The following is a 144,179-nucleotide window of genomic DNA, read 5'->3' on the forward strand; positions in this document are numbered from 1 at the left end:
TTAAACCACATGGACTGAATGCAAATTCCACACATAAATGTACCACATGCATGGTGTAACATACCAGCTTCCATATGGGACTTGTTCAGAGCCAGCGTTTATCATAGTACATCTTGTTATGGCGTCTATTTTCACCTTGTGACAAATAATCAGTGCTCAGTCGTGCATGTAAACCATTGTAGAAAAAGATATGATGATTTTTGAAAAATGTGGGATATTTTGCACCAGGAAAATTAGAATATCTACTAGAGGCTGACTCAAATGCTTCGACCGTTGCCATGGTAATCGGCCTCCAAATTGGTATTTGAATGCTTCGTTAGAATTTTTATATATATATATATATATATCTGTAATAATGATGTATAAATACCAAAATAGCCCATGAAATGTATGTTATTATTAGTTATTCTCAGACGGATATCGCTGTTTGTTATGTGTAGAGGTGCGTGTGTGCTTCGAAGCCCAAAACATGATATTCAGGACAGCCCTAATATCTAGAGATATTTAAATTTCCCTACTGTTTGTCTCCATCTTACAACCACAAATACTTTATAGTTTGTGATATCAAATAGAGCAATATTGATCAATATCTCTTGCAGGTTTACCAAAATTCTGACAAGCATAAACAACAGAATTACCACACAAGATTATTATCTTAAAACCAAGACTGGTCTAATCTTAGTTTAGCAATAGGTGAACTATTTGTAATTTAGGTGCTTTAAATATGAATATCGGTATTGTGATTGTTTATTATCTCTTTACATTGACTCCTCTAAATGAAGGCATCAAAATAATTGTAATGCAAAACAAATAGTCAAATGGCCAAAAAGGTCCAGGGTTTTCAGTAGGGCTTTCCCGAATACCATTTTTTGGGCTTCGAAGCTTCGATGATAAATGTTTGAAGGTATTCGAAGCTTCGTGGCATTGTTCGGCAAAGTGCGGCGCAGCAGGCTGACATGTTCTTCTGTCTTCATCTCCCCATGTTTCACCTCTACACACAACGAACAGCGATATCGGTCTGAGAATAATAGTTAATGTTGAAATAGGACTGTCCCGAATAACATCTTTTGGGCTTCGAAGCTTCAGTGAGAAATATTTGAAGGTATTTGAAGCAGCTGGACAGCAACGCTGTCGCACTACTGTACACACACGCACCTCTACACATCACAAACAGCGATATTCGTCTGAGAAGAATTAGTAATGATTAATGTTGAATATGAATAATGGTGTGGGATTATTTCTTATTTCATGGGCTATTTATACATTATTAATGCATATTTATATATATATACAGTATATCTATAGATATAGATATATATCTATATCTATAGATATAGATATAGATATAAAAACATTCAAATACTGATTTGGAGGTTGATTACCATGGCAACGGTGGAAGCCTCGAAGCATTTGGGTCAGCCCTAGTTTTCAGTTGTAATTTATGTTATCACGTTTCTAAGACTAAACAATCCCCCTGCTTAGTTAAAATGCAACGCTTTGTAAAATTAGAAACATGTAGGCTACCAAAGCTACTGGCCCAGCAAGGTTTAGGTGCTAATAATACGTCTTAATGATGAGCACCCATGCAATTTTTCTCTGGTTTTATTATGCAGCAGGCTTTTTCAAATCTTCATTTACAGCTTTCGGGAAAAGGGCACTTCTTCTCATTAAATCCTTTCATTTCAGAATGCACTTTTTTCTTCGTTGATCTGTTGATTATTGCATGTTTTGATTAAATATCATCAGCATCTGTCTATTCATCTAGCATGACTTCATATGGAGGTGAGAACAATATCAGGACAAACCGTTTAACCCTTCTATTATTCTCTAGGGTCAGTCCTTCCAAAAGGCAGGCATAAGATTTTGTTGAACTGCTATTTTAGCGTTGCCCCGATCCTCCACTGGTCAAAAGTATTGGCTTAGTATTTCCCCTCCGCTACAAGCGTATCACATTTCCCTCTGAAAGCTGCTGAATGATTTCCCCTCTCCCTCTTTTTGTCACTCTTATTTCACGCTCTGAATACTTAGTAGTTAATAGCTTCCCTCCCCTCTTCCCATCGTACCTTTCTCTCACACAGACACACTTGCACACACACTGTGTTTTTTTTTCTCTCCAAGTTTACACCAGTCTTCCAGTAAACTCTTCCAGAGCTATCAGAGGAGTCTGATTTTTAATTTGCGGGTAAATGGCGCCCAACACGTGCAGCTCGCTTGATAATTGACTTCACTCAGCTGAAGGGAGGAATGATTAGATCTGAATATCTAGACGATCTTTTCGACTCCGAATTAGAAGGGAGTAAAAGTAGTGGCTCTGATCAGGCATGAAGTGTTGAGAGTGGCTATTTATGGCGTACAGGGTGAAAATGTTGGCTGCCTGCGTTAAGCATCTCAACCCTGACAGAGCAAAGTGGACAAGAGAACAAATAAATTAATGAGCCAAAGCATGATGGGAAAGTGCTGACATTTCTTTTTATTTTTTCACACACTTATCTCATCGTGTGCTTTTCAGTATCTTCGTGGTTATCATTCTGTTTCCTGTGGAAAGTCCATGATAATGGAGCGAGAGGCTACAAGTCTCATACATTATTGATCAGGGAAACTGAATAGGTGATCATACTGATTTCACATCCAGCTCTCGTCTTTTGTGCGGTGTTAATCGTCTAAAATGTGAAGGTTTAGCAAAGACAATGAATTGAAAACGGTGCTAAATCTGTCTCATCAGCTGAGGCCTAATTTATATTTGGGCCATAGCTCTTGTGTCTCCTCTCGTGGCTGTACAAACCTTCACAAGTCTGGACCGGTCATGGCAGAGGAAAGAAATTTAAACTAGGCACATTGTGTGTCTGCTCTTTTGGAGTGAAATGCATTGTTTGGTGTGAGATGATATTCAGCTGTTAGTTCCACAGAACTGAGTTGTTGGACGCAGCCGGTGCTTTTCCTGAAAACAGTCTTTTCATCAGCATTCACCTCCACTATCTAGTTTTATTCACTTCATTAGCAAGCCGCCGGTGCCAAGTGCTCGGACGCTTCTTTTCAGGAATTGATCATGACAAGTTAAATGTATATGCTTGTGGTAAATCCGTCTGGATACATGTGCATGTGATTAGCTAACGTGATATGCAATCCGCCGTCATGTCTCAGTAAAGCCTGCGCCCCGTTAGTCCTCCCCAGCCGTGTTTAGTATTCAGAGAGCAGGCGCTGTTGTAATCTGGATTCTGAGGCAGGTTGCTGGGGTTTTTGTTTGCTCTTATGGCCCTGATAATCTTGTTACACCGCTGTCAAGTGGAGCTGGCTCTCCCTGCAGCCCTGAAACCACCATGCATGCCACCTCCAGTACCAGAAAATCCAACCCCCCCCCCCCCCCACCCCCACCCCCACCATCGCCGCCCCCACCAGCCTACCGCCATTTTGAGACAGCCGTTGATGGAAGAGCCTTGGATGTATCCTTGAAGAATCACCTCCTGAGCATCTTTATTCAGCCGCCCCCTGTCTCCCACCCCCACCTTAGGCGGTGCACGACAGCGATAAATATTCATCAGGGGACGCAGTGCGTGGATGCTGTAGCCTCGGTTCCCCCTCAACAAAGGGTCCCCTAGCTAATGGTGTCCATCCTTGGCGGGCCCCCTGGAGAGATCCTGTGGAGGAGATGAGATCATTAAAGCATGACACGGGCTCAAGGCCGGACCTATCATGTCACATCAGCATTTATCCCACCAGAGTCACCCCCTTTGAGTCTCAACCTAAGCCGACCCCACCTTCGCGAGCCGCCCTCTATAGATTTAGATGAACACAGACAGCTTTTGAAGGTTGGCTGGGTTGCTCTCGTCGTGTTAGTTCAACTTCACAACTTCCTAATTGGCACCTTGGTTTTGGTCCTTGCTGAGATCAGTATTTTTTTTTTTCTCAACCTGTTCTTCTCAAGCTCCTCTAAATGTGTCGAGCGTGCATTTTTCACAAGGCTGTTTGCTCTCTCTCTCTTTCTTTCTTTCTTTCTTTCTTCTCACCCTCTCTCTCTCTTTCTCTCTGTCCGTCTCTCTCACCATCCCCTCCTTCTCTTTCTCTGGGTGACCACACTCAGCGATTTCTATTTCCTGTGGGTGTGATGTCTCTCCTCCACAAGCAATCAGCTCTGATTTGTCAGCGTTCTTCCAGGCGATTCATAAAAATTCAGCAAGCACCTACAAAAGACGTCTGTGTCCCCTGCGCTTGCTCCCTATACCTCTGCTGCCCCTGTGCTCCGAGCTGCAGCCAGACACACACAAAAGACCTGAAATCATTACTAGTAGGAGGTAATGCATGTTTTCAAGGAAGACATTGGTGTCTAGTAGGGCTGAGACGATACACCTAACTTCTGATTCAACACTATCACGTTACTTGGGTGCTGATTTGATATGTATTGCGATTCGATATTGTGATTTTTGTTGACTTTTTTAACACTAGACCATGGGAAAAAGTTGAATCATACACGTCTAGGGTCTTTTACTTTGGAAAATATCTAAATTAATACGGTAAAAAATTTTAATTTTCAGAATGTAATTAGTCAGAGATGTCCTGAAGTCAAATATATCAGTCATTGTCAGGAAATTATTTATTAAATGTTTTCCAGCAACCCAAAAATCAAAGAATTAAGACATTTCCTTCACAAATTAGAGGCATTTTATTTTTAATTCATAAGGGACATGTAATGTTTTAAACTACTGGTGAATATAATCCAATCAGTCTTATCTCCATATATGTATTTTATATATACAGATCCCTTTGTTTACACCTTATTTTGAAAACCTGATGTAGTCACACGTGTATCACACGCTAACTTTGTTAGTAAGTCTAAGTCCGTCGCCAGCTCTCCCCGTTAGCTCTGTTCTCTTTATACATCCATGGTCAACTCCATCAGGGCCGTTTGAATGCATTTAACATAAATGTCAGTATATGGGTGCTCTACAGTTGTAGCGTCGGTTGATTTGACTACGGGTGGTTTGACTGCATGTTACCGTGATACGATAACGTTTCCTGTCAATGACAGAGTTAGCATGCAGCTTTAGCCATAATGTCTAGCTCTACTTTTCCTGGCAATGTGTGTAACCCAAAGTGTTTCCATACTTTACTGTATGTGTAGTGTTTACCACGTTGGGTTTAACATGTGAGGGTGCAGGTCGTATCCACACGGATAATCCGGCATTTTCTACTTTCTTCGGCTCGCTGCGGCCAAAACGTTTTGTTTTGGTTGACGGATACGGAACGGATATGACTTTATGTTAATTGCGATGCATAGGTGAATTGATTCGTTTTTTCCCCGACCCCTAGTGTCCTTGATTGCGACCGTTAAGAGGGTGAACTTGTCAAATGCAAGGGCATTCTGTTGCAATCAAATCAAGTCTGAAATTTCCCTTTTTTTTGGAAGATTATAGGTGTGTTTTTTCCTTTTCTTTTCATCTCTGTGTGTTTATGTGAGCACGCCTCTTTGTCTCTGTGAGGTATGACATGCCTGGTAGTGGAAGGGAGCAGCTGTGCATTGGACCTTGTCTGTGTTGTGCTGCCATGGCCTGTCATTGGTAGCCGTCTGTTGGCAGCAGCCTGTGCTGGAGGGTTGCAGCCCGGGCTCAATCATTCCGCAGTGTCATATGGTGAGCTTTCAGCCATGCCAAACCATGCCTACCATGTTACCATACACAGCTGTGTGTGACAGAATACGCCTCTTCAACCTGGACAATGTGGGCCATCTTTCTGCATTTTACAAGATTCCAACTGTTTGGTTTTTTTTTTAAACAATGTTGGGTCTGGGCGGCTGAGAGCGGAAATGATAGGCTTATATGAAATTTGGAAGAAGTAGGATTTTTTTTTTTTTCCCTACTCTCATCCCAGCAGCTATTAGTGGAGTACTTTCCTGTCTATTTGTCCATTATCTGTGCATCATCAGGCAGACCATTATCCCATTATGTTTTGCATCTGTGGTCCAAATGCTTACTGGAAATGAGTCACCACAAAGGCCAGTGAAAGGTAGGTGTTACTATCAGGCAGCTATTCATAGCCAGCCCAATGGGGATGAAAGTATCACATTTAAAAAGTCCTCCGCAGAACGTGAAAGGCTTTTTTTTTTTAATATATGGGCATCTGTAGCGAATAGGGAAACATCGCCGTTTTATGAAGACTTTTTTTGAAGTGAAAGCATCAAGAATGCGAGTCACAGTCTGACCTCATGTTATGTCCCCAGTCTGTGTGATAGTGTCGTATTCAGGTCATTTTTAACAAGCGTCTGTCTCTGCCTGTTTGGCTCAGGTGACCGGTCCACCTGTAGCACCCTTTTGTTGCCATGGAAATATCCTGGCCATCTTAGGAGCTACGACTCATCTCTTTTTTTATTTTTTCTTCCCTCCCTCGCTGAGCTTCTCTGCACACATCATACATATACATGATGACTATCTTAGGCTATAAACACATGCACACACTGACAGTACTTCTTTTTAGGATTTCTTTCTTTGGGGATTCTTTTGTTTCCTGTTTTGATACGAAAAAAAAGTTGTAAGAGCCCACATGCATTTGTTTATGTGTGCTCAGTGCAAACACACACTGCTGGGGCTGTGTAAATCAGCTTACAGAGGCAATGTGCTGGCTGGGCTCACTGTGGTGGGTGCCTGTGTCGCTGACACAGCATTTACTGTGTGTAGTGTAAAGCACCCAGGGCCACAACCGTGTGTGTGTTTATGTGTGTGTGTGCGTACTTATCCTGTGGCAGAGCTCACACGGTGGAAGACACCCAGCCTTCTGTCTGTCTTAACACCAGTAGGTTAGGTTTCTGCACAGCTTGTCTTGGTGTTCCCTCAGTACTGACATGACAGAATAAACTGCAGTGCAGCCCTGTTGTTCTGGATGCCATAGCCAAGGCTCTGCAGTAGTTACAGCATATCCCCCTTTTTTCATTGATTTATGGGTTATATTGTAGGTTGCATTGTAGTCTAGACATGTGTGACTGTCTAGACTGCTTGTACAGTAGATGAAAGCGGTGTCCCTCTGTGATATGTTTTAGCTGAGGTTGTATATACAGTAGAAAGGCTGACGGCTTTGCTTTAGTCCATCCGTGTTTGTCCTCTGCTGTTTCTGCTCTGAGACGCTGCACTTTACAGAAGTGACTTCTCTTCGAGTTTTGTTTTCCAAGAAATTGCTGCCAGCCAACTAAATGTCACCCTCCTTGTGACTCGCCACACTGCCGTTTCGAATGCAGTGCAGGATTAAAATGAGAGACCTACTACTGTAAGGTGGAGGGGGAAATGCATACCGCCGAGGTATTTGTTCATAGTGACAGGTGCAGTAATAGTCCAGGCAGGTAGCACTCGCTGAACGGACTTGGCATCACTTGCGAGGAAGTCCTTGACCCACTTTGTGCCTTGTGTATTTGAAGGACTTTGTCATGCCGTAACATCTTTGCCAGAAAATACAGTCTTGTGTATTCCATAGGGCTGTCCTCGACCAAAGAAATTCTTAGTTGACGAACACTCATGATTTTCTCGACCAATCGATTAGTTGATTTAATTGTTAGACCAGTGAAACTGACTTTCTCCACAAAGAATCACACAAAAGCACCACTTTAAAACTTGTGTTTACCAGAGATGTGCTCACAAGTTTCTTGGAAATAAGTCAGTCAGTATGAAAAAAGCATAAAAACTACTAATTGAGTAAAGGAATCTTAGTCGACTAAGACCAAAACGACTAATTGACTTAAGAAATCTTAGTTGACTAAGACCAAAACGACTAATCGACTAAGAGGGGGCAGCCCTAGTAATTCACAGAAATGCTCTTACTCTAAGCATTTTTTTTTTCTGGTGGTTTTGTTCTATATGCTGAGGGTGACTTTTCTCACCTACAGATCAACCAGCAGTACAGGTGGACGCGGCTCTCGTGGCATGACTACCACAAACAAGGGAAACAAGGCCTTGAAGGTAATTAGCATGTCTCACACGAAATTTAATTTGTCAGATTTGTCAATGTTAAGACAGACACACTTCCTAATCCCCATCCCCAGGTGAAGCGGGAGCCGGGGGAAAATGGCACCAGCCTGACCGACGACGAGCTGGTGACCATGTCGGTGCGTGAGCTGAACCAGCATCTACGGGGCCTGACGAAGGAGGAGATCCTCCAGCTTAAGCAGCGGCGGCGCACCCTGAAGAACCGGGGCTACGCCGCCAGCTGCCGGGTGAAGCGCGTCACCCAGAAGGAGGAGCTGGAGAAGCAAAAGGCTCAGCTTCAGAAGGAAGTGGACAAGCTGGCCACGGAGAACGCCAGCATGAAGGTGGAGCTGGACGCTCTGCGTTCAAAGTACGAGGCCCTCCAGAGCTTTGCTAGGACTGTGGCCCGCAACCCCGTCAACTCAGCCAGGGGACCTATGGCCTCCGTCATTGGGCCCCTCATCCCTGGTAAAGTAGGCGCCACCAGCGTTATCACCATCGTCAAATCCAAAACGGAGGCTAGGTCGTAGTAGCAGAAAGGGCGGGAGGAAGATTTTTCCAAGACTAAACTAGTCAGTGCATTGTAACACGCCGCAGGATCACCCGTGTTAAGTTCTCTGTTTTAACCCTTGGCACTAACACTAACAATACGCTTCCTAAATTCACCCTTAAAGTATGACTCAGCAGTCTGTACCCGTCAACAGACACTTTGTGCTTTAGGGTGACACAATCAAATTGTAGGATTTAGGACATGTCAGCCGGTTGTTGAAGAACGGCGACACATTAGCAATACTGAAACCTTTCATTTAAAAAGCAGATTGTGGTTACAAATACTCAAGAAGGCAATATTGGGTGGAAAAAAGTACAAAGTGGAATCAAATTCAGACTGTTAATAGCTGTGTGTGTCCGTTTCCTTAAACTGAACTCACTCCGTCCTAAGAATTGGCATTTGTAGAGTCTCACAACCAGTAAAATAATACATTTTAGTCCTCCTCACCCCTGGACCCCTTTGCTTGTTATTATGCACTGACTTAAATCTGGATAAATAACGTCACACAGTCTTGACGTGGATGCTACAGATGTCTTCATAACAGCCTGACTAACCCAAAACTAGTTAACGAGTCAAATTTGTGATTTTTGTGGGTCGTCTGTCGAGAACATAAGCGTGAAATAATGCTCCCAAATCTAGCATTCATTTCTGTTTATCTGTGACAGGCTTTAATGAACTTGTCATTATCAATATGACTGGTAGATGCAATAATATATGTATGCACTGAAAAATACAAAGAGGTCTTGCATATTTATGGTTATAAGTGGAAGCGTTAAAAATGATCAGCAGTTCTTAATGATATTGTTCCAGAGCTGAGTGCCATTCCAATATGACAAGATTCTTCTACAATATCTGAATACCTGAATGTTATAACAGTAATATCCTCGTGTTTTGTGGGCGACGGTGAAATCCACAAACATTTTGAAACATAATTTTTGCTCATAGAGAAAATATGTTCAAGTTGTTTTGTTTTTAAAAGATATATATTGCATTTTTTTTTTTTTTGTAATTACTTGTTGACAGGGCCGTCGGATATTTCCAAAAGAAAAATCTTTACACAAGCTTTACTGTTTGAATTGTTAAGGTGTAGAAAACTTTGTCTAATGTTGAGTTCTTGGTTTTTATTACTAGGTAGATTACCTTCCATTGTTTATAGAAATACAGAAAAAGAAAACAAACAAAAAAAAAAATCCTGTGACATCTTTTTTGCAATTGTACCGAAAGTGGCTTACTATTGAAGTCTGATAGCTTTTTTCTAGTGACTAGGCGCGTACTGTGGGGTAGCGCGTGACGTGACGTGTAAGTGACAAGTTGGCAGTGTCGTTCACTGTATAGATGTCAATGCTGTGCTATTTAAAACAAATCTGTAGAGCTAAACTAGGTGGTGTAAACAAGGTCAATTGTCTTTGTGCGTATTGGCATCTGTGATATCCTCCGCTTCCTTGGTGTTAGTTACAAATCATATTGTCATGAAGAGTTTACCACGTTGAGCCATGTGAGACAGAATTGGGTGAAATGGCATTAGTGACTTTTACCTGAAGCTTAAAGTGATACTGAATCATGGTTGCACCTGGTGCTGGATGCCCTCTAAACACATCCTCTGTAACCTGAAAGTGAATGACTTCATTGTTGGGAAGATTTCATTGTCGTATCCATTCCGACCACTTAATTGGTTTGAATTGGAACCAGAAATTAATAACCCCTTGAAATGCACCCGATTCGACTGTTATGAGGCCTTTAAATAGGCGTTATCAGCCTTTATAAGCACCGTAGATGTGGGTCAGTAGGGTTCTACTAAACCTACTACGTTGTAAAAGTGAAAGCGAAACTTAAAAGCAACATGTTCTAACTAGGGCTGTCAATCGATTAAAATATTTAATCGCTTGATTGTTCATAGTTAATTGGGATTAATCTCAAACTAATCACACATTTTATCTGTTCAAAATGTACCTCAAAGGCAGATTTGTCAAGTATTTAATACTCTTATCAACTTGGGAGTGGACAAATATGCTGCTTTATGCAAATATATGTATATATTTATTATCGGAAATCAATTAACAACACAAAACAATGACAAATATTGTCCAGAAACCCTCACAGGTACTGCATTTAGCATAAAAAAATATGCTCATGGGTACCCATAGAACCCATTTTCATTCATATATCTTGAGGTCAGAGGTCAAGGAACCCCTTTGAAAATGTCCATGCCAGTTTTTCCTTGCCAATATTTAGCGTAAATTTGGAGTGTTATTTAGCCTCCTTCAAGACAAGCCAGTATGACATGATTGGTAACAATGGATTCCTTTGATTTTCTAGTTTTATATGATACCAGTGTTTTCACTCTAGCTTTAAAATCTATACCAACCTCTGAAGGATCATTTGCGTTAATGCGTTAAAGAAATTAGTGCCGTTAAAACAAATTTTCGTTAGCGCATTATCACGTTAACTTTGACAGTCCTAGTTCTAACAGTTTGTATAACTGTAAGAAACATTAAGTTTTGAACTCAAACAAAACAGCTTCTTTAGGTTTAGGCAACAAAAATACTTTGTTAAGTATTGGGAAAACATTGTGATTTGGCTTAAAATAACTACGTTTCAAACGTGAAAGTGTAACTTAATGCTTGTGAACACTGAGACAACACGTTGGTTGCGAATCCCCAGTGTTTTATGTCCCATCTGCTCGAGACCTCCACCACATATGGAGTTTCATGCTGTCTAATTTCCAGCACCTACGGTTGATAGAGGTCGCTGCCATGTTCTTTTATTCCGTCTTTTGGTGATCTACCATGTGAATAGATGATAAAACCTCCTAGTGACCCTATTGACCCAAATCTATGGTGCTAACAGCGACCGATAACGCCTCTTTAATTGCCTGAAAACAGTCTAAGAAATACGAAGTTAACTGTTTTTTTCCCCTCCAAATGTTGTTGAGAAACTTTCTCAATACTATAGCGATAAGATTGCATCAATGAACTTGAAGGGTAACCGCCAAATGGCGCAGCATCACTCGTGTAAATTTGCCCACTGGTCTTCAGATTGTCAGATTAAAAGCGGTAGGGGTTTCGGCTGGGTTCGGGTTTTGTATGCACTAAGCTCCTGCTTGTTTTGCTCAGGACAAAACAGGTCACTCTAAAAATGAACAAACCATTCTAGATGAGAAGCAGGGATGGCAGCTCTGTTCATTTCTTTCTCCTTCTTCTTCTTCTTCTTCTTTTTTTTTTTTTTAATAATAAGCATGTCATAAAAGGGCTTCAATCCACACTCAGAAAGAGACACAGCAAGACCACGTAGAATTACAATCAACAACAACTGCTGCCAGCAGCGCTCCTTCTGTGCCAAGTGTCGCATCACTCTCCTAGCTGATCCTCTAAAAAAAAAAAAGGAGTTTAACAGTGGAGCAGTTTCACACCTCCAAGGTGAAAGTAATGACATTAACAGAATGCACTTCATCCGGATCTCACTCTCCTGCTGGTCAGAATGTCTTATAGTGTCGGGCGAGGTTTTAATCCCAGAACTACGCCTCAGCAACACCCGGGTGCTGGTTATACTGTCTGTGTGCAAGCATCCTATCCTCAACATGCTTAGCTATCTACATTGACTGGTTAACTGTGGGAAAAATATAATATATCTGACTCTTGACATAGCCCAGTATCGATGTTGGCGTCCTTATTGCTGTGGCAGTCTTGTGGAGTGAATCTTTTTTCGTGTCAAGTGTCTTTTGAGGTGTTCAAGCGGCACCGTCGACCAATCTCTCAATCTCCGCTAGAGACGACAACTCTCTCTCTCTCTCTCTCTCTCTCTATCTCTCTCTCTCTCTCACACATACAGGTGTATAGTATGTAGCTACAGTAGGTATTAATGACCATTGTGAAAAAGTGACCCTTAATATGCAACTCAGTGGAAAAAGGTGTGAAAGAGTAGATGTAAGAGTAATCAATATTGTCAAAGTGACTATGGTCTGTTATTTCATAATTCTTGCTGTTTTGTAGGTTTTTTTGTAAAAAAAAAAAATGTGTTTTTTTATTTTGAAGCCCTGAATGGACGAGCAATTGGCCCTTGTTTATAGTAGCTAACATGTTAAAGCTGTACGGTGTTTTTAAAGGAATCATGGGACAGTTGCACTCAAGCCTTACTCAATAATTACTCTGAATTTCCATGAATTGGACTCGGGATATCTGACTGAAAGATATTGCTATTATTATTATTATATAAATGTGTTGTGCACTGAGTGAAAAGGATGCTACGATAGATTCTGTCACAAGGGCCACTTGCAATATTTTCTTTTCTTTTTAGTATGCGTGTGTGCGTGCGTGCGTGTTTTGTACGTTTGAGGTTCCTCTGCTGCTACACCAGTCATTAATGCTCGTCGTTTGCTGTAGCATCACCCACAGCATTTCTGTTCTCATTACGTGTCGAGTGTGTATTTGAAATTGATCTTAACACTGTAATTTGTTCTGCAGATTTAATTTTTAATTGGTTCTGGCTTTTTTTTTTCTTTGTTTTGTTTTTTTACAAGCAACATGTTAGAGAGGATAAATAACAGCACTTGTGTGGCAGTTGAATTTAATAGCTCTCAAGACATTTTTCCATGAAATTATGCTTTGAAAACAGTCGACTGTGCAGGTTTCTCCATGGAGTGGGTCTGTGTTTCAAAGGTTAGAAAAATCTGACTAAAGCGAGTTAACACACAGTTAATTATGTTTTTTTTTGTTATTTTTATTATTTTTCTGTATGGGTTGTAATAAAATATTGCAGTACTTTGTATGAAAACAGACGATAGTTAATTGTAACTATTTATAAATTAAATTATTGTACTTTTTGCAATCTGTAGATAAGTACTATGTATTCATATATACAGTAACAACTGTGGATTTAAACGTGATTCTCTGAGGTGTCTAAGTTATTGATGTATATATTGTATGTTTGTTGATACAGCTTACTTTATTTTCTATAAGACCAATAAAATGTTTTGAAAAAGGATTTTTTCTGTCTTTGGAGGCTCTTAAACACCGATGAAATGGGGTTTTTGTCATATTCTGTGGCGTCATTGACCCAGTTTGATACTTGTAAAAATAAACTGGCGGGGAAGGCTCTTCGCCGTCCAGGGTGGGTTTTTTAGAAGACAGCGATCATTTAGATGGCACGATTTCTTTTTCTGTGATCCAAAAAAAGCCGCTGGGCGACCCACTTTGGCTAACCTCGGTGGACATATTTTTGGCCCGACACGAGTAAAACATTAGAGTCATGAAGGATGTCTAGGTGTGCTTGTCCTAGATTAGGAGGAGTAGTGAGTTAGTCATCTGTGCTCCCTGTGGGCCTCCTAAACCCCCCCAACCCCTCCTCTGTCTCAGCGCACCTCATCAAACATCACCCTCCTCAGCAGCGTTTCAACCCCAGCACATCTCATGAGAGAACACGCGGAGACAAAGAGACAGATGGCTGAAGACGAGCTACATCCTACCACTCCATCCTGCAGGGCGAGTCTAAAACCCCAGCGCCTCTGCAGCGTTGCAGCGCGGTATTGTTCTCCCTCCTACTTAAATTGAAGAGGCTCCTACAGGTCTTGTGTGACCTGTGCCTTAAAACAAGGCTCCTCTCCCTCCTCTTGATGCCTGCCCCAGACAACCGGATGGCCTCTGAAGAGTTGATTAATTTGGCGGGTTGGGTTTAAGGTGAGCTGGTGGGCAATCTAGGACAGCATTCTTCATCTTCACCCACTTCTGCAGCAGGTGCCTGCCCCAGTTCTCAGACCACAAGCCCCGCTGTACAATTAATGTTGCCATCCCCATCAGCGAGGCCGTTCATTTAGCACGTCTAAACCCTGCCAAAGCTTGGCATGGGGCTCCTCCGCTCTGCAAATGTCACCATGGCAGAGGACAGGCCTGTTTTATAGGAGATGCTGCACCGGGCGAGAGGTGTGTTTGAATCACATAAAAATGTAGTTCTCATATTAAACACCATGATATTTTGTTGCCATCCCAGCGATAAGAAAAAACAAGATAAAAGCCGAGTAAAAGACTCCAGACAACTGGAGAGACCAGGATGTTAAATATGACTGCTTGTGAGGAGTTAACCTTGCCCCAGCCTAAATGCAATATATGGGTCTGGGTTTCCCTCTGCTGGAACTTCTGTGTAAAGACTTTGTTTTGTGTGTGTGTATGGTGTTTCCACAAGATGACGCCACACGCTCCTCACTGAAGGATTTCCCCTCTAGTGCACATCTGTAATAGAAAAGTAATTCATTTCATCCCACTTGTTGAAGTTTGAAACTTGGAAATATTACCCAAAGTGACACATTGTATTCTTATTATAGTCCAGGGCGTGTCAATAATTCATGCTATAACACTAGAAACACAATCTAATGCAAACTAATAAGAGCAATGTTTGTGTTCGTTGACACCGTGTGAGCGAGGCATTGATTCGACTCGTGATTGGTGATGTTGTATCGGACGATTACACACACACACACCTTTCACTTATAATACAACACATGACTGAATTATCTTTGTGTGGAATGAACACAGTAAACACTGATAAGAATGTCAACAAAAATTTAACCTTTACTTTACAACTTTACTAAGATAAAGATTTACTGCAGGGCTGTTGGGTTGCACAATGATTGTAGATGTCCCTGAAAATAAGTCAGTATAAAGATAATTTCTTCTATATAGAAGAAAATATCTTTCACATATATATTATATATTTATACATATATATACATAGGTCAGAGGTCAAGGGACCCCTTTGAAAATGGCCATTCTTTTCTCGCCAAAATTTAGCTTTAAAACTGAGCCCGCTACGACCTAAAAATCACAAGTTTAAAGAAATTAGTGGTGTTAAAGCAAATTTGCATTAATGCGATAACGCGTAAGCCCTAATTATTACATGATAACATCAGGACAGATTTATATTGATCTTTATCGCTGCAATTTATCATAACTACTAGCCTATCATACTTTTTTGACTTATATATAAAACCAATATATTTTGATCTTCTTTGGGAATATTCAGTGTCCAACTAAAACAATGCAGTGTTCTCCCTGTTAATAACATGACAGCCAAACAGCTGTTCTTCATCTGACAGACCAGTCTAATGATGCTGAACACACTGAACAGGTTTCATGGACTGAACTCGGTGGAGTTGAAGGTTTTAGTGTTTTGTAATTGTATGCATAAAACTTTTATCAATAAGACATTTAATGTTATCTTCATCATCATCATATTAATATATCATTATTATTATTTAGCAGAGCATGTTTAAATACTTTAATGATAAAAGGAAATATAGTAGATGTACCTGAAAATAAGTCAGTGTAAAGTTATTTTCTTCTTGTTTGTGATTTCGAAAGTCATCAAAAATTTGCAATAATATTTTAATAAATATTTGATATATTTTTATGCATGCTAAATGAATACATTCAGCTATAATGTAACTATGGCCAGTGCTTCTTTTGGCCTATGTGTTACAGTTTGTATTTTTTTTACCTTTAACTTATTTTAAACAAATTTAAATTATTATTCATATATATATATACAGTATATACTGTATATATATATATATATATATTTTTTTTTTTTTTTAAATATTTGTCTACATAAAAATGTTATCAATAAGACCTTTAATGTTATCTTCATGATCATATTATTATTATATCATTATAATATGTTTATAATATGTTTTTTTTATTTTACTTTTAGGAAAAGCGATACTTTTATTCAGCAAATTTCTAAAAGCTCTGTGGGTGTATTATCTTTATATATATATATATATTTGTCTACATAAAAATGTTATCAATAAGACCTTTAATGTTATCTTCATCATTGTCACATTAATATATCATTATTATTGATACTTTTCCCAGAAGCACAAAAAGAAGAATATCTCCAACACTAATAATTATTTTATTTATTTAGCTGGAGCATGTTTAAATACTTTAATGATGAAAGGAAATATATATATATATATATATATATATATATATATATATACTATATGATCATATTATTATAGTATCATTATAATAATAATTATATGTAACTTTTAGGAAAAGCAATACTTTTATTCAGCAGCTTTCGAAAAGTTCTGTGGGTGTATTATTATTATTATTATTATTTTTAAATATTTGTCTACATAAATATGTCATCAATAAGACCTTTAATGTTATCTTCATCATTGTCACATTAATATATCATTATTATTGATACTTTTCCCAGAAGCACAAAAAGAAGAATATCTCCAACACTAATAATTATTTTATTTATTTAGCTGGAGCATGTTTAAATACTTTAATGATGAAAGGAAATATATATATATATATATATATATATATATATATATACTATATGATCATATTATTATAGTATCATTATAATAATAATTATATGTAACTTTTAGGAAAAGCAATACTTTTATTCAGCAGCTTTCTAAAAGTTCTGTGGGTGTATTATTATTATTATTATTTTTAAATATTTGTCTACATAAATATGTCATCAATAAGACCTTTAATGTTATCTTCATCATTGTCACATTACTACATCATTATTATTGATAGCACAAAAGAAGAATGTCTCCACCACTGATTATTTGTGTTATTTAGCTGGAGCATGTTTAAAAACATTAATGATAAAAAAAAAGAAACATCTTATCTATTATTATTTTACAGGGACAACTTGAATTGAACGTCCAGGCCACATTTTCTCACGTCATCACAGTCACTAGGTTTTGGCAGATCGCCTTCTATTATTTCTGTGGGATTCAAGATATATTGTCACATGACAGAGGGAAAAAACGCTTTTACGTGATTATGTAACAACATGCACTCACTCCATCGTACGATCCAAGCAACCTGAGTCAAGTGCGCATTAATGCACACACATCTTCAGGTTTGTGCTCTTCAAAATAAAACCAGTGCACATAAAGATGTGTTGCAGAGAGTTTTATGTGCAGTGCTTCCTTTGCATCCTGCAGTATCTGCTTTTATTGGCGGACTTGACGTAGAGCGCGTCGTGCGTCGTTGCGTCGCCGGTAGAGGAGGCGTTGACGCACCGGAGCTCCTACTGCTGCTGCTGCTGCTGCTGCTGGAGCTCCTACTGCTCCTACTGCTGCTGCTGAAACACTAACCGGCTGTCCTGCAACTGAAACAGGACACACACTTCACTGACAGCATCTCCACCCTGGGGGGGGGGAGTCACTCTTACAGTTTAAAGTGTGATCACTCAGCAGCTCCATCATGATCAAGAACGGACATCACCATCACCAAGTGAACACGAACACTGCAGCCGGAGGAATGAAAGACGCAGCAGGGACGAGCCCAGGATCTGCAGCCTGCAGTCCGGACAGGAGGAGGAGGAGGATCCGGGTGTGGTGCGACGGCTGGTGAGTCAACTTTACCGGATGATTGATGAGGATGATGAGGATGCTACAACATTGTTCTTGCATCGAGCATTGAATGAATGTCACCTACCATCACCATCAGCAGCACTGGACAGGCCTGCTGCTGATGGTGCTGCTGCTGCAGGTTACTCAGCTCTCACAGGACTGCTGCTGCTTCATTCTCCAGACACATCAGAAGGCCTATACACTCAACTTTTAATTGAATATTCTCTTGTATATATTCTACCATGAGAGTATCATCAATAGCCAGACACTGTAATTCCAAGGGCATTACTTTCCCTCTACATTATTACTGCTGCAGGTTACTCAGCTCTCACAGGACTGCTGCTGCTTCATTCTCCAGACACATCACAAGGCCTATACACTTATAAACTTTTAATTGAATATTCTCTTGTATATATTCTACCATGAGAGTATAATCAATAGCCAGATGCATAACCACTGTAATTCCAAGGACATTACTTTTCCTACTGGGGCATCCTGGTCCCAGTTTACCTCCCCAGTAGACACATTATTACATAATAACATCATATTGATCTTTACTGCTGTAATAGCCTATCATACCTTTTTGACTAATATATAAAATAGGGCTGTTTGTTGGAGAGTAAAAACTGGCATTGCCATTTTCAAAGGTGTCTCTTGACCTCTGACTTCAAGATATGTGAATGAAAACTCTGAGATGAGCAGAGTGGGAACTGTGTCTTATTAGATAAAACAGATGTTGACTAACTGCATAATTTGCAGTTGAATAAAAGGTAATAAATCTAAATATATTGCAATTGCAATCACATTTTTTATCTGATCAAAATGTACCTTAAAGAGAGATTTGTCAAGTATTTAATACTCTTATCATCATGGGAGAGGGCAAATATGCTGCTTAATGCAAATGTATATATATTTGTTATTATTGGAAATTAATTAACAACACAAAACAATGACAAATATTGTCCAGAAACCCTCACAGGTACTGCATTTAGCATAAACATATATGCTCAAATAACATGGCAAACTGAATACCAACAGGCAACAACAGCTGTCAGTGTGTCAGTGTGCTGACTTGACTATGACATGTCCCAAACTGCATGTGATATATTTTTATCTTTATTGCTGCAATTTATCATAACTACGAGCTAATAGCCTATCATACTTTTTTGACTGATATATAAATTAGGGATGTCAATCGATTAGAATATTTAATCGCGATTAATCACACATTTTTTATCTGTTCAAAATGTATCTTAATGGGAGGTTTGTCAAGTATTTAATACTCTTATCAACATGGGAATGGACAAAAATGCTGCTTTATGCAAATGTATGTATATATTTTATTATAGGAAATCAATTAACAACACAAAACAATGACAAATGTTGTCCAGAGACCCTCACAGGTACTGCATTTAGCATAAAAAATATGCTCAAAACTCTAGATAGATTTAACAGCACACTATGACTTGCCCCAATCTGCATGTGATTATCATAAAGTGGGCATGTCTGTAAAATTGGAGACTCGTGGGTACCCATAGAACCCATTTTCATTCACATATCTTGAATGAATGAATGAATGTAGAGTTTTATTTCGGTCAATCTTTGTGAATACAAACCAACGCTGTATCCATTTCACACAACTACATTCATAAAATCAATGACCGAAAAACGAATAGGCCGAAGCCCCAAGGCTTATTTTGTGCCTATCCTTTACAATCCATAAGAGAACCCAGAATACCAGCATTAAATTGTAATCCTTACTTATTTCACATTTTAATCATATTACACTGTAATCCTTAATTATTTTACATTTTAAGGCTTTTTTGAAGCTCAGCAGAGAGCTACAAAATTTCCACTCATCACTAAGCTCGTTACATAATTTGACTCCCAAAACTGAGACACATCTATATTTTACATCGGTTCTCACTTTACCTGTTTCAAAAATACTCAACCCTCTTAAATTATAATATCCTTCTCTTAATTTAAATTTGTTTTGAATACTAACAGGAAGGCTTTTATTCCTAACCCGGGAAAGTATTTCTAATGTCTTTACATGCACAATATCCAACAATTTAAAGATACCTGACTTTATGAATAATGGATTTGTAGTTTCACAGTAAGAAGCTGTATGTATTATTCTAATAGCTCTTTTCTGGAGTTTAATTAAAGGGGCCTATATTTGTTTTATATACATTTCCCCAAACCTCAACACCATACTACATATATATGGCATTATAAGTGAGCTATACAATATATACAAACACTTCTTATTCGACAGATCCTTTGTTTTGTAAAGAATAGCGATGGATTTGGATAATTTCCATTTGATGTATTCTTTATGTGGCTTCCAACAAAGTTTCTGATCTATAATCTATACTCCCAGGAATTTTGTTTGATATACTCCTTCAATTTCAACTGCATTTAGATACAATTAACCCTGATTTATCAAGTATTTAATTCTCTTATCAGCATGGCAGTGGACAAAAATGCTGCTTTATGCAAATGTATGTATATATTTATTATTGGAAATCAATTAACAACACAAAACAATGACAGATATTGTCCAGAAACCCTCACAGGTACTGCATTTAGCATTAAAAAAATGCTCAAATCATAACATAACAAATCAAAACAATGCAGTGTTCTCCCTGTTAATAACCTGACAGCCAAATGTATGGTGCTCTCAGTCAGTGCACTAATATTTCACCTCACCTTGACACTTTTAAGAGGGCTCAGCTGTAGAGGATCAAGTACTTCTTTGCTCAATAGAACAACATATTAGACCAACACACTGGCTAACGTCTAAATCTGAGTTTCACATGACAAAATGTTAAGTAGATAACGATCACATAGTGACTTTTAAAGGGTTATTTCACATAAACTAGAAAAAGCAGACAGTGTTATTCCATGTATAGGCATACTGGTATCTAACCATGCAGAGAGACTTAGACACCTCAAAACAATGGATGTCAAGTTAGTTCGTTCCATTGCAACGTCGGCGCCCAGCAGTAGATGTACGTCTCCACCATTTGGACTGAAAGCGTCTACCCGACGCCAGTACAACGTCCGACTACAAAATACCGTACAAAAGTAAAACTAAATTATTTCCATTCTATTGTCACAATTTTAACATCTCTACCAAAATGTCCTGTGTTGATCAATAAAAATATTATAAATATGTATACTATTATAACTATTTACTTACTTCCCAGAGGAGCATAAAGTGAGCGATGGACATAAATAGAAGTTAGAAAAATCCAGCACACAGATTTTGAGAGCAATCTCAAACTTTTTAGTAAATAGACTTCAACTACATTAAATTCTGTTTATGTCATGCTACTAGCACTACTAGCTACTGGCCGATAGCCGGTTGTTTGGGAACAGTTGTTTTGGGAGACATTAATACATCCACCACGTTACAAGCTTACAGCATACAGCCCATGGGTGTATTATAAGATAGTAAAAGTGATGAATTACAGCCAATATATCGATTAATACAGCCGCATATAGCTAGCAGGAAACCGGCAGAACCAGATATGTCACATGAACGGTCTGATGCACGGTCATTATGCCGAGGAAAATAACTCTGAATTTGGCTATTAGTGAATTTGAAAACTTTTAGGACATGAGGGCTATTTAAGTGTTTGTCCTGGGAAGTTTGTTTACCTCGAAAAAAATGATCCTCTGATTTACAGACGTCTCTTTATACAACCATGGCCAAAGACTCGTTGACTGAAAACAGTCCAAAATGGCGGCAACGCTACTGCAGCGGCATCTAGCGGCTGTTGTGAAAAAAGCACCGGAGTTTCACCTCTTTGCTTCTATACTCTTTACCTTAGTGTGAACAGTTTTCATTTGGAAGTACAATGAAGACAAGAAAAAAATGAAACGGGACATTGCTGTAAACAAAAAGTCTTTTCACCCCTGATTGATTGATTGATTGATTGATTGATAAATCAATCAACAGAAAATTTCTTGCCAACTATTTTGACAATTGATTCATCATTTGAGACATTATTCACTGGTTCCAGCTTCTCAGCTGTGAGGTGTTTAGATGCATTTCGTTGCCATAAGTGATAGCAAACTGACTATGTTTGGGTTTTGGTTGAATAAAAAAAGCTATAAAATAAGCTTGACCAAAGAAATTCTTAGTCAACTAAGAGTTTCTCCTCAAAGAATCACACAAAAGCACCACTTTAGATCTTGTGTTTATCAGAGATGTGCTCATAAGTTTCTGGAAATAAGACAGTCAGCATGACAAAAGCTAAAAAAAACGACTAATTGACTAAAGAAATCTTAGTCGACTAAGAGGGGGCAGCCCTAAAACAAGCTATTTGAAGACCATTCGCTGTTTCAAACTATAATCTCTTTTCAAACTATTAATGGATAATGAAATTAATCGTTAGCTGCGGCCCCATTGTACCTTTGAGATGCCTCCTCTGGGAGAAACACCATGCCTCGGTGGACACAGTCCGGCTCCACGGTGCAGCGGGATAATAAATGTTTTGAATTTCTGTGTATGAAGGCCAGGATTATGGTGGCTTTCTCTAAAATTCCTGCCATTTAGGTGTGGCTGTCTATCCACGGTTTGGTGGAATGTAGCAGAATATTTGGGATGCCAGAATATTAACCGGTGGGCTGAGCACGCAAAGAGAACCAATGTCAACAGAGCTCATGTCATTAACCCCCTCTAACCCCTCCGGCCCACACCTGCTACGGCCGCTGCAGCTCGTACAGCCGTGCAGCCGTGTCCGTCACTGAGCACATTGTTTCCCCTGAAGCCCTGCTGGACACCGCCACGCTCTTACTGACATGTCAGCGGTATGAGAGGAAAAATTCCAAGGAAAGAGTCACAGTCACTTCATCTGTTGAGACATCTTTAACTCTGCCCCTTCTTCTCTGCACTTATTTGTCATCCTGAAAAGAGGCGATGGGGGTTAAAGATCATTTGTCAGTGATGCATCATCAAGGAAGAGTGCAAAAGTCCACTTCCACTGTATTTCTGCTGCGGTAGTGTATCCCTACAGGACTATGAACGTGCTATTTAAAGCCTCAGTGATCAAATCATAACATGGCAAACTCAAACCCAACAGGCAACAACAGCTGTCAGTGTGCTGACTTGACTATGACTTGCCCCAAACTGCATGTTATTATCATAAAGTGGGCATGTCTGTAAAGGGGAGACTCGTGGGTACCCATAGAACCCATTTTCATTCACATATCTTGAGGTCAGAGGTCAAGGGACCCCTCTGAAAATGTTCATGCCAGTTTTTCCTCGCCAAAATTTAGCACAAGTTTGGAGCGTTATTTAGCCTCCTTTGCGACAAGCTGGTGTGACAATACATTGGTACCAATGGATTCATTAGGTTTTATAGTTTCATATGATACCTGAATATTCACTCTAGCTTTAAACCTGAGCCCTACAACCTAAAAATTGCAAGTTGTGTTAATGTGTTAAAGAAATGAGTGGAGTTGTAATGCAGTGTTCTCCCTGTTAATAACATGACAGCCAAACAGCTGTTCTTCATGTGACAGACCAGTCTAATGATGCTGAACACACTGAACAAGTTTCATGGACTGAACTCGGTGGAGTTGAAGGTCTTAGTGTCATCTCAGGTGCTCTCAGTCAGTTCACTAATATTTCAGTCACCTCACCTTGACGCTTTTAAGAGGGCTCACATGTCACCAAGCTAGTATGACATGGTTGGTACCAGTGGATTCATTAGGTTTTCCTAGTTTCATATGATACCTGAATCTTCACTCTAGCTCTAAAACTGAGCCCTACAACCTCTGAAAGATTGATTGCGTTAAAGACATTAGTGGCGTTAAATTGAATTTGCGTTAATGTGTTATTATCACGATAACTTTGACAGCCCTAATTATAATTTGTCTTATTGCAATACTCATCATATCGCAAAATCGCAATAAGATCATTTCGTGACTTAAGTATTGTGATAATATCGTATCGTGGGGCCTCTGGTGATTCCCACCTTGACCAAAAATCTGAATATTTGTACTCCCTTCACTGGTATTTCCTACACGTGTGTCCCATTGTTTTCCATCACTGTGTCCACACACGTCTGTCTGGTTTTATTCCAGAGAGGTGCTGTTTGGGTGTCCGCTAACAGGCTCCGCTAATTAATATTTCACCACCCCGCGGTCATGATCCATCCCTGTTAAAAAATAGAACAGGACTACGGTAACACATGTTGGCCGTCCAGCAAGTGTAACACCCCCTATAAAAGCAGCCTCCATGGTCTTATGTAACTTGGTCTCTGAGTTTTCCTCCCCTATTCACACACACCTCCTAATGAACTTAACTACATTCTTCTGGCCTCAGAGCCGGCACACGTGGGTCCCATTTCAAGAGATTGACAGCACGAGACTCAGAGAACCTTGCTTTCCTCGACAACAAGCCTCTTTTTTTCACATTTAGCCGAAGTACATCTGAATCACACAAGACGAGCTCTACAGTCTGGTAATTTTTGTATTACAGCATAAACAGGCTGTGTATAGTGACACCGCAGTAGGGCACAGATGCTGTCTTTCATTAGCATAAAGCCCGGGGCTGAGAACAACATGGGATCCTGTTACTGTTGTGTCTGTGTTCATGCTGCAGCTCCGGCAGCTCTCATCTGTTTTCTTATTGATTTTTTGAGGATGCTATTCATAGCGCTGCTTTGCACCTGACCCCTGAGAGAGCTGACGTGTAATTTAATGTACTAAAGAGGACACAGATGCCAATTTTCGTGTTTGTTTTTTTCCCACTACAGCCATCAATTATGTTGTCATTATTGTGATTCTACAAGTTAATCGCTGTCAAGGAATTGCTGATGGTTACAGTCTCTACTGCAGCTAAATGACTCTGTGATTAGTTCCTTGATGCATCTTCAGTGACACCTGCATCAGTCAGAGCTTCTCTGTTTTTATGCGTAATATCACGTTCCAAGTGGAGCAGAGAGAGAAATGCTCAGACTGATGTCAGCTGTTGGCAGGAGTAGTAATAGTGATGGAAAGGCTAATGCCCATCTGTTCTCTATTACTATGCTAGATTACCATGTTACAATCTCAGTCTCCAATTTGCGTCTAATCTAATTATCTACAGATGGTATCATAGCCTGGGAGGAGTGAAGTGGGAGGGGAGAGACACACTGTGCTTTTGACTTTTTTATGTTTAGACTTTGATCAGATATCTAGCATATCACATGATTAGACCGGTGGGCCGATACTACCAGAAAAACTGTAAATATTAAAGGATTATAATGGTAGTTTCTAGATCTTTTGATCTCTCACCTCCTCCTTCCTTCATTTATTTCATTTTAATCAACTTTCTTTTTTGTCAAGGTTGCTGCAAGTTGCAAAAACATCATGTTGGTGGTGCATTCAAGAACACTCAGACATCTGAGTGTTAAAGAGAGACCGTCCATTTCTAACTTTGAGAACAGTGCGAGCTTCAACATTACCACACAACTCTAATCCAGTACACCATTCTTTATTCATCAGACATTTTTGACTATCTTGTGTGAGTAAAGCACGGTGTACTGGAGAAGAAGAGCTGTGCAACGCGTTTTAATTATGATGAAAGAGCGGCCGCCAAATCTTATCACTGTAATTCAAAAAAATCCTTTGTCCTTTGTTTGATTTTCCAACCAAGAGTTTTAAAGGGGACATATAATGCTCATTTCCAGGTTCATACTTTGGGTATTTTGGGTTTATATTAGAACTTGTTTGCATGCTTTAATGTTCAAAAAACATAATTTTTCTCGTATTGTCTGTCAAAAATCCCCAGCACATTTTAAACATTAGTGTTTATTAGTGTAGACCCCTTTGAAAATTGCCATGACAGGTTTTCCTCGCTAACATTTAGCCCAACTTTGCATTATTTAGCTTCCTTCCCGACATGGTAGCATGGATTCCTTAGGTTTTCTAGTTTTATATGATACATGAGTCTCCACTCTAGCCCTAACACTGAACGTACGAGAGCCTCTGAAAGACAGTAAAGTCAGTCGGGATCGCTGGTCTCTGAGGGTTAAATATGGATAAATTAAACTATAATATAATGTTAACAATCCTTTCCTAAAGCTCTTATAATGTAACTTTTGTGTAAATTCTTATGTTCTTATCCTCCCAGCTATGACATGGTTCATTATGGCCACTCCAACCAGCTGCGGCAGGCCAAGGCCATGGGAGATTACCTCATCGTTGGAGTACACACAGACAGTAAGCTCATTGATTTATTGTCCCTCCCACACCTAGAATATTTCTACAGTTGAAACACTCTGACTCATCTGTACCTGACTCTTTTTCATCATCCATTTCTGATACTACATCCTTCCTTCACCATGAATAATTGAGCCTGGAGCTGCTGGGTCTGGGGAGCCTCTGTTTATCATTACCAGGCAGACACCAGCTGTGCCATATACACTTTAGAGGGGTTGTTGTGACAGTAGAGCAGCGACTCAGCGATTTTGCCTCGCCCTCCTATGGCACACTGGGCTCATTCTGACATTACGATAACCCAGAATGACACAGATATCGGCAATCTTCCCCTCTGCTGACGTGATGATAAAATATCTCAATGACGAAGGCGGTGCTGCGTTCAGTCACTATAAAAACAGTTTATCAGAATGTCACGCAAATGGAGATCTCTCCGTTCTGGTAATCTCTAAAGCTTATTTGTGTGTTTCAACAATATCGTTTCATGTTCTGTTTTCAAGGTGAGATTGCGAAGCACAAGGGCCCGCCTGTCTTCACACAGGCAGAAAGATACAAGATGGTGCGGGCCATAAAGTGGGTGGACGAGGTCGTGGAAGGAGCGCCTTACGTCACAACCCTCCAGACCCTCGACAAGTACAACTGTGACTTCTGTGTGCACGGAGGTACAGTATATAATCACCACCTGGTGTCCTTATTTAGACACACAGATAAATTAACAATGCTGATCAGCTCTAAGTTTAATGTTATTAGTAGGGCTGTCAAAGTTAATGCGAGATAATAACGCGTTAACACAAATCAGTTAACACAATCGATCTTTCGGAGGTTGTACATACTAGCTTATCGCAAAGGAGGTTAAATAACGCTCCAAATTTACGGTACATTTTGGCGAGGAAAAACTGGCATAACCATTTTCAAAGGGGTCCCTTGACCTCTGACCTCAAGATATGTGAATGAAAATGGGTTCTATGGGTACCGACGAGTCTCCCCTTTACAGACATGCCCACTTTATGATAATCACATGCAGTTTGGGGCAAGTCATGGTCAAGTCAGCACACTGACACACTGACAGCTGTTGTTGCCCGTTTGGCTTCAGTTTGCCATGTTATGATTTGAGCATATTTTTGTATGCTAAATGCAGTACCTGTGAGGGTTTCTGGACAATATTTGTCATTGTTTTGTGTTTTTAATTGATTTCCAATAATAGATATATACCTACATTTGCATAAAGCAGCATAATTGCCCACTCCCATGTTGATAAGAGTATTAAATACTTGAAAAATCTCCCTTTAAGGTACATTTTGAACAGATAAAAAATGTGAGAATAATTTGCAATTCATCATGATTAAATATTTTAATCGATTGACAGCCCTGCTAAATATATAAAAACTAAAACTAAACTTTTCTGAAAAACTAAATCTAGCATACGAAAAAGATAAAAATTTATTGAAAATTCAAAACTATCATAACTTTGGTATGCTGTTGTTTCAGATGATATCACACTAACAGTGGATGGGAAAGACACATATGAAGAGGTGAAGAAGTCAGGGCGGTACAGGTGAGTTAATAGAAGAAGATGATAATAATAGACGGGATGAGATGATGTGTGTGTGTGTCTCTGAGGTTAATAGTATAATATAATGTTGTTCCAGGGAGTGTAAGAGAACCCAGGGAGTTTCAACCACAGATCTTGTTGGTAGGATGCTACTGATGACCAAAGCACATCACAGCAACATTGTGAGTACAGTTTTATTCTCTCTTTAATATTCCCTCAGTACACAGCAGCACTCACCTAATCAGGGCCGGCTTAAAGGTCCTGACACACCAAGCCGACGGACAGGTTGAGACCGTCAGTGAGCGCTTAGTGGCTTAGTTTTTCGGTGTGCCCCGCACCGTCAGCTCTTGATGGAGTTTTTTCGGCCAATTCAGCATGGTGAATCGGCGGCGGCGCCCGTCGGTGAGAGAAATCACTCTGATTGGCGGTTGAGCTTAAACGAATCAGTGCACGAGAAGAGAAACGGAAGTGAGGAAAGCAAACCAACGAGTAAAGTCAAGAGGAAAAACCCATAAAGCTCTTTTTAATTTTTCACCTTCATCCCATCTGATCGTTCAAATACACGGATATTTTCACAGCCACATGGCCATGTTGAATGAAGCTAAGTGGTGAGTGAGAGTGGTGTGAAAATGGTCGGCAGACGCCGCTTTGTTTCATGTACGTATCATAACAACGGCTTGTATATCCGCTGTCCTCTGTCTTCTGGTTTCCATTTTTGAATGACGAATATAGACTACCACCGCCAGCTGGTGTGGAGAGTTATTTCCTCTCACGCAGGTGCAGAACGTACGTGGTAGTTGGCCATCGGCTGTCATCTTTGCGGTGTGTTCAAATGCAACTTTTTGCCCGAGACAGAGGCGACGTGAGGCGACGCAACTGGTGGCCTTCGTTGCCGTTAGATCATTGATGTCGGCTTGGTGTGTCTGGGGCTTAAGGCATAGGCCATGTAGGCGGTCGCCTAAGGCGCCACCTTCAAGAAAGAAAAATGCCGGTGGGCGCCCTTCCTCATTTTCTGCATTGAGTTAACATATGAACAAATAAAGAAAGAAAGAAAGAAAGAAAGAAAGAAAGAAATACACTTTTCACCTCTGTAACTCTTGTTGTCGTGAAACTGACTACTTTTAAGCCAACACTATTACGATGATGATGTGTGTTGTGGTTTACGGGGCTAGGGTTAGGGTTCTGGGGGGTTGAACCCCAACCCTAACTCTAGAGCGGTGCCGCCAGCGGGCACCAAACCCAAATTTTGCCTAGGGCACCAAAAGAGCTAGATCCGGCTTCGCCCCTAATTCAATCCCCTCTTTTCCTTAGGATAGTTCAGACTATCAACAGCACACGGACAACTTTGGAAAGGTAGGTACCAATTTACATCTTATTTTAGCTCATCACCTGGTGGTCAGTATAAAATCCTCAGCTTACTATCAAACTTAATTGGCGGATGTTTAAAACCAAATTCTTATTGTTTCTTTAGCTTTCTCTTCTTTAACTGTTTTTGTCATTCAAGTAGTTAAACGTTGTTATGTGGGCCAGATGTCAACCATTGTTAAACAAAGGCCTTTACTGTGGACCCACTTTATAATCAAGTTGCAGGCCTCGCCAGTGAAACAGTGAATGCCACTTCTGTTCCTGGAACGGGGAGAGTAACTCAGAGTCACCATGCTGGGGATTTAAATAGTGTGAAAGCAGTAGAGGGTCTCTTCACATTTGAACATTGAAGACCGGCAGGGTAATGCTGTGAATTTGGCGAGGGTTGAATAAATGTGCTTTGAGTTAGAAAAGGTGACGTCACACCACTAGATGGCGATGATGCAGCGTTCTGATGCTCCAGTGGTGCTGCTGTATCTATGCTGGAGAACATCTGTCTTACTGCTCCACCGTTTGTACTCACCGTGCCTGTTTCTGGATTACGTGGGTCGCATGGTCAGAAGGGCCACAGTCCCTGGACAGGAGTGTCTCAGTTCCTGCAGACTTCACAGAAGATCATCCAGTTTGCCTCGGGCCAGGAGCCTCAACCCGGAGACACGATCATCTATGTGGTGGGAGCCTTTGACCTCTTCCGTATCCTTTTAGAGCCTCACTGAAAACATGGATGAAAACATAAAACTTGTTAATCAGAAAACATGTACAGGTTCTTTTTTGTGATCAAATTGTCTTAGTTTTTAGAAGGTTAGGGTCGGGGGGACAGGGGATGTACAGGGGTAGATAAATAGTCAATTTTCATTCACATATCTTGAGGTCAGAGGTCAAGGGACCCCTTTGAAAATCGCCATGCCAGTTTTTCCTCACCAAAATTTGTAGCGTTATTTAGCAATCTTCCCGACCAGCTAATATAACATGGTTGGTACCAATGGATTCCTCAGGTCTTCTAGTTTCATATGCATTGGAAATTATTAACAAAAAAATGTACATAATTGAAATAAAACATTAATTAAGAACATTTTTATAATATAATATAATAAAAAAAAAAATTATTACCTGTAACTGCCATTTACTGTCAGAATTATTCATAATTTTGTGAGCTGCTATAAAATAGCGAGCTGTTCTGAAACGCCTTGACTAGTCTCCTGTCAGACATCGGCCATGTGGACTTCCTGGAAGCAGTACATAAGCTCGCAGAAAAGCCATACATTATAGTGGGGTTGCACTTCGATCAGGTGAGTCTCCTTGTGCTCTTTTTCCACCTGTGTGAGACATTTACTTTCTCCCTGCGTGTTGACTCTTTACTTTACATGTCCTCTTTGTTCATATTTTTCAGGAGGTGAACCGCTACAAAGGGAAAAACTACCCCATCATGAATGTCCACGAGAGAACGCTCAGCGTCCTGGCTTGTCGAGTAGGTTTTTCTTGCTCTTCTTTAGTTTAGTTTAGTTTATTTGAGAAGGGACAGTGCAAATTAATAAATACATATGGTATCAAAAATGCCAGAATTAGCCAAAAGGCTACTTTTCATCTGTAGTCCCTGGACAAGGTGTTACAAAAGTCTTCCTAAAATACATGAAAACAGAAACATTAAATGTTGGAAAAGGCAGTAGTGACATTTATACATACATAAAACAACATTGCAGACAAGCAGGCTTCTTCTTCTTTTCCTTCTACAATTCATTTTGTGCGCGATTAATTTCTGATTTGTGTTTTTTTTTCACAGTATGTGTCAGAAGTGGTGATTGGTGCACCGTTTGCAGTCACAAAAGATTTGCTGGACCATTTCAAGGTAAGTACAGGCAATACAATTATCTCTCACCACTAGATAATAAGCTTCTCTGTGATTAAAAATGAATAAAGTAGCACATCTCTTTCGTCCTCAGGTGGATCTTGTATGCCATGGAAAAACCGAAATATATCCTGACAAGGATGGATCCGACCCTTATGCTGTAAGACTTTAAACACACAACAGCTTTTTTAAAAACACTTCTATGAAATACGGTAATCCAGAATACAGTTAATGAGTGAGAATATAATGTGATTTATATTATTTTATTGCATTTTAACAGCTCACTCTTTATTTTTTTATTTTATTTTTTGTAATATTTAAGGTCAGAGCTTCGCATGGTCAAATAAATAAATAAATCTAGTGCAAGGCTGTAAAAGTGTGCACAATGCTACTATATGTGAATGTACTTGCAGTAATACTGATACTATGTGAAATGAATGCTTTTCCAAAATGAAAATGAACTTTTAAAAAAGAACTACGGTAATGTGCAGGAATGATGAATCACATTCATTTGCCAATGTTTTCTCCACATCCAGGAGCCGAGGAGGAAAGCAATCCTGCGTACCGTTGACAGCGGGAACAGCCTCACTACGGACGCCATTGTGCAGAGGATAATTAAAAACAGGTAAAAAAGGCTTTGGGACAGAAATAGCCAATTTTATAGCCTATCCACGGGGCAAAACAGTATTTTTCTAAGTCTAAATACATGGGACATAGTTTGTTTACTGCTTTAAAGAGGACCTATTAAGCTATTGTGCTTTTTCCCTTTCCTTTAAGCCTAGTTCACACTACACAACTTGTCAAAGTCGTCAGATCGCTGTACTGTTCACACTACACAACTTGGTGTCTTGTAATTGGGAGTCTTTAAATCGTTGTGGTTTTCACATCACACGACTGACCGGCGACGGGGGGTCACACACTACAAGATCTTTCACCTGAAGGAATCTCCGATGAGGTCTCCAAACTACGCTTTGTCACAAAAACACATGCGAGAAATACGGTAAAGGACGTGAGACACATTGCTGATGTTGTTGTTGGCACGTGTTTACAAAATAGCCTGTTTCCACACTCTTTTTTACTATTTATTCCTCTAGGTGCAACAACAATTTTGCTCCGTGTTTCAAATGCAGCGTATATAGTAAGTTCCTATTGTTACAGGTGACCCCTCCGCCCCCAGGTTTCCCTTCAACCCGTGTTTCGCGCTCTCATTGGCTGTAGCTCGTGCCCGGAGACCCCGACAGGTCCAGATATTTAGCATGCTAGATGTCTGGAATGTGTCTGCGAGGCATCGGCGAGCGTCGGCGAGCCTCTCAGCTCGTGTCTTTAAGCAGCTCACATGTTATATAGCTTTTTGTGAATGTAAAAGGTCTGCAAAGTTACAAAGCTCAAAGTCCATGCCAAAGGGAGTTACTCTGCCCTGCAGAAACACGGCTCCTGAACTGCCTGAAACGCCTCGCTTGAAGTCCGTAACGTGGTGATGTCACCAAGTAACACATTTGCATAATACCTGCCTAGCGGCTAGTTTGACACGCCATCAAACAAAGCTAGTTAGAGCGGAGCTCTAGCAGAGTCCGTAGAGTTTGCTTTGGTTAAATAATCACGAGAGAGTGGTCCAGCTGACCAATTAGAGCAGACTGGGGCTTTTCGTAGGGGGAGGAGCTTAAACAGAGCATTTCAGACAAAGGGTGAAAAGAGGTGCTGCAGCACAGCCGATATGAGAAAAATAAAGCGTTATTTGAACATTAAAGCATGTAAACATGTTCTAGTAGAAACCCAAACTACATGTATGAACCTGTAAATGAGCATAATAGGTCCTCTTTAATAGGTAATAGATTCGATTGAAACTTTTTCCAATTTCCTTGTTTTGATTCAGGTTGCTATTCGAGGCAAGGAACCAGAAGAAAGAGGCCAAAGAGATTGCTGTGATCCAGGCCATGCGGCGACAAGAGGAGGAGAAAACTAAAGAAAGAACCCCGGCCGTGCTGTAGGAAGGCCCCCAAACAAGCACCACCGACCACGAGTCAACCTAACACTGACAAGCTCAATTAATCTAAACTCATGTACAGTAAAATCAAACCCTTTTATATGTGTTATGATGACACACGATCCTGGCTAAAAGCAGCAGTCCTTAACAGCAGCCCGTTTATAGCCAGGGCGGCATAGTCTGCTGTGGGATCATCAGGTATACAGTGTGTGTGTGTGGGTGTGTGTGTGTGAGGATCTTCTGTGTATTAATATATTCGGCATATGCAAATACATTTTCATGTCAGTCAACAATCAACCCAGTCGCACTGCAGTTCATGAAATACTCACGACATTTAACATATTGATTTGTGTATAGACACAAAATTAAATTTTTTTTTCATGAAGGTCAGCACGAAATCAATTTGTAGTAATCCACGTAAATGTGAACCGAGAAGTATAAAGAGCAGCAAATACCGCGCAGGGAGGAGGTCGAGGTGGATGGTAAAACAAAGGACTTTCGTCCAGGAGAGCTGTGTTCGCGTCCCGTGTGAAACAACAATTCAAAGTCAAAGTTGATTTATTTGTCACGTAACTTCCGTACTTAAGTTACGGCACTTCCAGAGTTATTTTAACCCAAACCACGATCTTTTCCTAAAGTTAACGAAGTAGTTTTTGTCATGTAACTTCCGTACTTCAGTTACAGCACTTCGGATGTTATTTAAACCCAAACCACGATCTTTCCCTTAACCTAACTAAGTAGTTTTTGTCACGTTTCTTCCGTACTTAAGTTACAGCTGTTTGGGTGTTATTTAAACCCAAACCACGATCTTTTCTTAAAGCTATCTAAGTAGTTTTTGTCATGTAACTTCCGTACTTAAATAACAGCACTTCCGAAGTTATTTTAACCCAAACCACTATCTTTTCCTAAAGTTAACGAAGTAATTTTTGTCATGTAACTTCCATACTTAAGTTACAGCACTTACGGTTATTTTAACCCAAACCACTATCTTTTCCTAAACCTAACTAAGTAGTTTTTGTCACGTATCTTCCATACTTAAGTTACAGCACTTCTGGAGTTACTGTATTTAAACCCAAACTGCGATCTTTCCCTAAACCTAACTAATTAGTTTTTGTCATGTAACTTCTGTACTTAAGTTACAGCACTTCCGGTTATTTAAACCCAAACCACAATCTTTTCCTAAACCTAAGTAGTTTTATGTTGAAAAGACTGGAGTGGTAATTGTTGTAGAACATCACAAAAAAAAGGGAAATTCGTGTCTATGTATGCGTATTAAATAGATTAAATCCCGTGACTAATTCACAAACTGCCGTGAGACTGTGGACTATGGAGTCAATATCACTGTCTTCAAATGTCTATTTTATGTCTTCAAATATTTTTTAATTCCTCAAGTACTTTTATTTTTCTGCCTTCAAAAATATAGAATTTGTAAGTATTATATTATGTGATTTGGACAAATGAAGGGCTGAGATGTTGGTCAGGCGTTAAGCTGTAACCAGGAAGTGATTTGTCGTTTCCATGTGGATGTTGCTGCATTCTGCTCAGCAATGGTTGTCGCCCCACCACTGATCTATCTATGTATATACTGTATGTACTGTATCTATGTATCATAAAGTACGGGCTCTCTGGAGGATGCTAAAAAACACTATTTAGGGAATTAGGGGAGAAAAGATCCCCCTGCTCCTCCTGCATCTAACTTGGGGCTGTGTGAACGTGAGAAGGTGTTGACGACCTCATGTACATATCAGACCTTTTGCTCCAGAAGTCATCACAACTGTTTCACTGGTACAGCAGGTTTTTATCTCAAAAGAATGCACACAAACCTGCCTTTTGAGTGCAATTTTTAAAAAAAACAACACTCCTTAGGTATATCCTAACATAGAGAAAACACTACTGAGTTTTAACAGATTGCTTTTAGTTTTCTTAGTTGAACAGATGCTCAGTGTTGTTGACTTGATCATGAAATAGACCTCTTACTGTCATTGAGCCCTGAACAGTTTAACCTCTGTCTCTATATCAAATGGGATAAAAAAATAATATATTTTTTGTAGATGTATATTTTACTCACCTCCTCTCCATTAACTACTGTATAGATGGTTTCATATTGTTTTAAAAAAACAAACATAGATAATATGTCTGTATGTCAAGTTGGAATGTATTCAGTGTAGGCTATAATGTATATGTTATTGACAACTCCCAGTTGATAAATACTGTAGAGACTGATTGGACTACGGTATACTATTGCTGATAATAATAACATTTTAATCTGAAAGGCTACTTGTCATCTTCGTTTCCTTAAAACAGAATTTATTTATTCTTCAGTAATTAAGGTAAATGAGCAGGCTGTGCTTTAGTCACATTATGAAAGGTTAAGGTCATGTTTTGGACACAGAAATAATGACCTTTGATCAGGAGAACAATGATCTGCAACGTATGAATGAGTCACACAGAGAGTTTGTTAAATGTCAGGCCATTAAGAGTACATTATTTTAGCAGCAGATACCCAGTAAAGATCTGTACGTTTTTTGTTTAAAAATAAAAAGAAGAGTAAAGTAAAATTCAAAGCATGAAGTTACATGGCCGAGAACGTTATTTTGATATAAACAAATCATGCGTAATTCATTGACAAATTCACTAATTAGAGGTCACATGCGGTGCTTTAAGGGATATTTAGAGAAGTCATTCAGTCAGTTCAAGCAGGCAGTGGTGGAAGAAGTGTTGAGATTTCTTTTTTTTTTTACCTGAGTAAAAGTAGCAATACTACAATGAAATGATACTCCATTAAAAGTAAAAGTCCCGCATTAAAAAAATGACATAAGTAAAAGTAAAAGTTTCATGAGGCTGTGATTATCCTAGAGGTCACAACAGGTCATTTTTATCCAGTCAGGTCAAATTTAATAAAAATGGTCTCACTACAATGAAATGGCTCCTATGGGGACTAACATCATCACACATGAATACAGTTGAGCTCATTGGATCCACAAGAGTCTCAGCTTTACAGTGATACCCAATTTATATAATTCCAAGACTGTTTAGGGACCCCAGTATGCAGAAATAGTCAAACACATCATTAAAACTGAACCTACTAGAGCCTCAGATAGACAGTAAAATCAGTCGGGATCGCAGACGGGTTTCGGGGGGATTCAACTGCATGTGCTGGGTACGTTTTCTAATTTCTTTAGACTAAGCTATATATACAGTCCAGAGCTGCAATGATTAATTGATTAATCAAGTTGTTGTCAACTATTAAATTAATCTCCAACTACGTTGATAATCGATTAATCGGTTTGAGTAATTTTTTAAGAAAACAAAAGTCAAAATTCTCTGATTCCAGCCGCTTAAATGTTCATATTTTCTCGTTTCTTTCCTCCTCTAAGACAGCAAACTCAATATCCAATCCAATCCAAATTTATTCATTAAGCACATTTAAAAACAACAAAAGTTGACCAAAGTGCTGTACAATTATACATAAAAACATAAAAACAACACAATAAAACAACTAAGACCGACTTAAAACCAAAAGGACATTAAAATAATAAAAGCGTTAAGACCAAAAGGAAAGGAAAAAGAAAAAATATCTTTGAGTTGTGGGCAAAACAAGACATTTGATCATCTTGGGCTTTGGGAAACATAATGGATATTTTTCACCATATTCTGACATTTTATAGACCAAACAACTAATCAATTAATCGAGAAAATAATAAACAGATTAATCGACAATAAAAAATATTGGTTAGTTGCAGCCCTAATACAGTCCATCTTTGGTCACCACAATTTTTAAGTGGAAATTGTGCTCTTATTTTGAAGGAAAAGGCGTTCTTCCTGTCCCTGTTGGTTTTTAAAGACAGGCTGCACACACGTGCTCCTAATTAAGGTAATTAGCTCTTCCTTGTGTTGCTAACTGTGTTTGTTTGCAGAACTTCAGGCTGTTTATTCAACAACACCAGCGTGCAGAACAAAAGCAGAGTGATGTTTTGCTGTCTTAATATACTGCCAACTCCACTGCAGGTATAATATATATATATATATATATATATATATATATACACACACACACACAACATTCATTCAACTCATTTTAGGTTGCTAAGTGTAACTTCTTTCTTCATTTAATGAATTTTGTGGATGTTTATAAGTCATTTTATGTTACAAAATCTAGTAGAATTAAGCTTACTACTCTACCATTATGGGAGAAAAATATACAACTTCTTTTAAGCCAGTCAGAATATAAAAAAATGACATTGACATATACTTCTATGATATGTTTGAGTGCCTGGGGACATGTGCTGTTAAGAGGAATGCCATCTGCAATTTCTGGCCTGTTTTGTATTTTAAATTAATTTAATAAATTTAAATTGTTTATGAAATGTTATTAACTATGTGAGAATAATTTGTTTTTTTGCAGTCAGTGCTTTACTATTAGTCTCAAAGCGTCCATGTAAAAACTGTGAACTCTTCCTCAGATGTGCATGGGAATGTGCCTGCGCCTGGACGTCACAGAGGAGGGCAAAAGGGCCAAACTCCGGAGCTCTAGGATAGAGCAAGACCTCTGTGAACATGCCAGGACTGAGATGAATGTGATGAAAATCCTCATGCTCGGTAAGTTAAATGCATTTACATGACTTTCAGGTTTCACTGAAGTATTTAACATTTTGAATTTCTGTCTTGTGTGTGTGTTTTGTTTCAGGGGCTGCAGAGAGTGGCAAGAGCACGCTGATCAGACAGATTAGGATAATCCACAGTCACGGCTTCTCCACACAGGAGCTCATGAGTTTTAAGGTATTGGAGAGCTGTGAAGCAAACAGTGCATTTTATTTTAAGCAGTGACAAAAGGTTCGACTGTCATTCCCTCCACAGCCTGCAGTCCTGGACAACCTGGTGACCTCTGTGAAGATGGTTCTCCATGGAATGGGCATGCTGAGGATTAACCTCGCCAACATGAACAACAAGGTGAGGAGAGATGATGCAGTTTAAAATAAAGTTTCAGCTTTGTGGTAACCCACCTTTTCATTGCAGCCCCTCTTTGTCACACTAGATGTCAGTCTTCACCTGTAATACAACACTTTGTGTTGCAAAGCACAACATATTTATCCATTTTGGACCTTCAGGCAGTGCATTACTTGTAGTTTTAGTGCTTGAATTGGACAATAACAGTTGACGGTACCCTAATTCAGTGGTTGCATGACATGATCATCGCATGTATCTTATATATTTATGCATATACTGTATCTTGGTACCACCTTAAATGTATTTTTGTATGTATTTCATTACATATTAGGCCTACATATGACATACATTTCCACATAAATGTATATTTGGTTAATAAATACTTTGAATGTAGCTATTGATAGGCTACAAAATAAATTGTACACAAACATATTGCATATACGCTACAGAACCCCCCCAAAAAAATATTAAAAAATTATCTGTTGGCCTACAGATTAATTTGGACAATGAGATGGAATACAAAGGCATTTTTCAGTGCTGTTTTCTCAGCTTTAAGATAGCTGTGTTTACAGAGATATGCAGTTATGCAGGTGTTTCACCCTTAGAATTAAGGATTATTTAATTACATTTATTTTTGTTTTTTTATTTTTATTCTTTATTATATATATATATATATATATATATATATATATATATATATATATATATATATATATATTTTTTAATTTTATGGTATTTATTAATTTTTTTATTTAGATTTATATAATTAAATTTATCTATTTAACTATTTATTTTTAAATCCCTGTCTTTCATTGTTACTATTTTCAAGGGGAGCTTGTCAAGCATGGGTGGGGGATTGTTTTATTGGTTTATTGTGTTTTTTGTCATTCCTACATTCCCCTGGTGTTGTGTACCCCCTTTTCTAATATTGATTTTGGTGCCATTTTCACATTATACACGCATCAATAAAAAATTTGAAAGTAAGAAGTAACTCGTGGACAAATATCAGAAGTGCCTGTACTCGGTACTGGTGAGTACCGGCCCATTTCAGGTACTGGTTTTGGGGGAGAAAACATCACATTTACTCATTTACTTTGAATATATTTATATATAGTGTCCTGTTCTGATGATATTTTGTCCTGTTTTACTGTAGCGGTACGCCCGCTCCATCCTGTCCTGCAGTCAGTGTTTGGGAGACGACCAGGAGCTGCTTCCTTTCGTGGCTCACGCCATCTATGCGCTTTTGGCCGACCAAGGGGTCCGACTAGCTGCAGCCAGAGGTTACGAGTTTGAGCTGAATGACTCTGCACTCTAGTGAGTAAAATGGCCTTAAGTTGGGAAATGTACGTGGAAATTGCCCAGTAATAAGCGTGTCGTTGCATCTTTTTTTTTAAATCATGCTTTTTATTGTTTCCTTGATTAAAAATTACAACAACCTAAACCATAACAAATAAAGAAATATATACATATGATAACAGATAGCAACTGTAAATTGAAAAACAAACTATTAAAACACAAAGGAGAAAAATGATAATAATAAATAATACAAAATAATTATGATAATAAATAAAGTAAAATAAATAAGAAATATACATTATTTTTATTATTATTATTAATAATAATAATATTAATAATAAGTAAATATAACTAATCAAAACAAATAAATATATATTACATTTCTTAAAAAGTAAATAAAACTGAATATAAAATAAATAGATAATACAATTAAATAAAATACAAAACCAAAATGAATTAAAGGTTGCAGCAAAACTATTCAGGAGACGATGTTTGTGATTTACTATCCCCCCATTCGTGCCGTCACATCTTATCGCAACAGGAAAGCAAGTGTGAAGATAAACTCGTCTTCAGGAAATGATTCCTGTGACATTTGTGCAAAAGGAGGCTTAATTGGGACCAAATTAAAAAGCACTGTTTGCAGATATCGAGGAAGGTGGGTATTAGGGTGGAGCAGATGAAACAGACTTGATTAAAGAGTCTTGTTTAATGAGTAAGAAGTCAAACAGAATCATTATGTGAGAGGAATTACTGTAGAGGTTTTGTTGAATCTCTAGCTTTTTTTAATTTAAGTCTTTTAATCTAACTACAAATTACGTTCGTGTGTTTTTTTGTGGGACATTTTTATATTTATGTGGGCAGAGCTGGTTTTTCCAGTCGCTGTCCTTCAGCAGTTGTGCCCTTTCAATTGTTCATCAAAACAAAAAAATTGTCATAAAATCCTAATGCACCACTCTGCATAGATCCGGAGTGTTTGTTGCATCATCAGCTGAAGTGTGAATCATTAACTGAAGTGTGGAATACATTTTGCTAAATGGCATTATTAATTATTTATTTATTAAAAGGTACTCCGGTTAGCCAGACTGAGAAAGATGATGTGACAGCTTCATTATCGGAGCTCGATATGTTTTTTGGGGGGGGCTGCAGGATGATGAGAAAACTCAACTGGCTGTCTTGCAGTGTTCTCACTCTGCTGGACCCCACATTGATTTCTCCCTCCAGAAGTATTGGATTAGACCGTGTCGTGACACACTTTGACTTCCCCCGGCACCTGAAGGCACCTCAACGTGTAAAATGACTTCTCGGACATTAGCCTTGGCATGAACTGAACTGTTACAGGAAGTTAACTATTGATGAAACCTGTTTTAGAAATCCATTCTGATCAGTCTTATGGAAGTCACTGCAGTAGAGAGATGGAACATTTAGAAATGGAAATCAACAGGTAGAGTTACATAGAAATGCGATCAATCAACTTACATTTATGCAGACAATTTAGCTTGTGTGCAGAGCCAAACTGTAGATCATTGAAACAACAAATTACACAACTGGACATGTCTCACTTTGACGTGGTAAACATTTTCTTTTGCCCGTATATTGACGTTTATTTTTGGCATCATTGGGCAAAACAGTAAGATATTGCACAGTTTTATACATACATACAAAGGCTGCAGTTGAAATGTAAAAACATAATGTATAGCTTTATAGCAGGAGAGCACCGGGCCCAGGTGAGCCTCCATGCAGCCGACCTGCTGCATTAAAGAGACACAAACGCATAATGAGTAAACACACCGGGGGACCATCACAACCGTCACAGCCTCGAGCCGTTGGTCTCAAGCAGAGAGATGAGGAGTATGCTACAGATAAACTCACTTCTCTCTAACTCCACACCTCCAGATTTTTTTTTTCAAGCTTGAAGTCTTCAGCCCCAACTGACGCTGACCCAAGTGACATCACTCGAGGCACTTTATTAGATTTCAAGCAGCTCCCTCTGGAGCCACACAAGGCTTTTTTTCCCCCATATACTGTATGCAGTAGTGCTCCCCAGGACCTCTGAACAGACTTTGTTTAAAATGTTTAAAATTGGTAACTCCCAGTGCTGTCTCCACTCATTCTCTACTTTAACTCAACTGCACCAGAACTTGCAGCCTCCAAAATGGCCATAAAGTTGAATTGAAACCTGTAAATCACTCGTTTCCAGAATAGATGTTATTAGGGTCGCCTAATAAATTTGCAGAATTTCTTCCATAGTCTTTTAAATAGACTTAAACACTTAAACAGAAACTCAGTCGTGCCGGTGAGAAATCCGTTGGTGATGTTTCTCGTTCTCTTTCTGTTCCCTCTCCAGCTTCTTTGAGAACATGAGTCGGATCATCGCTCCCAAATACGTTCCCACCGAGTCAGACGTTCTGAGAGTGAGACTGAGGACCTGTGGCATCATCGAGACGCAGTTTCAACTTAATGAAATGACTTTTCGGTAAGACTTATTATTAGCGTGCGTAACAGCGCTTCAATTGTGATTTTGCGTGTGGAATTAATCAACGATACATTACTTTGGGAAATGGGCGACAATAATACCAGTATACTCAATTTCAAATCAATGTTCCCCGATCTATAGTCTTTTGAGGACTTTTAGATTTATTTTCCATCAGAGTTCCTGTTCATAGAGTTGTTCTACACTCTGCTGTCCTAGAAAGCAGCTTGTTGATCCTCTGGAGACTCGGTCTCACCACCAACTCTTGAAGCGTCCCTGACTAAAGCTGAACTCTTCCGAGCTGAGGGAGGCAGCGGCCCGGACATGACTCAGACATGAAATATTGATGGTGCTCCACACCGGATGGTTATTCCTGGAATAATAACACAAATACAGTAGAGGAAGCATGACATATTTAAACCCCACCCTCTTTCCCCCTTGACCTTTTTTGTTTTCAGAGTAAGCATCCATTCATGATTCTCCCTGTGAACCAGAATCCATACAGACCAGGAAGTCATTAATATTACATCTACTGTAGCTTCTTCACGGTTAGAGCTGCATCAAAATGCTTCACTTCGGGGAAACGTTAAAAGAATCTGACAATTTTACATCTTTTTATTTTTAGATCATTTGTCATCAAGAAATATCTTTCATTAAAGGAGACATACTGTATGTAAATTTAATTAAATAATATTGTAGATCAGAGGTTGTAGCAACTCATAACATAACTGCACATAACTTAAATGAAATAAAAGCTCATAATGTAATAAAACCTTGAGCGCGTAACATAATAAAAGTTTTGTTCATAATGTAATAGGTAGGCAGACATTATGAGAACATTATTTAATTTTAATCTTAGCAGAAAAAAGTATGTAATAAATTCAGCGCATGTCATAATAAAAAAAAAAAAAGAGAGTACTCTACATGTCTCTAACAGCACGGGAACCCTTCTAGTTTTACATGACACCAGTGGAGTAGTTAATTTAAAGCAACTGGACTTTCTCTGTTTGGTTAAGAGGACATTTTCATCAATCAGTTGAAGCTTCTTGGATGTGAGACTACAAGACATCCAGTGACCGGGACAAATGAGAACCTTTACAGAGATGAAAATGTTCAGTTCAGTTCACAGGTCTGATCTCTCTCTTCCACTCAATCTGAAAAAGCATAAAAGCCTTCTTGCCGTCATGAGTGACGGTTTTCTTTTCTGCAGCACAGAAACGACTGCCGTCAAACGCCTCGGTTAAGGCTTATTGTCCCCCAGCTTGTTAAAACTGACTGTTGACCCGGAGGATAAACGCCTCATTGCCTCTGACATGAGTACTGCAATCAGCCACCTGGAGACCGTCTGGCCCAAATGGGAACTCGTTACCTGTGTCACCAAGACCCTCGACTTCACTTCACTGCCACATCGTGTTTTGAAATGGGTTGCCCCAATATTCGAAATAAGTTTGAAATAATATTATTATATAAAATCAAGGATATTACCTCTGAATAAAACAGTTTATCAAGGCCTAACTGTTGGTGTAGATTGTAGTGAGACTTTTCCAGAGAAAACAAAAGCCATTTATGAGGGAATATGTTTTGAATTAACTCACATATACCCAAGTACATTTACTTAAGCACTGTAATTAAGTACAATTTTGAGGTACTTTTCTTGAGTATTTCCATTTTCTGCTACTTTATACTTCTACGTCTCAGAGGGAAATATTGTACTTTTTACTCCAATACATTTTATGACACTTTAGCTACTAGCTACTTTTTACAGAAAAAAAAAAACCTACCATATGCTTTTGTGATTTGATGCAGTAATGTACTACTAATCTACCCAGTACATAGTTGCCAAGTCCGTTTAATATAAGCAACTTTGGGCTTGTTTTCCTGAAAAGTTGCTTACAAATATTGGTCGTTGCAGGTTGTGTTTTTTTTGGCTTGCTTCTAAAGTGTAGTAGCTTATTTGAGCTTGCTCCTGTTTCTCTCCTCTATAGGCTACCATTTGTTGCAAGATCCGTACATCACACAGATCCCTCTGCCTTGGTCAACACTGTGAAATGAAATGCAAAAATTAAATTAAATGTTCAACTTCTTTAAGTTTATAACAAGAAAAATGTAAAATTACAAGCTAAAAAATGGATGCAAAAATGCACTGAAATGCATGCAATCCAAATATATTCATACATATAGAAGTGATCAAGTGTCTGCCTCTCTCTCATATATTGCGGTAGCTGGGTAAGGTCGCTTGTTTTGGGCTTTTTTATGGGGGAGAGTTGCTTCTTTTGAGCTTATTTCTATTGACCTGGTTGCTTGTTTCTCTCACGGGATCTGGCAACACTGACCAGTGTAGTATATAAAGTATCTAAATTAACTCCAAATTGAAGAACTAAAACATTAAAATGTATGTGTTAGTGATAAAAACAGATAATATAACACTTTGAAAGGAGCTGTTCTGCATAATGGGTACTTTTTACTTTTGACACTTTCAGAACATTTTGCTGAATACTTGAGTAACACACAACAGTTGGGTGAATAAAGCATGAATTTATGTTGTTTTTGCTTATTATTATTATTATTATTATTATTGACAGGTTGTATGATGTCGGCGGCCAGCGGAGTGAGAGGAGGAAGTGGCTTAGCTGCTTTGACAGCATTCAGGCCGTGTTGTTTGTCGTAGCCCTGAGCAGCTACGATATGACGCAGACGGAGGAGTCTCCAGGGGTATGTTATGAAAAACTCATATGCAATCACATAAATCAAAATGTGATGCTATTTCTTTTCTTACTTGGCAGAATATACACTGAGTTTAGCTGAATTTGGGACATCCTCTTTCTGCTTTTCCATATTTTCCTTTTTTATTAGATTCGGCTGCAGGAAAGTCTTGAACTTTTTAGATCCATCTGCAACAACACAGTCTTCAGGAGCACCTCGCTGGTAAGTTATGCACTTATTTTAGATGAATACTGTCTCAGAGAATTAGAATATTGTGATAAAGTTCTTTATTTTCTGTAATGCAATTAAAAAAACAAAAATGTCATGCATTCTGGATTCATTACAAATCAACTGAAATATTGCAAGCCTTTTATTCTTTTAATATTGCTGATTATGGCTTACAGCTTAAGAAAACACAAATATCCTATCCCTAAATATTAGAATATCATGAAAAAGTATACTAGTAGGGTATTCAACTAATCACTTGAATCGTCTAATTAACTCGAAACACCTGCAAGGGTTTCCTGAGCCTTGAAAAACACTCAGCTTGGTTCAGTAAACTAAATCACAAGTATGGGGAAGACTGCTGATCTGACTGCTGTCCAGAGGACCATCATTGACACCCTCCATCAGGAGGGTAAGACACAAAAAGAAATTTCTCAAAGAGCAAGTTGTTCACAGAGTGCAGTGTCAAAGCACATCCACAAAAAGTCTGTTGGAAGGGGGAAATGTGGCAGGAAACGCTGCACAACCAAGAGAGATGACCGCAGCCTTAACAGCATTGTGAAGAAGAGTCGCTTCCAGAATTTGGGGGAGCTTCAAAGACAGTGGACTGAAGCTGGAGTCCAGGTATCAAAAGCCACTGTTCACAGACGTGTCCGGGAAATGGGCTACAATAGCCGTATTCCCATGGTCAAGCCACTTCTGAACTCAAGACAACGGAAGAAGCGTCTGACTTGGGCTATGGAAAAGAAGCACCGGACAGTTGCAGAGTGGTCCAAAGTCCTCTTTTCAGACGAAAGCAAGTGTTGTATTTCATTTGGAAGTCAAGGCGCCAGAGTCTGGAGAAAGGCTGGAGAGGAGCAAAATCCAAGTTGCTTGAAATCCAGTGTGAAGTTCCCACAGTCAGTGATGGTTTGGGGAGCCATGTCAGCTGCTGGTGTTGGTCCACTGTGTTTCATCAAGTCCAGAGTAAATGCAGCTGTGTACCAAGAGATTTTAGAGCACTACATGCTTCCGTCTGCTGAAAAGCTCTATGGAGATGAGGATTTCATTTTCCAGCATGATCTGGCACCTGCCCACAGTGCCAGAACCACCAGTAACTGGTGTACTGCCCATGGCATTACTGTCCTCGATTGGCCTGCCAATTCCCCTGACCTGAACCCCATAGAGAATTTGTGGGGTATTGTGAAGAGGAAGCTGAAAGACACCAGACCCAACAATGCAAATGAGCTAAAGGCCGCTATTGAAGCATCATGGGCATCCATAACACCTCAGCAATGCCACAGGCTGATTGCCTCCATGCCACGCCGCATTGATGCTGTAATCCGTGCAAAAGGATTCCCAACCAAGTACTGAGTGCATTAATGGACATTTTCAAATGTTTGATTTTGTTTTACTGTTATCAATCTTTTTTTTTACTTGGTCTGAGGAAATATTCTAATATTTAGAGATAGGATATTTGTGTTTTCTTAAGCTGTAAGCCATAATCAGCAATATTAAAAGAATAAAAGGCTTGCAATATTTCAGTTGATTTGTAATGAATCCAGAATGCATGACATTTTTGTTTTTTTAATTGCATTACAGAAAATAAAGAACTTTATCACAATATTCTAATTCTCTGAGACAGTCCTATAATACAATAAGGTATCCACTTTGTGTTCATTGCCTCTGCTTGTGTGCCATGTCTGTTTTTTTTAAAGCTCATCTAAATGTGTGGAGGTGACTAAAGCTGAGTGGGGCTTCTGGTAATCATTCATGTCAAGCGTGACGCGGCACAAACTGGCTGTGATTGCGTCTGACATACATATTCAGCAATCAAAAGTTTAATTGAGATGTGGGGCAGGTGATTTCTGTGTAGTGAGTTGGCTGCAAGCACTCGGTGTAATTACTTTGTTTGATTTCTTTCGTAATGTGAGTTTGTGTCGGCTGACTTGTTAGTAGCATTGTATATCTGCTCTTGTTTGACTCAAATCATTAAGGGGTGAGGGTTATCTTACGGCCATTTACTTCATTTTCAAAATGTTAATTGTGTTTTAAATGCTGGGCAGGCGAATGTTTTTTCTATTAGCAGTATGAAGAGATGCTTTAGAGGTGGTATAAAATAGTGGAAGTGCATATTGACTGAAGATGCAAACTAAAACTTTCCACCAATATCATGTGAACCAGCGTCTCAACTTTACTTCAAGGCACGTCAAATGTGTTCAGACACGTTACTCAACCAGCAGAGAATCCGTAATCAATCAATCACCTACAGAAATGAAAAGGTCAACAGTGTTTTGTTTTCACCTGAAACAGTGAAAGGTGAGAGACTGCACCAAAATATATTCGTAGTATTTCTATTTTTTCAGGGTGTGATTCCTTTCTCAGTAAAACCTCACCAAACGGTACCATGAAGTCATTAAGGGACTTAAAAATAGGGTTTTTAATACATTACAGTAATGCTGAATCCAGTTTTTAGTGCCAGTAGTGTGTGAAGCATGGTCGGATATACATGCTGTGTGTAGCCATTAAGCATTCATTCCTGGGAAAAATGACTCTGGGGTATTTATCGGCTCCGGCTCTGATCAGCAGTGATGGAATCATGACACCCGGGTGGCTAATTTCTGCCCCTTTTTCCGATTCAGTGTTATGTGACGAGCGTTGAAGTGAATATATATAATAAAAAAAGGGATTTGGATTATTACTATAATTTATTAACATACAAAACATACAATTAATATCCTCTCCTCAAAGCCACCAGACTCCAGTCAGACAACAGTCATTTTACCTCAACAGAAGCAAAATAAAACTCCTCAAAACCGTCTTTCCACGGTTCCAACGATCACCAACTCTGGTTTGAGAGTAAAAAGGAAGAAACGGTAACCCCTAATGTTACAGGTCTTCAACTTGCATAGTAACTAGGTGATAATTGGCAAGTAACCTATTTGAAATTTCTTTAATTATCTAATCATCACCTAATTACCATGAAATTTGCGGACTGTAAAATGAAGTGTTACCAGAGTAACCACCGTAACAATTTCACTGTTTACTAACCCCGTTTTCCGTTTGTGACGTTGAACATGACAGTGGCAGTGAGACAGGAGTCTATCACCTATTCTAAAGAGTTTTCCCGTTAAAGAAACCTGCATATACATGTACGTGCTAATTTTGGTAGAAAAGGGTAGATTAGTGTGTTTGGGCTCTGGAGATGTATATTCTTAGCCAGTGGCTCACTGTTGAGCAGGATACTTGTATGATGTCCCTTTTGAGTTGAGAGACACACACTGTCCTCATTACAGACTAGCGGATGCTCTGTGTTTATATACAGCAGTAAGATGATAATATATTATTCATGAAGCTGTCATTTCAGATTTTCAAACTTCGATATGTAATGTTTGTGATGCATTTCACAATGTTAAAAAGCAAAAGTTAGATGTAGCATTTGACAGAGTTTTGTGTTTGTTCTGATACTTACATGTAGTGGATGTGACACATTTTAAGATTTATGAGTTATGTTGTGAGAAACTGCACCAACTGGAGTGTTATTTGAATATTGTCACTGCCATCTCTCTCTCTCTCCTACAGATCCTCTTTATGAACAAAACTGACCTTTTCCGGGACAAGATCCTACACTCTGGAAGACACTTGAGATTTTACCTCTCCAGTTACACAGGTATGTTGGAGAGGTGGATTGATTTTATATATGTTTGTATGATGCCAGGTAGAACTGTCACATTTTCTGTCTGAATTGAGTATGGCGTACTTTTGTATTATGTTTTGGGGGAATGAAGAGAGTTGAAGTAGTAAATTGAACAACGATGATCAAGTTCAAATCTATTCAGTTCATCTTTAATAAAAACAAAACAAAACGATACGATACGATAATACGATAATACTTTATTGTCAGACAGGTCTGAAATTTGTTTTGCATAACAGCAGCTCCATTTGCAACATCACAAAAAGGACAAAGACAAGAAACAAGGATACAAACATTTAAACATTACAATCACAAAAGACGATATTCAGGGCCCTTCAACGTACATTTGACTTGGGATTAGGCTCCATATTTAACATAAAACATATGGATTATCGATTTATTTCACTGCTGACGTGGGATACTTCAGTTCTTGCTCAACTCTTGGTGACAACTTGGAGGTATTTTCTACAATCTTAAACTCCTCAAGGAATTGGTTGTATGTGTCTCTTTGTTGTTTTGCTGGATGGGTCACTGCATCCTGCCTGTCCGTTGGGTAATCTGAATTCGTTCTGGCCAGAGATTTCACATACAGTCCTCATGTTTGTGTATATCTTTCATTCTGGCCAGATCATGGTCATACATATTTCAGACTCTTTCACAGCAACTGAGAAGTGTCATATTGTATTTGGGGATCGAGGAGGAAAATTTATGTACAGATCGTCACCGGAAGCCAGTTTCTTGTTTTATAAATATATTTAAGGCAGGTTTATCTGCAACCTTTTCTGAGGTTTTCAAATGGAAACGCCCACTCAGCCGTTAGCAAAAAGCAGTGACGTAGGTTACCAAAGTTAGCTAATCAATAAGGTTATGAATAATGTGAACGCTAGCACTAGTTGAGTCAAAGTTAGCTGTGCATAGTTTGGAAATAACTGAAAGGGTTAGTTAACGGGGTTATATGTATACTCCCATGTTCTGCGAGCTAAAATTACTGCTTTTATCAATGTTGTCTGGTGGCTCTGAAGAGAGCGATATAACGACTTCAGTTCCCCGTCGGAAAGGGCTGTTTGACGGCGAGGTAAAGCAGCTGTGGACGGGCAGCAGCCACCTAAAAAAATCAGTTAAGTCTACGCTATATTTAGAATACTTTCACAGCTTCATCTCGCCATCAGCCCGCTCTTTTCGACGGGGAACTCGAGCAGTTATCTATGCTCTCTTCAAAGCCACCAGACTCCATTCACAAAAACAGTAATTTTACCTCGCAGAACACAAGAATTGCTGGTTTACCGCTGCCTTGATGATTAGTTTGTTTGTGTTATCGTATGACTTTCGGATCTGAACTAACGTCGCATCCACAGCAGTACATTACTTTGCTTCTGTGCAGGTGCTCCTGTCTGCTTCTCCAAACTGGGAGCATGCTAACCGCCATCTAAGTTACTGTATATAACGTTACTACAATGACTATAAGGATATATAGATACTGTACATGTAGCAGCATCATCATGCAGAAACCTTTGGCAGGTCACGTGGCAAAGAGTTTTTAGAATGGCTCGAGGGAAATAATATTTTGACACTAAAGCATACATACTTTGACCAAAATTGGATTTAAGAACTTAAAGAACACCACTGTGAAGCTACAGAATTATATAAAAACCTAAAAAAATTATAATAATGGACCCACCCTTTAAGGATTCAGACTCAGTGTAATTTAGACTGTAAGTTAAACCGACTCCTCACTTCCCTGAACTCTGTCGGATTTCTCCTGATTTGACGTTTTTCTTCCTTCGTCTCCATCCAGGAGCAGATCGTGACGTGGACGCTGCAGCCCACCACATCACCGCCATGTTCTCCTCATGCAGCAACAGCAGTCCAGACAAACCCGTGTACCACCACTTCACCACGGCCACAGACACCGCTAGCGTGCAGCTGGTCTTCCACATGGTCATAGAGCAGGTTCTGAAGGTGAACCTAGCAGCTGTCCAGCTGCTGTAAAAGTCTCATGTGAAGATTGTTTAGTCATTCAGTGCTGGAATTTTAATGTTATCAGTTTTCTTGTTTTTCACATTTTAAAATAACTAATTTAAGCAGCTAATAAAGTTTAGATAATAAAGCTGCACTTTCCCCAATTTATTTTAAATCCTTTTAAATAAAATATTTATTGATATGCCTGGCCCATACTGTTTATTTATTATATCTCATCCCTGTTATACTGGATCTTTAGAGTTAGAATAAAACTTCACCATGTTTAACATGCACATTTATCCTTTTATCAGTGAGCTGTTTTTAATACATGCATGTTAACTATAACTTGGAAAAATGCACAATTTGTCAGTTTTCCTGGTTTAAATCACCTAATAAACCAACTCAATTAATTACTAAAATGATTGTGCAAGTTACACGTTCATGACGTTCATGTTGATTTAGTTATCGTCAGTGTAGATAAGTAAACTCATGTTTACTTGTGTTTAGCATTCAGTAATTTCAACAAGAGGTTGCAATATGATTCATTTATTAATGAAAACTCAGATCAAATATGTACATTGATACATTTACAGCTCAAAGTTGTATGACGGGTTTATCATAAAATCAATAAATACATTGGTGAAATGGTAAATGAAAAGTAGCATATCTTCCATTTAGTGCAGCATTAGTGTTAAACTTAGAGAAATGTACAGTTTTTTTTTTTTAAATGTCACGCCTTCAAGAAGTAGGCATCTTCATCTTCGTCATCATCATCATCATCCAGCCCAGTTGTTGGCTTCACTGCTCTCAGTCTCCTGCACAGTCTGCAGAGTCCAGAGTGAGGAAGACGTCCGCTTTGCACTTAAATGAACCTTGGATTTCCTGGAAGAGTTCGCAGCTCTGCAGGTTTGGTGTAATGTCTTTGATGCAAACTGGCTGTTTGGAGAGAAACAGACAAATGTTGTAGTTACAGTAGAACAATTTAACCTTTAAGTTCATGTTTGATATTCCTGCAGAGAGTTTATATGGACCTCATCTCAATAGTTTATCTGTGGTCATGTCATAACAGCACAATGACAACTAAGTACACTTGCTACTTTATACTCCACATTTCAGAGGGAAGTACTGCACTTTGTATTGTATATTTGTGACAGTTGTACTAACTAGTAATTTTGCAGATTACGATTTTAAATATACAAAACATGAAGTTAGTTTATAAAATGGGATGCATTATTACAGATTAAATTGCCCAAAAGTATGTAAAGAAAGACACCCCAGCTGGTCTGGGTAAAAGAAATCTACAGATGCAAATAGACAAAGTAGTAAAATAAAAACCTAAATGTGTATTTTTGATGTTTTCTGTCCATTAGTCTGAAAGAAGACATGTTATGGAAGCAAAATAGCCTCAAAATTGACCAGAACAATGTTTTTACTAGTGTCTCGTCTTAAAAAGTAGTTAAAATGAGCTCGACCTCCACCAGCTACATTAACAGGCTTCACTTATGACTCACTTATGAATATAATGCATAATAATTGAATCTGACAGGGGTCGTTCTGCTGCGTAATGAGCACTTTTTCCTACTAATTTTGAATACAATATGTATATTGTTGTGGCTACTTCAGTAAATGATCAGAATACATCTTTATCTTCATATAAATCTGGCTTTCTTTACAATGTATACAGTGATGCATAGTTTCAGTGGTGCTGACTGGACAGCTCCTCCTGACTGAAGTGATCACGACTCCAGAGGATCTGAATTTATAATCTTTTTCTGTTAAGAACTATGGATTAAAAATGTTCACGTTTGCTATGTTTGAGCTTCCATAAACATTCTGTCAAAGTTTTAATGTAATGTTTTAAATTTGTGTAATCAAAATCATAAATCTTTTTAAATGTTGGCTAAACTGTAACAAAAAAGATGGGGGATATCTTTAGAGAGGGAAGTCTTACATAAGGATGGTGAATAACTCTAAATTCAGTGTAATGTGGATTTATGTTGAAAAAAAATATTCATCCTTCCTGATAGCATCCCACAAAATGTCCATTATGAAGCTCAAAATTCATCTTTTCAAATCAGCTACATAGACGACCTTAAAACCTCTGGTGAATACACAACAACTTTCAAACAAATGTGTTATCAAATGTGTTCATGTTTTATATGACACATTTGTCTGTAACACAGTTGACAAAATAATGAATCAAATGTTTATTTTCATTAAATATTTAAAAAGTCATTAGAGCTTAAGCTTGGCAATTTATGAATTTAGCACATTTAGGGGGTATATTATGGTAACAACTAAATTATTTATCAAAAAAGAAAACTTCTCTTTTTGCTTGACATTAAATGAAATGTAACCCTAATTATAGAATGACTCTTATACCTTAATACTATTCTACATTCTAAACTCACAATAAAGTACAATATTAGACAATAATTGCGTAAAATCTGAAATATTCTTAAAGTATTCTCTTGTTTCCAGTCTGTTATTTCCAAGATAGCTGATGTTTTGTAATTTTAAGGGAAATTCAATATTCAGGTTAAACAATTAAACTGATTTCTCTCTTGCACCATGCGTAATGCGTAATGGAGATGCCAGCCAACCCATTACGCGTTGATTAAAACGACTCACCATCGTCTTCAGGATGAAGTTCTGCGAGGTGAATTCAGGAAACACGTTGTTGGTCGCAGCCTCTTCGCTGTCTGTCGGGTCCACCTCGGCTCTCCGGACGTACGGTGACCTCCGGATACCGGACAGCAAGCCGGACGCTCTGCCCACCGAGTAGTAGCTCGGACCGGCCACCTGCTTGTACCAGGCGTCCGTCGGACTGCAGGACACCAGCAAGGAGACGAGCACGATGGGGAGCAGGAGTTTAGCAGAGATCTCCATGTTGAGCACTGAGGAACCTCTGACTGGATGGATGGTCCTCCTCTTTATCACTGCTCACTGCTCCAGTCTTTATAGAGGGACGCTGTCATCATCCTCTCTCTGGAGGGGGTGAGAGTCACACACACACACACACACACACACCTCAGAGAAATCCACTCCTCCTCTCTGAAATATCTGCTCATCCTCAACGTTTGAGATAAATGTTGACCTTAAAAAGCATAAAATTCTCTCATAAAATCTTATTTTTAATTGTGAACTAATCCAATGAAGGTCTGATAAGTCTCCATGTTGTCCTGAAATTAAATAAGGCAGGTAAATATAACTGTGCAATATGCTGCCTTCCACTGTGTAATTGTCTGAAATATATTAATTATTTATTTGTTTAAATATTTTTGAGAGTTACAAGTTCTTTTAACATGGTAATGGAGCATATATACTGTATATTTGTATTCTGGGGGTATCGTTCCTATGCAGAGGGTAGTTTAGTTTATTTATTGACTACACTGAGGGCGTTTTATATTTTAATAATTTATTTATTTATTGTGTTGAGTTGAATGTGCTACCTATTTTGTACTGTAATTACCTTGTGCCTTTTCAACAACTAACAACTCCTGAGACTTTTATTCAATTCACAGAGATTTATAGAATAAATATTGTCACCGTTAAAGAGGACCTATTATGTTAATTTTCAGGTGCATACTAGTACTTTGGATTTATACTAGAACATGTTTACATGCTTTAATGTTCAAAAAACACCTTACTTTTCTCATACCGGCTGTGCTGCAGCACCTCTTTTCACCCTCTGTCTGAAACGCTCTGTTTGAGCTCGTGACCCCTGTGCCGAAAGCCCAGTCTGCTCTGATTGGTCAACTGGCCCACTCTGTTGTGATTGGTCAACCGTACCAAACTCTTTGGTGTCCGCTCCAGCTCCAATCTAATGCCAAAGTAGCCGCAAAGCAGGTATTATGCAAATGTATTACTTGGGGACATCACCATGTTACAGAAGCAAAGGCGGGACTTCAAGCGAGGCGTTTCAGGCAGTTCAGGAGCAGCGTTTCTGTGTGGGAGAGTAACTTCCTTTGGCGTGAACTTTGTAACTTTGCAGACCTTTTACATGACACACTACAGGAAAACGGAAAAAGCACAAAAGCTGACTAAGTCCTCTCTGAATTACTCATGTGAAAGTGCTCCCAGCACGTGCACAGAGGTGACTCATACAGACAATGTAACAGAAAAACAAATAGCATGAGAGTACCTGCATGTTGCGGCGCTATTGAGAGGAAATTGCATCAGCGTTTCTTGTGTACATCACTGTTTCTGAACTTTTTCAGTCAGCCCAAAGCTAATTCCACATTCACAATATTTTACATTGTCTTATAGTTTAAACAACAACTAGTTACACTGGATAGGGTCATTTCTTCACCACCTACCAGAGATGGGGACACTGTGACCTGAAACTTGGACTTGGACTTGCAAAAAATGACTTGTGAGGGTTTGAGAGGCTAGAGGGATGTGTTAAATTACAGTAGATTATAAACTGTCGTTATACAATTCGGTTATTGAAAAAGGTTATGGTTACTTTACTTTAAAAGAAAGTTTTCATTGTTTATTTTGTATTCGTATTGCATTGCAACAGCCTGTTTAAAGTGATCATATACCAAACTAATCAATGGTGGCGTGCTAATAGATAAAGGAGTGATGATGCCGTGATCTAAGCAGATGCAGCAGATGATACAACGATCATTACAACCATAAGAGATTTGAGACTTGACTGATCTCTTCCACCAAAAGTACAAAATGGAAAATAAAAAAAAATAAAACATACAAAATGCTGAAACAGCTATTCACCAATAACTGTAACTGGATGTTGTGTCAGTGTGACAACTCTGATATGTGCTTTCACCACAACAAAGCTACATAAAACTTGCACAGGACGCGTGTTTTCTCCATTTAGGGACTGGTTCGACTCTTTCAAACAGTAAAAAATCTTTGATACATGTGACCTGCTTTCACAAGCCGGAACTTTGTTAGGCGACCAAGGCCTTACTTTTTCCATTACAGGAAGTTGGGTTTACAGTACATCGATCAAGACGAAGCAGATGAAGAAAAGGAAATACTCGTTCACTTTGTATTTTGAGTCCATCAAGAAGGAGCTTTTTTACAAACATTTTAGAATTGATTTCAACTTTGATGACTTGATTTTTAACTGGAAACATGCAAAATAGAAACTTGACATGGACACTGATGTCTCTGTTTCTGGCTGGTAAGTACAACATTTACATCTCATTATATGTTTTTTTAAAACAATACAAATTTTGAATTAATCCGTCTCTTTCAGGTGTTCTCTGCAATACATGGAAAGTGGTTTATCACCAGCAACGTATCTGTGCAGTGAACGGCTCGTCTGTTGTCATTCCTTGTTCATTTTACTATCCTGACGACCACATAGTGGAGAAATGCATGTGGGCTCATGTAAAGTGTCATCATCATCTCAAGAGCTGTTTAATTTCTGAGAGGAACTTAAACCCAAGATTTCAGTATATCGGTGACAGACAACACAATTGTTCTTTAAAAATACACCAAGTGGAGCGTAAAGATGCAGGAAAATATGCCTTCAGGTTTACAACTAACTCCAAAGAGGGCAAATGGACTGGTAGAAATGGCCCAATATTAAAGGTTGCTGGTAAGTTTTCTTTTTCATAATATAGTTGTGAAACTTCAATTTGTAAAATTTGAAAGTGAAACAGTACTTCTCCGCTCTTTTAGATTCGAACGTTTCCGTGACAAACCCAAATGGAAACAGAGCAACGAAGGAAGGCGACTCTGTGAATCTAACCTGCTCTAGAGGCTGTGATGGCGGTGATCTTTCATCTGCTTTCACCTGGTTTAAGAATGGAGAACCTATAAATGAAGGACCTGCACTTTATTTAAGCAACGTGTCCTCCACAAACTCTGGAAACTACACTTGTTCTCTGAAAACACACACAGGAACAACTTCAGGAGTCATAAATATTGATGTCGAATGTGAGTATTGGAAGATCAACACTTTAGATAATGAGAATTGATTGTTGTTATAGTTATAGTAATAGTTGGCAAACTTGGAACTAGGAATCTTTTCCCTTTTGGGAAATATGTTTGTGTCCTTTGTATTTTAATTCAGTACTTTTACAGAATTGTTAAAGATCTATAAGTTAATAAAAACAGTTTTTATCACAGAATATTTGTTTGAATTTTTTAAACAAGAGTAATTATCACTGTAGATACTCCGTTAACTAACAGAAAAGTTAGATATAGACAAAAATTGTCTTTTTCTCTTTTTGTTTTTACTGTAGGTAAACCACAAAAACAGACATTTTAATGTTTTATAATTACAGGACAAAGTCCGGGTAATGAGCTGCCAGTACATTTAGTTCAGTTATTTTACCTATTTATTTAACATTTGCAGTTTTTATACTGTAGGTGTACTATTAAATAACAGAAAGTGTCCTGTATTTTCTCGATATGGATTAAATAATAGAAAATGTCTTTCTTGTTTTTTACTGTTGGTACACCATTAAATAATAGAATATATATATATATATATATATATATAGTTGTTGTTTTTTACAATAAATACACCATTAAATAATAGAAATATTCAGTTTTTTTAATGATAGATAACCAATTAAATAATAAAAAATGTTCATTTTCTTTACTATAGATACATCATTAAATTATAAAAAATAATCTGTTTTTTTTATTATAGATACACTATTAAATTATAGAAAATATATATATTTTTTTTAACTGTGGGCACATTGTTAATTAATACAAAATTTCTGTTTTTTAATTAAACAAAGTCTGAGTTGAGCTGCCAATACTTTTTCTGTTATTTTACAGATTTCTTTTGCTTAGCATGTACCAGTTTGAGAGTTTGCCACATGATTTCTCTGACAGTTAACAGTTTTCTTTCAGATGGCCCCAAGAACACATCAGTGTCTGTCAGACCATCGACAGAGGTAGAAACCAACAGCAACGTCACCCTGATCTGCAGCAGCCATGCAAACCCCCCAGTGGAGAACTATACTTGGTTCAAAATACATGATGATGATGATATTATGGATGTTGGACACCAGCCTGTGTTCTTCCCTGGTGATGGTGGCCAGTATTTATGCAGCGCCACCAACAAACATGGAAGCCAAAACTCCTCTGTTGTGACTTTAACGATTAAATGTAAGTAATATTGTTGATATTGAAAAATAATGATAATAACTGCACATCAGCCATGTGTCAGGATATGCATGAACAGATATTTATTTATTTATGTCAAAATGTCATTCACAGACTAAGAAAATGGACCCCAAACAGAACTTTGGGGTTAATTGAATTAATCACTTCTGTTAATTATGTTGGGTATTAAAACAGCTCTAACACTCTACCTTTATTTTACAGCATATTGGGCAACATTCACCAGAGATGTACTCATCATTGCTGCTGTTGCTGTTGCTGTGCTTCTGATTGTGATCACGGTTATCGGTGTCAGAAGGTAAGCTGTATTTAAAGCCTGTTTCAGATATGTACCCCTCCGGTGGCGGAAGTAGATGCTTCAAGTAGTAATATTAAATACTTATTTACAAGTAAAAGTCCTGCATTCAAGTTGTACCAAAGTAAAACTATTTAAGTATTATCAGAAAAATATTATTTTAAGTATCAAAAGTAAAAAATACACATTATGCAGAATGGACCCTGTCAGGGTATTAGACTATTACACAATATTGATTTTAACTTCAGATAGATTTAAAGGTCCCATATTGTAAAAAGGGAAATTTTTGTCTTTTTTATTATAAAGCAGGTTTAAGTGCTATATAAATACTGTGAAATCGAAACGCTCAATCCATGGAGAAATACACACAGCCCATATTTAGAAACTGAAACAAGCTGTCAGGAATTTTGTAATTTTGTGATGTCACAAATATACAATATTTAGACCATTTCACAGTTTTAAACGTAAACATACTAAATGTGTTACAGTTTATTTCCTGTTGCAGTGTATGTGAATGAAATCAGCTGACAGGAAGTAAACATGGACCCAAGCTGTTGCCTAGCAACATAATTCTGTTGAGATGAGCTAAAACGGAGCGTTTCAGCAAGAGGGTAAATACAGGCACATTATATTAGACAGTACGAGGAAAAATAAAGTTTTTTTTTTACATTAATGCATGTAAACATGTTCTAGTAGAAACAAAATTACAAGTGTGAACCTGAAAATGAGCCTGATATGGGACCTTTAAGTAAGCAACTTTTAAATGTTGTAGCTGGTTGAGATGGAGCTAATTACTTATTATATTGTTTGGTAGTTTAATCAGTGGTGATGCATCATATTCATAAAGGTGTCATATACTGTACAGTATGTAAAATGTTAAAGGCCCTGCACACCTGTACTGTAGTCCAACCACGCAGGTGTTTTCACTTATGTTGCCTAATTAGTGCAGCATTGCTCCACCTAATGTACACCTGCCTAGAGGTCCAATCAGCCAGAGTCATTGAAAACAGCTGTGTGGGTGTGCAGAGCCTTTAATCTGCAAAGCAATTAGTAGCCCAACAGTGTCTGTGAAATACATGTAGTGGAGGCTACAATATTGCCCTCTGAAATGTAGTAGAGTAGAAGTACTCGCTCTCTGCTCCTCACTCCATCTTGCCAAATAAGCAAGCATGCAGCTCATACCGTAAATGTTCTTGTTACTATATGTCTGAATAAAGCTGTGAGTAACATTAACATAAACATCACCTATGGCTGACTGAAAAAAAGCCCATCACTTTAACAGATGGGTGAAGCCATCAATGTCATAAATATAAACATATGCATACAAATACAGACGTTGATATTAAATGAAGTAAGTAATTGACCCTCAGATTAACTGAAGTCTCGACAGCAAAAGACGCCGTGGATCAAAAGCATCTTCTGGCTTTCGTTAAACATGGCCTGATGTGTCAGAATTTATGACCACAAATAAGATCCTTGCAACGTGTTATTCATTGCTCAGGCGTCTGCTGTTGTATATAATGTTATGTCTTATGTTGTGATTCTGTTTATCTGTTTCAGACTCCACAAAAAAAGAACGTGGACATCAAACAGCGACAGTGAGGAGGACATACAGGTGACCTTTCGTGTCCTACATCCTAGACAGTACACTCTAGTCTATATTACAATTAGAGCTGTTGGTTTCACAGATTATCTGCAACTGAAGCAGGTGAAAGACAAGTCAAACCCACATCCTACTGTAAGTCTAGCTGACAGATCCCATGATGGGCGTCAGATGCAAGAACGCAGAGGTTGTTGTTGTTGTTGTTGTTGTTGTTGTTGTTGTTGTTGTTGTGTGGGTGAAACAGGAGCTCATAATAGAAACATAAAGGCAGATTTTTATGTGAGAGGAGGACATTGTTCTACACAAACTGAACTGTATTTCTTTATGCTTGTATGCAGAATACAGACTACGTCAACTGGCTCGCCTGTGACAATAACCAATCACAAGAGGGGAATCAGCCTGAGGGAGGAGGAGAAGAGGTCGTCTACACATCTGTATACTTCAACAATAACAACAAAAAGTCAAACATGTGAGATGTTTTTTCACTTCATTTCATCATTTCTTGCATTTGGAGGCACTTTAAATGTACTGATGGACTGTCTCGCCTGTAGGGAGCAGCAGATGGACTCCCACAGTGATGATGAAGATGTGACTTACATCACAGTGCGTGCAGGTACAACTCCGGAAATACTTACAGATTTAATGAAAGATTATTTGCATAAAACAGCTAAACATTTTTGTTCTTTTTTTTTCAGGAACCAACTGTTGAACCCTTCATATATTGAGCCGCCCTGATTTGACAACACACACCGCGGTTTGCAGTAATAAGTGTGACACAGTGTTTTGAGGGTATTTTTTGGTTGATTTTAACAGATCTGTAAAATGTACAAATGCATTGCAGTAAAGATACATATTATAATCCAAACAAGAAAACATGAAAATATCAAAAGCAACACATTTGAACACATCTTCCTCAATAACTCAAAAGAAAAGATATCATAAAGAGTCATCAACCAAAACAGAGTTTTTGTTTTTTTTTGCATATTTTGTGCATATTTGGCGTCTCCATGAAGGTACAAATTAACGAAAAGCTTTAAGAGATGTTAAGAAATTGGCTTTTGGAACATTTAAAATGAAGTCAGCCATCAGCCTGCGCTCTCTGTGTGGCTTGGCATCAGAAAGTAATCTAATGGGAAATTAAAGATGCTGTTCAGGGAACTGGTTCGTGAATCATTTCTCTACTGTTGCAATCATTTTGTTGGCTGTGCGGGTATTTATTCATAAGTTGAGTGTGGCATTTAATTGTTCTCCTCTTCTCACAGAAGGATGAAGTCTGCTGGCAACCAAAATTAATGTCAAATGATCAAACCTTAAAAAAACATAATTGTGTGTTTTAATGCATGTTATTGTATTTCTTCCCTCTGGGGCATGGATGTGCACACACTTTCTGGTGCTGCGTGTTTTACAAATCACATAAACTCCTAATTTGTGCTTTTGGCACTGTGGAAATGAATTTACTTTTGGTAGTCGTTAATTCCTGAGCATCTCAAGAGTTGTCTAAAATCATGTTCCCAACTGTAAACCTGTGCTACAGGATCGCCATCAGAAGGTAAGCTGTATTTCATCACTATATCACTATTACATCTCACATACAACGATCGTGTGATGATGCTCAAAAGTCTGTTTATGTGTTTCAGACTCAAGAAAGAAGGACCAGAGCACCAGAGACTGAATGTGAGGAGGACATACAGGTGATTATAGACTATTTCAAAGTTATTATGGTTCTAATGTGTTCTCATTTTGTACGTGAACTAGAGCAGTGCGTTACAGGTTAAGCTCTGAGGTTGTCTGCAAACAGGTTAAGCAGGTTATTAGAGGCAAGTTGAACCCACATCCTGAGGTTGTTTTTGTTACGTAGGTAGAAGGTCACGCAATAGTTTACAGTAGAAACATAAAGGGACTTCTGTGAATGTTAGAGCAGGATATTGTTCTACACTAATTAGTCATTTGTTATTCAGAACACAGACTACGTCAACCGGCCTGTTTGTGACAAAAGCTATAGAGAGCAGCAGCACTAAAACACATCTGCAACTGTTGACTTTTACCCAGAGAGGAAGTCAAAGGTGAGATATTTATTTACTGTTACAGATGTTTCAAATCATAATTTATGTTGCATTAGAGGCACATGTCATCAACTGGATCATCTGCAGGGAGCAGCAGATGGACTCCCACACTGATGACTAAGGTGTGATTTACAGCATTTTTTTCCGTCTTTCATTTTCAGGGACCGACTGCTGAACCCTTCACATATTGAAACTTGAATTTGACAACGAGCACATGCTGTTTCGCAGGAACAGGAAACAAAATGTGCCAAAATATCACAAACTTTTACAAAAACACATTTTCTCCTATCAACACTAAGTCTTGTTGATCAAACTGAAGGAAGGTCACCGTCACAAGAGTCAACTGGATGTTCAGTGAAGGTTTGCAGTTGAAGATTAAGATCAACACTGAAGGCAAATAACCTGTTTAACCTTAAGAGACCCACTTAGACCCATTTTTGTCTTTTTTTAGGCGGGTCTTTAGGGGGAGATAGCAGGTCAACAGTAGATGTCACGTAGAAGTGGTGTACATAATCTGAAAGCTGAGAACCTGAAGATTATAATTTGAGATGCAGCTCAGTCAGACTAGTTGTTCCAGTCATAAATCAGGCTCTGAACATAATGATAGAAGTATATGATAGTGTTTGCAATTTTTGGATTGATACCATTTGTTACACAGATTTGGTGCTAAATTTAAACATTTATTACCACTCGAGAATTGATCAAAATGATCAATAATCCCTCCAAAATACCACGTTAAGACATCAAAACCTTGAGGAACACCATAGAAAAAGCCATGCTGTGATTTGGGATCAAAATCTTTTGACATTTTGAGATTTCTGCAAGAATTGCATTTTTTGGCAATTAGATAGCAAGCATTTCTGTTCTGGAAACTGCTCAGAAACCCCCTTATTATCAGTCTACATAGGAAAGCCTTCCATCCTCTAAATGCCCTAGGTCTCTAGTTTGTGGCTGTGAAGTTTCATGAGGCTGTGATTATCCTAGAGGTTACCAGAGGTCGTTTTATACAGTGAGGTCAAGTTTAAAAAAAGAAATATTCCCGCGGGTCTCAAAGGGGTCAATGACTCATGCATTACCTTGTTTCACATTCACTTTTAGTTCAGTTTTCACCTGAAAAATGTCTTTTTACTGTTTCGCTGTACAATATTTAAGTTTTTATCTCATTTGTTTATTATATGTACATCTCACACAAATGTCTGTATTTAATATATTTCACATATTTCCATCTGTTGACGGCCTGTTAAACCTGTTGCAATTCCTGTATATAATATATTTTAGTAAGCTACTCCTTATAACCTCAGGAACTAAAGACACAGATTGAAAATTAACTGTCAAAACCACAAAACAAGAGCATCTATAATTTGTAAAACACAGAGCGCCAGAAAGCAACTTAAGTAGGGAAGTACAATAACATGCATTAAAGATATAAATCTTACCTTGTGCTTTTTTTTTCTTCTCTTTGATGAAACCCTTTAGATATGTTTAAACAGTTAACACCCTCCAAACAGCTTCTCTTACTCTTATTTCAATAGAATCCTCTTCTGCAGTTTTATTTTTAACTTTACTCGAGCATGCAGGTTTTTGTCAGTACATGTTTTATAAAATATTTTTTTTGCAATAGGACCACAGGACTCTCCATTTTTTTTTGCATTGTGAAGACAAGTTTCAATACCTAGTTTGGATCTGACAGCCTGAATGTAACACACTCCTGACCCTGGGAGTGCAGTCCGAGTAACCATGGTAACGTAGCAGTACAAAATGAACCTGAAGACGCTCAAGGTGTTTCAGCAAGATGACTTAGGTGACTAATTGTTTTTTAGAGCACCGCTTCCACTTGTGAATTCCTTTAGTGGGTGCAGGTGTCTGGTTGAAATAATAATAAAAAACCTGAGTAGTCCCTGCACTCCATGGCACATTTTTACACAAAACTTCCACATTATTCTGCCCTCTGCTGACACTTTAAGAGAATAGCATCCTAAAACAGATAAAAAAAATAAAAATACAGTGACCAACACACAACCTTCCTCAATAGAGAAGTGGGAGTCATGTGAGAGCTGTAGAGTGGCACAGCTCTTAACAGTATGAAAGGTCATCCCACATCACAGGATGTAACAATAAACATCTGCAGCATGTTCTCCTTTACTGAGAATTTACAGCAACAGGAGAGTGTGGATCTCCTTTCTCACAGAAAACAACACAGCACAAAGTAACATACATATTTGTTTTAATGTGACAATAACACAAATTCAATTTAACGCCATTGATTTCTTAAAGGCAACTTGCAATTTTTAGGTTGCAAACTTACGCTAAATTTTAACGAGGAAAAACTGGCACGTCCATTCTCAAAGTTTTCCCTTCTGCATTTAAAAAAAAAATATATATATAAACATATTTTAATAATAATAATAATAATAATAATAAATTAAGATAAAATAAAAAATTAAGTTAAATAAAAAATTATATATACATTATTATTGATTAGTGTCAAAGAAGATGTTATTAAAACAGAAATGAGAGTTAGTTATTACTTAATTAGTTAATACTTCCCACACATGTGCATGAAAACTCCCCAGTCCAGAAAAACACCAGTATAAGTAAAGCAAGCATATTTATATATATATATATATATTATATTATTATTATTATTATTAATAATAATAATAATAATAATAATAATAAAATATGTTTTTATTTTATTTAAAAAAATGAAATAAAAACATATTTTATTATTATTATTATTATTATTATTATTATTATTATTATTGTTAATAATAATAATAATAATAAAATATGTTTTTATTTTATTTAAAAAAATGAAATAAAAACATATTTTAATAATAATAATAATAATAATAATAATAATAATAATAATAATAATAAATTAAGATAACATAAAAAATATATATATAGACATAATTATTGATAAGTGTCAGAGAAGATGTTATTAAAACAATAATGAGGGTCTCAATTATTGGATTAGTACTTCCCACACATGTGCATGAAAACTATATATACACACACAAGCAAGTTTTCACTTAATGTTATAAAAATAAAAAATAAAAATATTTTATCAATAATAATAATAATAGTAATAATAATAAATTAAGATTAATAAAAAATATATATAAATAATTATTGATTAATGTCAAAGAAGATGATAATCAAAACAGTAATGAGAGTCCCAATTATGAGTTAGTACTTCTCCACACGTGCATAAAAACCCCCCAGACAGTCCAGTAATACACCAACATGAGTCACTTAGAAAGTTAACTTTATTTAGTTAGTTGACGCCCATTTCTCCCAAAACGAAACTTTACAGCAGATACAGGAAATGAAAATGACAGCAGCAGCAGCAGCAGCAAGTCTGATGTGACTCTGTTGGTGTTGAGCCAGTGTGCATCAGTAGGTCCAGCAGCAGCAGCAGCAGCAGCAGCAGCATGGATGACTTCTGAGCTTCACCTCCTGCTGCTAAACCCAACAAAAGGTCAGCACGACTCAGGTGAGCTCAGGTGCTATGTTTGTTTACTGCTGTGCAGAAGCTAGATAACAGACTGTGACAAATTAGCAATGAACTAATCTTATTAATCTGGAGTAGCTGTCATGGTGCACTTTTAGAGTAAGTATGGGTTTAAATATGATGTCATTTGGTGGACACCTGGCTTTACACCTGCACATTTATAGTCTGGAAAGTGAGCTAACACACCAGCTAGTTAGCTAACTGGTGCGCAGCTCAATAGTTTGACTGTTAGTAAGATAGTTAGCTAACTAAATGTAGTTAGTACTTATTTAGTGAGCTGTTAATACATGTTTTAGTAATACTGTGATAGTAATGGTAGTACTACTGTGTGTTTGTGTAGTTAGTATTCTCAGTTTTGCTGTTGTCGAAGACGTTAGAGCATGATGGGTAATGTAGCATGTGACGACACAGGAAGAGAGTTTAAGATACTAACATGTGATTGGCTGAACTGTGGAGCCAAAGATCTTTTCTTTAAAAAGAGGTCTCACTCGGTGCTTGAAAAACGTGGTCCAACCTTAATATGTAAATACCCCTGCACACTAATATTACCACTAATAATACATTATCCTTCTTTAATAATGTTTTTTTTTAAGTGTTATAAGATTTAGTTTGGAGCACAAATACACAGTGATTTTGTATAATTAAGTACAAGTCTATCTCCTGCAATTTTCTTTGCATTTTTCCTGCATATCAATATATTACCACAGTAATGATTTACTGACATGAAAATTACTTTTTCATATAAAATAAGTAAATATTTTATTGATAGGCAAGTTTATTTTTTCTACTTAGATTTTTTCTTCTTTTAACTAGTTTTAATCAGTGTTATGTAGAGCCTCAGGATAGTGTGATATTTTTGAGGAACTTGGTGTATTCTAGTATGCAGTGAGACCTCTCTGTTTTTGCCATCTTTGGCTGAAGTGAGTTTGTTATTGGATGCTGGTTAGCAGGACTGAAGGTGGGCGTGCCCTGCAGAGGTTCGACTGTCACAGCTGCACAGTTATTTCCCATTCCCATCTCTTAACGAAATGTTTACAGGTCAGTGTGTTGGGAAAGACTGCTCAAAGTCCATGTCAGTAAAAAGAACAACATTATTGCAGGCGGTTGTTTTTTTGCACAGCTGTGAAACCCACTGACTCATCATGAGGCCTCATGTAGCAGAATAGAAAGTGAAAGGAATCTGCTACAGGGTGGGACCTCAACAAGGCAGTTCAACTTCTTTCTTTCTTTCTTTGCAGAGATCACTGAAGTCTGAAGATGAAGTGCCCAGGTTGTAGCCATATTATTTTGGAAAAGAGAGCTAAGTTCTGCAGTGAGTGTGGCCAGAAGCTATTTGTCCAACCTACAAACACACAGGGTAAGTAGATTCATTTAGAAATGTTTTTTTTAATATTATACTGTATATTTACCTGCAGGATTTGATTAATAAGGTCCAAACAACATCCAGAATATATTTGTAGGACATATGAGGTACATTAACATTGATTAACAGTATGCCAAAGAGGGCTGTATTTTATTTTGTATTTATTTGTTTATTTTTTTATATTAATTAATTTTGTTAATATAATTTTTATGAGGGACTATCCTATCAATGCCTTAAAATTAGCACAATCTTTGGTTTATACATGAAACATAATTTTCTTCCTAAATGATAAATGCAACATGTAAAGTAAGTAAGAATGATGAAAAGTGGATTCTACTGTTGAAAACCTTTTATTCTGTATATTGTCATGACATTAACCTACATTACATCGCTTGTATAGCACTTATAAAAGCAAAATTAGAAAGTGCTTGACATAAAAAAAGAATTCAATAAGTGGCAGTTAAGTGTTATTATTGTTATTCTCTTACCTCAAGATGGCAGCATCTCTGCATTATCTGTCCACACATTTACAGACAGCAGATTAAATAAAGACATGTTCACACACTTGGTAAGATTATAGGTGCCATTAATGTGACCTACTTTATAAAAAGCAAGTAAAAATAGTAATATAGTATTTAATAGTAAGTAAAAAAACAAAAACAGCAGTAAAAATGCAAACTTGAATCATGTGACATGATGATTAAGCTTGCGTGTTCTGTTTGTGACTGATAACGAATACAGTAGTAAAACCAAAAGTAAACATGTGATCTGGATTCGTCTGGAATGCAAATTAGCCGTCGGCAATACCCTACAGTACTGTTGATAATCCCCAGAGCATACAGCGCTTTGTAGTCATCATTCATTTTAATAGTCACAGTGTTTTTCACACGTGTTTGGATGCAGTCTGATTTTTGATTTATATATATCTTGTAACTTGACTCTTAAACTTGTCACTACCTCGTAAGTTTGTCTTTAATTGCTCTTGATCATTCTTGTATAGTTTCTATTCTTATACTAGTTGTATATTCCTTTTTATTTTATTTTTTTTCTCCTAATTTTTATTTTGACTTTTCTATTAATTTGTAATTATTCTGTCTTTGTGCGGCTGTAACACCTGAATTTCCCTTTACGATCTTTAATCCAGACACAGGAGATGAGCCCAAACCCTTGGTAGCAGACTCGGAAAGTACCGTTGAGAGATCTGTGTCTCAAAACAACGACCCACCTGTGGACAGCCAAGAGTCTAACAGATCCCCCAAACGGCCGAATGATGAGGCCATCCCCAACCCAAAGAAAAAGGTGAGCTGTGTTGCCTCGCTTTAAAATTGTCTCTCTCTTCACGTGAGTCAGATTAAGACTTTACACAAAAAGAATATGATCTGTTATGGGCAGTTACTTTCGGTCTACAGCGATTAAGGTAACTTTAAACTTAACTTAAGTTTGCAAAAAGTTATTCTACAAGGCCGAAGAGTTAAATCAGAATGCCATCATCCCTTTCTATTACTTCCTATAAATAGTTATCTCAAGGTTTGTTCTACCTTTAGTTAACATTATTAAGGAATGATTAGCCAATCTGATCACGTCCTGTCCAGTGAATTCACTTTAATGCCCTCAGGCCGGCGCTACAAAGCGCCCCTTAGGAAAACAAATCGCTACTCTATGATGTTAAATGTGTTGCTAAACTGGCTGCCTTCTGAGTGCCATCAGAAAACAAACACTAAACATCCCAGGAGCACTGTGTTTCACAAAAAACACACCAGAAAGTGTACAGAGTGACCTAAGTTGATAATATTGGGGACAAAATGCTAAGAGGAATGAACTCTGGTCTTTATTTTCAAACCAACAAAGTTTTACTATTCGGTGAAGTGCTTATTTTAAAATGGTTTACACTTGTCTGTTTTATTTTCACATGGTTGGTTAGCCTATACATTCATTGAATGCAGTAAAGTAACGTGCGATGTATTAGAATGTTTTTATTATTATTTACAGTATTTCAGTATGCACGGGGCCACTCAAGGTGCCAGTGTGCATCTCTGCCCATGTACTCTCTTAATCTGAATGAATCTGAACATGTTCTGGGAGATTCAGTAGAGTCAAGTGGACTACGACTTCAGTTGAAAACAAAAGTCAAAAAGACATGCTTCAAGTTAACAATTCTCATAATGATATGCTAATTATTATTGTGTGCTCGCATCATTTGTGATGGCACTCAGAAGTAGTTTAGTTCAGAAATCTAAACTGTTTTTCTGTCATAATACTAAGAATATGTTGACTCTATTTAGACTGGCATTGTTTCACGTCAGCAGTAAAACTGATCTTCTTCCTTCTGGTCTTCATAGAAAAAAAACAGGAAGAGGAAAAAAAAGAAGAAAGATGGCAGCTTGTCATCAGACATGTCCCAAGTCACGCTGGGAGACGACCAGGGGAAGAGGACGCAGAGCGGAAGAGACTCCTCCGACAGTGAAAGCTCAGAAAATTTAATGGATGAAACACCAGACTCACTCCAAGATGGGCCCTCCTCACCTCCTCAGAACCAGCCCGCTTCCTTAGCGGCTAACGTTCCTGCTGCACCACTTGAAGACACACAAGTCGATCAGAGTGAAGCGGCTGCTGCCACAGTGGAGGCAGAGACTGCGAAGCAGCCTGAGGAAGCTCCAGGTAACCCCGATGAAGGAGAGAGCAATGCACCGAAATCAACTCAGGATCAAACACTGAAGATGGCACCGGCTGACTCTCCGACTCCCATCTCAGAGGACAACAAGAGTGCGACTTCTCAGTCAAGTCCAGGCAAAGAGACGAAAGCCACTAACCCTAAAGATCAAAAGACTGAAAAGAAAAACTCAAAGAACAAGAAAGAAACAGCCGCCACTAAACAACCTCCACTGGACCAGAATGCCAACATGGAGCAAAATGCGAAGCAGAGCGGACAAAGCAAACAGAAGGGAAAGAGTCAGCCGGACCAGAAACAGAAGCCGGCTGCGGCACCTGGACAGAAGATGGTTTTTGGTCCTCAAACACCATCAAAGGTAATGCTGACTAAAAAGTATGAAAAGCTTTATTGACACACAGAGGCCTGTATTTTATTCTCATAGTGGAAAAAGTAAATGAGTTTGTTTTCATGAATTTAAGGTGCATAATTAAAGGGCTTCTATGGTTTTTATATCAGCCCTTCTTAAAGCTTTTTTCCCGCGTGACCTGACACAGGTTTCTGCATGATGATGCTACTACATGTACAGTATATACAGTATCTTAGATGGCGGTCGGCACGCTCCCTGTTTCGAGTAGCAGAGAGGAGTACCGGCACAGAAGCTAAGAAATGTACTGCTGTGTGGATGCCGTGTTAGTTTGGATCTGAAAGTAACACAACACAAACTAACTAACCGATAGATGCAGCGGTAGACCAGCAACTCCCGTGTTCTGTGAGGTAAAGTTACTCTTTTTGTGAATGGAGTCTGGTTTGTAGCTTTGAAGACAACGATATGGCTTCAGTTCACTGTCGGAAAGGGCTGTCTGATGGCGAGGTAAAGCGGTGAAAATATTCTAAATATAGCATAAACTTTAACTGATGTTGATTTTTTTTTTAGGTGGCTAATATATTTTTTCGCATCTCCCGTCCACAGCCGCTTTACCTCGCCATCAGACAGCCTTTTCCGACAGAGAACTGAAGCGTTACATCGCTCTCCTGAAAGCCACCAGATTACATTTACAAAAGCAGTACTTTTACGATGCAGTACACAGGACTATACATAAAATCCCTCTTCAAAAATCCAAACTAATCCTTTCAGTTATTTCTAAAGTTAGCACAGCTAACTTAGCAGCTACTGCTAGCGTTCACATTATTCATAACTTTATTGATTAGCTTTGGTAACCTGCTTTTTGCAAAGGTGAGTGGGCGTTTCCATTTGAAAAAAACAGAACAGAACGCAGATGAACCCGCTCTTTAACATGCACGTTTACGACTACTTGTACAGGCTGACAGCAAAGGCTCCAGCGTGGACCCGGAGAGGACAGTAGAGCACATGACGGTTCAGCGGTCTGCCAGCGAGCAGGCCTCGACCGCAGCACAAACCTCAGACGCTGAAAAGGGAAGTAAAGATGGCAGTAAAGATGGCAGTAAGGAGTCCAGCACCGCGCCTTGCCCACCACCCAAAAGGTGATGAAGCTCTCTCAGATGGTTATACAGTTCAGTTATACACATTTAATGCTAGTTTTATGCATGTGCGTTATTTTAGCTCTTTCTGAAATGATTTGTTTCTGCTTTCTAGACCGACGAAGAACAACAACATTTCTACACGCAACAGACTCACAGTTTACTTCCATGCAGTTCTCTCAAAGGATTTCAAATTTGATCCAAACGAAGATCGTATCTTCATCCAGGCTGGGCCCCCCCTTGGAAAATGGGAGGAAAATATAACTGAGCTGTCTGTGACCAAGTACGTATCCTTGAATGAATTGTCAGTTAAGCTCAGATGGTGGTTTAATGTATAGGCGCATCAAACAATGATACATCCAAAAAATAATCCTCTTAAAGTCTTACATTTTCTTTGCTGATTTCTAAAACATAGACTTTCTCCACTTTGACTTTATTTTCTTTTCCACGCAGGGATCTCGGAGAACATGGTTTTCTGGTCGAGGGCAATCTGCAGACAGTCAAAAGTGAAGCTGAGTCTGTGTCGATACCGTACAAATACGTCGTCTATAACAAGAAAAAGGTCAAATACGAGTATGAGTACATATACAAACTGGATTCAACATCCCAAACTACCAACAGATGTTTGTTCGTGAAACACCACCTCGTCAACGAAGACGGTAAATGTAACCCTCACTTCTCCAGCTGTAATTATATTTATCTGCATGCAAATGGCATCTGATTATTATGTTGCAATGCATAGGTGTTGACTCGAGTCACATGACTTGGACTCGAGTCATCAGATTGGATGACTTAAGACTGAACTCGACTTGACAAAATATAAAAAGACTTGCAACTCGACTTTGAATTTAACGCCAATGACTCGTGACTTCACTTGGACTTGAAGCTTTTGACTGGAAAATACTTGATACCTTAATCACCCAAGCCCAACGATTAAAAAGTATGTTATTTTAATAGTGTGTGCAGGAAGGCGATCCACTGCAATACGAGGTACTCCAACAGCGTTGGAAATGTTGGGTTTATTTAGTTTTTGAGAGATTTTTTATTGATTTGTTTGGGAAGAGGATTTACTCGTGTTGAAAAACGATCTGAGCTGAACAAACAAACTTTTGTTTATTGCTGAATCCCGAAAAGTGGTGTTGCTTTTGTTGAACTCTGGACTACTTTTTTTTGATGAATGTTATTGGGACTTTATTATCTTTCACTTAATTCCCCAGATCCACTTTGTCTGAACCAATCCGACAGCATCCAATCAAGTTGCAGGAGAAAAATATGAAGAACTAACGTTACGTTACTGAGCGCCAGTTGGTGCCAGTTACTCTGTTATTAAAATGGCATAATATTTGTTGAAGAGCACATTATGACTGGTTTAGGGCTTGACTTGTAACTTGACTTGGGACCTGTCAGTCTTGAGTGGGGACTTCACTTGGGACTTGACTTGGGACCTGTTGGTCTAGATTTGGGACTTGACTTTGGACCTCTCAGTCTTGAGTTGGGTCTTGACCTGGGACTTGAATTGGGACCTGTCAGTCTTGAGTTGAGACTTGACTTGGGACCTGTCAGTCTTGACTCAGGACTTGTCAGTCTTGACTTGGGATTTGACTCGGGACTGGAGGGCAAAGACTTGAGACTTACTCGTGACTTGCAGAACAAGGACTTCGTGCCACCTCTGTTATGATGTGTCTGCGTTACACACATTCAATTTCTGTTGTATCTTTTTTGTGTAAAGGGGACTGGCATCAATATGATGACATCATCTGCGTCGAGCCGTCGAAGGGCATGCTCAAACGCATCAAAGAAAGGTTCTGGCCCGAACAAAGGAAGGATCTGATTCAAGGCAGAGAGATCGCGGGGAATATAATGCTGGAGTCCATTTTTGATCTTCTCACGAGCTGGACTGATACCAATCTGAGAAGTTTTCTGATCCAGCTGAAACAGTTCTGTCAGGTTTACGGGGACCCGTATGTGTATGAAGAAAAAGAAAAGAAATGGTACGCCTTAAGCTACGGGGAAGATGAGGTAAGTTCATAATCGTTGTGCAAAAAGTCTTGATGCACTCAGGTGGAGTATGGCCAACCCAATTTACTCTCTCTGTGTCTCTGGTTAATTTCCTAGGTGAAGAAGATGCTAAAAGAATTCATGCTGACAAAGGTGATTCCTCCGGGGCTGAAGGACGGAGATGGGAAGATGCTCTACATTCAGGATCCCATGAGAGCAGCTGTGATCATGCTCTATGTGTGGAAACAGCATCAGCTCAGGCTGGATAATGGTGAGCTGCATAAGCTCTGCGGTGCGCTCTGTTTACCCAAACTAGAGAAAGACGAGTTCCTCCGGTACTGGACGGAGTTTTCTAAGGATGTCGCTATTCTCAAAAAGTAAGTGTCCTGTAGTCCTATAAATATTAGGGCTGTCAGTCGAAATATTTAATCGCAATTAAACACATGATTGTCCATAGTTAATGATGATTAATTGCAAATTAATCGCACATTTTTTATCTGTTCAAAATGTACCATTAAGGGAGATTTGTCAGGAATTTAATGCTCTTATCAACATGGGAGTGGGCAAATATGCTGCTTTATGCAAATATATGTATATATTTATTATTGGAAATCAATTAACAACACAAAACAATGACAAATATTGTCCAGAAACCCTCAAAAATATGCACTAATCATAACATGGCAAACTGCAGCCCAACAGGCAACAACAGCTGTCAGTGTGTCAGTGTGCTGACTTGACTATGACTTGCACCAAACTGCATGTGATTATCATAAAGTGGGCATGTCTGTAAAGGGGAGACTCGTGGGTACCCATAGAACCCATTTTCATTCACATATCTTGAGGTCAGAGGTCAAGGGACCCCTTTGAAAATGGCCATGCCAGTTTTTCCTCGCCAAAATTTAGCGTAAGTTTGGAGCGTTATTTAGCCTCCTTCATGACAAGCTAGTATGACATGGTTGGTACCAATGGATTCTTTAGGTTTTTCTAGTTTCATATGATGCCAGTATCTAGCTTTAAAATTGAGCCTCCTACAACTAAAAATCGCAAGTTGCGTTGATGCGTTAAAGAAATTTGTGGCGTTGAAACAAATTTGCGTCAACGCGTTATCGTGTTAACTTTGACAGCCCAATAAATATCAGTCATGATCTGACTACAGAGCAACCAAAGTCTCTTTTCTCTTCAGATGCTCATAAAATGATCTTTGTTGTAGTCTGCCAGAAATGTTGCTGAATCTGATAAACGCTGTGAGAACAGCAGGAATGCAGCGATGGATTCTGGTGCTCCCGCTCCTCCACCTCCTCAGAGGCACCACGAAGCCCTTTGAAGTAGCAGCTTCTGGAAACTTGAAGTACGGCGCATCATGGGCAGGTTTGCAAGGCCTTGATTTCGGAAATGCTACCTCAGGATACATGAACAGTCAAGACAGGAAGTAAGTGCCTCTCTCAAAGTACAGCTCATCTTCCAGTGCATTTATTTAGAAATAGATAGATATGTTGCTGTACATCTGTTTACTTACTCTTTGGTTTTCAGGGCGCTGGTGAATCTGATGAAAAGCCACAGTCACTTGATGGAAGTGGATCCACTTTTAGTGCGATCCTGCTTGTTCTTGTTGCCATTCGATAATCTAATGGAGTGCGTCGTCAACATAAACACCGAGCTTTTGGACATGCTTCATGTGTTCACCAACAAGGCTCAGGATATTTCCTACAGTACCTTTGAGGTGAAGTGGAAACTCTTATTGAAAATAATACATTTCAGGGTTATAGTGCAGTTTCATTAATGTTCTTGGATTTCTGTTTTACAGACAGTGTCTGAAATTCTCTCACATATCCAAGGACACCTGATTGAGGAGAAATACAGGTGATTTGCTCTTCCAGATTTAGCAGATTTTCATTTGAATGTTTATCAAATTTCATGCTTTAATCTCCTATTCTTGTTCTGTTCGTAGTCATTTTACCGAGGCTTATAGGAGGGAGTGCCTGGCAACAGCAGTGAAACTGTTGGAGAAGCTCTGCAGAGGAGTCAGACCGACATCATTCACCCAGAACTACTTTGATATTCCTGTAGCTTGCATGAATCTGGTCGCATCAGTGGCAGACTTTGTTCACTGTAACAAACAACAGGTATGTAAAGTGAATCTTGTCAGGCAAGCTGGTAGCATCTCACACAAAATTAAGTCTCAAATACTCTTATTATTTATTCTCATTTAGGAGACTCAAGAAGGCGGAAAAGAGCAGCGATATGCAAAAGACTTAGACGTGATCTCTCAGGCGATGGACATTATGAGAGAGTGGATCAACCGGTGCTTCAGACAGAAGTTGCTCAAAAGTGGTATTTCATCCCTGTTCCAAGTTGAGGCCACAGCAGAGATTGAAGTGAGCAGTTTTGTTATATTTTGTAAATAAAACACAAAATATACACATGGACACTCACAGCCCATCGTTGGTAGAGAAAGCTGAACAATGGTTCTTTTGTTGGTTTTGTTTTACAGCTGTGGAGCAACATAATCTCCATCCACTTCAAAGATGAAGATTGCACAAAAGAATGGAAACGAACATTCACAAGGGATTTTGAGGGCAAATACAAACAGGTATGTGACACATCTTTTGTAGATCCCTGTTATTATTATTATTATTATTATTATTATTATTATTATTAATAATAATAATAATAATAATAATAATAATAATAATAATAATAATAATATTTGTTTGGGTTGAACGATACATGGTTAATGTGTGTGTCTGATTTTAGGAATCCCCTGTGGATCAAATTGAATTCTACTGCACAAAAATGGAGGACCTCAGTAAATCCCATCCACACGTTGCTGCTAGTGTTGAGAGGTGTGCTCTTGAGGCCGTGACATCGTTGTGCCAGGTATGAAATCTTCTCCTCCACTTTTAATACGTACATGTATTAACTATAGAACTTTTTCTTCCCCCTTCACCTTGGATCGTTACACACCTACCCCAGCCACTGAACATATTATGTATTCATATTTATACTACTGTTGGTATTACTTATCTAATCTAATATGTTAATGACATAGTTTATAACAGTCCTGGTGTTTTGAAGTGGGGTTGTATGAGGTACTTATCCATAGTCAGTGTATTACCTACAGTAGATGACGGTCGCTACCATTTTGGAGCAGCAGACAGGAGTTACCGCAGGCTCACCTAAAAAAAAAAATCAACATCAGTTTAATTGTATGTAAGATTCACTTCAACAGTTAAATGATGCACAGTAATGTTCATGGCTGTTTTACCTCATATGCAGAACAAGTCGGAGGGGAAGCTGTTTGAGAAGTTCAAGGTGAACTGGAAGTTTGGGAAACTCATCTCAGCCATTATCCAGAAATCCTGGCCAAAGGACCCCCAAGGAAATTGTCAGGAAAATGAAGAATTGGTCCTTAAGCACCTCCTCTCCTGGACTGCCGCCAAAGACTATTTCAGACTACACGGTATGAACCATTAAAACATGCACATGGCAAATAGAAAAATTCAAAAGCAGAGTGCCATGTATCTCTAATTTATAAGAACCTGGCTTCAGTTTATGTCTCCAGGGCAGAAGTTAAGCATTGTAATCATATCATTTCTGTCATTGCAGGCGCAGACGAAAAGCTGATTGAGACGCTCTCTCAAGATGCCAGGGACAGAATTGCCATAGCCATATCATCATTCACAGCCATCAACAATCAACTGGTCCGTGGAGACATTAAGACCAGCCTGCTCAGTATCATTTTGGAGAAGAGGAACGCCTTCTTAGATCTGCTGAAGATCGGTAATAACACTCTTTCAAAGGTCTTTTTCCTAGAAATGTGTTCAACATTTAATAATAACCTCAGAACATGCTCATAATAGAAATATTTTGTTGTGTGTGTGTGTTTGTGTGATTTGATATTAACAGATTGCCTCTCTGAGAATGAACAATTCAAGGATAATGCCAAAATGAGGAGGCTGTTGCAGTGCAGACAGGATGAACTGAACGCTGTGTACCATGAGAAGGAGCTTGTGGACGTCTTCTTAACAATGAGCAACATACTTGGGGAACATATCAAAGGTACGGTGGAGAATCTGTCAGTTTGGTTTGTTCACGCAGTTGCAGCAAATTTAACGTGTGCTTATTTCCAATTTCCATGACAGTTGATCTTGCCGACATGCAAAAGAGACAGAAGGTGAACATCGAGATCATGCCCCTGAACCAGTTCATGGAAGTTCATCCATTTGACCAGCTGCCCTCTGGCATGGCGGGCATCGTCACCTACTTCAATTTGGATGAAGACTTCAGAGACATGGCAGAGGTCCTGTCCACCTTTAAAGACAGCCATATATTCAATATGTGTTGGGAGAAACAAGCTAAACTCAAAGCCGCTGAAGAAATGGAAGAGGACTACCATGATGTAGATGACGAAATGGAAGACACCTTCCATGATGCAGATGAAGAAATTGATGCTGCACCAGAAATGATACATGACGACATTTTCGAGCCTTGCTTCAATGATTACAAAGACATCTACGCTCGTCTGAAGGACGGCAGCATAACGCTCGAGGAGGTGAACCAGCTCTTCGGAGATTACAAGGGCAAGTACTTAGAGCTTGCACAGGACCTGGACATCATGTGCAGAGTGGATAAATCCACCGACAAACAGTGGATCCACAGCAGGGTTCAGCAGATCGAGCAGTATCACGAGCTTCATCTGGCTGTGGCTTCGGCTCAAATTATCATGAAGGTCAAAGAGACGCTTCGTCTTCAAGGGGACTTCAGGGTTCTGGAGACACTCACGGAAGTCGTAAGTGGCCATGTTTTGAACTATTGCAACCAAAAAATATCACACATTATGTGAAAATGACCTCCCTCTGTGTACCACATGTACATTAAAGGTGCTCTATATGATATTTAGAGCGTTAATATAGCAGCAAACAACTATTGTCTATGTAAAGCTGCGTTAGCTGCTAGCCGCTGCCTCAACCATCGGCATGTTGTGAGCCGTGCGGAGGCAATAGGAATGCTCCCAATCTTGCATTTAGCACCTTCAAGTTACTGTAATGTCTTTAATATTAATTTAATTTTGTCCTTTGACTCTCTTCTCCCGTCAGAGTCATGCTGACTTTCAGACAGAGCATCTCAGTCGGATTGACAATGACTTGATGCAGGCAAAGATGGCTCTGGTTGACATCACCGAGTCCCGCAGACTGTGCCTACTTGAGCTGGGACTCAGAGGACACTTTGTAACATGGGTAAAAGATGCACTCGAAGGTAAGAATAGTCCTTATCCGCGGAAGTCACAACACCAACTTATTTTAATGTTCATTCAGGTCAAATTACTTTAAAGAAAATGCTATTTATTTTCAGATATCAATGAGTTGAAGGTGTTCGTTGACCTGGCTTCCATCTCTGCGGGAGAGAACGACATGGACGTGGATCGCGTCGCTTGCTTCCACGATGCCGTCCTCGGCTACTCTTCAATTCTATATGAGCTCAAACCAGACTCTGGTTTTCAAGTCTTCAAAGAGGTGCTCAAGAAGCTCTGGAGAGCTTTGGAGAATGACAGCAACCTACCAAAAAAACTGGTAAGAGGACGTGTTGCTAATACTACTAACTAACTTTACTTAACTTTAATTAAAGTTAAACTAGAGAAGGTTCCAGACATTGACTTTGTTTTGCTGTCATTCATGCATAATTTATTAATGCTTTGCTTGTTAAGATTTTGCTGAAGGGAATACATCTGTGAAATACAAACAGTAAATGCTACGAACACTCATCTGAATGTTATCATCATACAGTCAGTGTTAACCCTAACTTTATGAAACAGAAAATGAATATCTAACAGCACAATTAACAATGTTATCATCTTTTGTAGCGGGACAGTGCACGCCATTTGGAATGGCTGAAGACTGTGAAGGACAGTCATGGGTCAGTGGAGCTGTCGTCTCTCTCTTTAGCATCAGCCATCAACAGCAAGGGTAGCTACCATATCAGTGCACAAGGTGTAAAAAAGGTAACTAACAAAAGTAGAGATGATTGTGGCATCGCTCTGTCCATGCAGCACAAGTCTCTGGGAACAAAGTACAAAATTATGCCTGAGAGTTTATTTCTGTTCTCCAATCTAGTTGAGTCTCGACACCGCCCTGAAGCTGCAGATTCCAGAGGAGCACGATGAGGTTCGGCAGATGCGCTCATACTCTCTCGAAGACCTGCGGGAGCTGCAGAACAAACTCATGCTCATGTCTGGGAAAGGGGATCAAGGGAAGGATGACGTTGATCACTTTACAGAGGTATATTGAAATGTTTCACTTTTTATTTGATGAACATAGGTCACTTTGTTTAGCATTGAAGCTGAAATGCTACTACTGTACCACATGCTTCTTTTACTTGTATATGTACTACTGATAATAATTATTATAACCATAAGCAATGCTCTATCTTTCAAGATGCATCAAATTGTTTAAAACATTAACAAAAACCACAGTGATGACAATAATTAAAATAACAAATTAAATACTGAAATAATAGGAATAATAAATTATGGCAAAAAAGGGATAGAGCTAATAATATCTATTGACATCAACAGTGATGACTTGGGTGTACTTAACAATGCATGAAATGCAATGAATATGGACGTGTAGTGAGTTTACTGCGTCCCAAACACATTTTCTATTGTCCCCGGGATGACGGGACATCGTTAGTGTCAAGCTTTAGTGTTCACAGTTGCATCTGACTGTAAGTTTGTATTTATTTTACAGGTTTTTGCCAGTGTTCAAAGACTCGCTGAGGCATTCATTGCTCTCTACACTGCTGGGAATCCTCTATTCAGACACTGGGAAGCACAAATCAGCTGCAGCTTAAGCAGCGATGAACCCAGCATTGTGATGGACTTCAACCTGGGCAGTGTTCTAAGCGTTGTCATCGTGGAGGGTAGCGTTGACGAGCAGCTTCCTGAGTTTTGCAGGAAAATGGAGAAGTGCCTGCACTATTGGATGGATTTTGTGGACAAACAGAGGTCCCAGCATTACTATCTGAACTACTATACAGCCGAACAGATCGTCTACCTCTGCAGCAAGCTGACTCAGCAAAACGTGACCAATATGGACGACCAAGTTCTCATGATGCTCTCCTTCGTCAAGCCAAATTGCACAGCCTCAGACTTGAGGCAGGTCTGGCATGCACTCCAGTATGAGATCCTCACCAAACCACAAGAGCAAAATGAAGACATTGAGTTCCAGACTTTTGTTATGGTGCCAACAAGTGAGCTGGGAGACCAAGACTTCACCAGTGAGTTGGATCCTCTGCTAAGTCTTATGGAACAAGCAAACGGGTCGCAGAAATTTGATCTGATATGGAATGCTTATATGAAAGACATGAAGAATTATCTTCTGCACATTCTTGATGTAAAAAGTCTTGGAAAGCTGCTGGAATTACTGGCCAACAAAGAAGATGAGAGTGAAGAAGACATTTCTGATAATAACATCAGGGATGTCACACTGAGGCAGCTACCTAAAGGCCTGGCCACTGGAAATCCAAACCTCATTGTTTGCCCGCACGATGAGATCTTGACATCTTGCATCTCCGTTTACATGAGCAGCGGGGATGAAACGCTTCCCAGCTACGATGAAGTTCTCCTGTGCAACTCCTCAACGCCATATGAACAGGTGGAGCTATTCCTCAGGCGCTGTCTCAGCACTGGCTACAGGGGACAGAAGATATACTCTCTGCTGTATGGAGACCTGCTCACTTATGATGTGAGCTCTAAAGTTGAGAACTTTTTTCAGCGAATGAAAAGGCAGAGTAGGAAAGACTACAGACTTGTCATCATCTGCAGCTCTGAAAAAGAACACGCCTACCTCCCTTCAGCCTTCAGCCAGTACAGATTGCACATGGTTCCCCAGGAGCCATTGGCCAGGATCCAGAGGTACCTCTACAAACACTACGTTGTGCCAGAAGATCAATGCAGTGCTGCAGCTGCATTCAAAGACAGACTGTGTGTTGGAGTCGTCTCATCCAAAAGAGCTGGTGTTGGTTAGTATATATGTACATTACTTAGCTATTTCAAATTCATGATGGTGAACATTTCACCCCTAAAATGATTGATACCTATGATAATTACCTTTTTTTTAAATTGCAGGTAAATCACTCTACGTCAAGAGGCTGTATGAAAAACTGCAGAGCTCAACCAAAAAGCCGTCAAGAATGAAATGCATTCGTTTGATTGAACCGAATGTTGATGAGAATATCATCCTTCAATCTCTGCTGAACACGCCCAGGACGAAAGAGCTCACGATGTTCCATTTTGACATCACATCATCGGTAATAAAGAGTCTCAATCATGGATGTATAATAAGACCTGGATGCGGTGCCGCTAATTTGTTCCGGTGGCCACTTGCAGTATTGCAGTGAAAAATCCCCCCGTGACCCAAAAAGCATTTTCCCCATAGACCATTGTAAAGGAGATGTCTGTAAAACTGTTGACTAAAGAAAAGCAATTTCAATTGTCTATCTATGGGCATATTCAGCGAGCCACATACCCTGGAAGTAAAACCAGAAGCTAGAAAAATGTTTGGCTTGTGTGCCAGGTGAACAATTCACATTGGAACGAATTCGTGCCATCTTGGGATCCGGTACCCAGGTCTTATTATATATCCATGGTCTCAAGTTAATGCTTAACTTAATGTAATGTAGTCTTATTAATAGGACATGTCTTGACAGCTAACATATGGTGTTAATGGGCTGTGTTTTATGTGATTGAAAAGGTGCAGAAAGGTCTCCATGAGTTTCTTTTCAAATTACTGGTCCTGCGCTATTTGATGGACTCTGAGGGAAAGACGTGGAAGTGCAGCGACGACCAGCTGTATGTCATAGAGATTCTGGAGCCGACTGTCATGTCAACCAGAAATGCTTCACGGCAGGTAAAGGTTTTTACAAGTTTGGCACTATCGCTAATCATTTGTTATCTGATGTTAAACTGTTGATTTCCCTGTGTTTTTCTGCATAGGCTCAAACTGTGAACAGCACATTCACGGATGTGTTTCCAAACATTTTCTGCCGACCACCCAAAGATGTGCTAGAGCTAGAGATAAGGAAGCAAGAAGATCCTACCATTGTAAGCACCGACGACCCACTGATGGATGATGGAGAATTCAGGAGTGCAGCCTTTCAGCGGCCATACCAGTATCTCACACAGTTTCATAACCACAGTGATCTTGATGCGTTCAAATATCAGGATGTCAAAGGGTCACATGTGGAATGCCTTCAGATGCTTCTCATGTTCTGTGGAGTTATTGACCCATCCTGGGCAGAACTGAGAAATTTTGCGTGGTTCCTTAATCTTCAGCTGAAAGACTGTGAGACATCCGTTTTTTGTGATTCCACTTTCACTGGAGATACGCTGGCTGGATTCAAAACCTTCGTGGTGGACTTCATGATTCTGATGGCAAAGGACTTTGCCACTCCATCACTCAGCATCTCCGACCAGAGTCCTGGCAAGCTGCAGATGGACATGACCGGTGTCCGAGATGAAGACCTGGCTCCTTTTCTGATCAGAAAGAGATGGGAAACAGAACCACATCCATACATCTTCTTTAACGATGACCATGTGTCCATGACCTTCATCGGTTTCCATCTTCAGCCCAATGCACAGAACTCTGTTGATGCAATTGAGCCCACCTCTAAAAAGGTGATAAAGAAGAATGTCATGACAAAGGAGTTGTATGAAGGCCTGAAGCATCAGAGAGTCCCTTTCAACATCAACTTTGATAGCCTTCCAAGAGGGGAGAAAATAGAGAGAATCTGCAACGTTCTTGGCATCCAGTGGCCTCTTGATCCTGATGAAACATATGAGCTCACGACCGACAACATACTGAAGATGCTGGCAATCCATATGCGGTTCAGGTGTGGCATCCCTGTCATCATCATGGGAGAGACGGGTTGTGGCAAGACAAGGCTCATCAAATTCCTTTGTGAGTTGCGAAGGAGCGGAGTGGCCACTGAGAACATGAAACTGGTCAAGGTGCATGGAGGGACAACGTCAGAGATGATTTACACCAAAGTCAGAGAAGCAGAAGACATTGCTTCTATTAACAAGCAACACTATGAATTTGACTCTGTTCTCTTCTTCGATGAGGCCAACACTACCGAGGCCATCAGCAGCATCAAGGAGGTCCTCTGTGACAAGACAGTCAAGGGGCAAAGTTTGACACCCAACTGTGGGTTGCAGATTATCGCCGCATGCAACCCTTACAGAAAGCACACAGATGAGATGATTCAGAGGTTAGAATCTGCCGGCCTCGGGTACAGAGTTCGAGCTGAAGAGACAGATGAAAAGCTTGGGTCTATCCCTCTCCGCCAGTTAGTCTACAGAGTTCAAGCATTACCGCCAAGCATGATCCCTCTGGTTTGGGACTTTGGACAGTTAAACGATCACACAGAGAAAATATACATCCAGCAGATTGTGCAAAGAGTGGTTGAAAACAAAGCGATCGATCAAAGTTACATCAAGTTGATCACCGATGTCCTTTCAGCTTCACAGAGATACATGCGGAAAAGAATGGATGAATGCAGCTTTGTCAGCCTGAGAGATGTCGAGCGTTGCATGCAGGCTTTTGTTTGGTTCTACGAAAACCACGTCATGTTGTTTGTAGAGCTTGACGAATTTGAGAGGAATCAAAAAGCTGAGAAGAATGAAAGGCATTACAGACCGCCTGACGCCAGAGACCCTGTGCTCTGGTCTCTGGTCATGGCCATAGGAGTGTGCTACCATGCCTGCCTAGAATATAAGGAAAAATACAGACAGAAAATCAGCAAAAGCCTACCACCAGCATACGTCCCAGCAAAGATAATGCAGGAAATCTCACTCATGCAGGATTTACTCCTGAGCGGTGTGCCAATGGGGGATACTATTGCAAGAAACAGTGCCCTCAAAGAGAACGTCTTCATGATGGTTCTCTGCATTGAGCTAAGAATCCCTCTCTTCTTAGTTGGAAAGCCTGGAAGCTCAAAATCTCTGTCTAAAACTCTTGTTGCGGATGCAATGCAGGGCCAAGCTGCTCATTCTGACCTCTACAAAAAGTTCAAACAGGTCCATTTGGTGTCCTTCCAGTGTAGCCCTCACTCAACACCAGAAGGCATCATTAACACGTTCAAACAATGCGGACGCTTTCAGGAGGGAAAGAACCTGGACGAGTACATTTCCGTTGTGGTTCTTGATGAGATCGGGCTGGCTGAGGACTCTCCAAAGATGCCGCTGAAAACCCTTCATCCGCTGCTAGAAGAGGGGTGCATTGATGATGAGCCGCTACCACACAAAAAGGTTGGATTCATTGGCATCTCCAACTGGGCATTAGACCCTGCAAAGATGAACAGAGGCATTTTTGTCTCCCGCGGTGACCCTGATCTGAAAGAACTCATCGAGAGTGCTAAAGGCATATGCACATCTGATGCAATGGTTTTGGAGAAGGTCAGGGATTTCTTCAAGCCCTTTGCAAAATCTTACTTGCACATTTGCCACAAACAAGGCAAAGGCTTTTTTGGCCTACGTGACTATTACAGCTTGATTAAGATGATTTTTGCTGTGGCCAAGACTTCTCAAAGGAAGCCCACTGCTGAGGAAACCGTGAAGGCGGTGTTGAGAAATTTCAGTGGCAAGGATGATGTGGATGCAGTTGACGTCTTCACCAAAAGACTGCAAATTGCACCCAACGTGGAAAACATCAGTGCCATTGAGTTCGTGAGAGAAAACATTCAGGCAGTCGGACAAGAAGAAGAATGTCGGTACCTGCTGGTGCTAACAAAAAACTACGCGGCCCTACAGATCCTGCAGCAAACCTTCTTTTCAGAAAGTGGTCAGCCGGAAATAATCTTTGGATCCAGTTTCCCCAAAGACCAAGAGTATACCCAAATCTGCCGCAACATCAACAGAGTAAAGATCTGCATGGAGACAGGTCAAACAGTTGTGCTCCTGAACTTGCAGAACCTCTATGAAAGTCTCTACGATGCCCTCAACCAATACTACGTCTGCTTGGGAGGACAGAAATATGTGGACCTCGGACTGGGAACCCACCGTGTGAAATGCCGGGTGCACAAAGATTTCCGGCTGATTGTCATCGAGGAAAGAGAAGTGGTCTACAAACAATTCCCAATACCTCTCATCAACAGGCTGGAGAAGCACTACATGGACATCCACACTGTCCTCAAAGCTGAGCAGAAGACGATAGTGGACGAATTGGAGAAATGGTTGAGACTTTTTGTGTCCCTCAGCAGTCAACACACAACAGTCGCTCAGACTTACAAGTACAAACCACCAGACGTCTTCATCGGCTACCACTCTGACACATGCGCTTCTGTGGTACTTCAAGTAATAGAGAAGCAGAAGGACAATGGGGAGATCTCAGACCCTGAAAGGAGAAAACTGGATGAAGCAAAACTCATACTGCTCAGATGTGCCACCCCAGACTCAGTTGTGCGGCTGGGCTGCACAGGCCTTCCCAAAGTGGAGAGTGAAAATCTGGCCAGGGTCTACTTTGAAGAGCAGAACAACAGCTGTTTAGCTGACTTCATTCTTGCTCACACAAGGCAGGAAGTCCATTGCTACTCTTCCTTCACAGAGGTAACCTTAAAGCTGTCATACTAGTTTCAAATATATCCTGAAGCTGTATGTATTGAGGTCTTAATTGTAATTTTAAACCACAGGTGACAACATTCTCCAGACTTCTGACAGCATCTGACCTGGAACCACTAGAGCAAGTGTTGCATAGCGTTGAGCTTCTCTCACTCCAGCAGTTTGACACCGAGCACTCCTTCCTGAAAAAGATCAGGTTTGTTGAAGAATTATTAGCAAGAATATACTAAAGTATACTTAAAGAGGACCTATTATGCAAATTTTCAGGTGCATACTTGGATTTGGGTATTCTACTAGAACATGTTTACATGATTTATTGTTAAAAAAAATGCTTTATTTTTTCATACCGGCTGTGCTGCAGCCCCTCTTTACACCCTCCGTCTGAAACGCTCTGTTCAAGCCCCCCCCCCTCGCGAAAAGCCTACTCCGTTGTGATTGGTCAACCGAACCAAACTCTTCGGACTCTGCTCCAGCTCCGTTCTAACTAGCTTTGTTTGAGGGCGTGCCAAACTGGCAGGTATTATGCAAATGTGTTACTGGGTGACATCACCACGTTAAGGAAGAAAAGGCGGGACTTCAAGCAAGGCGTTTCAGGCAGTTTAGGAGCAGTGTTTCTGTGGGGGAGAATAACTCAATACATGCTTAGTAACATGCACAAAAAACTATACAACACAGTAAAGGAAAGGGAAAAAGCACAAAAGCATAATAGGTCTCCTTTAAATCTTTTGGTATGATCTCAGTCTAAAGATCAATTCTTTGTTTTCTTATAGGAACTTCCTCACTCCTGAAAATGGAAGCAGTAACACTGGCCCCTGCAACAAGATCCTCCTCATTCAGTGTGATTTTGATGAAGCCTCTCACAGTGCCAATCTCATTGCATCTGCAAAGTAGGTCCAACGTTTCCTCTCTGTTGGCCCTGCACCACCACTGTTTAGTTTTGCCATATTGAGTTTTGCTGTTCATTTTCAGGTATTCATCCATCAATGAAATCAACAAGATAACTCAGGAGAGCACGAGAAGCAGGGTGTTTGTCTACTTCATCACCAGACTGCCAAGAATGGAAGGAGGGACCTCCTACGTCGGCTTTCATGGAGGTAAGGCCCCAACGACATGTGATTATTAAATTTTTTTATCTCATTGTTTGAAGAATAATCGGAGACATGTTAATGTCTACAGGCCCCTGGAGATCAGTTCACATCGATGACCTCAGACGGTCAAAAGACATCGTTTCAGACATCAAAACTTTGCAAAGCATGACAATCAGTCAACTGTTTGAAACAAAGAGTCGGTCCGAAGGTAAATGATTGATAAATAATTGATAGAAAATTATAATTTACTCTACGTAAAAAATGTTGGCATTAAAATACAAAATTCTTTTCTACAGCTATGGAGGTGGCTGACATGTACACTGAGGATGAGCAGGAGGAAACAGAACCAGAGGAAAATGTGAGTGCAGACTATATATTTCAAACATTTGCTGCTGTTGGAAAATCACACCTACATATATAACATTGGACACATGTGCATCAATTTTAGAAAAAAGTGTTCCCTCCGCACACTGTTGTCTGACAATGACATTTCATTTTATTCTGGGTTGCTTGTGACACTAGTTTTTAACCAGCATATCCTCCCGCTGCAGGGCTGGAGTAATGTTGTGGACACTACAGCACTGGTGCGGAGCTGTGTGCAGAGTGCAGTGGGCATGCTGAGGGACCAGGTGGAAAGTGGCCAACGCAGTACTCAGAGAGTTGAGATCCTGCTGTCGCTCCTCAGTGACAATGACGAAGTAAAAGGTACCGACAACAACAACTTTCTTTTTCAGTGTTTTTCTGTTTTGTTACAGCAGTTGCAGTGCTCATCGTGTTATCCAACTCTTGTCAGGTGAATTTCTGCAAACTGTGAAGAGGCATCTTCACTCATTGCTGGCGACTCATGAAGGCAACACCTTCTCATCCATGAAGAGCAACTGGGTCATTAAGGAGGCCTCAAACATCGATGCGTTGCAAGAAGGAGGCACATTCAGGTGAGTGCTTCAGCTGCAAAATTTCTGTTTGTCTATTCATTCCTATTTCTTTTAACAACACCGTTAACTTTTTGTGGGTCATGACAGGCACACCTTATGGAAGCGTGTTCAGGCTGTGGTCGTCCCCCTCTTGGCGCAACTGCTTTCAGTCATTGACCGCGACCAAAACTTGGACATCCTGCTAGATGGGAACTGTGGTGGATTTGTCAAGAGGCTGTGGTTGGATATCTTTGGCAACGATAAGCTGCTGGAAATCCCACACCTAACACTGGACCACAAGTAAGTGGCAGTAACATTGCACTTTGCATAAAGGATACCAAATTCCTGTAACTGATAAGATTTACTTTATATATTTAAATGTTTTGTTATTTTCTCTTTTCACAGCTCTGAGACCAGAACAATCCTCGTACAGAACTACATCGCCCAAGACAGGAACATGAGCTGCAGCATGCCCTTCAGCTGGAGGATCAAGGACTACCTGGAGGAACTCTGGGTTCATGCGTTTCAACATGAAGGTAATGGCCTGTTATCAGGTGCTCTCCATAACTGGCATGTCACTACCACGATGTTGTTGTGTATATTAAAATGTATACATCTGTTAGGCCACACTCAACGAGAGTTTGAGGACTTCTTTTGGAAGACACCGCTGGGACGATACATTGAGAAAGCAGACCGAGAGATGCAGACCGAGTTTTTCCAACGCTACCTTCAGGATTTCATCTCCATGACGATGAACGTGACTTGTCAGGAAGATCTGCAGGTTGTTTTACTGTAATAATTGAAACCCTTAAATTGTAAGGCTACATCTGTGTGATGGTGTGTGCATGTTCTGTATATACTAATGCACATTATTGTGCTTTTCTAGCTCCTGTGTGGTGCCCTGAACTGTTGCGTCAATGAGCTGCGATTGCGGCTCAATGCCACGGATACGGTGACGTCTCTCCCATGGGTCCATGCTGCTTATCATGAGTTCAAAAACCGGCTGCAGAACCTCTCCAGAATGATCTGCCTTGAGCCCCGGGTGACCCAGCACCTCTTGAAGAATCATCATACCAGAGACGGGGATGAACTGGTGAGCCTCTAAAGACTATTTAAGTATTTTAAATAATACTATTCTTTTTCCACTTTGTTCAAGGTTTTTGAAATTGGCATGCATGATATTGACTTTAAAGGGTTTAGTTTGGGTATTTTGAAGTGGGGTGGTATGGGGCACTTATCTATAGTCAATGTATGATGGTCGGCACGCCCCCAGCTTGGAGAAACAGACAGAAGTTACCGCACCGAAACAAAGCAATGTAGTGCTGTGGACGGGGCCGGCAGCAAAACGTATTATAGCCACCTAAAAGAAAGGCCCACCTAAAAAAAAATCAATATCAGTTTAAGTGTACGCTATATTTATAATATTTTCACCACTTTACTTTGCTGGCAGGCAGCCAGTTCAGTGCAGTAACTCCTGTCTGCTTCTCCAAGCTGGGGGCGTGCCAACCATCATCTATTGTAGGTCATACACTAACTATGGATTAGTTCCTCAAACAACCCCACTTCAAAACACCCGACCTATCCCTTTAAGATCAGATTATGTTTGGTAATTTAATATTATTTACGTTGCCCTTTTAATGGCCTGTGAGGTGTCGTGATCATATTCCCCCTGTCTCCAAGATACTCGACGTGTATGCTGCTTTCGCATGTGTGGAGTACCTGGAGCCTACACTCCTGGACACGGACGCCCAAAGACAAGCCTGGCTCAGGCAGGTCAAAAAATTCCAGGTTCCCATTGAGTTGATCTGCTCAGAGGACAGTGTGAGGCGCTATGGAGAGAGGAGCAAGGCGATCGTCCGTAGAGTCCAGTAAGTTAAATATATTCAGATGGTCCAAGTGGGACAGTCAACAGCAGATACTGCTTCAGCTGCACTGATGTGGATGGTTATTTGTTTGTGTTTCTTTGTTCTTAGAGCTGGATGGAATCGGATATTCTCTCTCTCTCTGTTTGTGGAGCACATGTTGTTGGGCATCGAGCAGGTAGAGAGGAAGCTGGCACCTTTAGTTTTGGAGCATACAAGAGGGCTTTGCCAGGTCGGTCTGGGTTCTTTGTGGTAACTATATCGACAATAACTACAATAATTCCTCCGTCCATAATCAAATGAATTCCGTCTGCTCTCTCTTAGATACTGGAAAAAAATTCAGACCTCAAAACTCAGCAGTCATTTGAGGCAGTAATCAATTTGCTCAAAGCCTGCAAAGATGGAGTCATCGAATGCATCTTCAGGTACAAATTCAGTTTGAATCTCTCCTACTGTACTTTCTTCCACTCTGTGTCTTCACCTGTTTGTTTTTTCCCAGGTTTGGTCTTCCGCTGTGTCCAGTGTGTATGGGAGACCCCCAGGATCCCCTCTGCCTGCCATGTGAACATATCTACTGTGTAGTCTGTATCAAACAGTGGCTGGGCCCTGGTCAGATGTACTGTCCCCTCTGCATGCAGCAAGTTAACGACGACTTCCTCATGGTTCCTTCAGATGCCATAAGGTTGGTAACTGCATGTGGATTAGAACAAACAGGAACTGAGAAGGCACATATGGTGTGCTTCTTCCTACACACAAAAAATCCATTGACACACTCTGTGCTGTTATTAGTTCCTTCATAGGATCGAGGTAACTGTGAATCTGGCATGTCATGACTTTTAACAATAAGCTGTTTGTGTCTCGTTTTTTGGTAGGATTCTAGTCGACCAACATGCTCAGTTCAGGAAGCAGTGCAACGCTTTCTTCATTGACCTGGTGTCCACTGTGTGCTTCAAGGACAACTCTCCGCCCTGTTCACCTGTCATTCGCCATCTGCTGTCCTTTCTCATGGTGGAGGCCAACACGGTTCCCCTTCTCAGAGGTAGGACGCTGCTCTGACCCCGGTCACTTGTGTGTGTGTGTGCATATCCACAAGTTTTTTTCAGCTCTGACTATCCTATTCCTATTTTTGTTTTTTTTCACCCAGCTAATCGACAAATTCTGACGAAGGTGCTCTCTCCGTTTGATGACTCTGTGGATAAAAATCCAGTGGTCCGGTCGGTAGTGCTCAAACTCCTGCTGAAGTACAGGTGAGCTGCTATGGTTGCACATTGAATAAAGCCTACTAATGTACGATTTTAACAGTTTTTAGCGGTGTATCTAATTTTTTTATGAATTGTTTCTGAAGCTTCGATGAAGTTAAAGGTTACCTGCAGCAGCATCTGGTGGCCGTTGAGCAGAGCAAAATCTTGGAAGAGACGGACAAAACTGAACTGTACTTGTTGTACATCAACTGCCTGGAGGTACACATGAATAGTAACTCTGCTGTGTATTTGAAATAAATGAATGAAATAGTAATCTGCTAATCACACATGTGGGCTTGCCATGGTAGTCGGTATTACCGGTGTTCCACGGTGTTTGGGCATACAATGATTACATTACTCGTCCACTGTTTTTTGGCTTTATTTTAATAGACCATTTTAGTTCATTTTTATGTATCAGTGCCATTCATCAAGTAAAGAAACATCTTCATTTGTAAAATACTAAGCCTGTTATTGGTACATAGTCGTATGATGGACGCTACAATTATGAACTGAAAGTGAAAGCGTCTGCTCGTACGGAGAGGCCAGACACAGCCATCCAATGTTAAAGATTAAAGTTAGTATTCTACATATATTGACTGTCATCTTTTCTTGTAAAATGTCCGGTGTAATATGTAACATCAGTCGTTGTCACAAGTTTATTAACCGGTGGGAAAATGTCCTCACCGTCACATCCCTACACACACATGGATTGTGGTATCTTGCTTTGTGATACAACTTTCATAGGATATATTCATTTTTCATTTCTCTAGGACTCCATGTTTGAAAGGTTGCAGTTCAGGTCCATTGCAGACCAGCGGGTGTGTCTGCAGAATGAAAGTGCCTTCCTGACTGATTACCTGCAGTCACATGGTCAGTCTGCTGGAACAGCCACTGTGGAATATCTGCAGCAGGTGGCCAGAGTGCGTATGGACCTGGACATGGCTGCAAGCCTCATCGTGGAAAAACTCAGAGCCACAGGTGCGTCATTTTTATGAAATATAGTATTACTTTCTCACACTCTACAGTACACTTAGGGATTTGTGATGTGTTAATTTTACCAAAATGTCATTCTTCTGTCTCTTTTTAACCACAGCAGAGGCTCAGGAGACTGGTCAAAGTGGAGCCTTCCTGACCAGTGCGGTGGACTTGTGTCGGCGCAGTGGAAACGACTGGTATCGCGTCTACTTGATCCGTAAGATCTGCAGCCGACACGGCGTGGAGTTTGTCCTGAAGCTCCTCAAAGTGGACGAAATGCGCTGGCTCTTCCCTGAAGAAGTGCTGCAAAAGGTGATTTTCTGTTTTCAGTGAACCAAATAGTTCTAAATGTAATGCTAGCAGTAACTAAATAGACTGGTTAAATTTTCATCACACCCAGAGTGAAGAAGCCACCCCAATAGACCAGTTTCTGGTGTGTGGGGAAGACTACAAGACCATCAGAAATGCTGTGGCAAAGGGAGTTATGGAGGGAAAAGTGGACGGACTGGAGGAGACCTGTGAGGTAACGTTACGTCACTTTCTTGTTGGTAACTCAGCATCAGGTCAGGCCTCTGCTTGTGAATGCAGGTTTACATGTTATCTTGTTGTTCTTTTCCTTCGTAGGGGTGCAGATGCTTACCGCAGAGCACAGCAGTCTATCTTCTGTTGGCGCTGTACAGAGAAGTCACCACTCTCTACAGAGAAGCCAATGCTAGCTTCCATCCCAAACCTGAGGTACATCCTTTCATTAAGACCTAATCAGCTGCTCTGATATAATGTGTTATATTTGTTTACACCCATTTTATGCAAATGACCACAAATAAACTGTTCATCTAACTTGTTTTCAAGTCATATTTTGCTTGCAATTGGGGAATGGGATAAAATCTCCAAAGTCCAGTTCTTTATTGAGCATTTTTCTGTCTGTAGCCGTGTTTACATTCATATATTTTTATTCGCATTTTGAAGTTTCGCATTAGAAAACGCAGTATGGAAACATCCAAATTAAATAAATTATTCTGAATTGCGGAATAAAGTTTTTACGCCCGTGTAGCGGTGCTCAGAATGATGTCCCACAGGCTCAGTCTGGTGCTACACATTTATTTAAGATGTTCTGCAAAATGTTAAATAATGCTTTAGGTTGACAATCGCTACACAGTGTATTCTACTTCTCTCTTGTACACAGAGATTCCCATTATCTCACTTATTCACCATAACAGTAACAAAATGCCAGAAATGCACAAAATCAAAGACTACTACTTCTCTAAACTCTTTAGAGGGTAATATATCGAAATACTTCCTGTTCAGATAAACTTAGCTCAGCAGCATAACACCATATTTCTTATATTTCTTAAAGGGACTATTTGTAACTTTGTGCGCGCATAAATGTAGCGGGTCGTCACACATGCTCGCTCGCATATGCGTGTTCGCGTGTAGCCGCTGTACCCTCCTCCTCTGCCTGCTCGCCTTCACTAAGACAGCTCAGCTCACTCCACCTCTAGACGTGAACGTGCGTTCACTCCACACTGCAGAAGAGTTAGTTTAGCTCTGAGAATATCTAGTGAATGTACAGGGGACGTTTGTGCAGAAATAACTGCTGCAGCTCCTCCAGACCAACAGAGGTTTTCCGTGTCTTGTGAAGTGACGGAGCTCTACAGAGATTTACGTTGTCTTCTCGTTACCGACCGGGTGCCCGTGTCTCCTCTGCTCTCTCCGGCTGCGGGCGGAGAGAGCAGGGAGACACGCTGCAGAGCCCCGCTGCCTCAGCCTGCACTTAGGCAGGAAAAGCCAACACTAGGATCAGATCTAAATCATGTTCATGGAGAGACCTACGTCTGGTCAGCTAACATTACTGCCAAGCAGCTGAAATATAGAGTGATATTGTGCTTTTAGCTGACGTGTGTCGCCTCACTGTTTTGAGCCATGCTAGTTCAGGTATATTTAGAGCGAGCAAGCGCGAGCCCGACGCTGACTTTCGTTGATTTCACGGCCACAGGTGTCGCTGTTAAGTAGCATTTCTGAAAGTTACAAATAGTCCCTTTTAATAAACAGTAAACAACAACATCAACAATAGTCATAGCAAAAGGCTAAGATGAGCAGCGGGAGGGCTCCCTAACACGAGGGCTCATTGTCAAAGCTCCCAGCGCCCCGCGCTACTACTGATGTTACCATGGCGACTGTAACCCTCGTATTAGAACACAGTGGCACCGAAGTACAGTGTAAACATTGCCCTAATACAGAATTGCTAACTAACATCACCAGCTTACCTGCAAAATGTAAAATATTAGGTTGACAATCGCTACACAGTGTATTCTACTTTTATCTTGTACACAGAGATTCTCGTTATCTCACGTATTCACGCGAGACTTCCCTGTGACGCTCCCTTCACCTAAACAGCTTCTGTAGCGACACTGACACCTACTGGCGATCTACTGGCACAACACCCTAATAATAACACTGGCAATAAATAACACTGTACCCTAAATTATAACCACATTGAACTCTCTCTTCTTATAAACACATATGAACATGACAAACTCTCTTCACTTGCATTACACCCAAGAAATGGTTCTGTTTTATAACCTACACATGACTGATTATGCCACACCCGCTTGAGGTGGTTTTTTCCTTTATTGAAAAAGAGTCGATGCGCTAAATGTGATATGAAAACACCTTTGCCGAATAAGTTCTATCGTAGCGAATATTTAACTCCCATGACTGATCAGCTGTTTCCGCTGTCGACGTCTTCCCCGATATTTCCATAACGTGTAAATGCTCGTCTTTGTCTCCAGACAGGATGAAACATGGCCAATTGTAGCTGACATGAAAGAACAATTTAAACCAATTCCTGAAGGCCTTTCTTCATTTTTCTCTCGTAGATGGTTAGATGTCCAAGCCGACTTGTTTTGTTTCTGCTTTGCAACCTCTACTTCTTCTAATTTACTGGCGAAATTCAGCCATGCGTAGCCTATAGCGCCACATTCTGACCAAACTACACTGTAGGAGAGTTTATTTAAGTTATTTAAGTTGATGGAAACGCGCCTACTTTCGTTTTTTGCATCATTTCAAAAGTTTGACAATTGAATGGAAACTCAACTTGTGTCAGTAAACTACATATCTATATATTTATGTATCTTTGTATCTACAGCAATTGGAAGCCCTGTTGAAGTTCATCAAGAACTCCAAATTCCTTGCTAGCCCACAGATGAAAGCCTTCGCCAAGGCTCTGGTGATCAACCAACTCGGCCCGTTGACTGTTCCTCCCGGCGCCTCTGGTGCCCGGTCCGTGCACGTGGACTTAACCATCCACCTGGCTGCTGTCTTGCTCTGCGGGAACCAGGGGATCTTAGCTCCCCTGCAGCAGCTGGCATGGGCACCTGCCAACATGCAGGTATGTGTAATGTCCGCTGCTTTCGCTGTTGGCAACTAGGCCGCCTCTTCTTTCAAGTGAACTTAATGTTTTTATCTGTTTATGCAGGCAGCCTTCTTGCCTACCATGCCAGAGGACATGTTAGTAGTGGCCCAACAAGCTATGGGACTGTTGCAGTGGTACCGTAAGTAAACAAAATTGTACTTTCAAATTCGAAATATCATTGAAAATTAAGTAATTTTTGATTTTCTCTTACCATAGATTGTCCAAATGGTCACCCCTGCACCATTGGAGAGGTATGTCACGATCAGTCTGTCTCATAATACGTTTTTTTTTTAAGTTTCCATACTCTGAAGAATTCATTTTATTGCGTCCGGTTTCTTTTCCTCTAGTGCGGCCAGCCCATGCAAAAAGGTCAATGTTTGGACTGTGGTGTTGAAATAGGAGGAGACAACCACCGGCCTGTGGCTGGATTTCAAGCTATGCAGCTGCAGTAAGTGGTCTATGAGTTAATCCGGGGAGACTCTGGAATACAAAAGAGAGCTAATTAGTGTGTATTTTCTTTTAATTTGTATCTATTTATTAATTATCTCCTCACAGGGGTGACCGCACTAAGACAGGCCACATCCTCGGTGACCCCAGTCGCAGGGACAATCCAGACATGCTGGACACAAAGAGCATTTCCCCCGTTCCCTTCACCATGGTCCGCATGCTCACTCACATGGCCATGCTGCTGGGGACCTGCAACCACCTGCAGGTAGCTGAAATAATGAGTACAGTTCTAATGGAGATCCTTTCCCCCGCAATATATTTAGTTTAGTTTAGAATAGGGGTGGGCGATATATTGAATATACGCGGTGTATCGCAGCTTATTCTAAATGGGATGTAGTAAATGACTATATCGTGAACATCGAGTTTAAATATTAGACTAATTGTCACGTAATTTTTTTAAGCAGGCAGCATGAGACTCGCTTTGGCCTTTTGCTTATATAGTAGGCATTACGGTAAGAGCATGTAAGAACTGACGTCAAAATAAAAGTGATCTTGCGGGGAATGTGATTTCAGTTTCACATAAGTAGCATAAGTCATTCAGTCAGTCAGTAATAAATAAAGAAATAAAACCAAATTAATTAATATTAAATAATAGATAAAATGAATGTTGATTAAAAAAAAAATACTGCCTGCACACTGTATTTTGGAGAAATATGACAGTTCACCACCTCAGTGTTCAGATTAGTTTGTTATAATGATCATGCTGGTATGATCATATGCATCAAAGGGTTAAATCAAACAGTTATGTAATTTTCTCTAAAATAACATAGCTGTTATTTTAGAGAAAATATGAAAATATCAAGGTATATATTGTATATCGCAACTTAGCCTAAAAATATTGAGATATTATTTTTAAGCCATATCGACCAGCCCAGGTTTATAGGTGCGGCAAAAAAACACTGTTGATATCCTGTTTGTGTTTAAGAGGTGAGTCTGGTCAGTCATGCACTCTATTTGTGTTTCCAGCCTATCTCCACCATCATCCAGCCTCCGGTCCGTGACCCCGGTGCATTTCTAAGTGCTCACCTGCGAAAGGACATGGAGCATCTGATCAGATCTCTGGGTAAAGGGACAGACGACACAGTCAGCGCTGTTCACCTGCTCATCAGCAGCCTCGTGGAACCCAAACAGCAACAGACATGTAAGCAACAACAAACCTATCACTCTACTCTAAAAGTATTATGTGCTAATGATACCAAAAATAAAGTTATCGTAGTCTGAATAGCAACCTGTGCCCACTAATGTAGAATAGGTGCATACACATATCAAACAGTATAAAAATATATATTTTAAATAGAATATATGTATTTGCTTTGATCTATAAAAACAGTAAGATATTGCACTTGCTGAGTTGTATTGGCTCTATGCACAAGTAATAAATAAATGTGTACAAAGGAATAAACTAAGGTGCAGTTGGAATGCAAAACGTAAAAGTGTAAAAGTGTTACTGTTTTCACCTCTATTCTAAAGATAGTGACAGCATGTTTCTAAAGCCTCTTGCTCCTGAACCTTTTACTACTGTATTACTGCAAATGTGTAGGCTGCAGGACAGCGACAGAAAGTAGGAAAGACAGGAAAGGGGTGCCCTCTAGTGGTCAGAAATTGTGTGGTGTTCCTCACCACAGCACTGTACACATCAGACAATTGCAAACAGACAGTTTGTGCTGTTGCAACAGAGCGTGCACCATCTCACTACGTCAACAAATGCAGGATTTGTGGGTCAGGATTTCCCTTTGCAATACCACTTCTAGCTTTCCCATATGATCCAAGATCATAAGGTGATGTGATTACAGTGATAACGTACTATAGTAACTTCAGACAGCTGTAAATTATGTGCAACATTTTTATTTGTTTTGAGACTTTTCAACCTAGGTAAAAAAAATGTCCCTCCAAAAATGAAACACTAGATTCACTGGATTTCCTTCTACTATTAAACACTGCCGGTCTTTCCTTTCAGGGCCGGTTCCTTATGACAACGTGCTCTCCACCAAAAACGCCAGAAATGGATGGGAGATGGAAGTGAGCAACGCCATCATCACACCTCAGCTGAAGGTAGAAATACTTAATCTGGCGCATAATCTAATCTTTTAATTCTGCCTGTTTGTAAAATATGTGCTCATTAGACATTTTCTTCCGTCATTTTCTCCTCCACAGAACTTGGATAGACAGCTGAAGGAAGTGAACGCGTTCATCCGGGCTGACTCTCGCATCTCCGCTAATCCCATCATGAAGCTCATGTTTGGCGATCCTCGTCTCTTCTTGGCCTCGCTTCCCCAGAACTCTCTGATCCACGGTTCTGCCGTGTGGAGCTGCAGAGAGAAAGTGTCTCTGCTGAGCCTCACCCACATTGTGGAGCAGAATGACGGCAAAGACACCCTGCCGGTGCTCTGGAGGTTTCTGCACAGGGTAAGAACATTCAAGCCCAACTTTTTTTACCCTAAGAGACCCACTTAGACCCATTTTTGTCTTTTTTAGGGTGGTACAGGGGGTGTTTAGGGGGAGATAGCAGGTCAACAGTAGATGTCACATAGATGTGGTGTATATCATCTGAAAGCTGAAATAAACAGGAATTACCCTAAACTGCATGTGGGCATGTCTGTGCACGTTGTGTGTGTGTATGTGTGTTGTGTGTGTGTGTTTGAGACAGAGAGAGAGGAAGAAGGGTGTAAGGTGACAAGTTTCTATGTTTTGAAACTACATTTTAATCTCGTCTTTTTTCGTCAACGATATTGCGTGTTCGCTATCGTCATACTGTCTAACGACGTCGGTGCCGTCTCGTCATCGTCTCGTCTTAGTCATGGGAAATAAAAGGTCACTGACGAACATATTTCATCATAGTTTTCGTTAACGTAACCTTTTTATTTTTCAGGAAGCAGAACTCCGGCTGGTGAAGCACCTTCCTGATATCCTCATGCTCCAGAGAGATCTGGTCAAGAGGTTTCAAAACATCACCGAGCTGACTTGTGGCACCATCGGCGAATTCCTCCTCAGTCAGAAAGCAGGTACTGAAACTAACTGCCTACGCCAGCGGCTCTCAACTTTTTTACACTGTATGACTCACTTTACACAAGAGATACAAAGTTCCACGCAGTTTCATATTACCTCTTTCTTGGAAGTGTCATTGTAAAATAGCTGGCGACGTACAGTTTAGAAACACTGCCTGCCAAGGAATGAGTTGTTTTAACCTAGAGGGAGACAATGATTCTTAAAAAGAGCTAAATCTCTTCCACACATGAGATGTCTTATTATGTTATAGTCAGTTTATCCAATTTACTGGAAGTCGTGTCTCTAGTTAACATGTGTGTACACTTGGGATGACATTTTTTTGTTTTCTTCATGTGTGCAGTTTCGCTGAAAGCCTGGTATGATAAATACATCAAGATCTTCCTGACAAGCTGGAATCAGCTCAGAGTGTCTTTGGCCACTAACGGTAAATAAAAACACACTTTGTTGCACCAACTCTGGCATGTCCTGACACCAACACGATATCCAACTTGAATTGAAATGTTGTCGTTCAGGTGAGATCAAGATCCCAGCTGAGTTCTGCCAGAAGGACCTGGACCTCAACAGTGACCTCAAGGTGCTGTTACCACGGCGACAAGGCCCAGGCCTGTGTTCCACGGCCCTCGTCAGCTACCTCATCGCCCTGCACAATGACCTGGTCTACTGTGTGGACAAGCACACTGGAGAGGAGACCAGGTGGGGGCGCTCACGCCACATTTTTCTAACTTGTGCATGTTTGGCTGCAGTGTGTAAACTTCTACTCCAAATATATACCACATTTATGTATTGGTTTTACGGAGAGGTTGTTAAAAGAAGAGAAAGATTTTGAATTACCAGGTCAAAAAGGGTGAAAAAAGGAAACAAATGCTAAAACAAAAATACATAAACTCTGTCTGACTGGTCTGTTTGTCCCTCCCCCCCAGCTACAAAGTGAGCCCGGCGGATCTGACCGACCTGCATGTGATCCGGTACGAGCTGGAGCGGGACCTGATGCCACTGGTTCTGTCCAACACCCAATACAGCATCGAGAGAGGCCAGGAGACTCTTCACGAGTACGACTTGCCCAAGATCCAGCAGCAGATCGTCTCCCGCTTCTTACTGGGCAAACCTCTCATCACTCTCAATGTGAGCAAATGGAAAGCACAGAAATGGCTCCTGTTTGTTTGGAAACTTGTTAAAATCCTATAATTCCTCTGTCCCTTCTCCACAGGGCATCCCAACACTAGTGAACAGACATGACCGCAACTATGAGATTATCCTGAAGGATGTAAAGGCAAAAGTCCAGCAAGTAAGTTGTGATATACTATACAGTATTGAAACTACCGTTCATTTACCACATATAGTCAGTAGTGGAAAAGTACATTTACTGTAGATAATCCCCTCATGAGACGATACATGTCTGTGTGCCAACAGGAGCCTCTTCAGACTCTCACCCTGTTCGCCGTCGCCGGGGAGCTTCACTCCTACAGCGAGGTGTGTGAGGCCTTGTCCACGCTGGAAGTGGCCCTCGGTTTCCTCGCCATGACCGGGGGAGAGCCTGACATGCAGCTGTCCCGCTACCTGGAGGAGGTGCTGCAGATGGGAAACCAGATGGCTGCGCATATCCTCAAGGTCGGCCTATCTGGAGACACCGGTTGTTTTTATCCTGTTGCACGTTCTCTCGCTTCCACATTCACTTTTGTTACTTTCTTTCCAAACAATTTGCCAAATCTGCACCCGAAGAGAAACTCTTTGTTGTCTGACTTTTTAGTGCTATCATACTATACTTTTACAAACATGGTTTTAATTGGTCTTTTTTTAGGTGCTAGATATGAGATAATACTTAACGTCCTCTTTGTTTTGCTCACAGGCCCTGAGCATGTGTTGTCTAAAGCATTGTGTGGCTCTGTGGCAGCTGCTGGCCTCACTCAAATCAGAAAACATGCTGCGGCTCAAAAGGGTAAGGCATCGGTATACAGATACAGATGGTATTATTATTTGTATGCATATTCTGCTAAGTAAATACTTCTGTATAAAATTGCATTATTATTATTTTGCCTGTTCCATGCATTCTCTGTGTTCTTCAGGATCCGTTTGTGGAAGTGTCGGAGAGGTACAAACAGGCCCTGAGCGAAGACGAGCACAGGCTGCTGACCGGCTTCTTTTCTAAGTGCAGCGCCGACTCGTTCCTGCTGGAGATGCACGAGTTCCTGGTGCTGGTCCTTAAAAAGTCCAATGCACTTGATACCTACAGGCCTGACTGGAGGTAAAACGATCTTTTTACGAAATTATTTGTGATTTGTTAATGTCTATAAATTCTAAAAAATCATGTCTAAAATCAAGGCTTGATCCTTCAAAATGGAAGAGAGAGAAATGAGGAAAACCCCATTGCGTGCCGTGTTTTTGAGTCTTAGTTAAAACAAAGTCAATGTTGTTCCTTTCCCACTTTGAGCCACCTTGGCTGATTTAGCGTGCTGCACGCAAACAAACCTGAAATTAACTTTGGTCAGAGTTGGCTCTCTATTATTACAGTTGGTTGTCCTGGAAAAGCCAGAGACAAAAGGTTATTTTGCACACATTGTACAAATTAATTTTATTTGACTGGCTTGGGTACAAAGGAAATTTCTATCCCAATGAACCCATGAAGTTGAAACACTATGCCGCGGTAAATACTGTGCTATTAAGTAACGTGGCCGTTACCTTAGCATTATCTGTATCACTGGTTCCCAACCTGGGGGTCTCGACCCCCGCTAGGGGTCGCCAAAGTTTCATGGGGGGGTCGCGAGACCGTCTTGATTTTAAGGGGTGTAATACAACTTTTAACAAAAAAATATACAGTTGGCCTTTAGAAAGAATAAATCTAAATTGTTATTTTTAAAAGTTTGGTTTATTATTTAAAATATAAACTTTAAAAGTACGCAAACAACCAAAGAGCTAATGAAACAATGGCCAAGCGTCAGGGAGAAATTGAAAAAAATAAGCCTTTTAAGTATGTATCATTGTTAAAAATAGAAAAAAAAACTAGTTTCAAACAACAAAGTTCCTTAAAATAACAGGAAGACTCATCTCTGATGCAATATTCACAGGGAAATAATCTGCTCAAAATTTCTCCAAATCGCTCGTTTTATACAAACTTCCTGCAGTTATTGCATTCACTGTTTTTAATTGTACAGTTTATCAGCTGTTCTGTACTGTTATTGTAATGCATGGATGAAATATCCATAAAATATGTCACTTAGTCAGGGGTCGTCAGTTTATTCAATGATAGAAAAAGGGTCCCTTAAGAAAAAAGGATGGGAACCACTGGTCTGTATCAATAACTCTTCAAAATGTATCTCTAGTCCTCAGCCTCAATTAAGTGTGCCATATATTTTAGCTACATATGTACATTTAATGTAGTTAAAACAAAGAATAAAAGTAGGTATATTTGTGTGATGTCAGATCACATGTATAAAGCAATATGTTTTGTCTCTTAAAAGCCTGAAAGTCACCCTGGTGTCTTACTTGGAGCGCAAAGACCTGGACACCCCTCCTGACGTGGAGGAGCTCTTCCCAGAGGAGATCTGCCTCTCCCAGTATGTCGAAGCCTGGAAGTTCATCGTGGCCTTCAAGCAGGATCGCGGCCAGAGACAATGAAGATGTCATATATAATCATGTCCCTCAGATTGATGTTTACAATCATGGTAAATCGACAGTATTGAAGCGGATGTGGACGGGTGATAAGTTCTGTATTTTACACATATTTATGCAGAGACGTGCCTTTTTTAAGAGCACTAATGTTAAGCATCATAGTGCCACAAACTGAGTGTGCAGTTCATATATGAAGAGGTGAGGATTATTTGCTCTTTGTTTTGTGTTATTTTCTATTTTCCTGACCACCAACATGTACAGAGTTTTCCGTACGGTTGATCGTCTTCTATCTCGCACTTTACTTGTAAATGTGAATTTGTCTCGAAGATGCAGAAAAACAATCTGACTTCTACTCAGGTACATAATGTGGATTAACTCGGGGGAGGATCTGAAAACCACACTGACCTGAGTCACTTTATCAAGTATAACGTGTCTTTTCACATTCCTCAAAAGCCATTTCCATCCCTTTTTTCTATCGCTGTTTAATCATGTTATGTTTGATGTGTCTTACGTATGTAAAAGTTGCACTTGCCTTTCTTCCACTTTTTAAAATCACTGTCTTAAAAACGATATAATGTGTTTAAAAAAAAAAGTTAATTTCCTTTCTTTTACATTCCAGTTTTTCATCTAATGTTCAGCATATTTACAGAATACAATATTCTGTTATTGTCTTACTTATTGTTATTTTCTATGTATGCGTGATAATACATATACTGCTTCCAATAAAGCATAAATGTCACCTTTTTTTGTATTATGAGATAATAATGCATAACAATACATACATGTTTCAAATAAGGCATCTTATTCATCTCATGCTGGTGAGGCTCGGTGCTGCTCCCTCCTCTTCCTGGTTATTATGGAGTAATATTTACGTAATTTATCTAATTATCTGTCAGTACGTTACGGTTTTATTATAAATGTTTCCATCTGCTTTTGTAGACAAACTGGATTATTTCCTCAAGTCAGCTCTGAGTGGGACTCTGAGTAGTCTTAAATCCTGTAGTCATAGTGGAGTGTGACAGTAGAATATTTTTGCTCAGCGGGGGGTTTGGCAACAAGCGGTAATGAAATGTGGATGTCGTGCACGGATTCACCTCCTGTGAGACTAACATCATTTGTGGGCATGAGCAGATTCCATTGTGTCTTTTGTCATTGTTGTTTTCTTGTGTTCCTTTTTGTTTCTCTCACTTATCTCTAGTTCAATCTGCCCATTTTCGGTTGCCAGATTTTGAGATATCCATCTCTGACTCTGTTTCTGCTCCCTTATAATTCCCTTTATGTGCGTGCATAGTTGTAAAGAGAGTGTTTTACGATGCAGGATTACTACTGTAGGTCACCAGTAAATTGCTCCTTATTTGCATGTTGCATCACTGCCAAAAAGCCAACAGAAGGCCGTCCGTGATGGAGTGCTCAGGAAATGGCTGCCTGCCGAAGGTTACGTGACTTTGTGACCCTCTGTTGGTGGGAGCTCAATGTGTTTCGGATCAGGCTGATGGAGATGATAAGGACAAGACTGTTGCTTGGACGGCTCCTTAATTCAATTTCCTCTATACCAAAGCAGTGTTTAGCATAACAATGACAAATGGAAGCATGCGCCTGTGAAAGTAAACCATGCCAGCGACCACCCTCTAGCAGTCTGCAGTCAGTAAATACAATATCCAGAAGAGGAGACGTAGACTTGTCAGGTCTCCAGATTTCACCCAAATACCTCTTTTTTTTTTACCTCATCTCAGTGGTTATAATGATGCATCTAGCAATCTAATCTATAAATCCTGATGAAATAGAGCTGCCATCCCACCAGCTCATGTCATCCCTGCTCATTAGCAAACCCCAAAATGTGGATGTACTGTACATTGGGTTAATAAACACACCCACAAATGGGTCACGAGGAGTGATTTGCGCAACTCAGTCCTGCAGAACAAGCCTCACTGAGCAAGTTCAATCACTTTCACTTCCACTTCTGTAGGCTTCAAAGCCACCATGCCAACGGTACAAAGGGAAGGACACAAAGAGGCCAAATTCTTCTTTCCCCTGCTTCTCCTGCTTGTTTTTTTGGTCTTTGTTCTCTTGATGAGGAGGAATTAGGGGCGAAATTACTGTGCATCGTGGCTCACATTTAATGATATTCATGGTTGATGGACAGTTGGGATCAGGTCACAAGCATGAGGGTTTTTTAATGAAAGCTGGATAATGATGTGCAGAAATTACATGCAGCTACAGCATGTTGCCGGTGCTGAATTATGGGCATTTTGTCTCCAAATAAGTAGCTCTGCTGGGTCAGGACTGCAGCCAGAGTTCATTTTTTAAGCTTTAGAGAAATGAGACTAACTGGAAACCAGTATTAAAGGTCCCATATCATGCTCAGTTTCAGATTCATACTTGTACTTTGTGTTTCTAATAGAACATATTCACATGCTGTAATGTTCAAAAGACACTTTATTTTCCTCATACTGTCTGCCTGAATATGCCTGTATTTACCCTCTGTCTGAAACGCTCCGTTTTAGTACATTTCAATGGAATTGCGTTGCTAGGCAACAGTTTGGGTCCATGTTTACTTCCTGTCAGCTGATGTTATTTACATACACTGCAACAGGAAACAAACGGTGACACATTAAGAATGTTTACGTTTAAAACCGTGTAATGGTCTAAATATTGTATATTTGTGACATCACAAATGGACAGAAATCCTGACGGCTTGTTTCAAAAGCACAATTACTGAATACGCGCTGTGTGTACTTCTCCGTATATTGAGCGTTTTGATAGTTTAACAGCATTTATATAGCACTTTAACCTGCTTTATAATATAAAAGACATGAAAATCTCACTTTTTACAATATGGGAGCTTTAAAGACTATAGCCTATGGGGAATCCGACCCCTCTATTTAAAATGGTCAGGTTTTGTTTTAAACCATATATATATTTTTTTTTTTAAAAGAAAGTTTTCCTAGTGGCAGGTTTGCTGAAGACATGACTGCCAAGACGTCTGACAAACTGTTTGGGTTTTTATAATGCAAATAGGCTAACTCTGTTTAAATAAAAACTAGATCCCTTTCAGCCCAAGACTTTTACTAAATGTGTGTCTTAAATGTCTAAAGCCCAGAAAATAATAAATAAAAAAAAAAAATAAATAAATAAAAATTGAACTTTATTTCTCTGACTGCCAGCTGCCATGTTATACCTTAGTATATGTTATTCCATCAAAGAGCGTATATTGACAAGAAGTGAACGCCAATTGTTCGTTCCATTGCAACATCAGCGCCCAGCAGCAAAGCTACGGTACCGCCATTTTGAACTGCAAACGCCCGCCGTACAAATGTAAAACACAATTATTTCTATTCCATTGTCATATTGTACCAAAATGACCTGTTATGAACAATAAAATATAAATAAAATAAGCGTTTTCAGTCAAAAAACCACGTCAACGACTGTTGTCAATGCGGAGTTTCGTCTGTTTGCTTCTATACTCTTTGATTCCTCTGATAGCCTCTGATTGGTCGACACGTCGGGAACACGGCTTCTGATTGGTCGACAGACTCAACGGCAACAGGAAGTGCTAGTGGACTAGCTAACAGCAACATTTTCAACATGGAAAAAATTGATAAATAATACAAAGAAAACATCCAGTGTTGGATTTATCGTTATGGACGTATTCTACAGAGTCTCTAGAAATACTCTGTAGTTCAAGGCTGGATTACAAAGCGTCGAAACTGCACAACTGTTAGCTTCTTGGCTAAATGTAAGTCTCCTGCATGCAGTCTTAGAGATATTAAGTATGTCAACCACGTGGTGGTCAAAGAGTGTAAAGCAGGCTGATATGATCTTAACCATGTGATAAGATAAGATAAGATATTCCTTTATTAGTCCCGCAGTGGGGACATTTGCAGTGTACAGCAGCAAAGGGGATAGTGCAAAAAACAAGATGCATCAGCTAACACAGTAAAAAAGAGCTAAACAAAGTGAAACAAAATATGAACCATTTAAATAGAAGGAAGTATAACAATAGGAGCAGTATATACAGTATTGCCAATAAACAGACTATTAACAAAATTGGTCAATAATTGTATTGTATTGTAGTGTAATATAGTATAATAATGGCGGGAGGGGTAATATTAGTGTTCTGTGTCACTTCTGGAAAGTGGCATTGGTTAACCAGTGAAGATCTGACCAATCCTCAACCAGTCACGCGGTATGGCCGGGCAGCGAGGCTTCGGACGTCAAGCCTCGATACGCGCATGGCGTAAAACTTCCTGGATTACTCCACACACGCTCTGAAGCCTCGGCACAGCACGTAACATCACTAGTAAATACCTTAAAGGGCCCATATCATACTAATTTTCAGGTTAATTCTTGTATTTTGTGTTCCTACTAGAACATGTTTACATGCTGTAATGTTAAAAAACACATTATTTTCCTCACACTGTCTGCCTGAATATACCTGTATTCACCCTCTGTCTGAAACACTCCGTTTTGCCGTACATTTCAATGGAATCCCAATGGATTGCTTTGCTTGGCAACAGTTTGGGTCCATGTTTACTTCCTGTCAGCTGATGTTATTTACAGACACTGCAACAGGAAATAAACTGGGACACATTTAGAATGTTTATGTTTAAAACCGTGTAATGATCTATATATTTTATATTTGTGACATCACAAATGGACAGAAATCCTAACGGCTTGTTTCAAAAGCACAATTACTGAATACGGGCTGTGTGTATTTCTCCGTATATTGAGCGTTTTGATGGTTACAACAGTATTTATATAGCACTTAAACCTGCTTTATAATATAAAAGACATGAAAATCTCACTTTTTACAATATGGGACCTTTAAATCAGTGCGCATTATAAAAACAAATAGGCCTTTAACAATTTAAATTGGCACCAGACATTGAAAGGGGTTGCCGATCTTGCTCTATGCTTTTTGGTATTATGTTTATTTCCCATCATTTATTGTAACTTCATCAAACAAATGCATTATTGATCTGCTTGAACACAATCAGACCGTTCTGTAGGGGGTAGTCACATCCTGGCTTTTTTCTCCACATGCTCTCTCTTCTGTGCACGGTTTAGGAAAGGTAAATAATGTCACAAAATAATATTTAAAAATCCAACCATGTTAAATCTAGGTCAGCAATCTTAATCAATACTCCCCTTTATACTTGCCTTGGGTTACTCTTTTGTATCTATGAACCCTTCAGAGAGAGAGATGCCCTATGAACTTCACAATCCAGTTAAAATAATATCACGTTCAGCTTTGAATCGTCACTGTGACCTTTATCTGTGGAGGAGCTTCAAACTAAACCCTTTGCAAAACAGCATCAGATATTCATCAAGTTTACACCTTGGGGGATCCAATGTCATTCGCAGGCGGCGCCGTCGCCAGCCAGACGCTCTCGGCCAAAAGGGAGCTAAGATTTTAATGATTGTGGTATGAAATCAGCGCCCCCCGAGACCTCAGAAAGCACACCAACACAGGCTACTGTATTTTCTGTGGGGCATTACATACGCTTTACTGGCGGTCTGGGAAAATGTTTTCTTTAAATTAGCCCTTCAGGGTGCTGCTGTTATTGCATTATTATCAAATTAGTGTATTTTAATTACTACGTCATCTGAAATGTATGTGCCAGTAGGTCACAGTGGGGTGAGAGCGTGTCCAGACTCTCAGGTTGCTCAGCCTGCTGTGTGTAATGCTGAGAGAGAGAGAGAGAGAGCACATCTGTGAATTATATTAGCTAATTGTGTGCACTTCTCCTTTGCACTCAACACTTGGGTTGTCCTCCAAGCACAAGGAAGAAATTAAGAGCCCTGCTGCCATGTTGTTCTATTAAATACGTGAAGAGAAAATACAATTACTAGTTAAGTGGGAACATACCACATGGGATTATGAAGGGGCACAACATTTCAGGATGTCAGAGCCATGCGCATTAACAGGTTTCCCAGCAACACCGTTGTAAGATGTATATAAAACAGAGGGCAGAAAACAGACAACATTATTCCCCCTCCAACTCCTATCCGTCTAATGTTTGCAGTAAGCAGTTACCTACAAAATGATGGTCTTTCCTCAATGTAAAATGTCTGTTATAGCATAATACTGAGTCCTCAGTCCAGGTGGAGCCTGCCGCAAAACTCACCTTGGGCAGAGAAATCTTAACTGTACCCGATTCATAGCTACAGCTTGAATTTCGATACCAAACTGTCTGCTACAGGCAGACAGCTCAGCCTTTTGCGTTCCATAACAATAAAACCACATGTCGAATCCGATTGTTATGGTAAGATGAGAGCGTGTTTGAGAAGCCCAGAAATATGTCTAGCATTTCCCAAATAATAAGAAGAAGCAAAGGCAAGACAGGGTTTAGGTGTCAGGTATACTGAGTTACATTTACATTGTGAGAAGCTCCCTGCTGATCTCACTGGCTTTTGTTATGGGGGGAAAAAGGCGCAGTGAAAAAGGTAAAGGTATTGGATATAAGCTGGCCAATTGTTAATCCCTGCATTTTGTTTGTAGGGAAACAATTTGGAGCGCTGGGAGACAAATACTCTAATGTCACAGAATGGTTTCTGCTGTGCTCTAATACCAGTGTCTTGTTTCTTCAAGTGGTCACATTTGCTATTAGGTGCTAGTGAGCTTCCAATTAAACTTGAACTTGTACTAGGGATGTCACGAGAACCGATACTTCGGTACCAAGTCGATGCCAATGTACTCTTTTTTCTACAGTACCACAGGTACCATCATCAGGCTTGAGACTAACGGCGTCCCGTCATGGAAAATGTGTTTTGGACGCAGTAAACTCACTGTCGTCGCTAAGCCTGGCCAATATGATGATGTATATCGTCAAAACGATATCAAAATGTCTATATATTTTTCTATATTGTGTCCGTCGCAATATAAGCAAGGCCTATAGTTATTTATTTTTCTCTCTCTATAATCTCACTTAAAACTGTTCATGTTGCACTACTTAATAAAGGAGTGTATGTTGAAGTACACAGTATTTATTGTTTTACTTTTGTTGTTTACCGTGGTATCCAATTGGTGTCAAGAATCGTTGAATTTCATTGGTATTGGTATCGACTACTAAATTTCTGGTATTGTGGCATCCCTAACCTGAACATACACAAGGATACATCCACATCTAATGAATACCTGTCAACCACCACCACCCTGCAGCGCCGACTGCTTAGCAAAGCTGGCACTCAGGCAGATGCTAATCATTCTGCTACTCTTCAGCAGATCCTAGAATTAGCACTTCACCTCATCTGCCCTCATCTGAGTCTCTGCACCAGACACCTCACAGAAGAAAGGATTATAGGTGGAGCTTAGAGCCACCCAACTTTCTGGCCTTTGGCAAGCGTGTCTAAATTTGACTGAGGACTAAGCAGACCTGTCAGGTTCCCACCCAGGTTTCTGCCTCTCCACTCCGAGTGGATGTCCCTAAAAGCCCTGAACCTGAAACCTCTTTTCTGCCAAGTGATGGATGGCTGTTCTTTAAAAAATACTGTGTGGTTGCCATCTATATACTTTTAAGGTTTTAGTAATGAATGTCACTAAATTGTTGTTATGTAAGATTTCAAGAAATTTGACGGTGTAGCGTTTTCATTCTTGGGAGGGGTTTGGATTTTGTAACATAAATCAAACACCAGACTATCAGTTTACATCAAGGCTGAGAAATGCCTGGAGCTTTTACAACACAAAACTCTCCTTTTGAAAGAGAGAAAACAGTCGCAGCTTGGCACACAGCAAAGAGTGTTATATAATACAATTAAATACTCTTCTCTCTCTCTCTCCTCTTTGTCCCCTTGTCTTTTTTCCCCATTTTGCTTTCTCTCACACTCTTCTTTTCTTACTTTCTCTCCAGCTTTCTTGCATCTCCCTTCATTCATTCTCTTCTCCCTGATGTGCTTTGTTATCTGACGGCCTTTGGCTGTGAATAGATAATGACTGTGCGAGAGGTTTTGTTTACCATGGATACCAAAGGATTAGAGTGATTACTACTGGTGCCAGTGTTGTAACAAGCCGGGGAAGCCTTCCACAGTGTATGGAGGTGCTGACAGTTATCCTGTACAAGATTAGAGGACTTGGATTATGGGTTGTTTTTCTCCACCTGGTGATGAGAGACTAGGAGAAAAGGCTGAACATCACAATGCCAAGACCCAGAAGAACAGGGCTGTCCGGAGTGAAAGTAAAGCTCCATATTTGTTTTGAACATTGTCTTGTTCGTTCTTCAGAGTTGTGTTAGCTGTAGCCAACGATACGCAGTCTTAGTGGTGGAAATGACGTCACTTTCTACCTTGACCTTTCACCTTGGCGGTCCACAGAGGAAGATGGTTCCTCTGCCTCCAACTAAGCTCTCCTGTCCTCAGGGCCCAAGCCGGTGTTCAGTTTCACAGCGCCTCTCCTCTTGGCCCCAGCACAAATACACAACACCCTCTCCGATTGCACTTGATAATATTTATCCTCAATTATAATTCCACAGATATGGATTCTTGAGTGGAGTACAGTGGCAGCAGACAAAGCAGAGCGGCCTTGAGCCTCCGACTAGGCCTTGCCGAGGCGGGTTCCCGCATGAACTCCCAGACAATTCATGTTCTCTTCAGCAGTGGGGCAAAATAAGCAATGTAGCCATTAAGAGCTCCGATGCATTGGAGAAACACTCGGCTGTATATTTGTCCTTGTGTTGAGTGCATGCTTTGCTATAGTGAAATGTGAAACCAGCTAGAATACACACTAAGTGTCACACGCTTAGGGGGGTGGTCACAGTTTAAATAAATGAATCCAACTTCTCATGAGCCGCGGCCACGTCTGCATTAACCCCCAAAACGAGGCAATGTCAAAGATAAGTGTATTAATGATTTCAGTTGAACAGAACGCCGTAAAACATGAAGTCGTAAATCGGTCAAACACGCATAAGGTATGAGAAACATGCATGAACGGAGAGACTCTCCTCAGCCTCAGCCATAACAAGGTGATTAATAATAACCAGATGATTCATCATTTCCAGAAAGGAAACGACAATTGTCAGATTGCTGGTTTTGCGTGCATATGAGTATTTGAAGGAGTTGGAGGGCAGAAGAGAATCTCAAAGTTGTGAAAATTAAACATTTGTGTTTAAGTGAAGAGAGGATTAAGTTCAGCACACATCACTAGAAACCAGCTGTGAACTCAACACAATGTACATTATCACCTTTTAAGTTTAAATCATAGACTGTATATAAAGATAGATGACGCGTCTCCACTTCCTCCCACTGTACAGAAGTGAAGCCAAAATATCTAGGAATATGGGAGCTGCCATCTCGACATTTTGACGTCATTTGGAGCCAGAGTATGTGCAGTAGTGATCGGGCGGTGGGGCCAACCAACCGGTATCGAGGTCAACCGCCCGTACCTATCGCGAGCCGAGCACGGCTTGTCAGCGAGAGAGCCTCACAGCTGTCAATCATGAAGTTTCACCCCCTTTTTATAGCATCAAATAACTAATTAAAGCCAAACTGATCAGAAAAATGAACACTTGAACATCAGCGTGATGAGAACTACCTAAAATGAATGATGTATTTGATTTGTTCTTTGACTTTTTAGTTTGGCCCGTGTCCTGTCCACTAACATGGAGGAGGCGGGATTTATGACCTATACTGCAGCCAGCCACCAAGGAGCGATTGAGATGTTTTGGCTGCACTTTTGGGGAGCTGTCATGTCGTCCATCTTTATTTACAGTCTACGGTTTAAACAGCGAACATGTTACTATAACACATATAGTAATAAAGTGTTCTTGTTTTCGTTAGCTTATAATGAGACCTTTATATCTACATAGAGAGCGGGTCCTCTTCACTTAGTCCGCCATGTTGCTCCGCCATGTTTCTACAGTAGCACAGAACAGAAAAACCAAACCAAACACTGGTTGTAGAGAGAGCCTTTTGTGTTTTTATGTTACCTGAAGGCCACCGTAGTTCTCCGACACGGTGGTGAAAACTGCTGTAATGTGAGCTGCAGAGTGCAAAATCGGTTGGTTGCAATCTGCAACCACACCACTAGATGCCACAAAATCCTACAAACTGTACCTTTAATATAAAACTTTAAATAGTAGCTGATACAAGGTTAAGCATTTTTAAGAAGTGATGAATGTGTCAGGTAAAAAAAGTGTGCTAAATGTGCTACATAAAACTCAGTGACCCAAAAATATGATGCTAGCTAGCAGCTATGTAATACATGACGTCAGGCTAACCTGTGACTGTGAAGGAGACTCATAACATTGCATGCATTTTGGGTAAAAATCCAATCTCTGTTAGTTCATAAAGAGCACTATTTAACTTGGCCAATCAGAGAGCATACACATCCCATTACCTATAGGCCTTATTGCCTCAAACTGTTGCACCCCATACGTCTTTAGACCATCCGTCTCATTTCTGGTCTAAGCTGGAGCTCTTATTGAGGATCAGCCTGTGATTTGTTGGTTGTCTTGGCTATTAGAGATGGCATCGGTGGATTGAGGATTTTCTAGCAGGGGAAGTAGATGGAAATAATGAGGGGAAGGAACGGCTGCCAGCCACTGCTTTTTTAACCTGCGCACACATAGAGAGATCTGTGTGTAATATTGTTGTTACTGGCAGGGCCTATTTTGGGCAAGTCAGCACTACCCTGTGATGCCCAGGAACGACATGCATGTCATTTCCTGCCAGGGCCAGTCATTTGGTTATTACTGCTGCTCACTGGCAGCCCGCTCATGTTCTGTCTCTGATTTCCAAAATGAAACATGTATATTTTTCTTTTGTCGACAGCAGCGATATTTCCAGGCAAATCAAGATCGAGAAGGTTTTTTTTTTTTTTTTTTTTTAGAAAACTTCAGTTTATAATGAAACGTATGAAATGTCTGAATCGGACCATTTATAAATATGCTCCTGGAGTGCTCGTGGCTTTGAAAAATAGCCTGTTTACTCTACCTTGTAATGCCCCGTAGGTTGGATTTCCAAACTGTATACACAAAGCTTGCACAAACAATACAGACTAATTACAATGTATCTTGAGTTACATGATATTTAGCTGGTGATAACAGGAAGGTCACATGCAATTAAATGTTATTAATGAGCACACTGACTAAAATGAATGTTGTTTGAACGTTCGGTATCTAAAGTAAATCAGCTCCACTTTTCTTTCTGAATGTGATTTGGCCTGATGGGGCCACTGTCTGCTTACATTACATTCAACCATACGAGAGACAGAAATATGGTTTATGTGAAGTCTGAGGCTCATTCTCAGTGAGATATATTCGTATTGTTGTACAACACACAGGGAAAAATCCTGTGATTGGAAATTTAGCTGTAAACAATTTGATTTTTTTTTGTGATTTTCGTCCGAAATCGCATAATATGCGCTACATACTCAATATGTGTTTTGTGTGAATAAACAGTAGTATGTATCTTTTCGGACGCACTGAGCGGTAATTTACGTCGTCACTTCCTGAGAGCCTCCTTGCCGGTTGCAGGCGTGTAACCATGGTAACACGTGCCAAACTCATGTAACGAAAATGACGGTTTGTGAGAATCAAAGTCTGAACTAATTAAAAAAACTATATTACGCTTAGCAAAGTGAAATCTTGCAGTTAAATTGAAGCGTTTTTATGTTACAGAGCTGTCCGTCAACGTCTGTTATGAACTGTTGTTGTCGTCACTACCGCATTGCATTATGGGATATTTATGCCGCCGTAGTGTCCAGCGTTGCATACTGTAATATATCACCTAAGCAATTTGTGTACTATTGGCTTCATACTAAAGTTTCGGACATACCGAAATATCTCACATACTGTTTTAGCGTATTAAATAGCATGTTAGTTTGGAATTTTGGACGCAACCCTATTTCCAAATTCCGTAATAAAGTGTTTTATCAGCCACGACGCAACAAAGTAATTGAAAAAGATCAAACGCAGAGTTTGAAATCCACTAATCGACTCATTCCACCTACTTTACTGGCAATTTATGTCCCTTTGGTCTCCCATTATTAAGGAAAATAAGCAAAACAAAGGGGACTGGCACACAAAAAAAAAGCAGCTTGAAGTTTTTAAGAGGCAAGAGGTTCACCCTCACAGGGCCCCACAGCTGAGCATCAGTATTCCACAGCCATCAGATAGTTGGCTCGGTTGATAGCACAGCCGGTGATGTGGGCTGTTAGCCAACAAAGGACTAATGGCTGAATTACTGGCCACAAGCAGCTGGGCCCATCAACCAATAGACACAATGAGGGTATATGTGTTTGCACTCCATGCACTTTAAAAATCATGATGATGGAAGATTGGTGCAAGTAGCGGTGGTGCTACTCTGTGCTGTAACATTACGTGGTGTGATAGGAGACACTCTGTGATAGAGCAGAACAGCCCTGAGATGTCACAATACACTCACACTGTTCAGAGAGGGGAGGAAGGATCACGCTAGCCTATTGACCTCCGGGTCTCCGGCTCAGCTGAGAGCTTCTGCAGTGAGATGAGCTCATGAAAACACAAGATACCATACATGAAGCTTGAGCGCATATCATGAAGCCTCATACGGTGGCAACAGCGGGGTTTTCCAGTGAAATAGAAAGACATGAATTCTGCAACTTAGACTCCTTTTGATTTTCCAGTTTTTTAATTGGTTGCTAATGCAATCAGGCACTGTGTATTTGACTGACTAAACTAGCAACACACCAAGGTTATTATAGTAAACTAAAACGGAAACTAAAACGAAAATAAGCAGTGAGAAATATTTTTAGTAAACTGAAACTAAATTAAAAAAATAGATCCTTTAAGAAAAATTAAAACTAAACTGAAAAGACTGTGTAAGAAACTAATAAAAAAAATACTTAATTTTAGTTTTATTTTTTTTTGCCATAATATATCTACCTCTATCCATCATTTACCTAAGAAAGGAGAAAGCATGAATTTCCGTCAACTCTCGTGACATTGAACCACAGAAATTGAACACATTTGAAATTCCAGCTGATGGCGCTATGCTGCAATTGCTTCGCTAAAGTAGCGCGAAGATTAAACATTATGTCTATTCCTACACAGTTCTCCAACCATATACTTTGTATGTATATAGAGCTACATGTGTCTGAGACATTATAGCTGGCCTTAACAAAAACAAACCAGAACTACTGTAAAACTAAATATATAAAAACTAAAAGTAAACCTTTCTGAGTAACTGAAACTAAACTAAAACTAGCAAACACTCTCAAAACTAACTAAAACTAAAATTAAATTATAAAGTAAAAACTAAAATAACATAAAAACTAATTGAAAAGTCAAAACTATGACCTTGCAACACACCCAGTTACACATTCTGACACACACGTCAGAGCTGTGAATTATTATCTCGAAGCAGACGGAAACGCGGGTCATATTGTAGTTTGTGTCTTCACCTCCCCTGACTAATTGAATGAACTTTTTATCAGTCGTACCGGGGCTCTGTGCAAACTGTTAAACCTCCTGGAGGCGGAGAGGATGATCAGCGGTGGAGGAGGCGCAGGTGATAACCTGGGATGGCCTCCAGCCCACGCAGATATCACACAACTGTCTCCTAACTGTGAGATAACCAAGGTCAGCTCAGCTCGTGGAAGACAATTTGATATTGAAGTGCTTGTTTAAGCAAAATGAGCAACTTGGAATGGGTGTTAAATGGGGATTGATTGTTGTGTGGTTCATTCAAGTTCATGCACACAGGTTAAAAACACACTTTTACATCCATTGTCTTTAAATTTTCACTGAACCAATAAGAAATATGGAATTTCTGGACTGATCATTATAACCCATAATTATTTTCTAGATTATTTAGACTATTATTATTATTTTGTTTATTTTGACTGATATTGCAATTGCAATATGATTTGCGATATTAGAGGGAATGATAATTTTTACATAATTATTCTCATTTTCATAAAAAAAAAACATATTAATATGATTATAGTGTGACTTTTGCGGGGATCTGTACCAACAAAGAGGAGGCTAAATATCGCTCCAAACTTACACCAAATTTTGGTGAAGAAAAACTGGTAGGGCCATTTTCAAAGGGGTCCCTTGACCTCTGACCTCAAGATATGTTAATGTAAATGGGTTCTATGGGTACCCACGAGTCTCCCCTTTACAGACATGCCCACTTTATGATAATCACATGCAGTTTGGGGCCAAGTCATAATCAAGTCAGCACACTGACACACTGACAGCTGTTGTTGCCTGTTTGAGTTTGCCTGTTATGTTATGATTTGAGCATATTTTTTACGCTAAATGCAGTACCTGTGAGGGTTTCTGGACAATATTTGTCATTGTTTTGTGTTGTTAATTGATTTCTAATAATATATATATACATACTTTTGCATAAAGCAAGGATATTTGTCACTCCCATGTTGATAAGAGTATTAAATACTTGACAAATCTCCCTGTAAGGTAGGTGAACAGATAAAAAAAAAAAAAAGTGTGATTTCATTTGCGATTAATCATGGTTAACTATGGACAATCATGTGATTAATCATGATCAAATATTTTAATCAATTGACAGTCCTAGTAAATGAATATTAATCTGACTTCCTGCAATGTTTCAAGAGGTACTTAGTGGATAATTTGCTGGGAAAAAGGACAAAATATTTGAACACAATATCTCTACCAGATGCTGTATATACCCCAATAAGGTTCCATAGTATCATTTGTAATTACCGGATGAATTTTCAGTTTATCAGTGTCTAATATATTGGTCGTCAACGTTTCGTGCACCACTTTGAAAACAAGTGTAGGATTCCACAGGGAGGAGACAAGCAGTTTGTCATTATAAGGACATTTAGACACATTCAATCCTCTGGGTCAAACTAAGGACTCAGGAGCTCTCTGAGTCGGGCTTACTGTGTCAGACCTTGACACCGGACCAAAATCTGGTCGGCCGTGTAAATCTCTTGACATACATTATGCAGACAATCTCAAGAATAACATTAATAAATCTGGTAATGGGCAGCATGGAAGGGAAGGGGGCTGCTTAGGGGGGGAAACAAAGTGAAACCAAAATCAAATAAGTATTTCATTTCCTTTTGAACTTGAAGCGGAGAAGCCTCGGCGTGCGCCTGCTTTACATCACAGTGTGATGACTTTACCACACAGCCTTCGTCCCCCCCCTCTTTTGGACTCATCCATCTGCAGGTCTTTAGTGCAGATAAGCAGACAATGAGGGATCGGAGTTCATGCCAGAGAGGTGTTTAACATACTGTCTCCCTCACTGGCAGAGCAAGAGCTGCCATTTAATCTCCTGTCACGAGGAGAGGTATAGGGGCCGTGTCATTTATCATGCTTATAGGATTTACGTCCACCATGACCCTAGGTACTGAAAAAGGATATTCTGTTGATCTGTTTCTACCTTGCAAACATGTAAATCTGTCATTGGAGTAAAGAACCCCGAGATCTTAATATTTCAACAGAATGTTCCCATTTGGGACGCTCCTCCGAGTTCAGAGGAGCGATCGGAGATTTATACCTATCCGTACCTATACATCTTCTCCCTGCACTCCTTGTGATCTTCATCTATGATAACAGACAGTTTATCTCCCCATTTCTTCCCTGACAGAACCCATTCCTCCCAGCACATTAAAATAAACCTCACAGCTCTGTTAAGTTTCTGCAATACATATCAAAACAAACTAAAGGATGTATATGTATGGCTCTGTTATGAGCGGCAAAAAATAAGGATTCTGTGGCTGTTTTTGAAGCTATTGAAAATAGCAAAAACATACTCTTTGACAATGACCAGAGTTCCTTTGAATTGTTATTTTTGTGAACACCAACGCTGAGAATTTCTAGCCTTAAATCTGTGGAACACACCGAAATTTTGAAAAAATATCTCTATGGCTTTTTTTTGTGTAAAGCTGCACCTGATTCGACTGTTAACAGGCCATTAAATGTGCGTTATAGTTCGCTATAAGCATCATAGATGTAAAACTGAATGTGAAACTTAAAACCAACTCGTTCTAACATGTGAAACTGCATGAAAAGCAGGGCTGGGCGTTATGGAGAAAATCAAATATCACAATATTTTTGACGGTATTGTAGGGTTGACTATTGGTGCTTTCACAAAATATTTACACGAGAAAATTTTTGATGAATAATCATCAGTAATGTGGATATAATAACTAAGTGGGTAAAGGCAGATAATAGCATGGCTAGAACAGTCTGGTAATTTCAGAAAATTACATCAGTTTACTATAATGCAGCCTTTAAAACCTGGAAAAGACAACACGTATCACGATGTTACGATATCCAAGATCTAAGACGATGTTAAGTCTTATACTACGATATCGATATAATATCGATATTGCCCAGCCCTAATGAAAAGTTGCGTTTTGAACACAAATTAAACAGCTTCTTTAGGTTTAGGTAGCTAAACTACAACTTCTCTAGGTTTAGGCATAAAAACCCCTTAGTTAAGTTTAGGGGAAAAGATTGTGTTTTGGGTTAAAATAACTGTTTCCAAAGTGAAAGTGAAACTTAACGCTTGTGAACTCAAAGACAACTATGTGGTGGATGAGAACCCCGGTCTCCTGGGTAAAAGCCCTGTATTTTGGAGTTTGACGCTGTCTAAACTACAGCACCTTACTTCCGCTTTCGCTCCTGTCATAATTACTACGGTCACTAGAAGTCGCTGTTGTCTTCTTTCATTCCTTCTGTCTGTGATCTACCATGTGAATGGATGTCAAAACCTACTAGTGGGTGTAGCAGGGCTCTGCTGACCCACATCTATGAGCCTTTAAACCCCTGATAACGCCCCATTTAATGACCTGATAGCGGCCTAATCGGCTGAAAAACCTTACTTGTTTTTACTTTTTAGTTCTTGAGTCTCCTCATACTTAAAGTCATCTTTTGAAATTGGTTTTCTTTGTTGGTTTGTGCAGAATCTATTAGATAAAACTGGAAAAAAAATAAAGAAAACATTGTGGAGCTGATGAAATAAAGCCAACTGCATGCCTCCCTTTAATGCTTAAAGTCACAAGTCAGACAATAATAACGTACTGGTTCTACCCCAGATACTAACAGTATAACTGTTCATACATTAACTTACATACAGAAACAGAAAACAGCAGTAATTTGTGCCCTATAGCGCACACACACTTTAGTTATTCCCAACCGGTGGCTCATATTCCAGTAAGCGAGCTTCTATTAACAAACAAAAAGGACATTTTCTGTTGTTTTTTCAGAGCCTTTGTCCAGTAATCAGCAGAGATGTGGAAAGGTTGTTGATGCTAATGCTGTACGGCAGAGGCTTCCGCCGCGCCGCTGATGGACTGTTTGCTTGGACAGTTCTCCTGCGATTGAGAGGTGATGATGGCCAGAGGGAAGTTGTCAGTCAGAGTTGGCCGGTGCTGCCGGTGCTAACAGGTGTGAATGTGTCACCGTCTCAACGTATTTAGCTGAGCTGCGTGGAAATGCACATGTTGAACAGCTGCGGGGAGAATGTGTGTATATGCGTATCCCAATGGTAGGGTGGCGGGGTTATTCTCTGAGGGGAGGAAGTCCCGTATACCTCCCTCTATTTTCTGTGAGTCTGTCAGCGCTGCAGCTCCTCAGGGTCTCCATATTGTGAACCAATATGTCGGCTAAAGTCTGCTGCTAAAGGTGAAGGTATTATGGTCCAGTAGTGATCGGCGAGCTATGCGAAGTCTTGTGTCACCCTTTATGTCCCCTATAAATAATATCAAGTCACTAAGCTGTGTGCTGCCGGCTATTGGGAAAGCCAACTTCCTCCGTGTCAGCCACAAGGAGCTCTGGGTTTTCAGCTGATTTTTGTAATATGGCTAAAACGTGTGGTTTTGGAACGGCCGGCCATATTATCTACTGCACTGGCTCAGCTCACAAGAGCAGCAACTTGAGATTTATTCTGCGCAGATTGTGGTCCGCAGCCCTTAACTCAGTGCTATTTCTGACTATGAATAGCATTTAGGTTATATACTGTGCTACTAAAATATTTGAAAGGAAAATATAAAAGAAAAGATATCTTTAAAGCAGCAGAGGGTAGAAATGGAGCAAATATGATTAAAACAAGTTATTTTTATAAAACGGTCACTATATCCTGACAGTAGTGCATGAGACAGGTAATCTGAAAAAAATCATGTGCCTCTGTGTCTTCCGGTTTCCTAATTACATCTGCAAAATTTCATAGACTGGAGGAAAACAACCAATCACAGCCATGCTGGAGCCTTGCCGTCTCTGAGCAGCTGTCAATCACTCACAAACTCCGATCAAACGGTCAAACTAGGCAGCGCTGATCAAATATGAATCAATATTCTGTTACTGTAATGCCTATTTCTCGTCTCAAATGTTTTCTCAAACATCTTGTAGTGTACTGTTTAGCTGTAAAATGAGAAAGTTTGTGACCCAGCAGCCATGTTGAGATCATGGATGTATTAAGAGAACTGGATACAGCGTTGGAGGCGGGGCCCCGTTCATTCCTATGAAAGTTGCTCAGTGGTGCATGATTACAAAATGGCTCGACTCCCGACTGGAAAAATACCCGGATCTTTTGGCGATCTTCCTCATCCATTGGGACCGTGGAGCAGGCGCAGTAGCGTCCGCTCGGTCACATGGCTCGGTCACGGGGTCACACTGTTACACTGTTGTGAAGTGTTCATACTGGGAAGTTGATACACCTAAAAGAAACGTATCCGCTGAGTTACAGACGTCTCTTTCCCGATTTTCAAAGCCTGAAAACAGAACCATGAGGAGCTGCAGAAGTCTCTCTCAGAACACTTGAATTACAATATGCTGAAAGGTTATTATTATTTTTTTCCCAATGATGCCAAAAACATTCTGCCTACTGAAGCTTTAAGACACAGCACATTTTGGCCGTGATCAGAAATGTGTCTCACTCTTGCATAACACTCCATGCTGCAGTCAGAGGGTGATTTCAGGCCACACCAGCACGGACACACTTACCGTAATAGCATGTGCACTGCCTTTGCCAGCGGTATATTGACACAGCATCTCCCTTCCACAGCGGTCTGCAGCATGACTCTGGGTGCCTGTCTGATCCCAGAGACGTCAGCCTTCCTAACCATCACATCATCCTGAGGAAGATGGAGGGCGCCAGGGGATGATGGCATGCCTGCTGCCACGACATGGGACAGCATGAGGTAATCTGTCCTCTGGGGAACTCCTCCCTGTGTGTTGCCCTATAGGGCTCAGCAGGAGCCGGTAATACACACTGTAACAGAATGACTGAGGTCTATTTTTTTGGTGTCTTTTCTGCTCATGTGTAAACCACTTTCATTTCTGCCCAGGCGTTACCAATTTTTTGCATCTTTGACGTCAGTATCTGGTTTTCTCTTTGATACTATAAATGGCTCATTTGGTTTTTGCCAGGATTGTTGAAACTCATACATTATGCTCTGTCACATCCAAGCTAGGACACACAAACTATATAGTTTTGGTTGCTTAAAATAAGTATGTTTGACAGAAGAAGACATTTGTCTAGTTTCATAACATATTGGCCAGCCAAAAAAGCCTGATCAGTAAATTGCATGGTGGATAGATTTACTCTCTAAGCTCCCTAAAGACTGGATCTTCAGATCCCTTCCCTACAGCAACATTACCCATTGTTTTCTAACTATTGAATAAGACACAGGTACTTACACAGAAAAGCTCTTTTTGTGTGTATCTGATGTTTTAATCTTAATTTTCCATGGACCTTGAAATTCCAAAGGCTTTCACTGACAGAAAGTATTCTGCTTTTTTCCTCCCAAAACATCTGTTAAAGTTAACCTTGATGAAAGTATTGGCTGCACATTTAGCCATTGTTATTTCTCTTAGCTTTTCTCATGGAGGAAATAATGATCTGTGCAAAGCAAACGATCGTACGCTACAGCAAAAAAAATAATGACATTGTTAAAAGGATCAATTAAACACCTCACAGAAACAAATGCAGACAACATTATGATTGAATTAACCTTAGTTGTATTGTTCCTTAGTTACAGGAATGTGTGAGACAGACAGAAAGAATGCAGGGAATTAAGCCTTGAGGCCAAACTGTAACTGTAACACCACAACTTGTCTTTACTTTCATCTACAAGCTGAAGACGCCAACCACTCACCTTTATCCTTCCCTCAAACCAACTGAAGAAAACTTTTTTTTTCGGGGCACAACATACATTGAAACATCATTTAAAGGACATTAAACCACATATATGACTGTATTTTTACATGATTAACAGGCTTGTTTTGGACCTTTGATTAGTATCCACATTAAAATAAATACCTTGTGCATAAAGCCCAGATATGCCAATAAGTGTGCAAAATGCATAAAACCCTTTCTTATTGAATTTGTTTCACTGATTACACAATTAAAATGTCTCTCTTTCCTTCCACGAAAGGTGTGATCAAAAGTTGAATCTCAGCTTTACTGTCTTGTTGTAAAATGGTAATTTGTCTCTCCTGCAGTACCCTCGCTGATCTAGTGATGGCAATCTGGCTCCATTCAAACGCACTCAAAACTGCTTGACAAGTCTTTAAATGGGCCTCTGTCCCAGCATGTTCAGTCCAGGAAAAGGAGAATTACAATAAGTTATTAAGATGTATTGACACCAGATGTGCCCTGCCCCTGTTTCTCGAGATGGAGCGAAAAAGGGGTTCAAACACTAATTGGCCATCTGACCAGCCAACATGGTTCATAAGCAGTCAATTGACACATGCACATATGAAAACATACATGTATGTATGTATGTATGTGTGCACACGTGCATTTCTGTAGCCTCGCGCTTGCAGGTTTCACTAATGCACAATGGTTTCATAGAATAGCTACCTTGATAACTGGAACAATTGCAGAAAATATATGAAAATATCATATATGATTTATGTATGGAGTGAAAACAAAAAATACTACCTGTTAAAAAAACTTTGTAACACTGTCAAAGAGGGTTTGTGGTGATTTTTGAGGCTGTAGTTTGCAGTAGTGTTGTGTTGGATTGCATTATTGAAATTTTTTTCTAATACTTAATTTCCCTGCGTATTAAAATGGGAGTAAATCGCATACTTGATCTAAAATTATAATTAGAAAGAATGTGTTTATTATAGTATTTTTATCTTATGATTTATTGTTAAATATACCCAGTACTCCATAGAAAAAAAGTGACACACATTTGTTCACAAGTGTTATAATAATTCTCTTTATTCTGCACAAAATTTGAACGTATAAATGCTTTAAATTGGATTGCGTTGCATCGTACAAGTTTCTATATTTCTGGTCACTGATTCTGTTTTCTTTTCTCTGATTGAGTGCTTCATGTTTGAGTATGTTACCACCCCTCCACTCAGTCGTAAACCATGGCTGTTGCTCTAACTGACGGCGGTGTGTGTCGGGATCAAAGGTTATCAGCGAGAGTCCTCTCTCTCAGATGATGTCACTGATAGCCTCCAACAGACCGAGTGAGCTCCCTTCAACCTAAACACAAGCTGAAAACAATGTCCCAGCCATGACACAGATTTAAATATCGCCCCAGGCTGTTTAGGTCTTCCACATATGGTGTTTGGGATGTGTTCTTTGCATAATGGCCACTGAGGTCGTCCCTTCAAACTGCGGTATCTGACTTAGATCGCCACTGAGATTATACCTGTCAAAGTGTCCTTTCACTGCTCAATTGCTTCCCCAAACTGTCTGGCCTTCTACATCAAAACCCTTTATTGTTCAAGAGCTGTAAGTTGCTAACTGCCAGAATACTGGACACACAGAGATAAACAGTGGACGTCTTAACCTTTACCAACTGACTGAACATCTTTACCGCACTTTGTCTTGGATTGTGTCTGCTGAACAAAGGCAGTTATGGTGTTGTTGGTAAACGGAACTAAACTGAACATGCTTTTACACACAAACCCTCACCTACACACAGATGTCTTTTGTACTTTTTTGTACTTTTTATTTTGTTTTGTGGGCATATTATAGTATAGTCCTTTTGAGCAGTAGATTTGAAGACTAGCAGAAATTGTACATATTAGAAAAAAGTAGGATGAGTGATGTGATTTACTGGAGCTGGTAAAGTTAAGTATTAAACTAAGTATTGCACATTTACACTATTTATGAAAGCAATACCAAAGGCTTTCATTTGATATATATTATCAAAGTTAACGTGATAATAACGTGTTAATGCAAATTCATTTGTCATACTACCTTGCCGCTTAGGAGGTTAAATAATGCTCCAATCTTGCGCTAAATTTTGGCGAGGAAAAACTGTCATGGCCATTTTCAAAGGGGTCCCTTGACCTCTGACCTCAAGATATGTGAATGAAAATGGGTTCTATGGGTACCCACGAGTCTCCCCTTTACAGACATGCCCACTTTATGATAATCACATGCAGTTTGGGGCAAATCATAGTCAAGTCAGCACACTGACACACTGACAGCTGTTGTTGCCTGTTGGGTTTGAGTTTGCCATGTTATGATTTGAGCATATATTTTTATGCTAAATGCAGTACCTGTGAGGGTTTCTGGACAATATTTGTCATTGTTTTGTGTTGTTAATTGATTTCTAATAATGAATATATACATACGTTTGCATAAAGCAATCATATTTGTTCACTCCCATGTTGATAAGAGTATTCAATACTTGACAAATCTCCCTTTAAGGTACATTTTGAACTGATTAAAAATGTGCGATTCAATATTTGAATCTATTGACAGCCCTAGATTATATGTCTCGTATAGAAGTGGCACTATTTGAAAAGAAACTATTTAAGCTACTGTTAAAATACAGTAGGATCTGCTCATGTGCATGAACGAACGTTGAGGACACTCAGCAGGGCGTCTTTATTATTGCTCATAATATGGGCTAAAATCATTTGTTCAACAGTAGTTGAAAACCTCCTCAGCTTCTCGCGGGCAGGAGGGGGCTGAGACTTGGCCAGTGTTAAAACGGCAGCGTGGGCCCAAGGTGCCATTAGTGGCTGTGGAGCAGCTGGAAGTGATTCCAAAAACATGGCGAGGAGGAGGCAGTTTAAAAACCACATAGTTTCAGCTGGAGTTTTCACACTGTTCTTGGCAATTTATACCTAATGGCTCCGCGCAGCCTCGGTGTGACTTTGTTTGCGCTCGACGAGAAAGACAACAGCGATGACCGAATTAAAGATGTGCGACCGCGGTGTTAATGCACAGCGCTGCTGCGTGGCTACTGTATCGGAGGTGTTAATGGGCTTATGGAGGGTATATGATCCCACATGGAGAGTGAAGGAAGGCCATCTGCTTCCTGTCTCTGACCCAGAGAGAGTTTGTTTTGGGTGTCCTAAAAGTGCTGCCTTGACTTTGTTGTAGATTTAGCACAGGCCAGATGTTGAATAGAACGGATGAAAACAAAGCTTGTTACTGAGCTCCACAGATTTCTTTATATTTGCATATGATTTTGTCTCTAATGAAATCAACACAACAGATTTCCAGAAGCCGATATCAAATAGTTGAATCCACACACACACTTACATATTTCCCCAGGCTGTTGAGATCTTCCTCTTGTAGTTGTGTTTGTTTGGATGTGTTTATTTTGCGCTGAGGTCGTCCCTTCAAACTGCAGTATCTGGCTTAGATCCCCACTGAGATTATACCCATCAAAGTGTCCTTTCACTGCTCAATTGCTTCCCCAAACTGTCTGTCCTTCTACATCAAAACCCCTTATTGTTCAAGACCTGTAATTATGCTACAGTTACTGGACACACACAGATAAACAGTGGACGTCGAACCATTATTAACTGACCGAACATCTTCACCACACTTTGGTATAAGATTGTTTGCACAGCTGTAGACATTTTTGGAGGGAAGTTATGTTGTTGTTGGTAAATAGAACTAAACTGAACATGCTTTTACTCCTTTTACACACAAACCAGCACCTATACAAAGATGTCTTTTGTACTTTTTTTGGTGCTTTACTGACTTTTGGTGATGCATAAACACATCTTAAACATTTGCAGCAATGCAACACAGTTTTCTGTGATAGGATTCTTGTGCATAATCTTGTACTGTACCTGTGGAAAGCACCTAAACTGTCTCTCATTTCGAGGCTTTTGTGCTCAGCTGTCTCTCGTACAGTAGAGTAGGTAGACAGGGCTGTTTAAAAAGCCCACCTGAATAAACTTCCTGTGCTATCTGCTCTAATTATGGGATTATCCCTCAGGAATTCTTATGAATACAGCGACACACCGAGATACACTCATATGCACAAAGAATAGCATACACACACACACACACACACACACACTGATTTGTTGGTTTGGAATTTGCAACATGGAGTAACAGCATAAAATAATATTAATAAAAGTTCTAAAATTACATATAAGTGCAATGAAAGTGTTTTAAATTAGAAGGCATTTGGGTTATTTTCTTGTAATTTCTTATTCAAAAGAGCAACACGTCTACAATCCTTTCGACTACAACCTTTGAATGCCCCCCAATCTGCTGGTCAAAACTAAATGACCATTATTCAGTGTTAAATTCAGCGGATCTAATAGGCTATGAGTTAGATTGAATTTATCAGATTTGCGACGTTATTATCCAATCTATGACGAGAATATTTTCCCCTCGGTTTGGCCTATAACACACAAACAGGCTCTCCACTGTAGATTGAAACGAGGGCGGCCCAACGTCAAACTAATCAGCTTGTTGTTTCCATCTCTTTGAAAATAAATGGCCCTAATAGCACATAAACGGAGCCTGTTTTCTTAATAGCCGAACCGGCCATTTCATCCACAGATGAGAGAATTTGTTCGGTATCTGCGTGATGTCTATCTTGCATGTTTGCAGTCCATTTGCACAAGGTTACGGTGGTTATAAAGAGTTTTAAACATTGTTTTCTGTAACACGAGAGCTCAAACCTCGCCAGCAACTCAGTCACTTACTATAAATATCAGATCTTAGATTCCAAATACTTCAGTGATTTCAACTCAGGCCATTAGGCCTTTATATTCTCTATGGAATAATATGCAAACATATGAAATCTATTGTCTTCTAGTCTGCATAAATACTGCAATTTTATAGATTGCTTGAAGCGGACAAGGGCCCACACATGTACATGTACAACACAAACACACACACGTAGGTTTCTGGTTCATTTCTTTCAGTCCCAGGTCCACTGTGAGCACTTTGCTTTTCCTCTGAGTCTTTTAAGCGTTAAAATGACTGTGATGCATTGCTTTGGGGGTGTCTCTCATGAGGATAAGAACCAATGAGCTCCTGTAGGAAAAAAAACCTCTTTAAAATCAGTATCAAACAGCAGAAAAGATTCACTTGAAATTATTTAAAAGCAGATTTATTTCAAGCTTTTATCTTAGCGGAGCTATAAGATCCCCAACAGTGTGTCATTACTGACCTGTTGCATCATCTCGAAGGATGCGTCTAGAGTACGGCTAATCCTCAGAGGCCTCTGCTGTAACCAGACCATATATTTCTCTCTCTCAGAAAAGCCATGCTGATTTACATTTATGGACCATGGCAGCCTTACTGTATACAGTCCCACTGCATCAGTAAAAAAACAGACTTCTCCTCTAAACGTGCAAATGTTTGTATCTCTGGCTTCAATACTTTTTATAGTATCCCCGTCAGCACATATGAAACAGAAAAGTACAAACGATCTTATTGTAAAATACAAAGATGTCATTTTTAAGCCTTAAGATTGTCAAATTAAAATGACCCCATTTGACCACTTTCCAGGTTAGTTTGAAAATAATGTTAAAGTTTTAATTTTCTATGTCACATTTTTAAATTAAATACTTTCCAGGATGTCATATATTTTCAAAATGACTATGCAGCTTCATATTCAATTGCTTTTTTTTTTTCTTTTTGGTCCATTATAAATGTTGTCCTTGCGGTAATGGTTGAGGGAATGGTAATTATTATTGAGGGTCGGTAAAATTGAGGGTTAGAGTTACTTTGTTCTACTTTTATGTACTGCTACATACCGTCTGCCAGGAAATGAACCACTTGCAGAAATTGTGAACTCATGGTCCCATTTTATTTGCATGGCAGCGGTATGTTTCTAATGTAGCATACAGTACTGTATGTCTCCTGAAAGGCAGGCATTCCTTTGAGACTTTCACCCAAACCATAACCCAGATAATAGAAAGTATTATCAAACCTAACTTAAAGTTAGACAACATTGCTATTCCAGGAGTCACTTTCTGTTTTTACTTTCCGTCGGACTCAGAGATAAGCATTGTGCAGTGTTATTATGACCCATAACGTCTCATTTGCCACTTTTACTTTTTCTTAATTCTGTATAGTTTATGGAGTACGTCCCCAAGTGTTCAACGCAAGGAAACGCATCTCTTTACGGATGGATAGAACACCACCGTCGTTTTGTGAGCTTTTTGATAAAGATGTATAAGCCACTATTCATGTAATCTATATGTTGAACAGTCAGCTAGCATGCTACCAGTGTTGCCATCAAACTTTTTACTTAGAAAAAAATGTTAATTCGGTAATCTGTGAAGCATAAAATGCAAACTTCCTGTGATGCATATGGTCTAAAAGTAAAAGATCAAATTTTTCAACATACTCGAAGCACATACCGAGTCGCAAAAAAACCCCCAAAAAACAGATGGAGGACCTTTGCAAACACATCAGAGATCACGGAGGTTCCCATACGAATGAATGGACTTCCAGTTGAATTGCATACGTTCATAGAGCTATGTGGAAATGAGGCATTATGGGAACTACATCAGGTTGAAATACACCAGAATTTCCTCCTATTTATCTATCAACTTTTAGGGGTGTGATGACTGAGGATGGGATCTGAAGAGGAGGTGGAGGTGGAGGTGGAGCTGGGAGTAAGATGGGGCAGCAGTGTAAGACATGTGTCTGTCATGCTGGCAGTTTCCTGGCCTTGACTAGTGTCTCCACCACCTGGGGATGATGGGATATTTACAGAGCGTGTGGGGCGGATGGAGTGAGACCAGAGGACGGCCAGGCGCCCCGGCTCCTGCATCTCGCACGCATGTGCAGGAACTTTCTGTATTTTTAACATGTGATGTGTTGGGGGGAGCGTATGAACGTCCAAATATTTTCCTAACTGATTTTCTGTCAGCAGCTTTCTCCAAATTATGCATCTGATTCATTCTGTCATGGATGAAAAGGTCCTTTCAGTGTGAGCGCTTGCAGGCTGGTCCCGACCAACCTGAGCTTCAGACACAAACACTAAAGACTTTTAAAACTTCACTAATTCTTATGTAACACTTTCAGAAGCTGATGATTAAACCTGTTCAGCCCTGGGTGGTTTATATACAGTTGTTCAGTTGCATTTAGTGCCCAATAAATACAGTTTGAACAGTAAACTGGAGTCCTTTACTCCACTTTTTCTGGCATTAATGCAGTTTGCTGATTGTCGAACACACACCAAGCCCCGCTCTTTCACTGCCAGCGATGCTCTCTGCATTTGCTTGTTGTTGCTAGGTAGATCGCAAATATTTTAACAATTGATTTATTCGGCCACATGAAAAATCTCCTTAAACGATGTGTAGGCTGTAAAGATGACAATCGCGGAGAAGTGCTTTATGGGTGCGTGAAGTGCGAGAGCCAGGCGGGGAGATGTATTTCACTTTAATTTCCTCCACAGACGGCTGCTGCTGCCACGGCAACTAAAGGCACACTCAAGGATGTTATTGCTCCACTTTCACAGTCTGATACTGTACATGATAAGAAAAATAGTCGTTTGGCGGAGAGGGTACAGTTTGGGGATTTTACGAGCTGCTGAAAGTGGCACTTTAACAGATATTTTAACTCGTAACATTATATCTCAGAGAGTTCTTATGTTTATCACATACTGTAAAAACCAAACTGATGACATGCTAAATATTCAAAATATTATTTTCCAAGAAAACTACAATGTTTTTTAGGTTAATATTTGTATATAATAAAAACATAAACATGTATGACTTGCACGCAATACATTTTTATGCATTTGCTGACAGGAATCTTATGGGATGTCCTTGTGGGCCACTGATGTTTAGGGTCTCTGTGTGATTTGACAATTAATGATGCTTTCAGCAGCCTACATTCCTGTTAGAGGAGAATATGAGGGGTCACAGCCTCATGCCTCCTCCATGGATGACTGAACCTTCGATTTACACAACAGGCCAACCTTTCAGACTACAGGAACACAGGTTGGATTGGGATTGAGATTGATTGGAGGTAGTTGCCATGGTGATTATTTTAACAAATGCAATATCATTATATCTTCAAGTGATATCAGTCTTTCAAGCAATTTTCAGTTACAAGATTTGCTTTTTTGTTATAAATAAGATGACGGTTTCAGTATTTTTTACCTGGTGTGAGATATTTTTCCATAATGTAAAATTTACAAACTTTACAAGCCCTTCTGATATTTAGGACGGCGTATTGGGGCCATAATTTTAGGTTTAAAAAATGATTATTGAGCCGGGGGAGGGGGTTAATATTCTGAGGAAAAACTCAGAATTTACGAGATAAAAGTCATAAATTTACGACAAAAAACATGGATATTCTCTGAGATTAAAGTTGCAAATTACGAGAAAAAAACTCACAAATTTGCGCGATTATAAAGTCGTAAATTTACATTAAACATAATTTAATGAAACATAGTGGAGTACAGAAACCGTGGCAATGAAAAATAGGGGGATTTTTTTCTGTTCAGGGACCACAATGCTTCACTTTGCATTACACCACATATGCCACCGTTAAACACTGTGGTAACGTGAGACTTGGAGTGCAAAATATATTATATTGTAGCGGACTCTTCTCATCTGTTTATCCATGGCGGGTCACAAGGGCAGCAGGGTATTCCGCAAACTCCAAGGACTTAATTCACCATAATCTATGGTTCAACACAAGCAGTAATGTGCCTTTTCTGTGTTGTTTTCCCTTCACACTGACACTGACAATTGGACACGGTCCCTTAAAAGCTTCAGTGTGTAACTATGGTAACGCCTTCTCAACAGCTGATGTTTAGTGTTAGCTGTACTGAAATAAAAGACACACGCCTTTGTGTAGTCAAAGATAGAAGTTGTTTGTCTCTACTTTCCTGTAACTTCTCCAATATTAGTATTTATTTACAAGATGACGGTTTTGCTATTTTTTCCGGGGGTTTTTTCTCATAAATTTATGACTTTATAATCAAATTTGTTATTTTTTTTTCTAGTAAATTTGCCACTTTAATCTCAGAGAATATCCCATTTTTTTCTTGTAAATTTGCTGCTTCAATCTCGGAGAATATCCTAGTTTTTTTTCTTGTAAATTTATGACTTTTACAACTTGTTTTTTCTTGGAATATTACCCTCCTCCCCTGGCTCCACAATTATATATTTTTTTCACCTACAATGGCCCTAATACGCCGTCATAGATATTGGCACAATGGCTGCATTCACACTTGATAGCTCTAATTTCCCACCAAGTTGTTCCCAAGCAAAAGGAAACAAACAATATATTGTGTTTCCCCCTGAGAAAAACTTTACAAGCGTTAGTAACTGATTCTGTTGAGCTAACCTGGAAATCTGTTTTTTTTTCAATAGAAAATAGGTGTAACTACATATATGCTGGGAAAATGATCACATCTGCTGTCGTTAACTCCGACACAGAGATACTAGTTGTACCAAAGGGTTTAACGTGAGGGCACGCATGTTGCCAGTCGTCCGGGATTATTAGCCGGGACACCGAGTCGTGAATGTAGCAATTAGCGCCCGGTGGAGTGGTGTTGTCAATGTTATGAGGTGAGTGACATGAGGCAGACCAGGACTATAACAGGTGGAAGCAAAGGTCAGGAGGGAGCAGGTTTCTGGAAGAGGCCATTATCAAGCATGTAGAGTGGGAAAGGAAATTTAATTTCCTTACTGGCCACTGTTAAACTGAGAATGGCTACCTGCACAGTAGCCAGAAATTACCAGACTACCAGGTCAGCTTTGGGGTGATGGAGCTCCACCATTGCTTATTGTAGCACTCTTGAAGTCAGTAATATGTGTGGCTTCTGTTCCAGTCACCCCTTTACAAAAATGTAGTTAAGGCCTTTTTAACCGCTCTGTACCCCCAAATTGACTAGCTAGTAGTAAGTATGGTGGTTTCCCCAGTTTCTTTCACGTACGTAACCCAGGTCAGAGAAGTCTAAAATGTTGGATTGGTCTTCACGGTTCTCTAGAGACCTGTATGGCCCTTTTGTCCAGTATGTGAGCTGCAGTCCTGCCCTGCGTGTCTAGACAGAGGAAAAGGGAGAAATATCCGCCAGCATGTTCTGTAAAAGGACTCATTCTGAAGGGAGGGAGTTTAATTACTTTTCCCTTCCCGATAACCTCTTATTAACTCTGACATTTACTCTCTCTTGCCAAAAATTTAAATAGAAGACATACAGTTCATGCCTAATTTTGTTGGAAAACAAAACAATTGTGGGCAACGTTTGATTAATGCACTCGACGTTTGTCGACATGCCGCAGCAACGTTGGTTACCATAATGTGACTAAGCTCCCTTGGTTGGAACGGGAAACAGCAAATGTGTCATCTAAACGTAGTGGCTTACAAAATTACTTTAAAATAGAGAGCCTCGTTGAAACCTGACTTTTTGCTTTCTGGCCAATAAAAGTATGAGATGTTACTATTTTAGCCGATTGAACATTTCCAACGTTTTCAGGAGCTACGGGTAAACACAGCCATACTTTTCCTCTCCATTAGAGAATGCATACAATGAATGCATCAGTAATGCAGCCAGTTATAACCAGTGGGCAACCTCCAGGTCTGAAAAGTGAAGCCAATGCTGAAGTGCCTTAAACTTGCATTCTCTCTAACAGCCAGCAGGGGGCGACTCCTCTGGTTGCAAAAAGAAGTCTGATTGTATAGAAGTCTATGAGAAAATGAGCCTACTTCTCACTTGATTTATTACCTCAGTAAACATTGTAAACATGAGTTTATGGTCTCTATCGCTAGTTTCAAGTCTTCTTCAATACAGCATGATGTTCATTTAGTAAATTATGGTCCCATTTAGAGTCAGATAGACCATAAAGCAGGAGATGCTTTAGGGCGTGGCTACTTTGGGATTGACAGGTTGCTACCACGGCGTTGTCCGGTCTGGGAGTTGTCCGTGTTTTCATCTTACAACTTTGATCTTTTCACAGTGTGTTTTCAGTTCATGAAAGTTATTTATAACTTTTTTGGTCACCTAAAAATGTCTTATTCAGCGTTCGGTTGTACTTAGCTCCACCCTCTCGTGTCACTTCTGGTTGCAAAAAGATTGCGAAGACCAAAACGCCAAATTCAAGGCATCAAAACGGCAGTCCAAAAAAACAATGGGTGACATCACGGTGACTACGTCCACTTCTTATATATAGTCTATGGCTATAACTACCTGTTGAGACGGTATTTGTTCTAAAAGAGAGCGAAGCTAGAAGGCTAAAGCAAAAAGTGAAAGTTTTACTTGTTAATCTCTGTGACACCAGCAGTGAAGTCCTCTCACTGTGTGGCCTCGGGATATGAAAAGACCACAAATTGAACCTGAAAATTAGAAACACAAATCATAGCATATACAGTAAATCAGTTCAGAACTAATGTGATCTGAATGTGTGAGTGTTTTCTTCATCCCTGTCAGTAGTGTACAGGTAGCTCAGCCAACCCAGACAGATCAACTTTCAGTCATTACAGCCTTTTAGATGACTGACAGACTGAACAGACCTTGTCCTGCCTCCTCCCTCCGTCTCACTGGCTACTGAGCATCTCCTGTCACCAGGCCTGGCGGTGTAAAACCACCGGCTCAGCCGACGCGTCGTGACTGGCAGCGGAGAAAAAATAAACAGCCCTGGATTATGATAATTGGTTGGTCAGCTAGAGCTCGAGTGCGGCACTGAAGACATGCTCAATTAATCAACTGTTCTGCTGAAGCCTTTTATAACGGGTACAACAATAACCTTTCAACAGATGGGAATCATTTTCCTTAATTAAAAACAGAAATAAATACTGCCTTATGACAACAGAACCACTCTGGTTGTTACACACACTTCAGCCGTCCCCTCAAGATTTTTCTAGCTAAGCCAGGGGTAATCAAGTCAATTGCAGTGAGTGTCTTTTTTATGACCTCGTGCTTGTTATCTTAATTGGACCTTAAATCTCATGGCGCTACCTTTAAATATACGGAGACATACAGGAGACGTAGAAGACTCAAAAAGAAAAGTTAGGGGGAAAAAAATCACATTTGACAAAGTGTGATTGTAGGGATATACACTGTGATATTACTGCAGCATTAACAATGAAGATGATTCAATTTTGAATTAATACAAAATCAGATGTGTGTGATAGCTGCAGGTAAATATGGTTTCTTTACTTTACTTTTACAGTTCTCTAAACTGTAACATCTAAGAGCACTTTCTGTAGGCTAATTATATATAAATTGTCATTGTCGTTGCACACAGTAAGTACCTGTCCAACAAAATGCAGTTCAGCATATAATCAGACATTGCAAACAGTGGCAAAAGTACATATAGACAGCCTACATACACCGATTCAATCACTATCACAATACTTGGGTGCCGATTCGATATGTATTGTTATTCGATATTACGATTTATTGCGATCTTTGTTAACTTTTTTAACACTAGACCATGGGAAAAAGTTGAATCATACACTTCTAGGGACTTTTACTTTGAAAAATATCTAAATTAATACAGTAAGAATGTTTGATTATCAGCATGTACAGTATGTAGTCATTGCATTATTTATCAAATTTTACCACCAACCCAAAAATCAAAGAGTAGACATTTCCCTCACAAGTTAATGGTATTTTCTTTTTACTCTATAAGGGACATGTAATGGGATGCTTTAGGGCGTGGCTACCTTGTGATTGACAGGTCGCTACCACGGCGTTGTCCGGTCTGGGAGTTGTCCGTGTTACAACTTTAACCCTTTCACAGTGTGTTTTCTGTTCATGAAAGTTAATTGTAATATTTTGGTCGCCTAAAAATGTCTTATTCAGCGTTCGGTTGTACTTAGCTCCACCCTCTTGTGTCACTTCTGGTTGCAAAAAACCAAGATGGCGACGGCCCAAATGCCGACCTCGAGGCTTCAATACCGCAGTCCACAAACTAATGGGTGACGTCACAGTGACTATGTCCACTTCTTATATACAGTCTATGCTTGAAACTAACGATTGAGACCATACTGTAAACTCATGTTTACAATGTTTACTGCGATAATAAATCAAGTGAGAAGTAGGTTCATTTTCTCATAGACTTCTATACAATCAGACATCTTTTTGCAACCAGAGGTGCCGCCCCCTGCTGACTATAAGAAAGAATGCAAGTTTAAGGCACTGGCTTCACTTTTCAGACCCCGGAGTTGCCCATTGGGCATTGTCTAATGGAGAGGAAAAGTAGCTAAAATGCCGAACTCAAGGCTTCAAAACGGCAGTCTGCAAACCAATGGGTGATGTCACGATGACTAAGTCCACTTCTTATATGCTGTCTATGTGTACAGTACAACCTCACACCGCTAGCATGGCTGTAGACTCATTCATGAATGAATATCCTGGAGCATTTAGGCTAGTTTATTCACTGATGGAGCTCCTCCATCAGTGTCAAAGCTGTCCTGGCTATGTATGCATGAACTTGTGTTCCAGCAGAGATGTGAAAACAATCTTTCCAGCTCTGTGAGGACTGGTCACCGCAGCCGCAGTCCACAAACTCGCTGCCCACCAGCAGACAGCACCGGTCGGTCTGACGAGTTCACAGGCCCATATTGATAGCTGTCGCTCCCTCTGTCTGGGTGTCATATATCACTCTCTCTCTCCCTCTTTCTTTTTCTTTCATTCTCTCTCAATCAACCCCTCTCCCTCTCTGTGGTCCAATAAAAAAGAAAAAGCCAGTGTGACACTGAAACCACACTCAGAGTCAGACAGACTGTATAGCTGCTTTGAAAGAGCCTCTCTCACCGAGTCTATTTCTCTTCAGAGTGACCTGGGCTGCTGGCGCTGGGCTAGTTTAGAGCGGACTTTGGGAGGAGACAGACTGTAATCTCACCCATAATCCATTTTAATCAACAATAACACACTACCTCCAGTCCCAGGGCGAGGCCACAGAGCCTTTCTGAGACCCAGATTTACATCTCGGTGAGGCAACGCTGAAATATGGCTTTGATTTATTCAGGTTTTATTTGGCACAAATTGTCTGAGTTACAGATCACATATCTCAGCCCTTTTTCCCCCAGGCGTTAATAGAAAGTTGTGCTTAATTGCAAAAGAAGCATTTCACCCGTTGCAGTCTGCTGGTTTCCACAGTGGCTGCTTGACTTTTAAATAAATGACGTTCAAGAAATGAATTACTTTTGAGAGCTTTAACAGACTTAGACTAACTTCAACTAATAGGTATTAAGGAATTTGGGGAGATCTGAGTGATGTTTTATGAAAACTAAGCTGTCACAGAGAGATTCACGATGTATTACACTTATTACCATACTTCAAAATTGCAAATTATTATTACTATATTAACATTTTACAGTAATTTGGTGGGCTGTCTGTTAAAGAAAAACACATTTCGATCTTACTTATCTGACACTATAATGTGAGTAACAATCTGTGACTGAACTCAATGACAATTTATGAATTATTTTCTTTCTCTTTAAAATCTTTTTATTGAAATTTTCAGGAAAATATTCCCAACGCTGGGCAAAAGTATTCCAAATTGTTAGCAAATATACACCAATGTACTATCATATAAAAATAACAACAATAAAGTGATAAAGTAAGGCAGCCCCTTGATTATCTAGAATAGATATAAGGCACAATGTCCACGAATCAAGAAATAAAACTAAAGATGTAACTATTTCCATGAAGCCGGGAGTTATTTTTCATGTCAAGGCTAGAGTTAGGATTTACGTCATGCTATGCGGTTTGGGTGTTATGAAAGTATGTCAAAAAGGGTCTCCAGGTCTTACAGTATTTCTTAGAGCCACTGATTTGTGATTTATTTTAATGCAACTGTCCAAATCTGTAAGTTAATATTTCTTCTCAAATCTTGTTTAAAGTAAGAAAAAAGTGAAGTTGATTTTAGAGACATCTGATGTGCACATTTATGTCTTCCGCATTTATTTCTCCCAAATCACTCAATAATTACAGAATGATGCTCAATCAATCAGGCTGTTCTCGTACACCGTTCGTAGCTCGTATATATGCCACAAAATCAATTTGTATGTTATCCACGTAATTGTGAACCAAGAAGTATAAAGAGCGACGTAGGGAGGAGGTCGGGTTGGATGGGAGGGACAAAAACTTTTGTCCAGGAGACCGCTGTTCATGTCACGTGTGAAACCAGAAGTCAACGTTGATTTTTTTGTCACGTAACTTCCGTACTTAAATTACGCCACTTTTTTAAGCCAAACCATGATTTTTTCCTAAACTTAACCAAGTAGTTTTGTTGTAGAAACCTAACCAAGTTGTTTCCTGTGAAGATGGAAGGTTATTTTGAAAAGACGGTATGCATGTAACGAGCGGAAATTGACACATATTGCTGGACATTCGTAAGAAAGTGCACAAAAAATGAGGAATCACATTTCATAAGATATACAAATCGTTGTATGAGGTTTCGTTGAATCCAATTCTGTTGGTCAGACATAACTATGGTCAGTAACTTTTGATGGATATTTGTCGTTTCAATTGGAGGGAGGTCACCTTGAGATATGGTTGCACTCTCCAAAAAAAAAGCTAGTAAGTGGCCCTTTTAGGTGATTTTGTCTGTATAAATTGAAACCAAATAAAAGATTGCATACGTCCTCGCCCTCTTTACTGTGACAGCTCTGCTGTATTCTTAGACCAGACACAGCATGACTCTCTCAACAGTACACAGAGTTAATTACACTTGCTGAAGTTGTATCCTTCCCCATTACACCCCTATTACTGGTCCCATCCAACCCTGACAAGCGCCCTCTTTGTTCAGCAAGTCTCCTCCAAGTGACAGGATGTGTTAATATCACTCGGTTGATTGGATGCGATAAGTCTTGCACGCTGCCGATTTATTTTTTTTTTTCTTTCTTGTGTATTCAGGCCCAGTGTCCAGCAGAAAGCTCTGCCTGCATCCAAATCTCTCGGCTGGCTCTGAATTGGCCTCTTTGTCCGTCCCCTGCAGATCCAAATCATCAAGGCCGACGCTGTGCCCTTGTGCGCCGTCGCCATGGGAACGGGGGACCGTGGCTGCCAGCAGTTTGCTGTTTGCTTTGGCTGGAAATCAAAGCGCGCGTGGAGGTGGGGATGGATGGGGGCGGAGTGGGAGGTGATGTGGCTTGACGTGGGATGGTAGAGAGGTGATACAGCGTCTTGAGGTACACCGTGGCTTTGTCCCCCTAAACAGGAAGCCACGGTACACCGGTCCTCCCTGAGGAAAGAGATCAGGTTTTCCTGACCACCTCTGCCTTGTCATCAACCCGACATGCTCCTCCTGATCCTGACAAGATCTGCATGTGTCACAACCTACAACATGACCCCACCCCCTGCAATTTGTTTACTTTAGCGCACATGGCTGGACTCCTTGAGAACAGATCCAACGTGCTGCTCTAAATGTGACAATATCAACTACCTCCAAAAAAATCAATAAAGCCGCTGTTCACAGCCCGTGGGCTCAGAGGATCGCGTTACGCGCCTGTAGCGTGATTCTCTTGCGAGCGACAGGTACGCTTTTGTTATCGTAGAGAAGGCTAATCACTCTTGAAGGAACTGAAAGCAAACAGGCTATTATATACCAGAAAACCACACTGTTGCTGTTTCATTCCCCAAAGCATCACCAGGAGACCTTTTTTTTTTTTTAACAGAGTACAGATCATATATATGCCAATTCATCAGGTGCTGAATTTGAATTTATCGCCCGCTCCGTTGTACAAATAAAGTTATCTCGGTTTGTAATTTTTGTGGGCGCAAATTCATATTCGATGGACGAGGCCATTCATCACTGTCAAAGCCACGACTCACTTAAAGCCCCCGCACCAAAAGAAATCCTTGTTTTGACAGGCGCTCTGCAGGCAGACACACAGTTGAGGCTGGGACAGGCGCTGTAGGGGGTCTTCTGGCTTACAAGGCTCTGACGTCCCCGGGCCTTCTCACATTCAGGTGTAAAACCCCCTCGAGCAGCACAGCCAGGCTAACATTGCTTGGTATTTGCAGCGCCACAGTGTCTGCTGCAGCCCCCAAGCTGTAACTAAAATAGAAGCAACCTCACACCAAGACACGGCTTCACAGCTAGCATATAAAAATCTGAATATTCAAAGGATTTGCAGCTCATCCATCATTTTTTTTTATACTGAAACAAACCTGATTTGGCTTTTTTTTTGCAGAAGCATATTGGGCAAACTCAGTTATTTATATTCTAAATGTCCATAACCTCTGTTGGTGAAGGAGATGCCACAGTTGCAAAATTACAGGAGGCTAGGATTGTTTTAGCTCTACATTGAAGCAACAAATATAGCCCATTTAGCATGTCAAATGTTCCTTTTCTCACATGCTGTAAATCTGTTGCGTGAAGGTTTTCTATAGGGTACAGGTGGAGCCCAATATCCCAGATGATCAACAGATGATTCCCCGTGCCATTCACCTCTGTTTCCTGTCCAGCAGCACAGCGGATATCAAAACCACACATGTTCCTCCAGCGCTCTAGATTCCCTGTCTGGGAATGGCCCCCTGAGGGTCAAACCTCGGCTTCTTCCTCCTCTTCCTGCTATTCGCAGGTCAAAGGCGACGGCCTGCTGGCGAGGCGGTTCCCAGCACAACTCCACCGGATTCCCACTACATGAAGGAGGAGCAGTGGCAACTTTTGTGCATCAGAAGACGCCAAAGCAGATAAAATCTTGCGAGGACGAGTTGATGCAAAAAGGAGGTTTGTGTTTACTAAAACAAGCCGAGACACAAGCCGAGAATTTATAACCCATCAACCGACCCCAGGAGGAACTGAGCAGATGGAAAGGAGAAAGAAGCCAAATGGGAGGGAAGATAGTGAGATCTGTCTCATCGGGCCTTATGAGAAGTTACAGCATGATAGTTGTCTTGACAATATGTGTTCCGAGTACAACACATCCTCTGAAAATGACTTGAGGAGATCGTTTGACAGATGAAATCTATCCGAAATAACTTCCCCGCAGAATATTATGAATAAAGAGGATTGGACTGGATGTCAGAGCATTTTTCTTGGGCCTCATTAGTGTCACGACTGATTTCCCCTCCAATATTGAGCCCGGGTCTCCTTGAGGGACCCCTGTACCATGGAAGCGGATCTGTCGAGCGGAGTGACGATGATGGGAGCCTTTTGACACATGGTTACTTTTACAGTGAGAGGGCATGCATAATGCATGCGGCTTTAACCAAACATCCAGCGCTCCGACTCTACCAAAGTGTTATCTGGTGTGTGACTCGGGCTCTCTTCCTGAGTGGGATGGTGTATCAAATTCCTGGAGGCCCTGCTTCCTCCAGTGTACACATGTAAATACTCACAGGCTGCAAACACACACACACACACACACACACACACACACACATACACACACACACACATACACACCATCTCCCAGCTGATTAAGCGCCAGATGTTGTGTTGCAACATCCACATTCTGAGTTTAATTGAGGGAGAAATTATCTTAGATTCACAAAGGATTAATGCAGGATAAGTGGTTTTCTACGTGAAGAAAAGTAGCAAAGGTCATTAATAAGAAGTTATTTTCCATTGCATAATAGCGTCCTGGTAAGCAAATCAAATATTCTGACAGATATCAGCTGGTATGGAGGGTGTATTTTCTTTTTTAAGCACCAAACTTTACCTCCACTTATGCAAACTAGAAAGATGTTCATGGAAGGACAAAAAGGATTTAGAGCCACACAAGCTTCTTCCTTCTGGCCGTCACACAGCCATGTCTGGCCTCTCCCCTGAGCCCCAGCGGAGGCTGCGTGGGCTAACTCCAAGACATCTGGCATGATAGTATGTCTGCACTGTCAGGTCAGGTTTGCAGACACAAACACACAGAGATACAGGCTTTACTGTCAGAGTTAGTGTGACATTTTGTTGTCATTTACAGTGAAAACGTTTAAGGCTCCCGTAAACGGAGGAGCAGACAGAATTGACATGTTATGTAATAACTGAAACAGCTGGAGGCGTTTGGTTCATGCAATAACAAGCGGCAACGTTTTAATGATGCTTACCAAGCCCAAAGTTTGCTTTGCATTTCGTATTCACACAGCATGCCATAGAAAGTGTGTACGAGAGTGTGAGTTTGAGTGGGGAGATTTTGAAAGGTCTTTTTTAGTCTTTTTCTGCCAACTATGGACTCGCCTTTTCTACCTCTATGCACTATCCTATAAATATTTGTGCAAACTTCTTATTATGTTGCTATTGTGTGAAGAGGTGAGATAGAAGAATGATATTGACACAGCCTTCAGTTCACAAGGAAATATTGTTCTTCATCTTTAACTTGCAACTTAAAGCTGCAGTAGGCAGAATGTTTTTGGCGTCATTGGGCAACAATTCCATATTAACCTTTCAGCATATTGTAATTCAAGTCTTCTGAGAGAAAACTAGACTTCTGCACCTCCTCATGACTCTGTTTTCAGGCTTTAAAAAATTGAGAAAGTTTGCCCCGGCTGGTGGGCAGTGCTTTGTATTTCCTCAACTGATCTCACATGGCTGCCGGGTCACAAACTTTCTCATTTTACAGCTAAACAGTACACTACAAGATGTTTCTGAAAACATTTGAGGCAAGAAATAGACATTACAGTAACAGAATATTGATTCATATTTGATCAGCGCTGCCTAGTTTGACCGTTTGATCGGAGTTTGCGAGTGATTGACAGCTGCTCAGAGACGACAAGGCTCCAGCTTGGCTCTGATTGGTTGTTGCAGATGCCATTAGGAGCACCGGAGGACACTGGAGGGCACATGATTTTTTTCACATTACCTGTCTCATGCACTACTGTCAGGATATAATGACCGTTTTATAAAAATAACTTTTTTTTAAATCATATTTTCTCCATTTCTACCCGCTGCTGTTTTAATGTCAACATTACTATCATCAACCCGAATCCTGATGAAATATAGTAGAAGTGTTGAGTGCATATGTTTGAAGAGCATGGCTATACTAAACTGAAGCTCTGTCATCAGGGCCTCTTATAAGTCCGGGTTAGCCCCACAGCCACCCTGATTACCAGAGTTTTCTAAGCTTCAGCTGAAAGCGAATCGTACCCAAGGTGCCTTCCAGGGCCCATTTGACCGGCGTTTATGCTCTATGTGCATTATATGACCGCTTTGTGGTTTCAGCCAACTGTGGGCCTTCCCTGAAAATGAACCCCCTGACTGCGAGGAGCCGACTTATATCTGTGTGTTTATATCTGTCAGAAAAAGTTCAGACTCAGCGCCGTGACTGAGGCTCCTCTGCTGATGTAAAAGTTTTGATACCTCTCTGAAGCGTGGAAGTACCCTCCAGCCAGCTTGCTCTGATGGGGTCCAGGGGAGTGTGGATCTGAAGATTTGTGCAAGTGTACCCATGGTGTCAAAAATAAGCTTTTTGACAAATGAAATTTCTGTAGCTTAATGATCTCTACAAAAGTGTTAAAACCGCAATATATGCTGCAGTGATGTGTAAATGGGTCCAGAAGGCAGGATTCTCTCATGCTGTTATTCCTCAGTTAAAGATGTTATGTTTGACTGTATTTTGCTTTATTCAGGCCTCTTTTCAGTCATAGGAACTTTTACGGAAACTGTTTTAGAAGCTTGAACGAACAGTGTGTAACATTTAGGGGGATCTATTGGCAGAAATGGAATATAAAGTATGTTTTACTTAGTGTTTAATCACCTGTAAATAAGAATCGTTGTGTTTTTGTTACCTTAGAATGAGCTGTTTATATCTACATAGGGAGCGGGTCCTCTTCACGGAGTCGGCCGCCATCTTTCTACAGTAGCTCAGAATGGACAAACCAAACACTGGCTCTAGAAAGGGCCATTCTCGTTTTCCATTTTCCCGTCAGCCACCATGGTTCTCCTACACGCTTGGCGTTTCAGTTGGTAGCAATCTGCAACCTCACCGCTAGATGCCGCCAAATCCTACAAATTTCACCTTTGAAAACGTACCCTGAATTTTCAGTGCCGACATTTTAGGTTCTCGGTCCGTAGTTTCTGACCCCACATCTACCGTCTGTAATAGAACCCATTCATTTAATATCACCAAACAAATGACATCAGATCTTATTTAAATCTAAGTGAATCATTTATTTTAGTAGATGTTTATTTAACGAAATTGAGTTGTTTTTTTTAATTGTGAGTAGAGGTATTCTGTAGATAATAATTCACTCGGGTTTAAAATTCTGCTCATTTTTATGCTAAATTGATGCAGTAACCCATGGAAACCAAACCTAATGGTAATAACAAGTTCTTACAGGCCAAAATCATTAAACACATTATTTAAAATTTGTTTTGTCAACTATTCTAACCCATTATCCCGCCAAAGCGTGTAATGGATAGCGTGTCACGTTATGTCTCGCCAAGGTGTGAAGATTGCACGCGAGTATGAAGGTGCAGTACCAGCCGGTGGCCACAAAACCACTCACTTAGGTTTAGGCAACACAACCGCTTAGTTAGGTTTAGGAAAAACATCATGGTTGTCCCTAAAATAAGTAACTAAGTAAAATACGTATGTAAACAATGTAACATAATTACGGAAAACACGCCACAAACGTCACTACAAAACACGTCACTAACATAGCTTACAAAACAAGACACCGGTCTCCTGGTTGAAAGCCCTGTGTTTGTTGGACCCATAAGCAGTCTTTCCCACTTTTAATTCTACGTCACTAGCTCTGAGTGAAGCTTATTCAAGCGGATGCATTTACATTGCAGTCAGTACAGACTATGTGGCGTTAAAATGACATGCCAAAAGAAAGACTGGCATTCTTATTGCACGCTTTTGACTTGTGCATTATCGTGTCCTTCATACGCCTTTTCGTGCGACCGGGCTGTCTATTCGCATTAGTAAACACAAAGATGTGGACAGGCAGGAACTGAATTGTGAACCACTGCGTCCAGTATATGATTCACATACTGTATATAGCAAGGCTAATGCTGGCCTCATCCAGCGTTGTGTAACACAGTAAGTGTGGCTGGCTGTAAGTGTGTGAAGTGCCGGGCTGGGGGCAGCTTCCCCTCTCATTTACAGTAGGTTGTGTGAGAATATGCAGAGCGCAGGTCCAGGACCACAGCTGCTTATTTATTATGGAGCAGTCACAGCAAGCAGACAGGAGCGTGAGCAGCGGCCAGGACGGGTCCTCTGGGGGCCTGGCCCGGGGGCCAACACAGTGTCTGACAAAAGCATAAACATAGGGGACCTCCAAACCCACAGGGGCCGCGCCACTGCCAAACACCGCCCACCGTACTCACCGCCACCATCACCACCGTTTCAAAAACCTGCACTTCCCAGCAACAGTTTGTTTTAGAAGCGAGCATTTTGGGCAGCAGGAACCTGACACTGCTGATGTTATGATTTTGTAGTCATGTACTAATTACTGTAAGCATAACAGGAACTGTGCAGTATTGGCCCTGATGAAACACCGAGGACGATGGACAGAAAAGAGGTCCAGTTATGTGCGCTCATTCAGGCCTTACCTGTCAGCAACAGACTTGGTTTACACATCTACGCTCTGCATAATCATGCCAATGTACACTATACACCGTACCGTCTGAAAGCCATGTTTTGACTTCAGTGACTTTTACCCGTTTGAATAACATCTGACCTCACTGGATTCACTGAATGGATGCAACAATCTGAACAGGTCTCTGGAGCTGT

At 40.0% G+C, this 144,179-nt stretch overlaps 6 protein-coding genes and 2 long non-coding RNA genes across 17 annotated transcripts in view; 6 read left to right on the plus strand and 2 right to left on the minus strand.

The window, feature by feature from the left end:
- The window catches only part of LOC119502378 (transcription factor MafG), a 16,036-nt gene extending 6,356 nt beyond the window's left edge, over positions 1–9,680 (plus strand). For both annotated transcript variants that reach the window (XM_037793322.1, XM_037793321.1), the window contains 2 exons: positions 7,862–7,934; positions 8,018–9,680. In XM_037793322.1, the coding sequence (XP_037649250.1) occupies positions 7,899–7,934; positions 8,018–8,470 (489 nt within the window). In that variant the 5' untranslated portion in view covers positions 7,862–7,898 and the 3' untranslated portion in view covers positions 8,471–9,680. The remainder of the gene's footprint in view (positions 1–7,861; positions 7,935–8,017) is intronic.
- Positions 9,681–17,501: 7,821 nt separating this feature from the next.
- Positions 17,502–33,203, plus strand: LOC119502570 (ethanolamine-phosphate cytidylyltransferase-like). 3 transcript variants are annotated; one of them, XR_005210101.1, is made up of 14 exons: positions 17,502–17,866; positions 26,001–26,089; positions 26,587–26,748; positions 27,575–27,641; positions 27,736–27,820; positions 28,950–28,991; positions 29,564–29,696; positions 30,210–30,292; positions 30,394–30,471; positions 30,784–30,849; positions 30,944–31,009; positions 31,386–31,474; positions 31,627–31,849; positions 32,723–33,203. XR_005210101.1 is itself a non-coding variant. In XM_037793636.1 (13 exons), the coding sequence occupies exons 1-13, from the start codon at positions 17,721–17,723 to the stop codon at positions 32,835–32,837; spliced, it is 1,293 nt and encodes a 430-aa protein (XP_037649564.1). In that variant the 5' UTR covers positions 17,503–17,720; the 3' UTR covers positions 32,838–33,203. The 3 variants fall into 3 exon arrangements, 2 of the variants coding, with proteins under 2 accessions (XP_037649564.1, XP_037649562.1); XM_037793636.1 differs by lacking the exon at positions 31,627–31,849 and having other exon boundaries at positions 17,503–17,866; positions 29,492–29,696; XM_037793634.1 differs by lacking the exon at positions 31,627–31,849 and having other exon boundaries at positions 17,511–17,866.
- Positions 33,204–36,679: 3,476 nt separating this feature from the next.
- On the plus strand, positions 36,680–50,405 carry LOC119502523 (guanine nucleotide-binding protein G(o) subunit alpha-like). Its single transcript, XM_037793576.1, has 10 exons — positions 36,680–36,841; positions 37,297–37,432; positions 37,521–37,612; positions 37,691–37,783; positions 38,934–39,094; positions 41,421–41,549; positions 44,129–44,258; positions 44,400–44,471; positions 48,036–48,123; positions 49,943–50,405. The coding sequence occupies exons 1-10, from the start codon at positions 36,803–36,805 to the stop codon at positions 50,134–50,136; spliced, it is 1,134 nt and encodes a 377-aa protein (XP_037649504.1). The 5' UTR covers positions 36,680–36,802; the 3' UTR covers positions 50,137–50,405.
- A 231-nt stretch (positions 50,406–50,636) lies between these two features.
- LOC119502531 (neuropeptide B-like) lies at positions 50,637–53,055 on the minus strand. The gene is made up of 2 exons (XM_037793587.1): positions 52,738–53,055; positions 50,637–51,042 (listed from the first exon to the last, which is right to left on the minus strand). Exons 1-2 carry the CDS (start codon positions 52,993–52,995, stop codon positions 50,914–50,916), a joined length of 387 nt encoding a protein of 128 aa, XP_037649515.1. The 5' UTR covers positions 52,996–53,055; the 3' UTR covers positions 50,637–50,913.
- Positions 53,056–54,744: 1,689 nt separating this feature from the next.
- Positions 54,745–61,895, plus strand: LOC119502522 (B-cell receptor CD22-like). Its single transcript, XM_037793575.1, has 11 exons — positions 54,745–55,258; positions 55,334–55,678; positions 55,762–56,019; positions 56,950–57,207; positions 57,427–57,520; positions 59,078–59,132; positions 59,459–59,589; positions 59,672–59,733; positions 59,816–60,811; positions 61,079–61,183; positions 61,345–61,895. Exons 1-9 carry the CDS (start codon positions 55,210–55,212, stop codon positions 59,827–59,829), a joined length of 1,266 nt encoding a protein of 421 aa, XP_037649503.1. The 5' UTR covers positions 54,745–55,209; the 3' UTR covers positions 59,830–60,811; positions 61,079–61,183; positions 61,345–61,895.
- Positions 61,896–64,485: 2,590 nt separating this feature from the next.
- rnf213a (ring finger protein 213a) lies at positions 64,486–102,177 on the plus strand. Of its 7 annotated transcripts, none has more exons than XM_037793545.1 (67): positions 64,492–64,692; positions 65,939–66,057; positions 67,208–67,362; positions 68,403–69,089; positions 70,035–70,216; positions 70,329–70,496; positions 70,667–70,872; positions 71,943–72,232; positions 72,329–72,588; positions 73,425–73,643; positions 73,745–73,934; positions 74,019–74,074; positions 74,163–74,337; positions 74,425–74,589; positions 74,706–74,804; positions 74,969–75,091; positions 75,491–75,674; positions 75,821–75,994; positions 76,121–76,273; positions 76,357–77,003; positions 77,311–77,470; positions 77,567–77,784; positions 78,075–78,212; positions 78,325–78,489; positions 78,958–80,230; positions 80,337–80,518; positions 80,962–81,117; positions 81,204–84,812; positions 84,896–85,020; positions 85,595–85,711; positions 85,794–85,918; positions 86,001–86,120; positions 86,209–86,270; positions 86,464–86,617; positions 86,706–86,847; positions 86,935–87,126; positions 87,232–87,362; positions 87,450–87,607; positions 87,713–87,919; positions 88,507–88,694; positions 88,800–88,920; positions 89,013–89,113; positions 89,188–89,370; positions 89,561–89,727; positions 89,833–89,935; positions 90,034–90,148; positions 90,700–90,907; positions 91,023–91,216; positions 91,305–91,427; positions 91,529–91,639; positions 94,050–94,292; positions 94,380–94,455; positions 94,533–94,567; positions 94,664–94,764; positions 94,872–95,028; positions 95,790–95,964; positions 96,781–96,875; positions 96,978–97,229; positions 97,693–97,825; positions 98,170–98,253; positions 98,342–98,522; positions 98,750–98,951; positions 99,037–99,114; positions 99,240–99,437; positions 99,676–99,765; positions 99,893–100,071; positions 101,285–102,177. In XM_037793545.1, exons 2-67 carry the CDS (start codon positions 65,958–65,960, stop codon positions 101,439–101,441), a joined length of 15,717 nt encoding a protein of 5,238 aa, XP_037649473.1. In that variant the 5' UTR covers positions 64,492–64,692; positions 65,939–65,957; the 3' UTR covers positions 101,442–102,177. The 7 variants fall into 7 exon arrangements, with proteins under 7 accessions (XP_037649476.1, XP_037649473.1, XP_037649470.1 ...); XM_037793542.1 differs by having other exon boundaries at positions 64,492–64,682; XM_037793543.1 differs by having other exon boundaries at positions 64,492–64,667.
- Positions 70,523–75,619, minus strand: LOC119502540. Its single transcript, XR_005210097.1, has 3 exons — positions 75,480–75,619; positions 75,330–75,390; positions 70,523–70,759 (listed from the first exon to the last, which is right to left on the minus strand). It is a non-coding gene; the product is annotated as an uncharacterized LOC119502540 (long non-coding RNA).
- A 25,137-nt stretch (positions 102,178–127,314) lies between the features above and the next one.
- The window catches only part of LOC119502539, a 17,874-nt gene continuing 1,009 nt past the window's right edge, over positions 127,315–144,179 (plus strand). Inside the window, exons 1-2 of the long non-coding RNA XR_005210096.1 lie at positions 127,315–127,328; positions 140,427–140,433. This is a non-coding gene — a long non-coding RNA (uncharacterized LOC119502539). The remainder of the gene's footprint in view (positions 127,329–140,426; positions 140,434–144,179) is intronic.

Source organism: Sebastes umbrosus, chromosome 14 (assembly GCF_015220745.1).
Source record: "Sebastes umbrosus isolate fSebUmb1 chromosome 14, fSebUmb1.pri, whole genome shotgun sequence".
Taxonomy (NCBI): Eukaryota; Metazoa; Chordata; class Actinopteri; order Perciformes; family Sebastidae; genus Sebastes; species Sebastes umbrosus.

Bases quoted from the DNA above. Each gene is read 5' to 3' on its own strand.
- LOC119502570 (XM_037793636.1), top strand. From the start codon at position 17,721: ATGATCAAGAACGGACATCACCATCACCAAGTGAACACGAACACTGCA. The intron at 17,867-26,000 runs GTGAGTCAACTT...TTATCCTCCCAG, and splicing joins CGGGTGTGGTGCGACGGCTG to CTATGACATGGTTCATTATG. The intron at 30,472-30,783 runs GTAGGTTTTTCT...TTTTTTTCACAG, and splicing joins TCAGCGTCCTGGCTTGTCGA to TATGTGTCAGAAGTGGTGAT.
- LOC119502523 (XM_037793576.1), top strand. From the start codon at position 36,803: ATGTTTTGCTGTCTTAATATACTGCCAACTCCACTGCAG. The intron at 37,784-38,933 runs GTGAGGAGAGAT...GTTTTACTGTAG, and splicing joins TCGCCAACATGAACAACAAG to CGGTACGCCCGCTCCATCCT. The intron at 44,259-44,399 runs GTATGTTATGAA...CTTTTTTATTAG, and splicing joins AGACGGAGGAGTCTCCAGGG to ATTCGGCTGCAGGAAAGTCT.
- LOC119502531 (XM_037793587.1), bottom strand. From the start codon at position 52,995: ATGGAGATCTCTGCTAAACTCCTGCTCCCCATCGTGCTCGTCTCCTTG. The intron at 51,043-52,737 runs GTGAGTCGTTTT...CTCTCCAAACAG, and splicing joins ACTTCATCCTGAAGACGATG to CCAGTTTGCATCAAAGACAT.
- LOC119502522 (XM_037793575.1), top strand. From the start codon at position 55,210: ATGCAAAATAGAAACTTGACATGGACACTGATGTCTCTGTTTCTGGCT. The intron at 57,521-59,077 runs GTAAGCTGTATT...TATCTGTTTCAG, and splicing joins ACGGTTATCGGTGTCAGAAG to ACTCCACAAAAAAAGAACGT. The intron at 59,590-59,671 runs GTGAGATGTTTT...TCTCGCCTGTAG, and splicing joins AACAACAAAAAGTCAAACAT to GGAGCAGCAGATGGACTCCC.
- rnf213a (XM_037793545.1), top strand. From the start codon at position 65,958: ATGAAGTGCCCAGGTTGTAGCCATATTATTTTGGAAAAGAGAGCTAAG. The intron at 91,217-91,304 runs GTGATTTTCTGT...CATCACACCCAG, and splicing joins CTGAAGAAGTGCTGCAAAAG to AGTGAAGAAGCCACCCCAAT. The intron at 94,456-94,532 runs GTAAGTAAACAA...CTCTTACCATAG, and splicing joins GGGACTGTTGCAGTGGTACC to ATTGTCCAAATGGTCACCCC.